This window comes from Pagrus major, chromosome 6 (genome assembly GCF_040436345.1).
Source record: "Pagrus major chromosome 6, Pma_NU_1.0".
NCBI classification, from domain to species: Eukaryota; Metazoa; Chordata; class Actinopteri; order Spariformes; family Sparidae; genus Pagrus; species Pagrus major.
The window spans coordinates 31,012,330-31,155,159 of NC_133220.1; the positions used below are offsets into that span (position 1 = coordinate 31,012,330).

Consider the following 142,830-nt stretch of genomic DNA (forward strand, 5'->3'; position numbering starts at 1 on the left):
ACTTCTGCCTCACAACAATTACTAAACATGTTAGCCATTTTTACCTGAAGCTAACGTCTGCAGCCATAAATAATAACTGTTACAGCAAGCCCAGCTAATCAGCCAAGATTTGAGGAGGCGCTGTCAACTTTGCCATCCACCTCTGACAGAGGTGTGTGCAGCAGAGTCAATAGATGCCTCATCTTAAAGCTGCCATGTGAAAACAATATTATTGTAGATTACAACAAACGTGTAAGGCACTGCAGATGGATTAATGTTGTGTTTTTGTAATGTTTATGGATTTGAAAAGATGCAGCTTTTATTTTATACACTGCTGTAGTCTGATTACTGGAAGGACTTTCTGAATTAAACAGGAATTTAAATGATGAAAAAGTAGCCATGTGCAGTAACATAGATCATTTAGGATGCCATACACTGAGATGCATCGCGATGCATTGATAATCGTTTTGCATTTGAATCATTGACAGCTGAATCGTAATCGAATCAAATCGTGAGGCCAGTGAAGATTCACACCTCTACTAAGCGTTAGTGTAAATGGACTGAGCAATGCACGGACAACAGAGTGACAGACTGTCATCAATGCCGCTTTTTGACAAGAGTGAGTCTTTTTGCCATGTAATTTCCAGAGCAGCCACTGTTGGATCATTTATGTGGTTCAAAACCCTTAATTACACACACCAGTCCACATTTGTGCTCAGGTGTGTCAAATTTCCACTATCAGTTACATTCATTCAGTCACAGCTGGTTGCCACTTTGTTTGTAGTGCCACAGTAATCCCTTGCCTCATGTTACCTTAAATAAATATGAGTCCAATGAGAGTAAGGTACACAGATTTAAAATTTAGGTAAAACAGCACTGGTATTGGATCAGTACTGAGTAAAGGCAGATACCATGAGTTGAGGTATTGGAAAAGAGGTTGAGATAGAAAAGGTTGGATCAAGGCAATTTTAGATTTATATACTTTTCATTCCTCATTCTGAACATATTTTTTCACTTTCAAACCTAGAAATGATGAGTTATAATCACTGAATGTAAGTCAATAGTGTGCAAGTTTCCCACCATGTCTAAAGACTGCCATTCAAAGCACTCTTTAGAACAATTCGGTCAAATATTTACGCAAAAGGACTTCTATTGTGCCGTGACAAAACCCATTGCTTAATCAATGCTACATCCTTTTTGATGACCCACCTTTGCTTTCAATGTCCCACAGTTCTTTTCTTACATAATACACCACATCCTCACCATCACATCACTGACAGACTGCTTTTAATGTGTTGACATGTACGACAAAAGAAATGATAAGATTGAGGTTGCTGGTACCTTCTAGTCCAAAAGAGCCCTTCAGTCTTGTGTTGTTTGCTTTTGGATGGGCTGTCGTGGAGCTCACAATGCTGTGTGTTCAATCATCAGTTAACCTGATTACCCAGACACTACATGGAGCTATGGGGAGGTCAGCTGCACGCCTGGCTCACCATCAGCCACACTGTTACTAGGATTTTGTCCAAACCGCAAAATAATTCCATATTCCAGCAGTGTTTGAAGTAACATTCATGATTCCAACACACCTCTCTTTTTCACGTCTATAGATACAGATAGCATGCCAGCACTAATGACTTTTAGCCATTTTCTTCCCTCGGCCTGTCTCATTGTAAGTTCGATTTTATGATGAAGCAAATTAGATTTAATCCCACTGAGTGCAGACCGCAACATGGCAGCTAAATGCTGCTCTGTCAGTACTTGAACATACACTCAGAATCTGCGGACACCAGTCCCCTTTTGCTCTAACCATTTGATACCTCTTGAGACCTGAATTAACTCCCTCTGTGCTCATTTGAAATGTAGAGCTTTTACCTCTCAACCTCCCACAGCGTAACCCCTTTTGCAGCATGTAATATTGAAAACTAAATGCATATTTTCCTTGGCTTTACTCGAGGCTGCATAGCTTTTTGTATGCTTTGGATTTAAAGAACCTGCTTGAACAAAATGAATTTTACTAAATGGAGACTGCAGCCAATGTCACCACCCATTACTAATATAATCTGGACAAATTTTATTGATTGGCCTACAGAGGGCTGCTGTAATCGTCTCCTCCATAGCTGTTAGTTATTGAGCTATGACACGCAGCGTAGATATGTCTGGAATGGCTGATGTTGTGTGCTAACAGGATGCTAATGTTATTTGCATTTATAATGAGGGTAAAACATTCTAAACTGCTAATAATGGTGTCCTAGACAGTTATTCTTGCCCCAAATTATGATCTGAGTTATTTAACATTGAGGAAACGGTACTTTTTTTTGTTTTTGTTTTCTGATTGTTCTCTTCCTTTCTATCACGTGAACAAATGTTTAAAACAAAGCTTTATATGGTAATAGGGCAACTGAATATAAAAAAATAGTTGTCAAGCTTAGTCAGAAACCGGCATAACAATAAATACCAGTATATGGGGAAAATACAGCAGTTAGTTCTCCTCTATGTGACTTTGAGTACAACAAACAGCAGACCTCAACCCACACACAGAAGACACAAAGCTATATTCTGTCTTCAGGCAGAGCTTTTGATGTTAGCCTGACAAAAGCGCCAACTCCAAAAGCCCCATTCACTGGATTTTTTTAATGCCCCATGTGTCCTTTCAAGTAGTGAAAAGATAACTTTCTGGGTGTGCCTCGTGTTTCAGTTTGAGACAGGCATTTGTTTCATTTGTTCGAGCATCCTTTCAAGTGGCACTAGCTCTTAGAAACATTGAGAGCTTTAGACTCTTGATTTGGTGAGACAGCCCACATCTGTCATGATGGTTTGATGTTGGGTAGATATTTCAGTACACATATGATGTCCTGTGGTTACAATTCTCGTTTTATGAAATTCCACAGTTATATCATTCTACTTTAAAATTTGTGTACATAAACAGTAAAATAATGATGGAAACCAGCAACGTTTCTTTATTAGCCTGAATAGGAAAACTGTACCTGTTTGGCCCATAGTCACCAGGTGCTGCTTTATGCTCATCCATAAATTTCTCAGGTACTTTGTAATTTATTGAGCTGTCCATGTCATTCATGAGGTTGTAGGCAAATGTCAGGTGCACTTCCTCAACAGGCCCCTCCAGACACAGGGAATAGTTTATATTGATTTAAAGTTTTATAAGCCACTGCTACCCTGAGCCCCAAGTATCCTGTGCTGCGTTTGATTTTCCTGGGACATATGTAGCATAAAAAGGTAACCAGACACTGATAAGCACAATCCATCAAGTGAGGCCAGAAGGGATATTTGCATTGTAGCATGGTTCTTGGTGTACTTTATAGAATTGTGCCTGTGGGCTACTACACCTGACATGGGCTAATTGGCTATCAAGAGAGGCTCTGAGAATAATAGGGCTATGGGTTTCCCACCACTGCGTGCTTCCCAGGTTCCAAAGTAAAGACAACAAAAAAATGTGTGGTGCTGTTGCATGGCACATTCTCCAAAACAGAGACATTTTAAGGGTAAATATTGGAGAATCAAGGATTTCCCGTGTTGCTAAGGCAAAGCAACATATTCGGCCCACACACACACTGAAGTAGACTAGCCAGTGTTCTTTTTATGTGCTCAGTGAATGGCCATGAGGATGAAGCTTGAAAAGTTGTGCAGCCAGCCTATTGACGAGCACGTCTGTGTAAAAACACACACAGACAAGACAAGGCCAACACCCCCAACCCTCCACACACATGCACTTTTAATTCGTCTCAAATATTGGTCTGCCTCCTCATCTCTTGCTGTGCGTCCATGTGAGACGGATCCCACCGACATTTTCCACTGCAGGATTAACTGTGTAGCGCGACGGGCTGCTCTGCCTCAGTGCTCCTAAAGGGCTGACCCCGACATGTGTGTGTGAAGGGGTGGCCAGCAGGCCACTCCTTAAAAGGCTATTAGATCCTTACAGCTTATTATGAGTGGGCGTGCAACTGAATTATCTGCCCTGCTTTCCCTTGTCACAGGGCTATAGGTGGAAAAAAGCTTGTTTTCTGGAAATAATTAATCCTACTTGTTGTCATAATAATATTGAGGAGAGCACATTGCTTGTGCCTGGTTTGTTTCCTGATGAACCCTTTTCTCTGACAGGTGGGCTGATACTGATGGAGATGATCATCTTCTCATTTAGCTTCCTGCCTGCAGAACCGTTTCTATTACATTACAGCTGAGCCAACCTCTCCAGAGAAGGGGATTTGATTCAGGCTAGAGTGAGACTAGGTCTGTGCATGTGTGTGCCCATGTGTGTGTGCTGATCGCTCCAACCATTTGGAAGGCTGTGTGTCTATCCAGGGTGTATCTCAAAGCAGAGCCAAGTCTGGTTACCATGCCTACACATTTTAATAAGAGACACTGCATTTATCTTAATGAATTCATTTTCAAGCTTATGTTTGCCTCTGTAGTCTCTGTCAGCTGTGTACACACTCTAAATAGCTGTAGAGTGGAGGCCTTTTCCATTGCTAAAAGTGACCTGAGGGAAATAGCTTATTGATTCTTTTGGGGAAACATGATTAAATTGAGGTCTAAGTGGACACTTCATCTGAACTTGTCTACAGAAGAGAAGATAAGAAAGTAGAAAGGAGTCAGTCTGCTTTTGTCCAGGTTCTGATCTAATATTTCCTCTTTGATGGAGCTGAATTCAGTGCTTCTGTCTACTTTTTCAGAAAGAGGTTGGCACAATTATTTTGACTTAAAGTCTAAATAAAAAAACAAAATGGTGCTACACTGTTTTGGTTAAACATATAGGACCCTATTAAAACCACTCATGGCAGCCCCAAGTACATGGTGCAAGTACATCTAGGATGTGTCCATATCCTTTTTGCTAGTTAAACTGGCCTCAAAGTGAGGCGCAAGGTGCAAAAGGGTTGTATTTAGACTGTTATTAGTCATAAGTGCCACTTATTACAAATGAAGTGTCCCAACCCACCTGGCGCACCAGGCACATTGCTATTTAAAGTTCTTTCTCTGTCTCTCTTTAACATTACTCCAAAAATGTGCTCTCAAGTATCGAAATTTGGCAACGATTGATTTAATGTAAATAAGTGCTCAGTAGCACCAACGTTATTCAGTTGGTACCCTTGAAAGTCCTGAGTTCGGTACCCAACCCTAGCTAGAAGATAACTATGCACCAGCAATGTGCCTGACCACAACTCATTTTAAAACCTACATGGCGGTGGGCGCACAGGTGGCGCAAGTACACACAACAGTTTACACAACATGGACGCTGTGTTGGTCTGAAACTAGCAATGACACTTGCACAGATTAGAATGATTTGAAAACACTTTTCTTGCAACATTCTGAGCTTGGATTGTGAGGACATAATTTTACTGACATGCTGCCAATATCAATCGTTGCAGTTCAATCTATAACATATAACATGATGAGTATATCCTTGTCAAAGTGGTGTTTGCTTGCTTACTGTAGGCGTTGTGCAGCCAGAGATGGAACAGACGTTGTTGTGCACATTGTGTTCAGTAGGTGTGCTAATCAGGACTAGAGATCCCCTGATCGCTGCCATGATCACTGAGTGCACCATCTGTGAGGCTCGGATGGCCGGCAGTCTGGCTGAGAGAGCTGGATGACAGTCTGATCCGGTCCTTGTCCTCACAGGTCGGCAGTCAGCTCTGCCTTCACTCCACTATGAGTGAGCTGTTTCACTAGTCGGGAAAGACCTGGAAGCATTTAACACTTGCTTTCAGACACTTTATAAGCTTCACCACTATTACAATTTTAAACATTTTGTAGCTCAGATTGACCACAGAATGTGTGCCGTCCCAGTCTGATGTTTTTGATGTCCTTGATTTATGTGTTGTTAGATAACTGTTGTTTGATCAGTTTGCCTGTAGTGTGCTGCACTGAATAAATCAGCTGTCACCGCAGATCTGGAAATAATTGAGGGGACTGTTAAAGTGCCATGGATAATGGAGAATTACACATAAATGTGGGCAATTTCCTTGCTGGAATTTTGTCTGTTTTTCATTTACAGTCACAGGTCAGAAACAGTACCAGTCACATCTCTGGCAGTAAACCGTGGGCTCCAGCTGAGTTCAAATAGAGTTTGTGATGGAATTCTCCAACCTGAAATAAACACATAAACACACACATGTAGCCTGCTGCAGTAAACAGCTGCACAATGCATCAACCCAGGACAACTTTTCATCAGTGCCTAAGTGATCTGTGTGAAGATAGGGACACCTGTTACCATGACAACTCGTAAGAAAACCATAGAGAAATGCATTGGTTTCCATACTGATCTAGAGTGCAGACAATACAGCACTCTGTATCAGCCAAAGGCAGGTTTGCTTCTTCTATCTGCAAGTGCCAGGTTAGAGGCTTATTGACCGTTTTTGACAGACTGACTAACAGACGACTTTTTGGTGAAATGGGCTGTATGCCCAAAGTTCAATTAAAAGCCTCACACTGTGTGTAGCCAGCATATTTGCCAAATGGTGGAAAAAGTGTAAATCAGTCTTTATGCCACCTCAGCAATCTGGGCGTCCTTGAGGGATATTGATGGCTCTGCCTTAACACATTTTCTAACATTTCGTTTGATGCTTTAACATTTATCTCATCTGAACAGGTTGAAGGAGATTTTCAGGTGTCAATTGAGCACACGCTGTGGAAAAACAGCGCTACATTTTGGGATTTTAGTGGGGCCATGAACTCACTGAGTAGCCACCTGCATTTTTCTTTCTCAGCTCTCAAAGCTGAGAGTGGGGGAGCAACATGGCTTTAGTTTCAAATGAGCCTGGTGCTGTTTGTGCTTTCCTCTCATTCGACCTGCTCTTGCCCAACGGGGGCAGTGGGTCAAGAGAGCATTATTTTAATTCCACTGACACGATACGGCTGCAGCCCTCCATCTTGTAGTGGTCAGATAACATTTAGTGATTGCTGCTTGAGGCAGATAAGAGATGTGTCATAAATTAAAGACGCTGTAAACATTTGCTGTGAGAGCGCAGCGGATTATCTCATTTTAAATTGAATATCTGAGTGAGTCCTAGCCAAGTGAAGTCAGAGTGTATGCTCCCAAACCATATCTGAATGGGAAATGAGACAAATGACACATCAGGTGGTGGTGAAATATGGTGACAGTAGAAATAAGCAGGTTGATTTATGGGAGTTGCATGATCTGCTTATACTTTCTCCCTGACTTCCTTTATGGCATTTTAACAATCGGTTCAAAGTGTGAATAAACGTTTGCCTTCTTGCCTCTGTTGGTCATGTCCAAATCAGTGAATCAACTGGGCTGGAAGTGTGAATGAGCCTGAGTGGCCGGAGAGAAAGGGGAAGAGGCTTTCCCCGGGGCAGTGCCCAGGACAATGTCAGGTTTGTCTGGCCCGAGTGCATGAACACTAAGCTTTTCGGAACTGGCAGGCCGCCCCGGTACCTACCCATCTCCCCCGGCTTCCAGAGCTGTCCAGCCCCGGAGCACTAAGCATTTGTGCAAAGTTCATAAGGCTTCCCTCTGTTTGTGTGGCTATAATGGCAGCTCCATCCTGTTGTAGCTCAAAGAGTGCTTATGGGCTCTGAGGGCCTCGCGCTGGCGCTGCAGAGGCGTGTGAGTGTTCTCAGTTACTGACTTTGGCTGAATGCTCTCATTATGAAAAGACCAGTGTCCCCCCCACCGACAGCTCAGAATCTGAGCCTCCAGTATCAGCACTTTTTAATCATGTTCTACTTCTGCTTTTTAAACCCAATTTGCCAAATGAAACCCTCAAGTAAGATAAAATTAAAAGCCGGTGTGTTCACTTCAATCCGTTCATTTACTGAAATAATGAGTAAAGAAAGCTACATCTGCAAGTTAAATCAAGATGATTTATATGAGACATAACAGAAAAGGCAGGCAATTTACTTGAAATGGTTGTAGTCCGTTGAAATCAATGCTTTTTTCCAGTGAAATGAATCAGTCTAAATTGTTCATAACAAGCTGCTAAATTACTTAATATATCCAACCAGTCATATATCCTCGGTACACAATCTCACCTCCACCATTTCCCAACTGTCAGCATTCGTGAGGCCCGAGTGATAATAACCTTATTTGTGGCTGCAAGTTCCATCTAAGCAGCCATGCTTTTGGTTGGTTTTTCACTGCGGTTACGACCCACATCAGCATAATTCAAGCATGACCCTCCTCCCCCCTTTCATTTTCTGCCTTTCTCCCGGTTAAAGCCCGAGTCTCAGACTAGGGTCCACACCATACATCATCCAGAGTGGGGGCGCTTCCTCCCTTCCCCCTCATGTGTCGTGGGAGAGGGACTGCGGGTTTTTTTGCCGGGCTGGTGGAAGGCTCTTATCGGCAGTCTCAGCACTCTCCGTGCACTGAGCTTTCCCCTGACATGTCACCCAGCCTCCACTCAAGTCCATATGTATAGTCCTGAAGTCATGTCCCTGTTCACCAGCATGGAACAGCCAGGTCCACTTGAATCCAGTGGCATACTAAGAAAGAAATCAAACGTTTTCCTTCAAATATCTTTTTACAGTCAGAGGAGAGGCGTGAGCTTCAAAGCTCTGACAGCGCTGGACTAATGCTGGGCGACAATCTTCAGCAGTATTAGCAATTAAGGAGATTTTCACTGGCTGACAGAGGAAGATTGCAGCAGGAGTAAAACTTAACAGATTTTCACTCAGCAGGTGATCTGCGCTCCCCCCTACTACACTGTCCATATTTTTTCTTCAATTGATCATTGCAAATGAGTACTTTTCATTGAGCCTTCAGGTGCAGCAAACATCTTTCATGACGTTGAAGGGAGGGGGGCGAGATGGAACTTGCATTCCTCCACTCTCCTTTGTACACACCCGTGAATAGCCTTTAGATTGGGCTTTGTGGGAATGATTGTCAGTGGCTTAATGAGCGTCTTTGCCAAGCTAGAGGCTTTGGCAACATATGTGACTACAGTGCCTCTGTTCCTCTCTGTCTGTATGACACAACACACAACGGGCTCAGCACTCTCCATTTCTCTGCAAATCTGAGTTTACCTAACTCATGGTTTACTCTTCTTGTGGATGTTATTACCTGGATTGGAAAAGTTTCACCTCTCATGGGGACCAGAGCTAAGAATGAAGTAAAATCAAGTAAGTATCCCGCAATATCTAGGGTTGTGTATAAAGCTGTGGCAGTAGATTTGGGTTAAGCATGTTTTGGTCTTTCCATGTGCAGGAGACACTCTGGGAAACATTCAGTAGATTTTCTTTCTAGAAAAGCCAAGACGGGAATCATCGGCTTATGATTCACATTGTGAATGAGTTGAATTGTCAGTTACATAAGGTTGTTTTGTGGCTTTTTGTAAGTGAAACAACAGCTGCAGTATATAGGAGAAGCATCTGCCAAAACAGTTTATTATGGGTAATTAATTATTCTCTTATTTTTAGTGAAAATGTTGTAATGTTTGCCTTTTTTGTATCAGACCACAACAGTCATTTTAGAGAGTTTTGATCAACCAAGCCAGAGCCAACTCAGCTCTGTGACTAAACAAAGTACTCTTCAAAACGTTACAAATCCAAATACTTGTCACAGAAAAATCAACTGTTAATAACAATGAAAATGCTTTCTTTATAAGATGTCTGATACACATCTCAGTGGGGTGATATTTGTGATTTCATGTGACAAGTTACAAAGACCATCTGTAGTATTTGCAGTCATACATTTAGAACTGGGCCAATAAGATAAGATTTAATATTAAATGAGTGTCCAAAACAAGTTAAAATAATAGTTCCTTTAGTCAATGTAAGTTATTATTCTGTTATTGACTAAATAAAGACACACTTGAGGTTTTACATATTACAAAGGAGACCACAAAAATGAATACATAATTAGACCAGCTGGCTTCTGTCTAGATTAAAGCTCATCTTTTGTTTCACAACATGAATCAGGGTTTAATAAGATTCTAAAAGAATCTGCAGTCATATGTTCAGGACAAGAAGCCTTTAACTTGATAAGGTTTAAAATGGATTAGGTGTATTTTACTGTACACCAGACAAAACATAAAATACAGCGTGTCAAGATCAATTCTTGAACCCTCTCTAAATAAATCCAGACGGTATCTTCGTGCCCTGAATTACATTTAGCCTAAACAAATTGACATCAAATTGGCACTGAACAGTTACAGTGATGATCTCTCACTGAAGCCCTCCAAATAGTTTTATTTACATTTATTATAGACTGAAAAAATATTCCATATTTTAAATCATCGTTCCAATCATTCATTCAAAGAGATTACTTAAAGGTTAAAACTGTTAACATTGAACTTATATCTATTCTACAGGGTAAAATATTCATGTACATTTTTCTTGAAATGATTTCCATTAATTTATAATGTTGAACAAGTTGATGATTGTGTTTTGAGACTCTAGTGTGGTGTGTGTTGTGTAACCAAACTCGTTGAAGTGAAGTGAAAGCATCTTGCTTCTTGGTTTACTGCCTGAAGAGATGATGTTAAAATTCTTGACTTGTGTTGCGTTAAACAGAGAGGTGCTTCTGTTTTTTAGCGCACCCACACTGATATAAATGGGTGAACAAAATAATAGAAACACCTGTTAGTATAACACATTACAATTCAACAGCACTACTAAGCTCTCTGAAACAGATTCAACCCAAACTGAACAGTATAACCTTCATTGCAGGACTGTTCGACTGCATTAGTTTTGGCTAGGTGTAATAAACTGGTACTGCAACTTGATAACTTTGAGTCATTGGCACTTATTTCTAGAAATTACTCTAAACAATAACCTTAACAATGCTGTTATCGAGAGATGGATCACATTTTGAAGAACTCATTGGTAGATCATGTCTGTAGAGATCCTGCCTTGTCATATTGAAAATATCAAGCTCCTTCCAATCGATTCGTCTCAACACAAGCTCAGCTCAACCCCGTTAAGTGATGGAGAGCCACAGGAACTGGGCCACACATCCGACAGCTTTGTCAAACAGCTTAGCCAGAGCAACGCTGTCCAGATGCTCGGCTAGAGCACGGAAGAGGAAATTCAAATGCGGAGAACCTCTCATTTCACAAGCTGAAATTATGATTTTGGCTGCATGTATATTGAACACCTGAAGGGATTAAAAATGGATGAAGCAGGAAAGGTATTTCTGTAAAAATGTGGGTCTGCTGCTGCTCCGTGTGTGCTGTAGGGACATCAGAAATCCTTGGTTGTTGGCAGAAATAAATTGCTTCGGGGTCTGATGGAGGTAAGGATTTGGGATATAAGAGCCATCGATCATGTCTTGCTGTGGCACAGTTTCGTCTGGGGAAATTGCCAGCATCAGTCAGACGAAGTGAATGAATGTGGAGAGGGGCACGCTGTGTTAGTTCTCACAAAATAATATTCCAGTCCCTGCAGTCCAACTTGTGAATTCATCTCTCTGCCGGCTACTCAGCGAGGATCACACACTAATGTGATTATTGTCCTGGGCAAGGGCCACTCCTGCGAGACTTCAAAGAGCACATCAGAGGGAAAAATGAAAAAAAAAAGCTGTAAGCTGTGATGCACACAGGTGCAGAGCACCTTCTGAAACATTTTCTCTGGCTTTAAACATATTAACAGGTTCAAAGTGAGGACTCTGACAGCATCTGTTGTGTAGTTTTATTCTACACAGCACATACACTGACATACTGTACATGATTTATTATCATGCCATGTGACATGCCCTGGTGATCAGTTTAAGTGGTTTTATTCAGCGTATAAATTATTCAAAAGATTAGAATTAAAAGTCATAATCCGAAGCAGGAATGGAGATGCTACTGTAGATTTATTCAGTTCAGTTTTCATTCCTGTTGAGCCTGAATATTTCAAGTAGAACTCCATATTTTACAGAGAGAAACAGCTTTCAGACACACAAAAGAGCAGCTAATTAGCAGCAGGGAAAAGCCTTCATGCTCTTTGCTATGACAAAAAGTGGAAAGCTTTTAGTAAAATGCAGAACGCTGACAAGATGAAACCACTTGAGCTGTTTGTTCTCTCTTTTTTTGTAAATGAACTACATCATATATTCACTCGCTCCAGGATGTCCATTCCCAGCTGGTGACATGATCATCCTGCTGTAGTACTGTATGTAGTTTCATGAGGCTCTGCAGGGTCACTGTAGATTATACTACACTCTCTTTCCCTGGTGAAGAGAGTTCATGTAGGGTTATGAGGGTTGTTTTTCATTAGTTCATATAGAATGCAGGGGTCAAAAACCCTGCAGTTCATCAGAGCAGCTGCTCTATATCTTTGTTTAATCGAGCATCATTCCCCCACACCTGAGAGCCTCTCCTCATTCCTCCATCCTCCTCCTCCTCCTCCTGTCACTCCTCTGCCCGGCTCTCGTCTCCAGTCCCCTCGTCCTGCTAAAGCTACAGACCCCTGAAATATTAATGGTGCGATAATTAAACTGTCATGCCTTCTGAAGTGTGGTAAAATCGAGCCAAATCTCAATTAGACAAGCATATTATCTAATATTGCTCCCACTGCCTAATCTCATTTAGCATCCTGTTTCTGTTTTTTCTCATGCTGTTAATATTTTAATAATAGATGAATTGCATGGCTAAGCTTGTAGTAGAATACTGATCATGCAAATCATTGCCAAAGGTCAGAAAATAGTCTCATGCAAATTCTGAAGAGCAAAGAGGAAAAACAAAACCTCTGAACACAGAGGGAAATTAATGTCTACAAATAAACATTTAACATCTTCTACATCTTGTTTTTCAACTGAGATGTATACAGAGCATCACATTTGCAAACTAAATGAGCAAATGATTGGACAAAAAAGAACAAAATGAGGGGCCAAAAAACTGCATTACACATATCAGATGCAACGTGAGTCAGTTGGCGCTTAGTGTTAATCAGCTCGGCCGCTGTTTTAATTGTTCTTGAATGATCAAATGCGAATCAGTGTGGAGGCATTATCAGGACTGTGAGAGGGGCGTGTGGAGCTGCTGTCTTCCCATCTCAGGTCTTTAGCAAAGAGAATATTTTAATCCAGCCTGACAAGACGAGGATCTGCTTAATCCTATTACAAGCTCTCACATTAAACTACAGTAGGCCCACACTTCTCTGCCTGTTGTCTTTGTGTGAGAAAGAAGCAGATGGTGCCAGCTCAAGAGCCTACTGTAGTGAACTCTGAATGGCTGCGCTTGGACCCCACCCCGTTACTAAACAACACATCCACAAGTGTGGAGAATGCTCAAGGAAAGACACTTGTTGTTTATTTCCCTTTATTTTCCTTTATTTGTGTATTTATTTATGTTTCCTTTATATTTATTATTTTCTTTCCTTTTGTAAATGTGTGTCTGGGTCTGAGTTAAGGTGTACTGCTAGAGCAGATGGCTGAACTGTAAGAGTCAAGAAACACACAGAGCTTGCCAACTTTACTGCAGAAGTGTGCCAAAGTCAGTGGAAGCTGCACATTGATCAGGGATACAATATACAGTTTGAGGAGAGCTGAGAGACTCTTGGACCAAACACACTAACAAGAAAACTGAACAGAAATAGAGCTGGGTGATATAAAAAGTATAAAGTCTGGTCGCTGGTGAGAATTTTCTTGATAAGAAAAATTGTAAATATACTGTTGACATGTTCCATTATTAACAACCTCAGAAACAAAGCTATTACTTGCTAATTATATGGCATTTTCTTTTTTAAATAAGCACAGGGGGGTTGGTTTGGCATCAAGTCAGACCTAGTAGAGATGAGAGCTTTCTGAGTACATTTCCTCAGAGGAAACCAACAGCTCTAAAATGTGAAGAACTGTGAAATACAAGGTAACTAACAAGACAATGCTTCATGACTTATAGCCCCAGTAGTAATAACAATACACTCAGTGGACACGACAGTTACAAACAGGGCTAGGCTACAAAGGTCCCATATGAAAAGACACTGTAGCAATCCGCACCAATGGGAAATACCACAAACTTTTATCCCCTGAAGCATCGGCATCCAGTAAAGCACTGGTTTTAAAACTCATGGTCAGGACTCCCAGGGGGGTCATGAGGTTACTTTCCAGGGGTCACCAGATGGGTGTGGCAAAAAAATAAAGTAACTTATTTTTTATTTTAGTTTTTGCATTACATTTCCTGTACCACTGATGTAATTTGCATTTTTGTTGTGTGTAGGTTTGTGAGAGTCAAAGTGTGCATGCACGCGTTCTGATAGCAGGACAAGAGTAACACCCCTGAGACTATTGACTGTATGCTTTCACCTCTTTAATAGACACATGACATACATTTTTACTATTATAATGGAAAATGACATAGTGCAGATCGACGCCATCAAAAATTTGGGATTTAATAAAAAACAGACCCAAGATATTAGCGGTAAACATTGTACACTGCAGTATTTAAGTAAATGTTGTAGTTTAAGAATCTTTAAAGTCAACATGAAAAAATTTTTTTCATTTATGTGATATGTATGGACTGCTTTAAAGAACATTATGATGATCAGTCAGGATTTGGGAAAGTTGAAAGTGTGGAATCTGTCTGGGTTTGCTTTTTATGTTGACAAAGACATTAATTATGATGAGAAAAATTAGGTTACGATGTCTTTGCATCCAATTGGTCTACATTCAAAGTCATTTGGTGTTGTTGACAAGGAAAAAGTTGTCACAGAGTGCTCTACATCTGTCACTCAGAAGGAGCTTTAAAGTATGGAGGCAGATTTTTCTTGGCCCACATCGCTTAATTTCCCTCTCTGTGCCCCCTCTGCCACAGAGCTTCTGTCCCCTCTGAGCCTTGGATAAGTCAGGTTAGGGTTCATATTGGCCTTCCCACAGTGAGCAGCTTTTAACCTCCTGCCAGCTACATCAATCTCAGGCCGGTGTGATCGCTGCTGAGAGGGGCGGGGATTAAGAACAGCCCGCGGTCTGTAAATCAGGCGAGCCTGTGGGGGCCTCACTTGTGTTCATCATATAGGTCCAATAGGCACCGTACCCTATGACTTCAATGTAGACATCACTGCTCGCAGCAGTTAAACCCTAAGAGCGGACCTCCCTCAAGCAGATGGCCGACTTGGTTCTCAATAAATGTTTAACGAGGGGAGAACAAATTAAATCAGAAGGCACATAATCAAGCACAGTGTGAATAAAGTGTAATCCATCTAAGGAGGTGTTAGGTTGGTAAAGGATTTTGACCAGCACAATAGGACAATGAGAACACAATGTCTTGTGGGGATTGTAACCCCCCCTCACTCTGCTCTTAACCAGGCCAATCTTACCAACAAAGCACAAGCCAATTAGCGCAAAGCCCTTACCTTTTGATTTTAATCTGAGTTTAGCAACATAAATCACCATGTCTGGGAATGACTGAAACAAAGCAAAGCCAGAGGCATTTTCTAGATGACTTATGAGTCTGAGACACCAATCTTCAGTTGGAAACAAAGTCAATAGGCCTGAATTGTGATCGAGTGCGGCTGATGTGTATTATGTATAGCACACTCACAGAGTCTGGGGCGGCGTTGGTGATGCTGTAGGTGGGTGGGGTAGGGGTCATAAGTTGCTTCAGAAAGGCCAGCATTGAGTCACAGACGGAGTTAATACCATTAACATGAGACACGGTTGAAAAGTTCAGAGTGCACGTTCGTCTGAAAACAGACCTGCACCGAATGAGTGAAATCGACTCTTTTTGTTTCCTGGTCAATTATTCAATTACATCTCATGAACAGGAGATTGACCTCAGTGTTTCCTATTGAATTTGTAAAAGACAGAGAGAAGATTAGAAAATAGTCTGAGTTGGAGTCAAACACCAGTGTGAACAGGGAGCTCTGTTCTAGTCACTGCACAACTGGTTAAGCATGTGCTAGTTACAGTACGACTCATGTCTCAGGCACTACTTTAAACAACACACACGACTACTTCAGCCCTATTCGCACAGTATTGGGGACCTCATGTGATTTAGAAATTACCACCCCACAATTGTATTTCATGAGGAGCATTTGTACCGGATAAGTGAAGTCTGTATTTGACTTAGATTTACTGACATTATCTCCAGGCTCTGACAACTTCCACAAGCTAAGCATCTGTTCCTCAGCAGCCACATTATTAATATAGTTTATAGTTGATTTGGCCACTCTGTATGTGTTACAAACAAAAACACACATTTGGAGCTTGATAAGATCAAGTAACAGATTCTTTGTGGCTGTACTTCAATACGACAATCTTTTGCTGTTCCTAACCTTCTCTGTCATCACTTTTAAACATCATAAAGCCGATCTAACAGCACAGCTGTTGACTGCTGTTCAACATATTATGAGCCCCGATCAAATTTCTTACTTGTTCAGCTGTCTGAGAACAGAAAACAGATGTTTTAAAATGAAATACATCCCCAAATCATTGACATGCCAATTCGCAAAGGACTAATATTGTCACATGACCTCTGTGTTTGGTGAAATATGGTAGGTATTATGCGGTGGAATTTTTACTATACAAATGCCGGACATGTCAGATTCACACAGGATTAAGATCACAGACGTCTTCTGTTAATCAGAAGACGTCTTCTGTTAATCAGAAGACGTCTGTAATCAGAAGCTTTTTTGTAATTGTTGCGGGCAAAAATCCTTGATTATGCAGCACATTTTCTTAAAAAATGCAATGGAATATGCGGGATATTTATGCAATTTTATGCGTTAAAATTGTGGGAATTTGCAAAAATTGCGGGAACTTGCAAAAACTGTGGCATAATGAAATCATGCAAGCCCCGCATATTTTGCGCATTTTGTGCGGAAATCGCTGATTTATGCGCCCAAAGTGCGGTGTCTTTGAAAAAATGCGGCCCCCGCATAAATGTGCGGACTTTGGCTGATTATGTGTTGAATCATGCGATCGCATAATCGCGTTTTTCTGGAGGGACTGAATTATTACAAATTACTAGAAGTCTCCATGTAATACCAGTCCTGTGCAGATAGACGTTGACATCAATAGAGAGGCAAAGTCCTTTCCTTGCCACTTTCCCTCATGGGATCTTGTTTAAGAAAAATACAGTAATTAATACAGTATTAACTACTGTATTTATATGCTATAAATTACACATATGATGTTTGGCAATTTAAAATTTTAAAGATAATTCAAGTCAAAAAGGTTGTTGTAAAGACATTAAAAAAACATTTTTGCTCGTGATCCCTACATGCTCTTTAGAAACAAACAGAGGTGATAGTAATTTAATTGTACTATTGTAATCCCGCAAGGGAAATTCTTTTTTATAATACAGCACTGATCCCCTAAGTTTGAAAAAAATCATCCCTCTCTGTTGGAGTGACTCAGAACTAAGTTATTAAGACATTGCTGCATCTTCACTGATTGACTGACTGAAATTTAAGATGAAATCATGGCTAAAATCAACCCAATCATGTACCCATCATGCATAAACGCAAATGCTTAATCTCAGGAAATCTGGTTGTTATTGGTGTAGTGTTTTAATGATTTAATATCTTGTTGTTGTTGTTGTTGGGATTGCTGATTTTGTTGTTGTGTAGTGAATATGCATTGTCTTCTGTGTTTTCTATAGTGTTCATTTTCTTAGTAGAGCTCTGATCCCTGTATTCTTCCCAGGGAGTGCTGATGTACATGAGCTTTTAGCAAACTATAGTACAGCTAAGAAGCTGTGTTCTGTCCCTGTCAAAAAATAATCACCCACGCCAACATGGCCGTCGCCGTGGCTCAGAGAAAGTGTGACCATATTGACAACCGCAGTGAGCTAACTGTTAGATGTATGGTCTTACTAATGTATTTTTCTTCAGCAGTCTTATGACAAACCAACTTTCTTAACTTTCTCAAGTTCACTTGTCTCTTGCCATTTACTTCTATTCATATTTTTTTCTGGAATAAAGTCCCATGGTGGACTTCTGGTGGCCTCTCTATCGGATGCCCCCTCAACACTGATACAGTTATTACAATTACTGGACTTAATCAGTGTGATCAGTGCTCCTTGCATGTTAAACAAGTTCTGTTTGTTATGAACACCAGAAACTCTCTGTATACTGATAGCCTCATGATTTCACATTTCTTTAAAGCTCTAATGTTTTTATATTATTTCTCTTTTTGTTATTACGGTGTGTGTTAGCTGCTTCAGCTAATTACCCCAGCATGACCCACCAAGCTGGGTCACAGCCAACACGAGCAAGACTAATGAACTGACACCCCAGAGGGTTTACAGAGCCCTGCTACAGACACTAAGATTCCCATACATCGCTCTCTTCTATCCTCCTCCTCCTGCACTCTGGACCGATCATGTGCTCATTAGGGTCCAGACTCTGGTCTGTTAGCTGGAAAATGATCCAGCGCTCTGTACTCTGCAGCCTGTCAGTGTGTAAGTGCAGACGGCTTACTCTCTCTGACTGTTAACTATGTATGCTATTTATGCCTAACACCCCTCAGGCAGCGATATTTTCTGCAATAATAGATAAATGTGTAGCTGCATTGTTAATCTCTTTGAGTCATTGTTATCAGGAGCATGCAGGAACAGATTCAAACAGCACTGTGATTAAATCGGCTCAATAGGATCTGAACTTTGATGGTAATTTTGATTTAAATCTTGGCTTGCTTTTGGAGTAAAAGCCTTTTCTTTCTGTAATGCTGAACATCTGCCATGCATTAATAAATCCACAGGCGCTGTCATTTGTTTATTTATTTATTTCTGTTGTCGCATAAAGAATATGCTTTCTGCAACAGACTCCCACCGACATCATACTACAAAACAATTTGAGTCCCAGGGGAAGGGGGTGATAGGAAGCTTTAATGTGAATATTTCTTTGTCACAGCAAAATTTAAACTAGCAGAGAACAGAGTCCCTGTTGATGCAAATGAAAAACGTGCGGTGTGCCTGGTTATGCCTGGCTGAGCAGAGAGCAGTCGGGCTCCCAGTCATGGGGGATTTGTTGTGTTTGGGGTTTGCCTTTTCTGTCTGCCAGCGCGTGGGTGGATTCATGGGGCCTTCTCCGTCTGTGCTGCTCTCACAGGTACCGCATCTTCAGTGCGCCAGAGAAATGAACTGAGGACGCAGGAGAGAGAGCACTCGTTTCTTGAGGACATCCAAGATTCACCGTGAAAACATGAGGTTGCAGAGGAGCCTGGGATTGGTCGCCGCGCTGGGCGTGATCACCTGTATTTGTGCCTTTCATATGACTGCAGCCATCGACATCCCACTGGAGGGTGAGTGCTCATTTGTCTTTGTTTCAGTGAGTGTTAGAGTTAAAGGGGCAGTTCACTTAAATAACAAAAAACATAGTTTCTTCTATCAAATAAATAGAAATGACTTTCTCACCAGACAAATAAAGCTATTGTTTCTGGGAAGACCACTTTCCTGTTAAGTTTTTAAATGCAATTTTTCAACGCTGTAAGCGACACAAACAAAAGTCCATTCACTTCTATTATGTTGCAGTTGAGGCATAACTCTAAGTTGAAGATACTTCAAACTCATCATAAAGAAACCAAACCTATCTGGTTAGATCAAAGGAAACCTTCAGAGACCTTCTGTTTGTTTGTATATTGGTTGGACTGACCCTTTAAATCTTTGCTTGTGCACAGTAAAACTTTGCAACGTGGTTCAGCCGTCTTCAAAATGTGAGTTGACTGAATCAACTTGAATAATTTGTTCAGTCGGCTCATTTGCTGAACTTGAGAAAAAAAAGGGATATTAATTTAACATGTCTTTTAGTACGTATACTGTACTTAGGGCTGGGTGATCAGGCCAAAAAATTAATATCATTATCTATTTAATCTCAATAACAATCCACAATCTAAATTGCAATCTTTTTCTCAAGTTTGAAATGCCCTGTAGTAGGCCTGGGCAATAAACCGAAAATTTACCGATACTGAAATTTACGACGATAACCGACGTCATTTTGCCCCTGTCGGTATATTCGGTGTTTTAAAAAAAAAAAGAAAAGTCGTTTTTGTCTTGTTTGGCTGTGTGTGTAGGTAGGCTACCTAACTTAACAGAGGCGACTTATGAGATCAATGTAGATCGGAGGTTCGTTAACAGCGTGTGCGTGCCTGACCAATGACAGTGTAGTGACCCACACAGGGCGGGATCTCAACACGGAGCGGCGCTAAAGTTTAGCTGCTTAGCTAGCAAGGACTCGTCACGCTGCTACGTTATCAGTTGAGTTTAGTCAGCACGTGAGAACTCGTCTGACACGGAGAGTCTCCTGTTGTGTACTACATGTGTGAAATAACAACTATAGTCTGGACTTTGTCTGCAGTGTATGTGTGTAAACGGCTTCATTCAGCGTCTCTCCCTCCCCTCTGGCACCGTGAGTTACCATGGTTACAGGAACGCCCTGAAACTTTATAATGATGATCAATAAGAAGTTTTTAAAAAATGAACTTATCGTTCATTTATCGTTATCGAGGTGAGTTGCTCAATATATCGTGATATTGATTTGAGGCCATATCGCCCAGCCCTACCCTGTAGACTATGGTCAGACATGAAATAGCCTATGAATATCTACATTTGCACCATTAAAACAAAATACTGCATTAAATATTGTTTTGCTTTGGAGACCATGTCGCTAGCTATAACTCACATGGTGTTATTTACAAGGAAGTGCCATGTGAAGTAATGAAGTAAAGGGGACATCGGATATCGCAATCTCCAATTTACTGAAAATTAGATTGTGGATGCCTTCAAGATCGATCACAATCTGAAATTGCCATATCAACCAACCCTACATGTACTTAATATCCATTAAAAGACACAGTAAGTTTCCATCATGTACCGAATGTTTCCTTTCAACTACAAGAGAAATAAAAGAATGGTTTCTAGAGAGTCTTAACCTGCAAACAATGCATGCTTGAAACTATATGCTTGGTAGTGAACACTGGTAATAGTACACACAGTTCTGAAACAGCTCTGAAAATTTAAATTTTAAAGTTGAATGAATTCGAAATTAGTAACACAACTTTTATATGAGGTTAATGATAAAAGATTAGTTCCTTACACTAAATTGCTGTTTGATATTTTACACTGTAACATTTCAGGTCGGTTGATTGCTGATATAATAGGCACTTAACTGTACTTCAAAACACATTATGAGCCTCAAGACAGTCATTGAATAAGCAAGAAGGTACAGTCAAGTGTATAAACAAGAAAAGGTTACGTACAAGGAGTCTCGTCTACAGACAACTTGTCCTTGGTTCAACTTGAAGTGCTTTTATCAGAGAAGCACTTCTGAATAATTTAGAAGAGAAGAAATCGCACCGTAGAGAACTGTTACACTCATCAAGTATTCTGTGAATGGAATTTATTTACAGCTATTATCTTGTTTGAATCAGGTTTCTTGTTTCCATTGTGTTGAGCTGCATGCATCCCAGTTTCCTTGGAAACACATATCAAACCTCTCCCTCTAAATTATTCAGAAATATCTCTTAGGGGCTTGATAAAAAACAGTTCAAACAGGTTTTCTGAAAATGCAAGAGCATTTTGGGGCTCACTGATGTCAGAATATCTTTTTAATTCAGTCTTGTGTTTTGCATTCCTCGTGTGTGTGTGTGTGTGTGTGTGTGTGTGTGTGTGTTTAAAAGGGTTCATACAGAGAATTCTTTTGACATGAAGGGATTATTCCCAAACTGCTGACTGTTTTTGTTTTGTTTATTCCCCCCGGCTGCCGTGGATTTTGTAGTTTTAGGTCATGTAAACAGTAAGTTCACCACTGCCATACTGTAGCTGGTATTAGTGACATCCTCGGCTCTGTTCTGTTAATCTCCTGGATCACTGTTGAGCACAGCAGCAGCTTTACTTACAGCCATATGTGTTTGGATCTGCATCTCATGTGTCATCAGTCATGACTCTGTAATACTGCTTCTCTAGCTTCTAGGACTCATGGCATGTCCTCATTTCCTTTACACTTGGTCACGCTGTTCTGTTAATATTCATTGTGTTTATTCCATGCTTCTCCCAGCTCCGTCATCATAAGATCGTAACACACAAAATGGGAAAGAGTTTTATGCCAAAATAAGATGAATGATTCATTTAAGTGGCAAACCATCATCTCTATTGAAACAATAATACATGTTTTAGTTATTTTGAGTAAAATTATTGTAAAAATGATATGACCTATAATGTTTTGGTATAAAACTCTGCATATAGAGACATAAAACAATTAACATCATTGTACAGTGGTTCCAAACCTGAAGGTCAAGATCCTCAAAAGGGTCCCTAGAATAATCTAAGGGGTCACAAGATGATTTCTGACAGACAAAATGTATTTATTTGTAGTTATTTTTCCTCACTTATTTATTGTAGTGACATATTGGAGACTTTGACTACTTTAACCTTCTTAAAATCCTTCAATTTGAACAATCTGACAATTAAAAACTATGACACTTTATATTGAAGTACACATACAGTATATCACCATTAAGTAGTTAGCATGCTTATTGGTGGCATCTTGGCTCTTAGTTATTAAAAAGCACTTAATGCCTTATATTGCATTACCATATCCTACAATTACTTAGCCATTTGCAAAGACTTTTCACTAAATCACCTCCTAATTACTGCTCTTTGACCATAAGGAAGGAAGTCGTTGTACATGAATTACGATCATGCTTTTCTCAGAATTGGCCTTTAAAGGGTGGTAATGAGAATTGTCATTCTCCCTTAATAACACTTAGTAAATATGGCCTCTTCTTATGTAACAAAGCACAAAACTCCAAGTGTTAATACTGTCCGAATCACTATAAATAAAATCTTTCTAACTCAGGTTATGTCCCCAATTCTAAAGTGAAGTCTTGGGTTGATAATTTCAAAACTACTAGCGAATTAGTTATGAGTGAGACTTCACTTTAGAATCTGGAACAAGTTCTGAGTAAGCCAGACATATTTTAGTGTTATTTGGACACTATTAGTACTTGACCTTCGATTTTAACGCCAAGACTTTATCACATTTTTGATTGCAACTTTTTTTTTTTCAGCACTGACAACAATGTTGTTAGACAATCACATCTGGATTCGTAAAGATCAACAGATCATTGGTATTTTAACAAACTGAGAGAGTTGCTAATCCTGCTTTGATTTCAGTAATTGAAATTAAAAACTAATTTCTAAAGATTTTCGATTCAGAATTGGAATCATCACAGCCCTAGTTATTAAAACCCCTTTCCAACCAGTGTTTCTTCCTGTTGAATGGTTAATGTTCTTTCCCAAACAGAGATTTGGTGTGTAGTGAATAGTCTGACATAATCCATTACGATTGCCGTTCTAGCTAGATCAACATAATTAGCATGGATAGTGATAGTATGGATATTAGCATGGATATAAGCGGGGGTAGCGCTAGCCGTCACTCTAACATAAGTTCTTCTCGGGTATTCAGGAGCTACAGAGTATATTCATGGCCAAACTATAACCTGTACTGTGCATTTATTGCCACTAGAAGACTTCCCTGCTAAACTTTCCGTCTGCTCCGATCACAAATACCTGTCTGCTCTGAGCACAGCGAATGCCACTGTCTCTCTCTCGCGCAACCACAAACACTACACACTGCCCTATTCCTTAAAGGAGCCATGCTGTCATTGTTCGATTCTAGACACAGGTTGGAGCAAAAATGTAAGTTGTTTGTCAAAACATATTTGGCGACGAATGTGGCTAATCACATTGTCAGTAAATTTGAAATACCATAAAAAAGGTCAAAGAACACTGGAATGGTGCTTTAATGGCCTAGAGGTTGTAGAATATGGTCATGCAGAATGAGACATTAATAAGTGCTTTATTATTAGTAATAAAAAATCTATATGTTACTAATATGCATGCTAATAAGCAACTAGTTAATGGTGAAAAGATGTAACCTAAAATAAAGTGTTAATATAAAAATAACTGTTAAGTTGAAACCACAGATATATCATAGGGGCCATTTGACCCACAATGAGGGGTCACAAGAAGACATTGCTTTGTTTAAAGCCAAAACGTTTGGAAGCCACTCCCTTAGTACCATGTTACATTTGATATACTTCTGAATACAGATCTGTATTGAAGCCCGTGTTGTGTCTCTCACATTTTCATGCTTGTTTGTTTGTCGCCCAGTTGAGCAGCTGCCCACCATCACAGCTCAGTCGCCCAGCTCTCTCATTGCCTTCCCTTTTGACGAGAGCTTCCCCATGACGTGTGAAGCCAAAGGGAATCCCGAGCCAGAGTGAGTACAGAGCCTCGCTTCACATTGGATGGGAGGAGGAGAGAAGAGTTTGTTTGCAGCCAGACAGACACAGATAACAAACAACAACAGTTTACCGTCAACATGTGTTTGGGTGCTCTGGTTTGGAACTTTGAAAAATGAGCGTGCTGTAGTTGTAACTGAAAGACTTGACATTTCCATTGCTTTTCTTTATGTAGATTCAGATGGACGAAGAATGGCCAGGAATTTGACCCTTTTCTAGACCCCCGGCTGATGAAAGAGGAGGATTCTGGGACCTTTGTGATACCCAATAATGGGAACCTCACAGAGTACCAGGGAATCTATCGCTGTTACGCCTCAAACAAACTGGGGACGGCCATATCGAAGGAGATTGAGTTCATTGTGCCCCGTGAGTAACATACATCTGTGAATGTGTGTATGTGGGGTGCTCTGTTACAGTTCTTTCAGAGTGATTCAGGGCCAGCAGCCATGTGTAATGACTGCACCTCTCTATTGAGAGCTTTTCATTGTATTGAACGTGGCAGAAAGTCATTGAGGCTCCCGAGTGCCCCACCCCTCGCAGCACCTCATCTACAGCTCTGTATTGGAGAAAACACTGAATGTGATCCAGCCTCTCCATCATTTCCTTTGCTACATTTTTTCATTTTGTTCCCAAGCACGGAACATACATTCTCAAAGAAAATTCACTCCAAAGGGCGACTTTGACTAAATTTGGCTGGGCTTCAAGTACTCAGCAGTGGTGACAAGCCACACACAATAGTAGTAGTGATGTCTGTTTTGTTTCTGCAGGCCAAGAACTGAAAAAAAAAAAAACCCATAGAATTTAATCTGGTGAATGATACAGAGCTCAGAGATGCTTGGCCTCACACTACATTCAAGAATGATATTACTGCCATCTTGTGGAGAGGAAGAGAAATGCAAAGTGTATTTTATTCATTCATGTCTGGCTTCATTCACTCACTGTAGGTTCTGTCTTTTTTCTAGATGTTCCAAAGTTTCCTAAAGAGACACTTGATCCTGTTGAGGTGGAGGAAGGCCAGCCCTTTGTTTTACAATGTAACCCACCACAAGGAATACCTCCTCTGCAGATTTACTGGATGACTATCAGTAAGTGGTCCTTCATTGATTATGATCAGTTAATAGTGTTGTGTTTAGTTCAAAATGCTTAATGATACAGCTCCTGTTATCACCCATTATATGCTGTAATTAGGCATATTTAGACAGCAATAGTCTTGTCACTGATCTGAAATGGTAAGCCCCTTAAACCTCACTGATCTAAAGGTTTCCACAGGTACAAAGTAAGTTGATATGCGGAATTAGGCGGAAATGTGTATAAACGATTTTAAAAATCCTCATGCAGCACATTCCTTAAAAGAAAGAACATGAAGTCTTGAATATTTCACTCTTGGACAGCATATTGCTTAAATGAAGAGCTGGAAAAATGTCTCCATATATATGATACCAGATCATATATGACATTATTAAATTCATACTGATGCATCGATGTCTAACCAGTGTTTTAGGTTTAAGGTTCAAGGTTGGGTGATTCATTTGTCATTTTATAACACGGGGTTGCATAACAAAATAAACTTTTGTACACAAACATAGAACATAAATACAATTAGATATACATATATACATATACGTTAACATAAACACATAGTGTATTTTTTAAATTTGCGTTGGGGTGAATGTTAACAGCAGCAACAAGCTGGTGATGATCATACGGTTAGCATCTTCATAATCAAAGTTCATCATCAGGTAAACACAGGCAGGAGCAACCTTAAGTCCAAGCTGGATTAGCATGGCTTCCATCCTGGATCTCTCCCCTCTCCTTCCTGGGGTGGTCAAGCTGGTCAGGTTGGATGGTGGAAAGATGTTGGAGGCAGTGATTGTCTCAAAATCTGCTGCTCTTAATCCAAAACCTGTGCTTTCGTTTCTAATGTTGATGAATTGCTAGGTTGAGATGGAGGTAGTTTTAACCACTTATGCATGACTTGCACAGTGATTTCAAACAATGTGACCCATCAACGATGAATCTGACAAATGAGTGTATTTGTTTCGACTTCTGTTTGGACGATCTTGACTTTTTTAAGAACATTAGATAATTTGGCCTCCTCGTTCCTCAGTTATTTAAATGAAACCACGTGTTTAAAGTTAAAGGGGAAATCATTCTTCAATGAAATAGCTAACAACTCGAGAATGTGTGAAACATGTGACAAGGAGCCCAAAGTACACACTGCTATTTTATTAACAGTCTCAAGCCATTCATTTTGTGGACCCCTGGTTAAATGTATAAATGCACTGCATTTCATAAAACCCTTATGTGTGTAAAATCTTAATCAGAAAAGTAAAATGTAACTTTTAACTGTCAGATAAAGTGAAAGTACAATATTTCCCTCTGAAATGCAGTACTCAAGTAAAGTACCTGTACCTGAAAATCGTACCTAAGTACTTGACTAAATGTCTATTATACCACTGCCTAATGGGGGAAAAACTGCATGTGAAGTGTTAAAACAGAGGTCATGCTCTGGTTTGAAGTGAAGACAAATGACTAGAAATATAACATAAAATCCATCATCCTCTATGTGTGCTCAGGTCTTCAGCACATTGAGCAGGATGAGCGGGTGTCGATGGGCTTAAATGGAGACCTCTATTTTTCTCACGCGGTGGAGAAGGACAGCAGGAGAGACTACTGCTGCTTCGCCGCCTTCCCTAGAATACGAACCATTGTTCAGAAGACTGCCATGTCTGTCATTGTCAAGACAAGTAGGTGTCAGTCAAGGTTGTCTGTCTTCACTCGAGTGCTGTCTTCCTCTCGAAGCAGCATGATGCAATCTTTGATTTGTTTTCAGAGCACTGATCATTCCCAACGTGTTCACTGATGTCCATATTCATAGCTGCACTTCAAAAGCCATCCAAGTGTCATATGTCTTGTTTTTGTGCATCTCCTTGGTTTATGTTGTGAATTTGATCCTGATGTTTGTCATGATGTTTCCTCGCTGTCCTCATGTTCACTGTATTTTGTTTTTTTTGTGTGTGTGTGTGTGTGTGTCTCATCCACCTCCATCTCAGAAAAAACAGACATGAGTGCTGAAACTGGTAAGTTAGAAGCTTTTAAAGTAAAACACCCTTCTTCTGTGCTTTCTCTCTAAACATATGTGTGCACAAAGCAGGTGTGTGAATAGAAATATAGACATGTATCCTTTGTGAAACTGCATCTCATGTCTGATTTTTATTGGCCTAATTCTCTGCTGTGCTTCTTTAGCTAATGCAATCCTTCAGAGAAGACCCTCTCTTCTGATGCCCTCTGGTGTCAAAACAGAGACACTGCTGGTCAAAGGAGAGGATTTGAAATTGGAGTGTATTGCTGAAGGATTGTAAGTAATACTGCCATTTAAAGTTTTTTTTACACATTTTAGGAATTTGTTTTTGTTTTTAGAACTGATTCTGATATAAAACTGATTTGATTCAACATTGTCGATCTTAGATTTACTGTATTCGAACATCATCACATGTTTATGTGTCATTTTCTGTCATGCATAGGCAATATCTAACCCTCTGTCCCCTTTCCGTTAGTCCAACTCCACAGGTTGAGTGGGTGAAGATGGGTCATCAACTTCCCAGTAAAGCAAAACTGGAGAATCATGGGAAGTTGCTGATTGTGCCAAGAGTTGAACAGGAAGACAGTGGAAAGTACATGTGCAAAGCGAAGAACACACTTGGAGAAGCTGTCCATTACTTCCCAGTGACAGTAGAAGGTAACTGCAGCGTGCTGTGAATTTACGGTGGTGTTGGTGTAGTAGCTCTAATGAAACAGTGTTTGATGGTCCTTTAAAAGGAGCAAGATTAAGTTGAGTGGTGAAAAAAGTACTCAGATCCTTAAGTACAAATACAATACTGTAAAAACCCTCCTTAACAAGTAACAGTCATCAATTCTGAAATGTACTAAAGTAAAGTACAGAAGTAAAAACACTTATTCTGCATAAAATTGATATATTATGATAGAGGACATTAATACGGATGCTTCAGCTTCATTTTACTACTGTAGCTGGTTGAACTAGAGCTAAATTGAGATATTTACAGTATATGCTGTTGGATTTTTTATTCCAGTGGTTCCCAACCTAAGGATCCAGCCAAAGGGTCACAAGATAAATCTTGGGGGTCACATGATGATCAACAGGGCAGGAAGGAAGTAAATACGATGCACAAAATTGGAGGCTGTTTATATATTGGACTTTCCTCTAAGCTTTGTTTTTTGTAAAATAATGGTCAGTTTAACCTCTTTAGGTCCCAAACAGTTTAATGAAAACATGATATTTTTTTAGGGGGATGTCTCTATTCAACAACTCATAGACACTTATTCAACATATTAAGAATTAAGATTAAGAATATTTTTTTTATGTAATGAATATCTGTGTTGAATACATTCAAACTGTTACAAAAGGAGCGCACCAGTGAGGAGTGTTATATAAGAGCTGTAATTGCTTGTAAGTTAACATAAAACGCTGTTGCTTCATACTATTCCTAACAGATTTTCAGCTCAAGAGCTGTCTTATGGGCTAAGATGTTTGTGAGACCCCTCATCGTGAGTGCTAATGATGTAGATAAGAGTGAAACATTGTCATCTGACTAAACTTGAACTCATTGTGCAGGTATTAACTTTTTTATTAGAAATCTCAGAAATAACCACAGTGTTATATAGATGTGTACAGAAGGCTAACAAAGATTGTGGTGAGGCAGAAAGCAGTTGAAGTGTCTCTTGTCTGTCTGTCTGTCAAGGATAACCCTGTAAATGTAGCATTTATGGACTTTTGTGTCAAATAACATAAATTGCGTAACTGTTCCTGTGACTGTAAATGCTCAGCCTCGTTCTTGTAATGACACTCATCAGTTGGATGATATCGTGTTCTTTGTGTGTTCCCAGAGCCTCCAGAGTGGGTGTCTGAGCCTGAGAGTCAGCTCAGTATGATCGCCGAAAATGTGTTCATCAAGTGCTCTGCCAGTGGGACTCCTCAGCCGATTATAACATGGAGGGTGAATGGTGTACCTCTGCAGGGTCAGTCCCACAACAGCCTCACTTTGGATTCACTTCATTATTTAAAACCCTTTTGAACTGAGGGCTTGTCCTGATGACTCAGCTATTTTAACAAAAAGGTTGACTGTTGATGTTGTCTTACCTGTCCTCCTTTTTAAACACAACATATTATATAATATAAAACATGGGGAGAGAGTGTTTAACAGTTGGCAAGAGAGATAGCCTTAGCTTGTTGAACTAGGGGTATGATTCTTCAGCTGTGAGAGGTCCTTGATTCAAATTCTGGAGGAGGCATGTTAATTCTCCCACTAGTGATACATTTTATCTTAAAAGTAGATTTTTATGTAAAATTATGAAAGAAAAAGTACTCCAGCATGTTTTACTACTGCATATGTAAACAAAAAAGTTGTATAAATCCTTTTGTGGCTCCAGATAAATGTCCTTAAGTGAGCATTGGTTGGGGCTGAAGAATACAAGTCTGGATATGAACCAAATCTGTGTGAAGTTACAAAGGAGTGATCTTACCAGACCGCTTCTCATCTCTGCTTGAGGCCAGCAGTTCCTGGATTTGCTGCTACTAGCATAACATACCTGAATCTCTGACCAAAATGTCTGTGCCTGACGTGCATTATGGATAATGTAGGTGTCAGCTTTTGTCAAAGACGATGAGAATGCTTTTTCAGTAAGGTGAAACACTATTAATCGACTTCTTAAACCACTAACAGGATAAATAATCAGACTGTTTAAATTGTTTGAAAACAACAAGGTATTAATTTAACCAGTGTTGTCACAATACATGAATTTGTAACTTTGATACAATAATTAAATATGAATATTCAATAATACCTTGTTTGATACCATGAGGGAAAAACTGAATATTGAGGGCATTAAATTTGTCAAGTATTTTCCTATGAACTGAAACTCAGCTAATGAGATGCCTGATAGCTCTCAGGGGGATTAGCTTGGCTTTGAGAATTACAAATGGCTGTTGGGCCAACAACAGGACAACACACTTACCAACAACAGTTTACTGGGCCAGCTTAATACAGTACTTCAGTGATGTTGAAATGGGAGCTGTCACCAACCCTGAAAATCGTTATAGAAGTCGGTGCGACGGTTCTTCAGGTGCTTTGCTGAATTTGTTGTGTTAGCACCTTTCTTTAGCATTTTGTTTTTATCCTCTGACTTTCCTTGTTCATTTGCCCAAATGTCATGTATTTCCTAACAGCACTTCTGCAGCCGTGGAGGCTCTGCACTTGCCAACTTGAATGAGCAATAACAGCAAAACAATAGAGAGCAAATGAGACAACGAGCCAGAAAGCAAAGCTGGTACCTGTGTATCCATACTGCAGAAAATGAGTGTTGACTGATGATAACTATTTCAAGTATTCAGAATCTATATGTATCAATAAATCAACATTTTTGACAACACTAAAATTAACCATAATATGCTATAGCAACAACATGAACAGTTGCTTTTATTATGTGTGTTAAGGAATTATTTGTGGTTCAACTTCACCACAGACAAAAGTCTTTAGAGGTTAGGAGAGTTCAGAACACCAGACATTTTGCAGTTCTGCCTGAGTCACAGCAATCATTCCACCATGTTTGTGACAGGAGGGAGAAGAGTCAGTGCTGGGCAGAGAGGTGGCCAGTTTAATGCAGGGAAGGAAGTGGCAGTTAACCCACCACTGGTAGCCAGTGAAGTGTAAATATAAAAGAGGGGAAATTAAGCTGAGGTTTTCAGGCAAGTTACCCTCAATTATTACCTGTGTTAAATCTACATTCTGTGTTGCAATATCAGTCATCCAAATCTTTTGTGTTTACTGAATGTATCTTTGGTCTGTTACAGAAGCCCCTGCAGCCAACAGGAGGGTGTTAGATGACACCATACTTCTATCCAACGCCAAATCATCTGACAGTGCAGTCTATCAGTGTGAGGCCTCCAACAGACATGGAACCCTTCTGTCCAATGCAAACATTATGATAATGAGTAAGTACGACAGCTTTTAGTTCACACTTTTCATCACTTCTGTTGCACCATCATGTTTTTTATCAAGTACAAGTTCCTGACTAAGTGTCAGACTGTGCAGTGAGTCACTTAGAAGCTGCTGACTGATGTGTCAAGCGAGAGAGCTGGTGCTGATGTTGGCATATGCCCATAAAGCAGCGAGGAGCCCAGGGACGGAGGGCTGTCTACAAGCTGTACTCCTTCATTCAGGCTAGCGGTTCTCCCTGTGGAGCAACAAGCCCAGTTTCCTGCCATTTATATGCTAACAAGTTCCCCCTCAATTCCATATTGATACCAGGGCCATAAGACAAACATGTGCTGCTTTACAAGCACAGATAAAAAAATATAAAAGACAAAATGTTGCTTTCTGTCACTCTGCACAAACTTGGGGGGTTTGTTCTCGGTGACACAGGAGTTAATAAAGCTGGACAGTCTCTGAATGCTAAGTCCCAGTTGCTGCCTTTGTAAACAATTAGGAAAGACAGACCATTTTAATGGGAGGCTTTGGCGACAACTGATAAGGTTCTCGTGCTCGGCTAACTCATTAATCCATTGTTTTCTTCTTTGATTTCATTTTCACATTGACGCATTTCTGACAACCTGACAGCTGAATTATTTCTTGACACAAAGGAGCGACAATTAATGCACGGGGAAGGCAACAGTGTTGTCGCCTTACTTGGTCCAACATTATCTGCCACAGTCCTTCCTGTTTTAAAAACTGCTATACTACAAATCTGATCTCGCTCATTATTATCACCTAAAAGTCCTGAGAGTACAGTAGTCAAGGGCCACACCTAGGTTCATCCATGGTGGAATACCTGCACTCTGTTTTTCCTATAAGCTAAGATTGATGATTGGATTCTCCTGCCTGGTGTTTACAGATCTGCCCCCTGTGGTTCTGACCTCTGAGGGGGAGGAATACTCTGCTGTGGAGGGGAAGGCAGTGATGATGCACTGCAAGGTCTTCAGCTCTCCTCCTCCTGTTATCACTTGGTAAGTCTGCAGTTTGTTCCTGTCTCTCACACACCAGCAGAGAGCAGTAGATCTCAGCTGGTCCATGCATACACTCTCTCTTTATACTGTTTGTATCTTTATTGGTGACCTGCAGTTTCTTTAAAAAATACTAAAGTAACCCTGTCGCTCAACACTAATGTTCTGTTCAGCAACTTTTATTTCTTCTTTGCTTCCACTGTGTAGTGTTTAACCGTTTAAACCGCCGCTGTGTTCATGTTTAATTTGACCTGAGGGAAGTTTGACGTGATTGTTCTGAATGTTTTCCAGGAGCAAAGACGACTCCTCTGAATCGGTGGAGGGGCCGAGGGTTACTGTTCATGACAACGGCACGCTGGAGATTTACAGAGTAGAGAAAGACGACGCGGGGCAGTACACATGTTTGGCTAAAAACACAGAAGGATTGGCCGCCATCAATGCCATGCTGAATGTGAAAGGTAAACAGCTTTACCTGTAAAAGTATTTGCAGTGGCTCCCACGTCTTTGCAATTTAACTAATACAGTTGTGCCTATGGAAGATCCCACTAGAATAGCCGTGCCTCCGGAGAACCTGCAGATCCTAATAGGTACCACAGCCCAGCTCTCATGCCTCGCAGAGTACGACAAGTCCTTCAGCAACGACTTTGAGCTCCTGTGGGAAAAAGATGATATGGAGATATCCCTCAACTATACTGAGAATTCAAGGTATTTTATTTTATGTTTTACAGCATTGCAAACTTAATCTGAGCAGGAAACTCATTTTACTTTTCAGTTTTGTCAATCAATAATGTGTCTCTATCTCTCTGTCAACAGATACTTTGTGGACGATGGTATTCTTCAGATCATCAATGTGAGCCATAGGGACCAGGGTGTGTACACATGTGTGGCAAGAACTCCAGTGGACCGAGACACGGCCTCAGCACTGCTCATTGTGCTAGGTGAGCTAACATATGAGCAAAATTTCTGCTCTGAGCCAAAGGATCAGAGACCCCTGGTGCTACATTAATGTATGACACATTTACAAATGGATCAATACGTCAGGAAACAAAAGCAGAACATGAACACGCAGACCATGATTTTATTAGCGCAGCACTGTGCCTGACAATCACCCTTTTGAGATATTTTTGACATTTTAAAGTATAAAAGAAATAGTGGCAGCCTTATTCAGCGATGCAGCTCGTTCCACATCCTCTGGCACTCTGGATGATGTGATTGAACATTTGTTCCCTTGGCCTTTTTTGCTGCAGAGATTGATGTGTCTGTGATTTTCCAAAGCCATGTTGTTGTGATGGTTTTCAGACGTCCCAGATGCACCTGAGTACTTGGTACTGTCTGAACACAAGAGCAAAAGTGTGAAACTGAAATGGATCCCAGGGGACGATCACAACAGCACAACCACAGGTAAAAGGAGCATCTGTGTGTGTGCAGGTGTCAGTACATACAGTATAGTACTCACTGAATCTCTCAGTGACTGGTATCAATATGATATACACATTTTTGGGCATCATTCTGCATGTTAATAGATTTGTCTGATATCAACTTGTACAATATGAATCTATTATTGATTCATCCAAGCATGAATTATGATTAGTCTCCCTGAGGAATATACAAGCCCAGAGCAGGGTTTGAGGAGTTTTCTGCACAGCTGGTGGTTAGATAAGCAATCCTTTGGCAAGAACCATAGCAGCGAGGGATCGCTCTGATTGTCTTTCTGCCTGTCAACAGAGTTTATTATCGAGTACGAGGAAAGCCAGTGGGAGCCAGGAAACTGGAAGGAGCTGCTCCGAGTTCCCGGCAACCACAACTCGGCCGTCCTCAAGCTCCACGGCCACGTCGACTATCGTTTCCGTGTGTCTGGTGTTAACACTGTAGGGAGGGGTCCTTCCAGCGAACCCACAGAAAGATACAAAACCCCCCCGGCAGGTCTGAGGCATCTTCCTTTCATTGTTTATTGTACTTTTTGATAAGGTCCTCCAGGCCACTTGAGCTGCCAACACTGCTGTTGTGTGAACTATAAAACACTCAGACCTGCCACATAATTGATTCCATTTTTGTTGAAAATCTGCTCTCTTGTGTGTCTATTCACCGGAGATTTCTTCCACTAACAATGTCGACAAAATCTATATTCCTTCTTTTGTACAGCTCCTGACAAGAACCCTGAAAATATCAAAATCGAAGGTCATTTGCCACATGAAATGGATATCAACTGGGAGGTAAGAAATAGGGTTGGGCTTTTATTATCCTCTTACTGTGAATTCTGTAAAGTCAGCCACCTTTACATAGTTAATTAATCACATCTGCTGTAGTTTTTGGAAGTCAAATAATTTCTCTAGGGAGCTGAAATGAGGTTTTATCAATGTTTCATAGGCAATTACCAACAGAAATAGGAAATAGAAAAGGTCCACTTCTGATATTTCATTCTGTGGTTCAGATCTATAGAAACACCTTTTTCTGGGGTCACTTTGATTGAGTTTTCCATTGAAAGTCGCTCCTTTTCTTTGATTAGAAAGAGAAAGAGAGTTGTGAAAGGGAAATTTTTCCTTTAATGCGTACAGTAATATATTCAGGTTTATTGTAAAAAGATAAATCTTTCCTTCACTTATTATCTGGTCGCCCTGTCATAGTAACACAGGCCTCCGAATCCTGGATTCATGAGCTCTCCCACTGTTAATGATTTGCTTTTGTGGATAATGGTATCTCATTCTATTTCTCACGGCCCAACTTCTGTGAGGAGATAAATCTTTTCATCTATGATGTCCTAGCAAGCCCTGTATCAAAGGAGAGCCATGCTGCTAGGCCAGGTCAATTGTTCCATTGTTTTATTAGATAGTGGGATAAAACACTGCCAGCATTCCAAGCACAGTTCACTGGGCTAGCTTGTCATTTTAATCCCACAGAGGCAGTGACATTGAGCGGTGAAATACAAGAAACATCTTGTGCAACTGTGAAAGTCTCTATGAAACTATTCACACTGTTGTTCTTCCTTTTCATCTGTGCTTTCTTTTCTTGACATTATTCAGCCTTTGTTACCCATTGAGCACAATGGCCCTGGTCTGGAGTATAAGGTGAGTTACAGGAGGCAGGACGTGGAGGAGGACTGGAAAGAACACATGGTGAAGAGACACTCATTCCTGGTGAAGAACACTCCCACCTTCGTGCCCTATGAGATCAAGATCCAAGCCAGGAACCATCAGGGCTGGGGCCCCGAACCCAAAATTGTCACCGGCTACTCAGGAGAGGATGGTAAGAAGTTGTCATTGTACTTAATAATGTTTTTGATATTAGATCACATGACTATTTAATGTAAAAGTCGTCACTAGTAGTGATTAAGCCACAAGGAAATATAAACCAACTCTGCACTTCCCCGTAGGTCTAAAGAGCCCTTCAGCTTCTTCTAACTTGTTTTGTTTTCCCATCTGCAACTCTTCTCTCATCAGCCTTTCTTCCAGCCAAAGCAGGCAGCTATTTTCAGCAAAAAAAGCTCTGATAAACCCACGACCTGGCAAATTTAGCAACTAGCTGGTGAACATAGTGCAGCATTTAGCTGCCAAGCAGCCAGATATTTCCCTTTGGAGAAGAAACAGTCCTCAATGGAGAGTGAATGATGAACTTACACTCATCAGATGCCAAGAAAAACAGCGTTAGTGAAACCTTGTCACTTAAGAAGAAAACCCCCCAAAAAACCAACACAATTTTCTAATTAAACTTAAATTCATAAGCAATGAACATACTCTCACTAAATTTAATACAGGCAATGGTTTTGTTGCTCTGGAATGACCAGTAGTTTCTGGTGACTAATGTTCTCTAATGTAAGAAAACAGAAGTTAAGTATTGCTGTGTAACTGACATTACTCTTGTCCACTTATTCTACAATTTTGCTACATTTTGGCATGTCACAGATTTATCAACCTACATTTATGACTTGTGTCCACAGTGGTCAGGGTTTAGCAGAATACATATAGTTTTGGTGTATGATATTATGTCAAACACTAATTTGGATATCTGTGATCGCTGAGTTACTATTTCCATATAAGTAGGATTAAAAAACAATAAGTCAAGCTAACTGACTCTAGCTTGTTTCACCATTAGGTGTAATTATTGTTAAGTTACTACCATTTGATAAATATACATCGAAATCTACCTCTAACTTCAAAAAGTTGTAATGCCAGCTTTTATGTAGTGTCATGCATAGAGAGAATGCAATCATTCTTGTCAACCTTCTTTATTTTGAGAAAAAAATGTAAATTGACGTCTGTCGCAAAAGTCAGGTGCCATAAAAAAAAAGCTTCTGAACTTTAAGGTTAAAAATCTAGCAAGAAAGTTTTCTGGTCACGAATCAAATTGAAAATATTTCCTGACAAAAAGATGGCATCCAGAGAAAGTCAGACCTTTTTAATATTCGCATCCGTTTTCTTGTTGCTAGTTTCCGTGAAAAGCGATGGCAGATAGTCCCGGTGAAAAAAAATTGATTATGCGTCTGGAGTTCACTGACTTAAACTTGTATGGTTTCTGGGTATTAAAGTTCACAACACTTCCACTTACCTCTTGCTGCTATTTGGATCTGCCAAGTGCAAAGCAGCCAGTGTAGCTTTAGGATATGTGATTTTATGGAGAAAGATGTGGTTTAATTAAAAACATCTTTCACCCCTTTCTGCTCAACTCTGATATTTTCAGCTGCAGTATTCAGGTGGACTTTGTGAAATGATTTATTTATAAGTTTTGTGATTTTGTTGAAATATTCTACACTTGGGGTTTGACTTAGACTTTCAGTTTCAAGGTTGTGTATCTCAGCAGTTAGAGCTTCTCAAGTTAATACAGAAGTTTACTCTATTTCCTGTGTTTAGCTTTCTTCTGGACTTGCCCCCAGGAAGTCACTTCAGGTCATGACTCTTCCCCTTGTTGTGTCTTTACTCCAATGTGGTGTTGTTAAATGCAGTATTTACACCCCTTAGGTCAATGGTTTTATCTTTTTTGTTAGCGTCTGTCACTGTATTACAGTGATATTAATCCCTAATAGGTGTTCCTGTAAATAGATGGTCACAATATAGTTGGTTTTGTAGTATTTCAGGTATTTTTGTCTTTTTGTTCATTTGTTTTTTTCTGATGTAGCTTTAATATGAAATTGTTTGAGTTGTTTTCAGGATAACTCAAAGTGGTTTATCCTTGTCTTGTCTCTTGTTTTTCCTTGACTTACTTTCAGCTTACTGTAGATTCTTATGTGTGTTTGCCTTTGCAGTTCCCTCTGCTGCACCCGATGATGTAGCTGTGGAGGTGATGAACAGCTCAGTGGTCAAGGTTAGCTGGACGCGTGTACACAAGGACAAGTTACATGGACATCTGGGAGGCTACAGGGTAATACCTCAAAAACAGACCTTTGCTTTTAGACAGAGCTTAAAAGGAATGGCCCTGACCTTGCTCTAAACGTTTGCTTCTCTCACCCCATGCTGTCTCCTTTACTCAGCCAGCTCAATGCACTGACCACCAGAAAAACACACAATAACTTATTCAGCATTCTCTCACACATATACAAACGTACGAAGTTTGTCTTACGGCTGCTACTGAGGACGCCGCTCTGTGTTTCTTTCCGAATGTAGATAAGCTGGTGGCGTCTGCGCAGTCTGGTGAACTCAAAGAAAAGCCACGGAGACAAACACACGCTAACGTTCCCCGGGGACCGGAACCATGCTGTGATACCGGGTCTGACGCCCTTCTCCGAGTACAACCTCATCGTCATGACCTTCAACGGGCGGGGCAACGGCCCGGGCAGCCATCCCGTCAACTTCAAAACCCCAGAGGGAGGTAGGATTGTGGAAAAACAGCATGGAGTGTATTGATTCACAACTACTGAAGGGAAAATCTAATAATAGCCAAGAAAACTGGGTTGCAGAATTCGACTGCTTACACTGTGTGTATTACCTTCTTTGCCCCCACAGTCCCAGAGAAAAATCCTGTTTTCAGGGTCGCAGAGGTACAGAAGCACAGTGTCTCTCTGGTCTGGGCCCCGCCATTGGAGCCTAATGGGATTCTCACCGGGTATCTCCTCGAGTATCAGCTCAGTACGTATCCTCACGCCACATGCTTGTACTTAACTAACTCAGATATAATGGCTATGCCCCCACTGGGAGATTATGTTTTTTCTCTTGTGTTTGATGGCGTTTACATTCCTCTGTTTACAGTATATACAACAACACACAGGCCATATATTTCAATTTGGAAACAGTGACTCTATCAGAGACTTGAACAGCCTCACTGCTTTAAATTCAAAGCCTCGACCTCCATATTAAATTGTATTATGTTGATACAGACAAGTGCATACAGTGCAGGAGTATATTGATAAACGACAGGTGAGGATCTTTGGCATCCTGGTGATTGTCTAACCCATGATCCTCAGCAAGAAAAGGAAAATCATTGTGCTACTCTAATAGGGCTGGGGTCATGGTGAGATCAGAGTGTGTGTATAGGAAACATGTCAGGGTGATGTCTGATGGCCTGTGTGTCACGATCGTGGCTCAGCCAGTGCTGACCAAGGCCACTGTGTCACAGTCTGTTAAGGTCCAGCTTTACTGACCCGATCCTGTCCACAGGGGACATCCTTACCATAGCTCAAAGTCGTGGGGGATACCATCACTGAACACATCCAATGTGTGCACACTTTGCTGTCCTTAAACAAAAGTCATAACCGAGCTAATGACTAACTTCCAACAACGTCTTAGCGCCGCATTTCCCGGCTAATTGAGTTTGATTTGGCGGCTGCACAAGAGGGCCAAGTGTCATACAGTCTTTCAGGAGAGGACGTTTTCATTGGGCCACAGCAATAAAAAGCTGATGGACCCTATGAAGTGTGACTTTTTTGAAGTCCCCTTGAAGGAAGTCATGTGTGAAATGTTGAGGATAATGTAGCCAGCTGTCAGTGGCTCATCAGTGGCACAAGTGAAATCTCAAGCTGCAACGCAGCTGTTTAAGGACTACGCCCATCTTCACAGCAGCCTTTTATAGCTTCACATCTCACAGGTTTCACAGGATTGTAACAACACACTGAGCATGCAGGAATACCAGCGTGTTTAAACTCTTTAACCTACCTGCTTTTTTTTTGTTGTTGAAGTTGTTGAAAAAAGATCAATGACTCTGTCATACAATGGCCTGCTCATAGAAGTTAGGCAATATGTCCAGTAGATGTGGACATGATAGAGGCTTTTCTTCTACCAGTACACTTTTTTAGTGATATTAACAGCTGTTCACTGACCGTGTACAGAAAGTTTTGGTCTGTATTCTTTCCTAAATAAATTCCTGAATGTAAAGGCTGAACGTTCCCCTTAACATTGAGTGGGTGGTATGGTCACACTGCCTTGAGAGCTGCCATCCACTCCAAAGACCTGGGGCAGAGTAGGCCAGTGCAGACTAAACAACTATTCGACTGCCTCTCGAGAAGCTAGTCACACCACTTGACAAGGAAAAGATAAGTGTGTCACAAAGGTGAAGCTGAGAGCTCACACTCGATCCATTCTGTCAAAATATGTCTCCTATTTCGGCATTCTATGTGGCATAGTGGCTACAGTTTACATTTACACTGCAAATGTATTTATGTTGCAAATATTTCAACACTTCTTTATTTGAGTTACTGTAGAGCGACTTATCAGCTCCTACAAGAGTGGGAGTTACAAATGACCTTTGCTTCAGTTAATTCTGTTTTTCTTCCAATTTGAGTTCAACTTGTACTTAGAGTCAGGTCATTCTCAGATTTCAGTGCTGCTGAGTCTTGGTCTGTTTGCCACTCCACAAGGCCAACCATATTTGGCCCAGCAGGGCTGAAGAATATTTGGAGATGTTATTGTCTGAAGTCAGCAGCCTTCGGCCAGTTCACGCTATAAGATCATGTGCACCAGCTGTCAGGCCTAAGTGTCTCCGGATTAGTCAGAAAGTACCCATCCATTTGGTACAAACATGACTCTTGTGGATTCTTCTCTGTAGCAGCCTGGATTGCATAATTTACCAAAAATTGACCGTTTTTGTCTGTAGGGACAAAGCAAAACAAAACAAAAGGAAGTCGTGATGTCTGATAACAGTGGGTGGTGTCCAGGCAAAAAGAGAAGCAGGCGAATACATTCTCGCCATTGTTTCTGTTACCTCCTACCAGAGAGACGTGGCACCTCTTTCACAGCAAAGGTCACCTCAACACCTGCTGTGTTTGTTTTTGTTACAAAGAATATAAATGCCACCTCCCTGCCTACTGGGCTGCTTTACGTAGTGAAAAATGAGATCCCATCACAATGTAGACAGAGACAACACCAACAAGTTCAAGTTGTGAATGTGCAGGACACAATCTTTTTGTTGTTGTAATGTGCAAAATAACAACTTAATGGGGTATTAAGCCAAACAAGCTTATGACAAGTTATCTTTTGCTGAAGCCAAAAATCTAAAATGGAAGCCAAAATGAAAATTGACATTTGCTTTCTTTGGCATTGCTGAAATGTCTTGTGATTGTCAGCTGGAAGTATTGTGAAATGTCAGTGGCTGGTGACAGTGCAGGCTGCAACTTTAACAAGTGTGGGTAAAGGAACTACAAGGATCACTCAGTGACTAGTAAAATATAAATTGACACCTTGTGGTTTTCCTCTATTTTTATTCACTTTTTAGAAAGCATGCATGAGTAATTCCAGCTGAGCTTAAAGAGCTGAGCAACAGTTCAATACCATCAGGACAAATAATGAAAAACATGGCAGAAAGCTCCCTTATTCAAGTGTAAGTAGAGGGTATGTAGGCCGTAAAATATAAAAGGCATTTGTTCACCACATTGTCACTGAAATTACAATGTAGTTAGAGGGGTAGGAGCTAACAGGCACTCCGGTTCAGGAGTACAATACCATCAAGACAAAGAATTGAAAATGAGCAAGAAGGCTCCCTTATTAACTTTATTATTAATTAATAAATAGTGTATACAGACAGTTAAATGGTTGTTGTTTACCTACTTTTTCAGTGTAATTACCGAGTAATCTCTAGGACCCTCCTGAATGTTCATTTGATTGCCCCGTATGCCCTTGCACATCTTCCTTTACCTACTAGTAGATTCCCAGGATGAAACCCAGCACATAATCTAAAGCATTAACTTTTATATTTTTTTGCATATTTTTTACATCCAGTCAACGACACAGAGGAAGTGGGGCCACTGCAGACAGTAGACATCAGCAACCCCGACACCACCAAGTGGATCCTGCGTGACTTGGAGCCCGTGAGCAAATACAAGCTCTACCTGCGCTCCTGCACCACGATGGGCTGCGGGCCTGTTGTCAGCGAGGAGAGCATCACTACCCTAGAAACAAGTGAGTGACAGAGGGTGTAGAAAGCACTCGTACTAGGCTGTGTATATGTGCATACGCTTGTGGGTGTGTGTGGGTGGGTGGGATGAATACATCGCTTCCTGGTGGAGACAATGAGAAGGCAGACGAGCAGAACTGGCCGGGCAGAAGTGAAGTGGGTGACAAAGCCTTTTCACTATTTCAAAATGGCATTGAACTAGTAGAATATGATATATGCCTGGGCAGCCAAGCTTTTCATATCTCCATGTAAGTAATTTTTGTGGATAAACAATTTCATATGGGTGTAGTGGAGGTTTTCATTTGTCACTGTCATGAGAGAGCAAGTGCTTATTGATTGGACAGAGAGTGTGAGCTATGAAACAATCAGAGAAGAAAGAAAATTGCTTTGAGCAGGAGGGAAACTGAAGGTTTTGATATTGAAATTGTGTAATCATGAAAGAGTTGATGGGTAAGTAATCATAATGAGCCAGCTTGTAGCATGTAATCTTTTCTTTTCAATTACATATCATTTGTTGAGGACTGCACGCCATACTTCAGCTGGCTCAGACTCAAGTCAAGCTTCTGTGAGATTGCGGTCGGTGTTATGAATGATTGGATGGGAAATGAAACAGGAAAGTGTGTGTGGATTCACCTAGGTGTCAGTGAAATGAACTGCAGCAACAGATACTGTCAGCAGCATAAATAATTGGGTGGCGCGTTTAATACAAATGCACCCTGAAGGAATTTAGCATGTCATTCAAGTTGTGTTTTGCAAGAACAACAAGCTCAACTTAATGTTGGAACACACTGCAGGTGCTGAATATGCGAGCGATTACTTAGTGTTTACTGGAAGAATCCTTACAATCACAGAAAGAAACTTAATTGGCTCTTAGGGGTTGTTTATTTGCATGCTGAAAAGCCAGCGAAAATGATTACAGGGAGAAGGACTCATTTCTTATTTTGAATTACGATTTTGTGGAGCTCTTACATGTGTGTGGGACACTCTTAACATTTGAGCATTTAAGTTATTCATGGCAGCTGTACTATGTGTGTCTGTATGTGTCAGTGTTGTTCTGTTAATTGTCCTCTGCCTGCTTTCTTGTGCGCCACTAAAAAGTGTACTGCTTTGAGCATTACCTTTGATCATACAGTGTGTATTGGTAATGCGTGTGTAAATGTCTGCTTAGCAATGCATTGTTTGTCTGTCTTTTTCTTTCTTGCTATTCTTTTTTTTTTTTCCACAGCTTCCATTTTGGCTTCCACTGTCGGCCTCAGTATGTAGATTTGTTCTCATGTAGACACTGTGGCATGTCATACCTACACATACCATCTGAAATTGCACTGAAAAAATGTTGATAACACATGGAATGGAATTATTTATCTCTAAATTTGCTGTGTGTTGGTATGGCATGTTTAACAGTCACAATTATTGTTAAAGGTAGTGCATGCATCCTTTAGATTTAGAAATGTGGACAGGTGTAGATGCTACAGGCCTGAATAAATTACCAGGGTTCCCATTGTCAAGCAGTTCAACACATTTTATTTTGCCTGCACTGAATTAAAAAGCTCCAAACACTCAGCTCCTCTGCAGATAATTGACCTTGTCTGCTGTTTGCCCTTGCCATCAGCAGAGAGCACTCTGATGCCTCCTTTCATTAGAAAAATGTCAACTTCTTCTAAGATAAAGTTTGTTGCTTCCTCTCGAATAGCAATGATAATGAGTAACCCAATTATAAATTCATATTAATCTTGGCTCATTAGTGACTGTAAACGAATGTTGACTTTTATCCTAGCAACAGCAGACTCAGTGCAGCTTGTCTAACTCAAGCTGAGGAAATAAATGGTGCTTTAAGAGCCAAACCCAGGAAGAACATCAGACACGCCACACACATCTGCCCTTCTTCCTTTTAATGACGTGGAAAAAGAAAACTGATTCGAGATCAAGTGAAATGAATTACCACATCTCACCTTGTGTTTAAATAAAATGCAGTTTTTGTTTTTTAGATTGTGTTTCATGTAGACATGTAGTCCTCATGATTAGTTACTAATTTAGTTGAGTGTGAGTTTAGCTGAAAACAGCATGTGTGCTAACAGTAGAATGTAGTGCCCCAAGCTCTATTCCAATTGATAACCACAAGGTCTGTCTTTCTTTTTTAGGAAAGTCAGCTTCCCCCTCACCTCCAAGCACTCCAAAGTCCCCAGTGACCAAACCTACTCGTTCCACCATAGGTAGAGCTGCAGCACATTCTGACACATCGAGCATCAAACCAGAGACAAACAGAAACAATGAAAAGACTATGGATGTTGCTAGGTGGCATGATGACCGGCCAAAAAAGATCTAAATATTATGTAGGCTAAACTCTCGTCCATGTATTATTTTAAAAAAAAATCTCCAATGGAAAAAAGAGTGTGAATGTAAAGTAACAGCTCAATTTTATTGTTTGACAAGTGCATACTCATGAAAAAGCTGGTTTTAATTTCTCTGCTGCACCACGGGGGAAATCTAGGATACGAGATCTATATCCCGAGCCGACAGTGTAGCTGCAGAGTGCAGTCACTGGAAGGGGACAAATATGTCTAATTGTCAGTGATTGATTTGTTGGGCCCCGGTCCCCCCTGTACACGTCAGTATATTGACCTAACAGTCACCTGACATTTCCATGTAATCTTCAACTGGGTAAACAGCAACACTGCTCTGGGACAAGTGGTTGTCTGGGGCAGCAGAGAAAATATAGAGAGGAGGAACATCCTCCTGGACCATGCCGGGGACGTGTGAGCTCATACTGGGAGGGTGATATTTACAGAACATTGAGATAAGTGGATAAGTGGAGGCTTCTGAAAGCTCCTATATGAGAATATTTCCTTGCCTCTCCTTATGAAAAAGCCTCCTGACTTTGAAGGGGCGTCTTCCAGGGCATCAGCTTCCTGCTGGGTGAGCAGCTGCTTTCCACAGCATTTAATAGCAAGCTGAGGAGCACGGCCGGTGACAAACCACGGCAGCCAGCCTTGGGATATTTTTAGTTCTGGGGCCCATGTCAGTGGAAGTCATCATACAGTTCCAATGATTGGAATTACCGAAGTTGCAGACTAATCCATCAACATTAGTCAGAGAGTGTCATTTGCAGTGGTTGGGATGGGCAGCGCAGACGCAGGTGTCCTTGTGTGCTGAAATTATCACCTGAGCAAATAATGCACCTGAGCTGGGACACAGCAGAAGATTTGCATGTTTGCCATGGGGAAATGAAGTGGATTGTGCTTTGTTGACTGGCCTAGACAGCTGCTGTCAAAGCTTACTTTTCCCATACTAATGATGCACATCATTCACCACATTATTAGATTTTTCTTTTTCCCCAGTTGGGTCTCAGAACGCTTTATTATAGTCTGAGGTATTTGAAGCTTAGCACAGATGAAATTTACTCTTGTTTCAGAGAGAATAACTTAAAAATAGGATTATTAAAGCCCACCAATAATTGGATACATAAGAGAAGGAAAGAGAGTATAATCAGGGCTATGGCTACCATTGAGTCACTTTTAGTTCATCCACCAACGAGGTTCTGTTTCCACCCATGTCTGTTGGTCGGCTGGTTGGTTTGTCAGCAGGATTACAGAAAATCTACTGAACAGATTTCCACAAAACTTGGATGGGGGGTGGGTCTCAGCCCAGAATAAACCCCATTAACTTTTGGTGCAGCATTCTAATTTCTTTAACATAGGGCATTTTTCAACTTTTTTGTCAATTTCTCAGGGAATAATGCATGGACCTTAATGAAAAAAAGCAGGTAAATTTGGGTGGCTGGTATGAATGACTACAAATGGGGACTGTTGGGCCTCTAGTTCACTAAATGATAAACTAATTCAAAAATTTCAATAGATTAATAATGAAAATAAAAAATAGTATATTATTCATTTAAAGAATTTAGAATATTAAACATAAATATGTGGTATTTTATATTTTTTTATTATTGGAATTATTAAGATCATCATGGAGGAAGATAAACATTTTATGAAATATAATTGAACAGTAAATTTAATGAAACTTATAAGAAAAACAGAAGTAATCTGAATGTTTTCATAGGTTCTCCTCTGGCCAACAAAAACTCTGTTGGGGTAATGTGACTTCACTACTGTTTTTCTAAAATCCCCAGACCTGAGTTTCACTGACAGAATCTGAACTAGCGTTGACCAGTGTGGATGTGTAAAATATCTTTCTATGATGTGATGACATAATAAACTGTATAGCGCATTCAGGACTCTTCACACAATTTTGACGGCACATCTCCCATAAGATCTCTGTAGATCTCCATTTAGCTTTGCAGGCTCCACATAGTGATTTTATTTCCATATCCACATTACTCTTGTCCCCCTCCTTCAGACATAATTGATGCCTCCTTACGCTAGTGTTAGGAAACAAAAAAGCATGCTCGGCTCTTTTATAAAAGGTGGAGAGCGACATCCTTCATCGCATAATGACAACACTCCAAACCTCTCCATGATGGCTTTGATCTGCTTTGTCCGTTACTAACCCATCTCCTCCATTTCTTTTCTCTCTCATCTTCTCTCATTTCTCCATCAGTCCCAGTCCTGTTGAATGTTAGCTCAGCTGTCAGTGACAGGTTTGCGAATATCAGCTGGATATCTGGAGGAGGGCACACAGAGTTTTATATTGCATATATGAAGAAGCGTAAGCTCATATTTTTTGCTGTTCGTTTGAGTGATTTTATGTAGAATGTGTAGGTGAAACAGCTAACTACTTTAGATGTTTTGTGTCTGAAATGGCCCCTCGTGTGTCTTCATTCATATCTGCACTAGAATTAGCAGTATAGTGTTCTCATCCTGATCATTCACCCTCTGCACAGGTGAGGGTCTCTGGAAGATATCAGAGGCCTTAAACACCTCTAAGACTTTCCACATCATTGACGGGCTGGAACCTGGGACAGAGTACACTGTGCGCCTTATTCCTAACAGCCGGGTTGATAATTCTAGTATATTTGAAGACATTATCTCAACCAGGTCCGCAGGTGAGGACGGCAACCCAAAATAGTTCCAGTTAAAACAAGAAAAAAAGAAAGAAAAGCAGGCAAAACTAATTGACCTCTCATTGAACAGAGTTCAGGTGCACCCAGCGTGTCCTTGAGCAGTGACTCAAGCCGCGGTGTGTGGTGCTTTGCGGTGTCACTAGGATTTAATTTAGCCACGCAGACTCGCTAGCAGGAATTACATTTGTACAGCGTTCCTTACTTGATTAATTAGACAAGCAGGATTAGCTGTTTAATATTAATATTGGAGCGTTTCCAGCAGCAGCGCGCCCTGCCACCTCCTGCCTTTGCATCAGATAGGCTTTGTCGATTGTAAACATTCAATCAAGTGTCCTGATGAAAAGGCCAAGGTGTGTCAAAGTCACAGGGTTTTGTTCTCCTCAGGTCTGGCCAGCATCCACGGAGGGATATCCACCCAGGGCTGGTTCATCGGCCTGATGTGTGCCATCGCTCTCCTCACACTCATTGTGTTGATCGCCTGCTTTGTCAACAGAAATAAAGGAGGGAAATATTCAGGTAGGTGCACACTCGAAAGCACACACACATCTAACCTGCGTGAATACTAATAGCTGCTCAGATCATTTCATTATATTTCCATTTTGCTGTTTGTTGCTATGAAAGAAATTATTAGTCACCCTTAGAAGCCATTACAAGAGTATGTAAGCTGATATGTTTTTTTTTATTTCAGGCCACAGAATTATATTAATGCAAATGTACATAAAAAAAAGGCTTGTGTATTGATAGGAAAATGAGCATTTCTCCTGTATGTCCAGCATTTGAATTTTACATTATTTAGACACGCAGCTTTTTCCAGCAGCAATCTAAACAAAGTGCAGCCCACAGCGAGACAAAATGCAAATACTGCACACGGGGCCGCTGCACAGGGAATGATGACATAAGCGCCGTGGTATCTCAATGTTATTCCTGCTATTGGGGACATGAGAGTCCTTATCGGCTTTATTATTCACAGCTAATGGCCATCAGGTTGTCGTCTGGGCAGCGATCGCTCCGCTCGTCAGCAGAAAAAAGAGCGAGACGCAGCTCTGTCCTTTGTTTTCTCATTAAGTTCTCATTATCACCCGGAGCTCCAACAACCTTTTCCTTCATTTGCCTGAGCAATTTTTTTTTTCTTTTTTTTCTGTTACATCACATATAGAATGGTATATTTTCAAGTGCTCTATATTAAATATTTTTGACATTAATTTAACATTTATATAAAAAGAATATGCAAATAAAATGAAAATGTTTTTGAACATCATTTATTTGACATATCGCAATCTTTCTTAAAGCTTGCACTGATCTTCCATTCGTTGAGTAAGTGCAGGGAATCAGGGACTGACACTCAAACATATTCAAACAACGCAACAGTCAGGGGATAAAATGATCTTCATTGGCTGCCGTCTCTTGTGGAAATCACTGATATCTTCTCCTCATTTTGTGAGCAGTAAAAGAAAAGGAGGACCTTCACCCAGACGTGGAGTCCCAGGGCATGAATGATGACACATTTTGTGAATACAGGTAAGCATAACCCTCTGAGCAGTATTTCACCACCTCACTGCAATTCACGCGCAATATTGTATGAATTTTTCTTGTGCTAGCGGTCGTTTCCATCTTCTTCTCTCAGTAATTTTCTCTGCTTTCCTCCTCTCGCTGGAACCCAGCATGCGCGAGGTTCACGTGGAGCCTTGCACTTCGTCTGTTCAAGACATTTGATGGACCGAGTAACTGTAAAGTATGTGATAAACAGCAGTAGCATCCCTGAGCTGTTTACACATGAGTGTAGTCGGAGTGGTAGCATCCCTTTATAGGACACTGTGAGCTTAGATAGCGTTGTGTTGGTGTTTGTGATAGACATTGCATCATAAAGGGAGCCGCAGGGCCGTTCAGATGTGGCATTTTCTGTCCGGGTGGAGCCAAATGTAGGCTGCCCAGCGCACAGCAGGGGGCTAAAACCAATCAGTGTAATTGAAAGCAGCTCATCTCCAGGGCAGTAATATCTGGGCACGTTTCATTAATCCTTTAGTGGTCCAATTCATAACAGTCTACCACAGTATGAGTCCCAGTGTAATTCTCCAATCAGTGGGATCTGCACAGCACAACAAATGCTGATGCGATGAAGTCAAAAAGTGGCTCTGTGTGACAGGATTTAGACTCATATTGTCTGCAAGAGCTGTTTATACTAGCTATTAATAAATCACAAAGTTTTGTGAAAAGAACTTCCGAAGTTTTTTGGTGCACCATAAAACCTGTTGCTAGGAAACATCTGTAATAATCAGTAACATAAACAGGAAGTCACTATAGCTTGTGACATAATTTCCAAAAATATTAGTTTTAAGGGGTAACAGTATAACTGCTAACTGTGCTGTTAGCTCTGAATTAGCATCTCACTAAGGCTCTGCTATAAAGATTAGTCCCTGAAATGTCAGGAAAGACAACAAACTCTGAGCCAATACCACACTGAAAATGACTTCAACAGTCCTTTTAATATGAAACTCTCTAAATGAACTAACATTTCTAAACACTGTGACACTGTTACATTGGAAATGCTTAAGATGTCACCCAGTCTGTCAAAGTACTAAAAGGGCTCTGTGTATCAATTTGAAATAATTTTACACCTATTAATCACTTTTTTATCGGCCATATTTGAATGGATTGTGATGAGACCCTCCCCATCTGCCTATACAAACCTGTGGAGGATTTGCCCAAAGGTGAAATGACTCAATAATTCTGAAATTATGAACAGAATGTGAAGGAATATCAGATTTGCTATTATGTCGAAGACATCTATGTATTGTGCTGCAGAGATATCTATTGAAGTTAGCATGCTAACCAGTTAGCTCATAGCCAGTTTGTAGCTCAAAAGGTGATAGTCCGATAGTAAACAATGCCAACGCTCCCCTGGTGCTCAGAACCAGTCCAGGCAGAGCCAGCTAATACGACTGCCAGCTGCACAGTTAACTGAGCTTACTAGCTAACGGCAGCTAAAATTAGCAGCAGTTAGTGGTTACTCTGGTGATATGCTGCACCCTGTTTGTTGTGATCATGAATGTGGCAGGTGGCTAATCCTTACATATTGCACTTTTAAGTTGTTTAATGTTGCTGGACTGTGGATTTCTTTATGATGGAATTAGGTCGGATTTTCCGCGACAGTTCCTTGTCTCCGTGCCTCTCTCCGCTCACTAACAGAGAGCAACAGTTGTTAACGTCAGAGTCTGCAAAGATAAACTACGACCGGTTTCCAGCACAACATAGAACTTCCACAGAGTCCCTTTAATTTAGAATGGGCTAGCCAACGGGGACAGCCTTCCATTCCGAAACACCCCCACTCCAAAACACCGCTGTTCTGACTTTCAAGTTCCAATTACTTCCCAATAGGGTTAGGGTTTCCCCAATAGCCTTTTCGGAATAGCGGGGTCTTTAGAAAAAATGGGAAACCCCGCCATTACGAAGAATGGAAGTCTATTTTCGGAACAGCGGGGTTTCGGAAAGGCGGGGTGTAACCCTAGCCAACGTTACTGGCATAGTGTTCTGTAATTTGACGTGTAATGTGTTATTTTTGTCATTTTAAAAAGTTTACAGGAATATATATTGGCAAACTAACCTTGGCTCTCTCAATTTCATCACAGTGACTGATGCCTAAATCTCCAATTAGCAAATACTTATGATATAACCAGACAGATTGGACTTGGTGCATGTGGCTTCAGGGTTAGGGTCCACAAAGTTACTTATGAAGCTCATCATTTAAAAGCACTTAATGTTTAGTAGTGTGGCAGTTAAAATGTATTACAGGACCACAGCATGAGCAGCCTCAATAATCAACACCAGTTTAATGTCCCCTCAATTACTAATTATTTATCCAATCATTACTTTGCCTATGCATTGATGCACTTGGTTATTATTGTCTCAACATATGCATCTCTGTGATTATGTCCCATTGGTCAGCCAGAGGTAAATGCTAATGTAGTCACAGGCTCATCGTAGAGGCAGTGATAGCTGGAGCCTGCACCCTTCCCTCCTCTCCAGTAAGCCATAGAGTGAAGCCATGGGTGAAATGAGGTGATTCTAAATCCACTGTTCCTCTTTTGCAGCGACAACGATGAGAAGCCACTGAAGGGCAGCCAACATTCGCTGAGCAGAGAGATCAAAGCGGGGGACAGTGGGGACAGTCTGGTGGACTACGGCGACGAGGATGTTCAGTTCAACGAGGACGGTTCTTTTATCGGCGAGTACGCCGGGCGAAAGGAGAAGAGGGTGTCCGCTGAGATCAAAGCCACCGTTCAGACCCCAGCGTGAGGAGCAGAACCGTCAACCCTTGTCCCCTGGACACCGTTTTCATTAAAACCCGCTGGGAGGAACAAATGAAAGAGGAAACAGACATTATCCATACCGAGCACAAGTTTTGTGTCAAATGTAATGCGTCATTGCCAACTGCACACTGCCACTCTCATTTTATAAAGCTCTGTTTTGTCAAGTTGCAACAGAATGACCATTACTAAATACTGTGTATATATAGTGTATATTGTATGTGCGGAGTGTCTTTTTTTTATAATTATTATTACACAAAAAATTTAGAGGGCTTGGATTTTCTTTTTTTGTATCTCCATTTCTTCAGCTGCAGTACTGTTTATACAAATGTTTCACTCTCCATTGCACATCATTACATGCAGCATTGCCTCCGATGTCATCTTGTAGAAGACCACAGATAAGTGGAGATATCAAGTTGATATTTTTCAATTGGAGCAAATATTACTGACCTTTTATATTTGAAATGGATTCATTAAATATGATGTAAGATGTGTATAAAAGTTGCCTATTAACTTATTTTTTTCAGTGGTTTTATACCTGACAAAATAACAAGGACATATCCTGACATATCATAAACACTGATCACTGAGTCATGAATCTCCCTGTAATGTTATGAGAAAATATAATTTAGTTATGTCTTGTTTAGCCTTTACATTCTCTGAACAGTATAAATCAAAGTCCTCAGTGTGTGCTTACTGTAACAGCCCATTACCCATCGCTGCTGTATAAGATCTGGAAGAGATTTTTAAAAACAGATTATGATTAGAACGTGTGTAAATCATTCAGTTTTTTACCTGAATTTGTAAAACTACAAGTAAAATTACAATTCAATCCAGTTTATAGATGAAATTTTTACCAATAGCTGTTATATAACTAAATGAATTTCTGTAAAAAAAAAACAAAAAAAACATTTAAGTCACACAAGTAGCTACATGGTCTTTAAAAGAAATTTGATATTTTGGGAAAAGTGTATTTGCTTCACTTCTGAGCGATAGATTAGAAGATTGATACCACTTTCATGTTTGTATGGTAAATATGAAACTTTGGCCAGCAGCTGGTTTGCATAGCTTAGCATGAAGACTGGGAACTGGTAAATAGCTAGCCTAGCTCTGTCAAAAGGTAACAAAATATATCTAACAGCACCTCTAAAGCTTGCTAATTAGCCAAATATATCTCATCTGTTTAATCTGTATAAATAAATGAAGTATAAAAACCTTTGTAAAATAGAGTAATGTTGTTACAACACTTCATTTTTGTAACAAGCTGGTCGGCGCATGTTGTTACCTGTGAACAGTGAAAGACTTGCCGTTTCCCTGCTTCCATGCGAGGCTAAGCTACCTGACTTGCTAGCTGTGGTTTATATTAAGTTGATGGACAGTCTTATAAGTGATTAAGCACATTTCCCAAAACATCAAACTATTCCTTTAAGGCAGTTCTCCAGTGATTTACTGTCGTATATCCATTATGTTAGAGGGCTGCCATTGACACAGAAAATAATGGTAAAAAACCGGGCTGTCCATGGCAAAAATGCTAACTAGACACCACACTTCCCATAATTCATCTTTCTTTCATTAGAAAGATACTACAGGGTAAATGCCCAAGTTTTCAAAATTCCACGCTCCCTGTTTGTAACTTGTAATCTCAAAATCCAAATTGAGATAACCCCTGTGACATCACTATGGTATCATCAGGGTTTTTTTTCTCCAGACTTGACAGTGCACCTGAGACACAGAACATTAGCCTATACAACAGTATGTGTACACTGAACAGTACTTTCCATGGTCAATAAACATAATAACTTTCATGTGTAAAGTGGTGGACTGCCCCTTTTCAGAAGGAAGTGTGTAGAACCTGTAATCAGATTAGTGTAATCTGGTTGCATGGCATTTGACATCTTCCTACCCTGCTGAGATACTATTTACTGTAGTCACTGTTACATCAGTCCTAACAAGCCTTACTCTGTTACTTTCAATATACTGCCATTCAAAACACAACCACTATGTTGTTCTGCATTAACGTTAGCACCATATTCAGAAAAATTGCAATGTTTTGTAAAAAAAAAAAAAAAAATCAGTCATTGCATGTTAAGAATGTTAATTGGTGTTTTTTGATGTCATTAAATTGCTTTACTTTCTTACCTTCTGGTTAAAGGTCTGACTGCCTGTTTGGTCACAACCATCACATTATTTATGTCTTGATATCCACAGAACTGTTTGTATTGCCCCCATAGCCGAATACATGACTGAATAAATCTCTGTCTTTACCTCCAGTCAGCAGTAAAGTATGACTTGAGAGAAAGCACTTCCTGTTGAAACATCCTCATTCCCTCTGAATAAAACTGAAGATGTTTGACAAATAGTTCCCAGTTGCGGCGAGACTTTAACAAATGTCACACCAGGGTCAAGTCTGTGTCTGAGTTGAGCATCTTGTTTGATTACCTCGGCTGCAGGAGAGAATCATGAGAAATCAAAGGAGTGGGCTCAGGCAGGCACTGGATCATGGAGCGAGAGCTGTAATCATGTCTGATGGTTGATGGCAGGGAGTGGAAAGTGTCAGCGTGAGGGTTCTCACTGCATGGGTCACATGTGCCTCAGATACTCTGTCATCACTCGGCCAGGATTTTGCCTTCGCTGCAGATCGAGGCTTCAGATTTCACAAAAATGACCTTTAGGTGTTGATAACGGACCCTCTGGTAGCCATAGTGAAGGTCCTCAGCTCTTTTGCAACAATATCAACAGCTGGATGTGTCGCTGTACATGCAATTAGTGGTGCGGGAAGCTACTTAGAGCTTAATTCTGCAATATAACAATTACTGCTCTCTGGAGAGAAGCTGAATTACAACACAGCTGGAGAAAAGCAGTTTGGACAAAGCCTCTTAGAATAAATACTTTGAAAAAAGACAATGATACAACACATACATTTGTTGGATTTGAAAGTTGATCTTAAAGTAATACAGCGCTCACATTGCCATATGTGTACTTTGAAAGACTTATTGGTCGCTGTAAAAATTCCTGCCGTCCACACTGCCCATTAAGTGCTTGCTTCGTTGTACGACTTGAGCTGGAGGACAAAATCCACAGTCATTCTTTAATAAAATGAATTTGAACGTTCAACTGAAGCTATGAGGCTTCAGCTGGTTGAGTTAGCAAAATGAAATTGTGACAGTGTCCTCCAGATTTGCAGTCTTCTATCAACCAGTAAGCCATTCAAGATCCACATGGCCTTGTAAGTGCAATTTCAATCAAATCAAAACCTGTTCTACTCTGTTACATTTGCTTAGATTTTGAATGATTACCTAGGCCAGAACCCCTGGCAAATTTTAGAGGCCATGTGATTGCATATAAGGTCAACGGAAATATGTGATTAAATGTGAATTTGCACGGATTGGCTTGAATTGACACAATGTCAACAATCTGTGTGTATCCCAGAGAAAAAGTGAGAGACAGGAGATAACAAAGAGCCTCTAGTGACTACTGAGCTCAGTCAGAGGCTGAGCTGAACACAAAACTGACACACTGGCACCTTACACGTTTGGTGCGTAGTTTTTTTTGTTTTGTTTTTTAGCTTTTTTGGGTAAAAAAATTTGCTGGGGTGGGGTGACTCGTCATGAAGACGATGAATCCGCTTCATATGCATACAGAGACTACAGGTAAAAGGAACAGACTGGAGGTAAACAGCAAAGAAGTGAGTCTCTGGTGGCTCCTGAGTTGAGTCGGAGGCTGAAGGAGGATGAATCCAGCATGGAGATAATAATGACTTTGATTTATGACAAGTTAACTGTTTATGGATATATATGTGGATACCTGCAAGGAATGTCAGCTTGATTTTAAATGTAGTCGCCATCATTCCAACAACTGTGCTCCAGAATCTACTAGTCCAGTTGGGGATATAGCACCAAGCAACTAGATACATTTAATAAAAAGCAGCAGGCTAGTAATTGGGGATACATTTAAGTTATTTGAATATATGACTGATACAATATGTTGCTGCTTCATTTTTCTGTTTTCTGTGTGGCGTTTGCATGCTCTCTCTGTTTTTGCGTGGGTTTCTTCTAGGTGCTCTGCTTCCCCCACCGTGAAAAACATGTAGGTTAATCATCCTGTAATTGCCCCTCATTCAGAATCAGGCGTTGTGCGGTGATTAGCTGGAGAGTTGTGCGGCGGCGTGGGACTGTCAGTCTGCTATATTGCTCTGCCACTCGCGCGCTGGTCCTACTGTAGTGACTGTTTTTTCCACATCGACAGATTAGAAAATAATAGTAAATGAGCAGGATATGAGGCATATCATCACAATGGCGCAAAATACCAAACTGAGTGATGAAGTGATACCTCTGTGACAGAGTCGTCCTACTCTGCGATTGATCGTGCCTTCGCCATAGTACAATTTGTTTTTAGCATGCTGATCCTACAGTGATTGTCCACATCGACAGACAGAAGAAAGTGTCGGTACACACTGGTACACAAAGTCAAATTGAGTTAATACACGGGAAACATTACATTGCACTCTATTGTGTTTTTGATTAACAAAATTATTCGGCATCCGGAGCACCACAGCCTGAACGCACGACCCCCATTCAAATTTGAATAGGAGAATCACTCGATTCCGTCTGAACAGGCCCTTACAACCAAAGTTGGTCCCTGGGGCTGCAGTGCTATGCTCATAATAGCTAGGATGGGTCAAATGCGCTATGCATTCTACTGTGTATTACTGTCTATATGACAATGAACTTGAATTGATTTGATATTCAAGATCAGCACTAAAACTTGTGTACTGCAACTGCTGTGCAGACAGAAAAATAAATAGATGTAGAATGTGGAACGCTTAAAAACTTAGAAACGCTGCATGGCCGTGGGGATTCTACCTAAAGTGATGAGGGAGGTCAGGGCATCATTTACACAGGAGGTCACACAGTGCTTCTCCATTAGCAGCAATCTTCACATGTAAAATTTCACCTCATGCATGCTCATGATGCTTGTTGAGGGTTGTGGGAACATGCAAAAGTTCTCAGGGGCAGTTGAAATTAGTTATTCTCCATCTGCAAAATCACCAAAACATTGTTCAATATCCAGCATTCACCCTTTGTAGGCCTCCTGTTAAAATGTGTCAGTACGAGACTTTACGATGTTGGTAGCTAATCGATACATAGAGAACAGCTGCAGCTTATTCAAGCAGCAATAAGATTTCACAGAGAAGCAACAGGTTTTAAAACCACCCCTGCAGCACAATCTTCTCTGCGATCCACCTGTGGGCACATGTTCCAAACACTCACATCTTCAACCATCCTTTTATAGCTTTGACTTCTTTAATTGCAGGCTCCTTTTTTTTCTTTTTTCCTTTTAACGTTAATGTGAAGCACACTGAGCTCTCTCTCATGTATAAAATGTGCTATATGAATTATGTTCATGCTTTTTGAGCACTTAACACCAACCTTTCAAGGCTACAGAAGATGTTTATGTACATGAGGAACACACCTTAGTTTTGTGTCTCAGCACTACAGAAATACTGCACACATCGTAATGATTCGACCAGTTCCTTTGCTATTGATATTTATTAATGCATTTACACTGCATACATTTTGAATCAAGTCAAAATGATCTACTTTTCTCCTTCTCTTTCTTAAACGTACCTGCTTTCTCCCCACTTTAAAGCATTTAAACTTTTACGACTCTAAACATATTGAAACTAGGCTTGATGAATGTTAGGTAATGCTCAGGCAGGGTAATGTTTTTGCAGTGGCAAATACACTGACATTGTTTTACCTTCCACCATGTTCCAAATTCCTTGTTTGTGTTTTTTTTTCTTTTCTTTTTCTTTTATATTTAGACAAGAACCAAAGCCAGCTGTTACAGTAATGCCACCTCAGAAATGTAGAAGCTCGCAAACATGGAAGAGGCAGCTCTAAAAGGTGAAGTAAAGCTATTCTGAGCTGAGCAACAACAACACAGACTTGAGCAGGCCTCTACCACTCTCACCTTGCTTCAGCATTAAGAGGAATTAATAAGTAGTATAGAAAAAAAAACTCAAATGAAACACTAACGGCTGCGGTGCAATAATGAGTCTTTGGTGAACATAACTTCTCCTGCGCTTATTATTATAGCATTAAGCTTTTTGTGTGTGTGTGTGTGTGTGTGTGTGTGTGTGTGTGTGTGTGTGACAGACTGTGCCAGTGAAGCTGCACGGGTTACATACATTTTTGGACCAAACCTTTTTTTCTGTTAATGTTATGACTGAGGAAGTGACATCGCACTACATATCAGACAATGAAAATATTTCTCTGACAAGATAGGAATCCCAAAAAATAAAGAAAGGGACAAGAACGCAGGATGCTTTTGCTTTAACAGCAGAAAAAACATCGAAAACAGGCGCCTTTGGATATTCAGTCTAAAACTACAAGCTGAAGCAGTACTGCCAAAAAAGAAAAAGCATCATTTTGTGGTTTGATAACACATTACATTTGAATAAGGGATTGATAAGGTATCACATTAAAATATTCCTCTGATTAGACTAATGTAATGACCGGTAAAAATACGGCTAAAGAACTCCGTAAGCAATCTACATGCCAGTTGATCCGTCACTTCCTTATTAGGGAACTATTCAGCCTGGCTCTCCAAATACAGCTGTCGTAACTCTTATTTTAGTATATATTTATGTTACTATGTGCAACTATCCGATTAACAACGAAATGTGTGTGTATATAGGTGGTGTGGGAACTTCTCACATCTCAGAATGATGTCAAGCAATATCAGCACTGAGAGATTCTTTAGTTGTATTGGGAAGCTTTATATCCCCCTTTTCCCAAACCTCTAATCAAGGTACTGAAACATACCAACATGCCAGTAGCAAAATCAAAACCAACAAATCAACCATGAGCTAAGTGAAATCATCGATGCCACAAAACCAAATCACAGAGAAGTGAATCTCAGTCATAAGCTCAAGCACATGGTTTCAACAGCAACAAATCATCACATGACTTCATCAATATCAAACAACATCTCTTATCAACCAGCTTTAGTATACGTATATTCTTAATCAGCTTTAGCAAATTTCAATACCACTACCATCAGCCTGTCACAGGGAGTCAAAAACTCTCTATTACCTGAGAAGACTGGTTAGATGACTGGTTAGACCTTATGCTGTTTTCCCATCACATCTGCCGGCCTGGCTCTACTTGGTTTGACTCGGCTTGGCAGCCCAAAGCAGATTTGCATTTCCATCACAACTGGGCTACCTGCTTGAAGGTGTATCTTAAACCAGTGACGCACTTGTCCCGATCCCTGCAGTACTGTCGAAGAACATTAACAAAGTGGCTTCATTAATTCATAATTGCCTATAACTTCTTCACAATAAAACTCCCCTGTTATTTAGTCATTTAAAAGCTTTTATTATGAAGCAGCATCACAGGAAACATGTTTTCAACAGCAGTAACTAACCATGACTCCCAAAACAGCTGAAAGTGAAAATGATGAAACAGTAAAACACAGCAGATGTTTGAAAGAACAAACAGGACGAGAGGAACTAAAGACATTCAGTTAGAAGCTACAAAAGTACCGAGAGCTGACCACACTGACTTGAAAAAACCTCTTTCTCTCAGGTTTCCTGCAAAGACATGAGCTGAGTATAAATTTTAGGGGGAAACGGGTGCTTGTACTTGGCCGCAGTCGCGAGACGTCACCGCAGCCCGCTTGGAGGCGGGGTGGGCCTGGCTTGGCCCTACTCCAGTGGTTGCATTGCCGGCGCAGCTCATCTCAACTCGTCTGGACATAGAGCTCAGAGCACCAGCCGAGTGGTGGTAGTTACACCGCTAGCATAAGACCGTTGAACTGTGAAGGGCAGGTGCTAGCTGGTTAGGATTTTAAATATGCTTGCAACACAACAGAACGTCGCCATGGCAACAAAACTGTTATTCCTTCTCATTCTGTCGATAATTATAGTTTTTTCATACATAAATTTTGGCCAGCTGCTGTGTGGCACCACATCCACCTTTTAAAATGGTTCAATAGTCAGCAGTCAAACACTCATCCAAAGGCAAGCAATTTGTAAAAAGTAGACCAGAATGAGCAACATCCAGCCCGCCTAGATGGCTGTTCCATTGCTGTACGAGAGGCCTTCATGTTGGCTTCGAAAGCTTTGTCTTGACATTTTTACAGTCCCTCAAGAACATGTCGTTGCTTCACATAGTGTAGGTGGGCTTTGACCCAGGATCGAACCAGGGACCTTTAGATCTTCAGTCTAACGCTCTCCCAGCTGAGCTATTTCGGCAAACACAACACTACAAATGTGCACTTTTCACCGCTCCATTACATGTTGAAATTGCCCTGAAAAGAAAGTCTTAATATGTTGCATTTGGTAGTCTACCTTAAAGCCTTTGAGTTTGTCCAGTGTCAGTCAAAGTCCAGGATTCCCTGAACCAATTGTTGGCTGATTAAGGGCTTGCAGAAATCATGTTTCAGCCTAAATTCTAATGGACCTCATTAGAAAAGGTCAACAATTCAAGAAAATGCACTAATCTCAATGGTTCATGAATGTTCAGCAGTTGGGCTGAAGGTTCAATCTGTCTTGGTGAAAGGATAATGGGTGGAACCATTGCAAGGATCCTTGTTGCGCCTGAACAGGGACTTGAACCCTGGACCCTCAGATTAAAAGTCTGATGCTCTACCGTCTGAGCTATCCAGGCTCTTCCAACAAAGTTTAGGTGTGTTTTAACAAGACCAACACAGTTCCACAGTTACCTGATGAAGATTTCCATTAGGCTTTGTAGGAACACATGTCCATCGCCTCTGCATTACATTGAGGCCCTGTTGTTCTTGTTAACTCCTTTCATATGGATGAAGACGATTTACAGGCTACAGGCTGCCATCTTATCTCCTGGCAGAGAGGACAGTGTTTTCCTGGACCATAAAGACTTCAAATGAGGACAGTTAATGAACTTTCTCGCCCCTCAAAACAGATAAATCCTTCCCTCACAGGTCAGTCTGAGGAAACATGGAGTTACCTATTCTCTCCACATCAGGAGGGACCGGAGCTATCTGGTCATCAGAGACTGTGTTAATACAATGTCTTTACATTTGGAAATTAAGTAACACGTCTGATGTCTCTCTCTCTCTCTCTCACCCTCTTTGTCTGTCTGACTTCTGATCCAAAAACACACTCTCCAGAGTGGACACCAGACACCTTCTGACTTGTGTTCTATGCTATTACTCTGTCTTCTGTTATTTACGACACATCTGGTCTCACTATCTGTGGGACATTCCATTCAAATGGCCTCTGTATTCTTCCAGATTTCAGACCATTCCTAATTAACCATTAACCCTCTAGGCGCCAAAGTCGCATTATTGCGACAGGCAACATTGCTCATTAAAACAGCCCATATCTTTAAATCTACTGCCTTGTGCTGTTACTGCTTGCTACCACTAGATAGCCAATAGATTCAGCTTCAATTCTGACGTCATTTGGGGGTGTGTTTCTATGCAAAATACCTGAGAAAAAAAAGTTTGAAACCCGACACCGGCTGTCGGAGCGGCAGCGGCTAAGCGGGCAGAGTGGGAGAGGAGAGAGCCGCGGAGCGGTGGCGGAAGTGTGCTGGACAGATCGAGAGACAGATAGCGATTTTTGTAATAAAAAACAAAATGCCCAAAAGACTTTACAGTGTAGATGAGGTGCTTGCACAGATCTTTGCTGATCGCGATTCAGAAGCGGACGATTTGCCCTCTGATGACGATCGCTCGTCAGAGACGAGTGACTGACAATGCTGCAGCTGCGCACACTGTCACACAAGCAGCACGCGCTGATCACGGCGAGAGTTTTCTTTTCTTTTTACAAGTTAGATTAGGACATTTACTCATATCAGATTCCTGTTCATTTACTCTGAGGATGAGAGAATGAAAAAAAAAAAATCTACTGTGTAAATATGTTCAGAATTCCGTTTTACTGAATTTTACCTGGTGACATACAAATTAGATTAGTAAATTTACTCCAATCAAACTCCTGTTCCTTTATTTTGAGGATGAGATGACAATATAAATATTTTTTTTCTGTGTAAATATGTTCAAAAATCAGTTTTACTGAAAGTTACTTTCAGTCACCTGGTGACGTCACAATATGCAAATTAGATGATTAAATTTACTCCCATCACAAACTTTAGGTCATTATGAATATTTTTCTCATTTACACTATGAATTTATCTCTCACCACTTCCAAGCTACAGCCTTTTGAAATCTTACAATCCAAACGGAATATTTTCCTAAATAAACTCTGGCGCCTAGAGGGTTAAGTCAGTATCTCACATTCTTAATTCTAACACATTAAGAAACAGTGAAAGAAGTTCATAAAACTGATCTTTTTCCCGTTTCTCTACGATTAAGATTGACTGAGATCAAGTTTTAATGTTTAATCTGTCCTGTGTTCGGTGGAACCACAGCACCTCCTGATGGTGAGTCCTGGTACAGTTGGACGAGAAATATTCTGTTTAATATGTTCATGGTTATAACCAGTAAATGACTCTGATATGTCTTTGTTTTAACAAGTATTAAGCTGAAATATGTATACGTGATTTTAATCACGTCATAATCCTTTTCATGATAGACAAAGTACATCTATTAAGCCATGGTGAGATTCTGTGAAAGGTGAAGTACTGTTTTGTAACGTTTAAATCTTGGAGACAAAAGCCGGCAAGTCCTGCCCCCCAGACACGCCTCGATTTGTAAATAATAAAACAGAGAGATCACGTCTCTCGAGTCAGTTTTAGAGTCCAGTTCAGTTGTAGTTTTTCAGTTATTCATTAGTTTAAGTTTTCTTTTGTTTTAAAGTTTTCTTTTGTAACTTATTTTTGAAGCTCTTTACTTTACTTTGAAACACGCTCCAAGACAGTGATCTCAGCAGAAGTGCTCACGCGTTGATTTTTCTCACTTTTATATTTTTCGCAGTATTGATTAGCTTCTTTTATTAAGTTTGTACCAGAACAAAGTTCTGTTTTAATTTGTTTTATACAGTTAAGTATCGTAAACTGCTTTTGAAGAAGTGAACTTAATTTAGATTATCTTGCATTAACTAACAACGGAAGATCCGCCTGATCAACGTATCATCCTCAGTTATTTTATTCAAGAAGTTAAATTTAGTTTACAAAGTCAGAGCCTGAGGACCACTCGAAGAAACGAAGAAGAACATTTTTATCAAAATCATCATCACGACACTACAGCAACTTGCTGTGTCCGAGACCGTGCCAGCGGTTTCCAACGAAAGACTCTTTGACAAGCCCCCATCGCTCGCTAGCGGTACCATCCCGCTGGGCACTGAGCCAAGATCTGCACCGGATCGGTATGGGACCAGCGGCCCTCTTCCTAAGACAACGGACGGAGGTGCCCAACCGACTGATACCGGACGAGCTGACCCCCGGCCATTGGACCGGGACTGCCAGCTAGAGCCGCAAATCACCCGAGGGAATCCGCTGCCGCGGACTCCGCAACTCTGCTAAGAAAGTAGGCTCTCCATCACTCACAACAGCTGGATTCACACATGATACATGAGATGGTCTATGGCTCTGATTATGATCTTTTAGCTTAAGAGAAATTCGGTTAGGGTCTCGTTAGTATCTAGAGTTACTCCCGTAATATTTAAATGCTTCAACCTAACTCGTGATCTCACCATCAGCCCATATTCACTTATAACCCATTACTTAGTTATTTATTATTTCCTGTTACCTGTTGTTATTCATTTAAATTGCCATTTCTTTTATTTAACCTGAATTATTTAATCAATAAACATATTTAACCGTATGTCGTTGTCTGTGCAGGTTTGTTTTTAATGTGGAGAACCGATGGATATGTGTAGAATTCACTATTTCATTTATGAGATTGAATAAATTGATCTGAAATTGATTAGAATTGATACAAGTTAAACTTGTCCAGTCGAATTTGATTAATTACCTCCGGATTATTCAAATAGACAAAACAACGGAGGTGGTGCCCCATTAACGAGTGTTTTATTAATCGCCAGTGATTAATAAATTACATTTATTATTAGTGTATCTCCTACAGGTTCATGTCTTACTATCGAGTACATGTTACAAGTGGAGCAAGGATCCCACATTGTGGTTGCTCCAAAAAGAGAAGGGGGATTGCTTTTTGTAGCTTTCATACTTCAAGTTTTTTCAAAACCATGATCTTGGCCAGTTGCTGTGTGGCGCCACATCCACCTTTTAAAATGGTTCAATGTTCAGCAGTCAAACACGCATCCAACGACAAGCAATTTGTAAAAGTGTGGACCAGAATGAGCAAGATCAAGCCCGTCCAGGTGGCTGTTCCAGAGGCCTTCATGATGGCTTTGATAGCTCTATCATGACAGTTTTACAGTCCCTCAAGAACGTGTCGTTGCTTGACATAGCGTAGGTGGGCTCTGCCGAAACCCGGGATCGAACCAGGGACCTTTAGATCTTCAGTCTAACGCTCTCCCGCTATCCAGGCTCTTCATAAAGAGCTTAGGTGTGTCCAACACAGTTCCACAATTAACTGATGAAGATTTCCATTAGGCTTCATGTCTTACTATCGAGTACATGTTACAAGTGGAGCCAGGATCCCACATTGTGGTTGCTCCAAAAAGAGAAGGGGGATTGCTTTTTGTTGCTTTCATACTTCAAGTTTTTTCAAAACCATGATCTTGGCCAGTTGCTGTGTGGCGCCACATCCACCTTTTAAAATGGTTCAATGTTCAGCAGTCAAACACGCATCCAACGACAAGCAATTTGTAAAACTGTGGACCAGAATGAGCAAGATCAAGCCCGTCCAGATGGCTGTTCCATTGCTGGGCCAGAGGCCTTCATGTTGGCTTTGAAAGCTCTATCATGACAGTTTTACAGTCCCTCAAGAAAGTGTCGTTGCTTGACATAGCGTAGGTGGGCTCTGCCGAAACCCGGGATCGAACCAGGGACCTTTAGATCTTCAGTCTAACGCTCTCCCGCTATCCAGGCTCTTCATAAAGAGCTTAGGTGTGTCCAACACAGTTCCGCAGTTAACTGATGAAGATTTCCATTAGGCTTCATGTCTTACTATCGAGTACATGTTACAAGTGGAGCCAGGATCCCACATTGTGGTTGCTCCAAAAAGAGAAGGGGGATTGCTTTTTGTTGCTTTCATACTTCAAGTTTTTTCAAAACCATGATCTTGGCCAGTTGCTGTGTGGCGCCACATCCACCTTTTAAAATGGTTCAATGTTCAGCAGTCAAACACGCATCCAACGACAAGCAATTTGTAAAACTGTGGACCAGAATGAGCAAGATCAAGCCGGTTCAGATGGCTGTTCCATTGCTGGGCCAGAGGCCTTCATGTTGGCTTTGAAAGCTCTATCATGACAGTTTTACAGTCCCTCAAGAACGTGTCGTTGCTTGACATAGCGTAGGTGGGCTCGGCCGAAACCCAAGATTGAACCAGGGACCTTTAGAGCTTCAGTCTAACGCTCTCCCAGCTGAGCTATTTCGGCAAACACAACGCTACAAATGTGCACTTTTCACCGCTCCATTACATGTTGATATTGCCCTGAAAAGAAAGTCTTAATATGTTGCATTTGGTAGTCATCTTAAAGCCTTTGAGTTTGTCCAGTGTCAGTCAAAGTCCAGGATTCCCTGAACCAATTGTTGGCTGATTAAGGGCTCGCAGAAATCATGTTTCAGCATAAATTCTAATGGACCTCATTAGAAAAGGTCAACAATTCAAGAAAATGCACTAATCTCAATGGTTCATGAATGTTCAGCAGTTGGGCTGAAGGTTCAGTCTGCAAGAGCATCAGTTTGTGCTGTGTCTTGGTGAAAGGCTAATGGGTGGAACCATTGCAAGGATCCTTGTTGCGCCTGAACAGGGACTTGAACCCTGGACCCTCAGATTAAAAGTCTGATGCTCTACCGTCTGAGCTATCCAGGCTCTTCATAAACTGCTTAGGTGTGTCCAACACAGTTCCACAGTTAACTGATGAAGATTTCCATTAGGCTTCATGTCTTACTATCGAGTACATGTTACAAGTGGAGCCAGGATCCCACATTGTGGTTGCTCCAAAAAGAGAAGGGGGATTGCTTTTTGTAGCTTTCATACTTCAAGTTTTTTCAAAACCATGATCTTGGCCAGTTGCTGTGTGGCGCCACATCCACCTTTTAAAATGGTTCAATGTTCAGCAGTCAAACACGCATCCAACGACAAGCAACTTGTAAAACTGTGGACCAGAATGAGCAAGATCAAGCCCATCCAGATGGCTGTTCCATTGCTGGGCCAGAGGCCTTCATGTTGGCTTTGAAAGCTCTATCATGACAGTTTTACAGTCCCTCAAGAAAGTGTCGTTGCTTGACATAGCGTAGGTGGGCTCTGCCGAAACCCGGGATCGAACCAGGGACCTTTAGATCTTCAGTCTAACGCTCTCCCAGCTGAGCTATTTCGGCAAACACAATGCTACAAATGTGCACTTTTCACCGCTCCATTACATGTTGAAATTGCCCTGAAAAGAAAGTCTTAATATGTTGCATCTGGTAGTCTACCTTAAAGCCTTTGAGTTTGTCCAGTGTCAGTCAAAGTCCAGGATTCCCTGAACCAATTGTTGGCTGATTAAGGGCTTGCGGAAATCATGTTTCAGCCTAAATTCTAATGGACCTCATTAGAAAAGGTCAACAATTCAAGAAAATGCACTAATCTCAATGGTTCATGAATGTTCAGCAGTTGGGCTGAAGGTTCAATCTGCAAGAGCATCGGTGTGTGCCGTGTCTTGGTGAAAGGCTAATGGGTGGAACCATTGCAAGGATCCTTGTTGTGCCTGAACAGGGACTTGAACCCTGGACCCTCAGATTAAAAGTCTGATGCTCTACCGTCTGAGCTATCCAAGCTCTTCATAAAGAGCTTAGGTGTGTCCAACACAGTTCCACAGTTAACCCTCTAGGCGCCAAAGTCGCATTATTGCGACAGGCAACATTGCTCATTAAAACAGCCCATATCTTTAAATCTAGTGCCTTGTGCTGTTACTGCTTGCTACCACTAGATAGCCAATAGATTCAGCTTCAATCCTGACGTCATTTGGGGGTGTGTTTCTATGCAAAATACCTGAGAAAAAAAAGTTTGAAACCCGACACCGGCTGTCGGAGCGGCAGCGGCTAAGCGGGCAGAGTGGGAGAGGAGAGAGCCGCGGAGCGGTGGCAGAAGTGTGCTGGACAGATCGAGAGACAGATAGCGATTTTTGTAATAAAAAACAAAATGCCCAAAAGACTTTACAGTGCGGATGAGGTGCTTGCACAGATCTTTGCTGATCGCGATTCAGAAGGGACGATTTGCCCTCTGATGACGATCGCTCGTCAGAGACGAGTGACTGACGATGCTGCAGCTGCAGACACTGTCACACAAGCAACACACGCTGATCACGGCGAGAGTTTTACTTTCTTTTTACAAGTTAGATTAGGACATTTACTCCTATCAGATTCCTGTTCATTTACTCTGAGGATGAGAGGATGAAAAAAAAAAAAATCTACTGTGTAAATATGTTCAGAATTCCGTTTTACTGACTTTTACCTGGTGACATACAAATTAGATTAGTAAATTTACTCCAATCAAACTCCTGTTCCTTTATTTTGAGGATGAGATGACAATATAAATATTTTTTTTCTGTGTAAATATGTTCAAAAATCAGTTTTACTGAAAGTTACTTTCAGTCACCTGGTGACGTCACAATATGCAAATTAGATGATTAAATTTACTCCCATCACAAACTTTAGGTCATTATGAATATTTTTCTCATTTACACTATGAATTTATCTCTCACCACTTCCAAGCTACAGCCTTTTGAAATCCTACAATCCAAACGGAATATTTTCCTAAATAAACTCTGGCGCCTAGAGGGTGATGAACAGAACTCACAAGCTTTGTACACCCAGATGCCAGTCGCCGCATGAAGTGGTATATGTCAAGCTTGACAACCAGGTCTGGCCACCCACCAAATCTTTCCTTCAACTTGGTCTCTCCTCTGCCCTCCCGACAACAGTCACAGTCTACATAGAGTAGCTGAGGAGGAGCCACACCAGCATTTCTGTACCTGGAGATGAGGTCTGTTGCCATGATGTCCAAGCCAGAACCCTCCTGAGCAGTCAGGACACTGATAAGGATTTGACCCCTCTCGTTGCTCACGGTTGTAAGCCACAAGGCGGTCCCCTTGGCAATGCCTGACAGCTTCTTGGTGATCTGTAATGAAACAGAAAAGACAGTGAACGATTAAATAAATTGTTGAATTTATACGTGAGCGCTAGTATAATAGTACTATGTTTCTTTTTTAAAATTGTATGTAGGCCTACTGCTAATGTTGTATTTTAGACTACTTTTGTTTATATTGTAGTAATTTACGGTGTTAACAGTCAAAAACATTTACCTTCTTTGTAGAGTCCATTTTCAGGATACTGCCAAAAATTGATGTAATGCTGGCTTTGATGTGGTCCAGCCTGCTGAGGATGTCTCGTCCGTAAACAGCCAGCATCCACCTGTGTGAGGGAATATCCACTGGCTCAGGTGGTTCCTGGAACTTGACAGGGAGCAGGCTTGGCCGGGCCGCAAAGTCCGAGCATGCCCCAAGGTACCGGCAGAGGCGCTTAAGCCACTCCTCGCTGTGGTTTTCCCTCAGCTGTCTGACCAAGCGGGTGGGACTGTTACCGAGCGCCCTCTCCCTCAGAAAGCGAATCACCCGCATATCACAAGCGTATCTGTATTAAGCAAAGGGAAAGAGACAGAAAGAGACACATTGTTATGGGCTAGTCAGGGAAGTCAGGACCCAGTTGCAGAGTTCAACAAAAGAGTTTATTAAACAAAAGGAGGGAGGACAGTTCCTCAGGAAAATACTCAAAAAATAAAGTAACAACGCAAAAAGCTCTCTAGGAAAAGTAGCAACTAAAAATCTCCATAGAAATGGGAAAAGACTCAGGAACAAAAGTACAACTGAAATGGTGTCGAGGCACAAAACTCATGATACAAAGGGACACAGAAGGAATAACTCGAGGCGAGGCGATCAGCTGGAGTCACACGATGCACAGGCTTGACACTGCAAGGCAAATGAATAATCCGGCACAGGAGACAAAGGGAGAGTGGCTTAAGAAGCCAACCAATTAGGGCAGAATGAGCTGCAGGTGTGCCAGGTGCTCTGTGCTCCAGGAGATTGCCCCGCCCCTTGGTGCACACTCTGTGTGACAGAGAGAGAGAGAGAGAGATGTTAAGCAAACCAAAACATAACACCAATAACAAGCCACAACAGTACCCCCCCCCTCAAGGGGCGCCACCTGGCGTCCTACCTGGTTTACCTGGAAACCTGATGTAAAAATCCCGCAGCAGTTGCGGGTCGAGGATGAGGGAGCGGCTGATCCAGGAGCGCTCCTCGGGACCGTATCCCTCCCAGTCGACCAGATACTGGTAGCCCCTACCCCGTCTGCGCACGTTTAGAATCTGGTTGACCGTGTAGGCTGGGTGGCCGTCGACGAGAAGTGGGGGAGGCGGTGGAGGTGCAGGAGGCTGGAGAGGGCTTTCGGTGACTGGCTTGAGGAGGGAGACGTGGAACACAGGGTGGACGTTTAAGGAGGCTGGGAGGCGGAGGCGGACAGCGCTGGGGTTTATTATCCTCTCCACTGGATAAGGCCCAATGTACCTGGGGGAGAGTTTTCGGGAGTCGGTCTGGAGGGGGAGGTCTCGGGAGGAGAGCCACACTTGCTGACCCACCTGGTAGTCGGGTGAGGGAACCCGAAGTCGGTCCGCCAGACGTCGGTTGCGCTCAGCCGTTCTCCCTAATGCTGCACGGGTCTCCCGCCACACGCGTCTGACCCGGCGGAACTGAGCATGGACAGAGGGGACTGCTGCGTCGGACTCTTGGTTAGGGAATAAGGGGGGCTGGTAACCGGTGTTGATCATGAATGGTGAGAACCCGGTGGCTGAGCTGATGAGGGAGTTGTGGGCATATTCCACCCAGGGCAGGTGTGTAGCCCAGGATGATGGGAGGCGGGAGGCGACGCAGCGTAGAGAAGACTCCAGGCTCTGGTTGGCCCGTTCCGTTTGCCCGTTAGACTGGGGATGATAGCCGGAGGTGAGGCTGGAGGTGGTTCCCAGGGCCCGGCAGAAAGCCTTCCATACCCGCGAGGTGAACTGAGGTCCGCGGTCCGACACAATGTCCTGTGGAATCCCGTGCAACCTGAAGACATGTGTCACCAGTAGATTAGCAGTCTCCAAGGCGGTGGGGAGTTTAGGGAGGGGGACAAAATGAACCGCCTTGGAGAAACGGTCAACCACCGTGAGTATGGTGTCGTTACCTTCGGAGGGGGGCAGTCCGGTAACAAAATCCACTGCTATGTGTGACCAGGGACGTGGAGGAATGGGCAGAGGTTGTAGGAGCCCTGCCGGGGGTCGGTGGGAAGACTTGTTGCGGGCGCACTCTGTGCATGCAGCGATGAAGACCCGAATGTCAGAAGCCATGGACGGCCACCAGAAACGCTGCTGGACGAGAGCCAGCGTGCGGTGGACCCCTGGGTGGCAGGCTATCCTCGACGTATGCCCCCAGGTGAGCACTGATGACCTGGCAGACGGTGGCACGAACAACCGACCCGGCGGGCAACCGTCTGGAACCGTCTGGCCCTGCAGAGCTTCCTGAACCTCCTGTTCAACCTGCCAGCGAACCGCCCCCAGCACACACTCGGGATCCAGGATGGTCTCCTTAACGGGCTCCCCTCCCTCCAGGGTGAACTGACGGGAGAGTGCGTCCGGCTTGATGTTCCGAGACCCGGGGCGGTAGGTGAGGGTGAACTAGAAACGGCCCAGGAACAGGGCCCAGCGGGCCTGGCGGGTGTTCAGGCGGCGAGCTGTGCGGAGGTAGGCGAGGTTCTTGTGATCTGTCCAAACGATGAATGGCTGAGCTGCCCCCTCCAGCCAGTGTCTCCACTCCTGCAAGGCCAGGACCACCGCCAAGAGCTCTCGGTTCCCCACATCGTAATTACTTTCAGCGGGGGTGAGTCGACGTGAGAAGAAGGCGCAGGGGTGGAGCTTATTATCTGCGAGTTGGCGCTGGGAGAGGACGGCCCCGACCCCGGAATCCGAGGCATCAACCTCGACCACGAACTGCTGCTCAGGATCTGGGTGCACAAGAACAGGGGCGTTAACAAACATGTCTTTTAATTTAACAAAGGCAGATTGTTCTACAGGTGACCAGGTAAAACTGAGTTTTGAAGAAGTGAGGCGAGTAAGAGGGGCCGCCAGGCGGCTGTAGTTCTTTATGAACCTACGATAAAAGTTGGCAAACCCCAGGAAGCGCTGCAGCTGCTTGCGGGTGGTGGGAGTGGGCCATTCTTTTACCGCTTCCACCTTGGAGGGATCCGCCCGCAGCCGCCCCTTCTCCACCACATAACCCAGGAAACTCACAGTAGACACATGAAATTCACATTTTTCAGCTTTAACATACAACTTGTTCTCCATTAGCCTTTTTAACACATCTCTAACATGAGTCACGTGTTCTTCCATGGAGCTAGAGAAAATCAAAATATCATCAAGGTAGACAAACACAGTTTTGTTAAGCAGATCTCTTAACACATCGTTCACCAGGCTTTGGAAAACAGCGGGGGCATTAGTGAGTCCGAAAGGCATAACCAGGTACTCGAAGTGACCTAAGTGGGTGTTGAATGCTGTCTTCCACTCATCCCCCTCCTTAATCCTGATGAGGTGGTAGGCGTTCCTAAGGTCTAGCTTGGAGAAGACGCGGGCTGAATGTAAGGGGCTGAAGGCGGAGTCAATCAGGGGGAGTGGGTACTTGTTTTTTACAGTTATGTCATTCAACCCGGTGTAGTCAATGCAAGGTTGCAGGGTTTTATCTTTTTTCTCCACGAAGAAAAACCCGCCCCCACCGGAGAAGAGGAGGGGCGGATGAGGCCGGCTGCCACCGACTCTGTGATGTATTTTTCCATGGCCTCTCGCTCGGGTCTGGACAAATTGAACAGCCTCTTAGTGGGAAGAGGGGCCCCTGGCAACAAGTCAATAGCACAGTCGTAGGGTCTATGTGGGGGCAGTGAGGTGGCAGAAGTTTTGCTAAAAACTTGGCTGAGGTCATGGTAGTCAGGGGGTACATTAGTTAGCTCGATTACCTCGACTGCTGGAGCTGGATCTGCAGGCCTGGCGGGCAGAGCGGAACGGAGGCAGTGGGCGTGGCAGTGGAGACTCCAGTTGCGAACGGTGGCGGTGGACCAATCAACGTGGGGATTGTGAAGCTTTAACCAAGGGATTCCCAGAATGACAGAATTCAGAGGTGAGGAGATTACATACAGTTCTAAATGTTCATGATGGTTACTGGAGAGTACCAATTTCAATGGTTCAGTTTTATGAGTCACCAGTTCTATGAGCTTGCCGTCTACGGCGTGTACCTTTTTGGGAGAGGACAGTTCATAAATAGGAATGTTGTTACTCTTCACAAAATTTCTGTCAATGAAGTTGTCATCGGCACCGGAGTCTACCAGCACCTGGACTGGAACCGAGTGTTCAGGTCCGTGAATCATACCTGAAACCTGAATTCTTGACGTGTGAGAGGAAGAGATGTGGCTCACCAGAGTCCTCTCTAGTACTGGTGAGCCCGGTCTTTTGGCAACTCTGGGCAGCAGGAAACGAAGTGGCCACCTTGTCCACAGTAGAGGCACAGCTTGTCATGCATCCTGCGTTGTCTCTCGGCTGGGGTGAGGCGGGCCCGACCCAATTGCATAGGCTCGTCAACTGGTGGCGGTCGTAGCTCTCGTGCGTAGTGGGTGGTGTCGGGCAATCCCGGAGCGGAGTCTGGGGAGCTGGGTTGCGTGCCGGAGATGAGCCGCCTGCTCCTCGTCCTCTGCCGTTCCCTAGCTCTTTCCCTCATCCTATTGTCAAGGCGGATAGCTAAATCAACGAGGGAGTTGAACGAGTTACATTCCTCCCGAACCGCCAACTCATCCTTTAACTCCCCTGCCAACCCCTTAAAAAATATGGCTTGAAGAGCCGAATCATCCCACCCACACTCTGCCGCTAAAATGCGAAAACTCACGGCGTACTCTGACACCGAAGAGCTACCCTGTTTGAGATCGAGTAACTGGCTTGTAGCCTGTCTGCCCTTTACCGGGTGGTCAAATACCCGTCTCATTTCGTCAGTGAATCGGGGAAAATCGTTAACTAACTCCTGTTGTTGTGAAGATATCGCTAAGGACCAGGCTGCCGCCTGTCCAGTGAGCAAACTCATGATGAAGGCTATCTTAGCTTGAGGCGTAGCATAGGTGTGGGGTTGTTGGCTAAATACTAGCTGACACTGGTGTAGAAATTGCGAACAAGTACCTAAGTCTCCTGAATACCTGACTGGTATGGGGATGTACGGCTCGCGTGCTTGCGGGGCAGGGCTGGGAGGAGGATCGTCGGCTGGGAGGTGAGCGGCGGCTCCGGGAGAGGAGACGAGCTGGTCCTGCAGGGCGGCCAACTGACCGCCCAGTTGTGAGACGCTGGCACCGAGCTGCTGCAGGTGTTCCATCACCCGCCCCAGAGAAGACTCATTCTGGTTTATTTTGGCGGCTTGCGACGAGAGTGCACGTTTGTAGTTGTCCATCTCTGCTGGGTCCATGCTGGCCGGATTATTCTGTTATGGGCTAGTCAGGGAAGTCAGGACCCAGTTGCAGAGTTCAACAAAAGAGTTTATTAAACAAAAGGAGGGAGGACAGTTCCTCAGGAAAATACTCAAAAAATAAAGTAACAACGCAAAAAGCTCTCTAGGAAAAGTAGCAACTAAAAATCTCCATAGAAATGGGAAAAGACTCAGGAACAAAAGTACAACTGAAATGGTGTCGAGGCACAAAACTCACGATACAAAGGGACACAGAAGGAATAACTCGAGGCGAGGCGATCAGCTGGAGTCACACGATGCACAGGCTTGACACTGCAAGGCAAATGAATAATCCGGCACAGGAGACAAAGGGAGAGTGGCTTAAGAAGCCAACCAATTAGGGCAGAATGAGCTGCAGGTGTGCCAGGTGCTCTGTGCTCCAGGAGATTGCCCCGCCCCTTGGTGCACACTCTGTGTGACAGAGAGAGAGAGAGAGAGATGTTAAGCAAACCAAAACATAACACCAATAACAAGCCACAACACACATACTAAAACTGTTAAAATAATTCTGCGTTAATTTAGAACTGGAGGAAGGAGATCAGAGTCAGCTCAAAATTCAAACAAAAATTCTCATCACAAAAACCAATTCATCTGTTGTGTGTTCAATGACAAACATCTGTGACCTAAGCTGAATTATCTCAGTAAAATCACTTTCGAGTCAGGATCAGTCTGAACTCCAGCCTGTGTGCCAAATCCAGCTGGTCCAAGACAGTCTTGCTGGTGGAAAGGTACGTTGTTTTGCAACCAACTGAACTGCACCAGAGAGTCTCTGTTATCATCAGGTAATACCTGTCGACATCCAGAACGTGGCGGGCTCTCTTGTGGGCTCCATAGCTTGTGAGCTGCTTTCCGCACACAGGACAGCTCAGGCTGACCTTCCATAGGTGGTATGGCATCCACAAGAGAAGGCGGTGAGCGAAGAAGCGCTCTGGATTGGGGACCTGATGGTAAATGAGGGCTGGCTCTGGTGGATCATACCACAGTCTGAGGTCAGTGCGCAGCCGCTGGTTCTTCCAGAGAGCTGCTGAGATCCATTTCTGATCTTGAACTGGTATGGTCTTGATCAGCTTTGTGGGCAGCCAGCCAGGCTCTGACCCAGGAGCAGTCTCCACATTTTCAGCCAGTGGCAGAGTATCAGGTGCAGGCTGGGCTGAAGGACCAGCCACAGATGGAGCAGCAGAGGAGACACCAGCAGAGGTAGATGCAGAGGTCACAGGGGCGAGAGGAGCAGAGGAGGTACCAGAGGAGATGCAGGAGGAGGCGGCAGATGACACTCCCTAATTTATCATTTTTAAAAAGTACATATATAGATATGATTACAATCCACTCATGAAGAATACTTGTTTTGAGTGTAGTAAAATGTCAATGTGAAGAAAACAACTTAAATTAGTTTCTTACAGCTCTGGCAGTGGCTGGTGGAATGGAGGAAGTTGAGGCAGTTGAAGGCACAGGAGAGGGAGGAAGTGAAAGAGGAGAGACAGTCTGAATGAACATCCTGCGGGAAGGGGAAGGCGTCCTTCTTGCCATCGCACTTGTGATAGTGCTGGATGGCTCAGATGTTCTACTGACGGGCTGAGAGAATAAGAGCACAGTTTACAACATTATAATAAAACAATTTATCATTATTAGGTATTATAGTAATAGGACCAGATTGCATATATTGCAAATTCAAATTCAAGCTGTGTCACTCTCCTTACATTACCTGAGTTGCATGCTTCCCAGCCAAACTCAGGTTTGGCTTTAAAGCGGCACCATGAGAGCCACCAAACCGTGGCTTTGTAAACTGACAAAAAGAAAAAGGTAACCTTAAGTGGAGCCCTGTACATTTTAATATAGTTGAATATATTAATAATATAAACATCAGCATAATTAAATCCTCATTACTTACCGATGACAAAGTCAAAATGGGCTTTTGAGGTATCTGCCCAGGCTTTACGGAGGGTGAAAAAGAAGATGCTGATGCAGATGAGGGTCCTGGTTGTGGTGTCCCCGAAGAGGACACAGGGACAGAGCTGGAAGGCTAGAGGTTCACGGACAAGAAAGTGAAATTTTAATAATACAGAATGCAACACCAACACCTCATAATTATATGAGAGACCTCTGGTACCTTGTTTGTATGGAACCCGCAGTTACAAGTCCGTGTCCCTCCAAACAGAGACATTTGTCCCCTCTGCTGCATCGGACATTTCTCAATCTGTAATATTGTTTGACAGTGAATCATAAGAATGTGTCTCCTTTTAATATGACATAGCTTTTTGTTTGATGATAGTGCTCACATATCACTTTGTCCAAGTTTACCTTCAGATACAGCTCATGCCACTTTTTCTGGCGTGGTGCCGGCCTGTTTCCTGCCTCAGAGGGCCAGACCCCCGAGGCAGCGAACCTACGCAGGCGGGACATCCACTCATAATCGGCCATTGATCTGTGCTTCTTCTGTTTGGAAGCCATCTGCCATTAATAGAGAAAGAAAAGTGTTTATACCAAACCAACTAAGGTTTATAATAATTCAGTTCATTACACAATATAACCAAATCAATGTGCACAGTTATGTACACTATTATAGTACACTAATATATTTGTATTATATTACACTATTATAAGAACACCTGCATACAAAAAAGCAAATTCTAACACATTTCAGCTCAGTGTATAATGAAGTAGTATGCCATAAGTGCGTGTTACATACAGTCACACACAGTTTATAATCAATTAGTTAAACATATTCAAGTTAAGTCTTGATTCGCAACAGGTGCAACACCCGAATACAAGACAAATCTCATTCATAATATATACTGAATATGCTCTAACATTATACTGATGTTAAACTGTACTGTTAGCATAATTGAGGTACCGCAGTACAGTAACAACGTTATGATTATATATATTGTTCTCGGAGAAAAACGAAATATGCAACCTCATCTTAACTCTTTATGCTTTAAAACTGGCGCAAAAAAGAGGCGGTATAATAATTTAAGCTAATTTAGTTTATGACCGGTATAACGCGATAGTCAATGAGAGCAATGTTATCTTTATCAACAGACACTGGTCGTATGCAATGCTAGTGATCCATATTGATATAAACATGTAGAAACAATGTCAAACTGTAAATTATTGATGAAACCCGCTTTTTTTAAAAAAAAAAAAAAAACAAAACCTAATGTTAACGTCGACCACGGCGACGTCAAAATCGTTTCTCTGTTTATTTGTTTCTCTTTGTAATACATACGTAATACTTATCGGGCTAGCTAGTTGACTAAATACACTAATATAAGCAGTATACTTACTTTTTTGTTGTTAATTGAGGATGAAGTACAACTCTTCCTAACTTCTCCGGAGAAATTAAGCCGGCCGGCTCGCTCGGGAAAAAAAGGAGAGGGGAAAAAAAGACTTTCTGCGGCTGCGCGAACCAAATTTTGGAAAAGGGCCATCGTGATTGGCTGTCAGCAAAGATGGAAATGGCGAGCCCCGATTGGTCGGCCGTCCGAATTTTGGAAATGGGCCGCAGCGATTGGCCACAGCAAAGATGGAGAAAGATGGAAATGAGGAGAGGGGATTGGACGAGATCATACAGTCTCTCGGTCCCCCGCTACCGCTATCCAGGCTCTTCATAAACAGCTTAGGTGTGTCCAACACAGTTCCACAGTTAACTGATGAAGATTTCCATTAGGCTTCATGTCTTACTATCGAGTACATGTTACAAGTGGAGCCAGGATCCCACATTGTGGTTGCTCCAAAAAGAGAAGGGGGATTGCTTTTTGTAGCTTTCATACTTCAAGTTTTTTCAAAACCATGATCTTGGCCAGTTGCTGTGTGGCGCCACATCCACCTTTTAAAATGGTTCAATGTTCAGCAGTCAAACACGCATCCAACTTGTAAAGCTGTGGACCAGAATGAGCAAGATCAAGCCCGTCCAGATGGCCGTTCCATTGCTGGGCCAGAGGCCTTCATGTTGGCTTTGAAAGCTCTATCATGACAGTTTTACAGTCCCTCAAGAACGTGTCGTTGCTTGACGTAGCGTAGGTGGGCTCGGCCGAAACCCAAGATTGAACCAGGGACCTTTAGAGCTTCAGTCTAACGCTCTCCCAGCTGAGCTATTTCGGCAAACACAACGCTACAAATGTGCACTTTTCACCGCTCCATTACATGTTGATATTGCCCTGAAAAGAAAGTCTTAATATGTTGCATTTGGTAGTCACCTTAAAGCCTTTGAGTTTGTCCAGTGTCAGTCAAAGTCCAGGATTCCCTGAACCAATTGTTGGCTGATTAAGGGCTCGCAGAAATCATGTTTCAGCATAAATTCTAATGGACCTCATTAGAAAAGGTCAACAATTCAAGAAAATGCACTAATCTCAATGGTTCATGAATGTTCAGCAGTTGGGCTGAAGGTTCAATCTGCAAGAGCATCGGTGTGTGCCGTGTCTTGGTGAAAGGCTAATGGGTGGAACCATTGCAAGGATCCTTGTTGCGCCTGAACAGGGACTTGAACCCTGGACCCTCAGATTAAAAGTCTGATGCTCTACCGTCTGAGCTATCCAGGCTCTTCATAAAGAGCTTAGGTGTGTCCAACACAGTTCCACAGTTAACTGATGAAGATTTCCATTAGGCTTCATGTCTTACTATCGAGTACATGTTACAAGTGGAGCCAGGATCCCACATTGTGGTTGCTCCAAAAAGAGAAGGGGGATTGCTTTTTGTAGCTTTCATACTTCAAGTTTTTTCAAAACCATGATCTTGGCCAGTTGCTGTGTGGCGCCACATCCACCTTTTAAAATGGTTCAATGTTCAGCAGTCAAACACGCATCCGGGGTGCTGTTTAGCTCAGTTGGTAGAGCAGGCGTCCCATGTACAGAGGCTTTGCCCTCGCTGCAGCAGCTCTGGGTTCGAGTCCCGGCCTGGGGCTCTTTGCTGCATGTCACTCCCCCTCTCTCTCTCATCCTAATTCCTGTCTCTCTTCAGCTGTTCTATCAATAAAGCCATGAAAAGGCCAAAAAAATAATTAAAAAAAAAAAAAACACGCATCCAACGACAAGCAATTTGTAAAACTGTGGACCAGAATGAGCAAGATCAAGCCCATCCAGATGGCCGTTCCATTGCTGGGCCAGAGGCCTTCATGTTGGCTTTGAAAGCTCTATCATGACAGTTTTACAGTCCCTCAAGAACGTGTCGTTGCTTGACGTAGCGTAGGTGGGCTCGGCCGAAACCCAAGATTGAACCAGGGACCTTTAGAGCTTCAGTCTAACGCTCTCCCAGCTGAGCTATTTCGGCAAACACAACGCTACAAATGTGCACTTTTCACCGCTCCATTACATGTTGAAATTGCCCTGAAAAGAAAGTCTTAATATGTTGCATTTGGTAGTCTACCTTAAAGCCTTTGAGTTTGTCCAGTGTCAGTCAAAGTCCAGGATTCCCTGAACCAATTGTTGGCTGATTAAGGGCTTGCAGAAATCGTGTTTCAGCCTAAATTCTAATGGAACTCATTAGAAAAGGTCAACAATTCAAGAAAATGCACTAATCTCAATGGTTCATGAATGTTCAGCAGTTGGGCTGAAGGTTCAATCTGCAAGAGCATCGTTGTGTGCCGTGTCTTGGTGAAAGGCTAATGGGTGGAACCATTGCAAGGATCCTTGTTGCACCTGAACAGGGACTTGAACCCTGGACCCTCAGATTAAAAGTCTGATGCTCTACCGTCTGAGCTATCCAGGCTCTTCATAAAGAGCTTAGGTGTGTCCAACACAGTTCCACAGTTAACTGATGAAGATTTCCATTAGGCTTCATGTCTTACTATCGAGTACATGTTACAAGTGGAGCCAGGATCCCACATTGTGGTTGCTCCAAAAAGAGAAGGGGGATTGCTTTTTGTAGCTTTCATACTTCAAGTTTTTTCAAAACCATGATCTTGGCCAGTTGCTGTGTGGCGCCACATCCACCTTTTACAATGGTTCAATGTTCAGCAGTCAAACACGCATCCAACGACAAGCAACTTGTAAAGCTGTGGACCAGAATGAGCAAGATCAAGCCCATCCAGATGGCTGTTCCATTGCTGGGCCAGAGGCCTTCATGTTGGCTTTGAAAGCTCTATCATGACAGTTTTACAGTCCCTCAAGAACGTGTCGTTGCTTGACGTAGCGTAGGTGGGCTCGGCCGAAACCCAAGATTGAACCAGGGACCTTTAGAGCTTCAGTCTAACGCTCTCCCAGCTGAGCTATTTCGGCAAACACAACGCTACAAATGTGCACTTTTCACCGCTCCATTACATGTTGATATTGCCCTGAAAAGAAAGTCTTAATATGTTGCATTTGGTAGTCACCTTAAAGCCTTTGAGTTTGTCCAGTGTCAGTCAAAGTCCAGGATTCCCTGAACCAATTGTTGGCTGATTAAGGGCTCGCAGAAATCATGTTTCAGCATAAATTCTAATGGACCTCATTAGAAAAGGTCAACAATTCAAGAAAATGCACTAATCTCAATGGTTCATGAATGTTCAGCAGTTGGGCTGAAGGTTCAATCTGCAAGAGCATCGGTGTGTGCCGTGTCTTGGTGAAAGGCTAATGGGTGGAACCTTTGCAAGGATCCTTGTTGCGCCTGAACAGGGACTTGAACCCTGGACCCTCAGATTAAAAGTCTGATGCTCTACCGTCTGAGCTATCCAGGCTCTTCATAAACAGCTTAGGTGTGTCCAACACAGTTCCACAGTTAACCGATGAAGATTTCCATTAGGCTTCATGTCTTACTATCGAGTACATGTTACAAGTGGAGCCAGGATCCCAATTTGTGGTTGCTCCAAAAAGAGAAGGGGGATTGCTTTTTGTAGCTTTCATACTTCAAGTTTTTTCAAAACCATGATCTTGGCCAGTTGCTGTGTGGCGCCACATCCACCTTTTAAAATGGTTCAATGTTCAGCAGTCAAACACGCATCCAACGACAAGCAACTTGTAAAGCTGTGGACCAGAATGAGCAAGATCAAGCCCATCCAGATGGCTGTTCCATTGCTGGGCCAGAGGCCTTCATGTTGGCTTTGAAAGCTCTATCATGACAGTTTTACAGTCCCTCGAGAACGTGTCGTTGCTTGACATAGCGTAGGTGGGCTCGGCCGAAACCCAAGATTGAACCAGGGACCTTTAGATCTTCAGTCTAACGCTCTCCCAGCTGAGCTATTTTGGCAAACACAACGCTACAAATGTGCACTTTTCACCGCTCCATTACATGTTGAAATTGCCCTGAAAAGAAAGTCTTAATATGTTGCATTTGGTAGTCTACCTTAAAGCCTTTGAGTTTGTCCAGTGTCAGTCAAAGTCCAGGATTCCCTGAACCAATTGTTGGCTGATTAAGGGCTTGCAGAAATCGTGTTTCAGCCTAAATTCTAATGGAACTCATTAGAAAAGGTCAACAATTCAAGAAAATGCACTAATCTCAATGGTTCATGAATGTTCAGCAGTTGGGCTGAAGGTTCAATCTGCAAGAGCATCGGTGTGTGCCGTGTCTTGGTGAAAGGCTAATGGGTGGAACCATTGCAAGGATCCTTGTTGCGCCTGAACAGGGATTTGAACCCTGGACCCTCAGATTAAAAGTCTGATGCTCTACCGTCTGAGCTAAAGCTGGGGAACAATAGTCTGGATAGGGGGGGGGAGAAGAAGGAAAGAAGGGGGAGAAGGGGGAAGAAGAAAAATGAAGGAAAAGAGAGGAAAAATTGAGAAATTGAGAGAAATGAAGTGAACTGATAGTTATAAGTGTCTCTGCTGCCCATCAGAAGTTATTGGGCACTGTTTTCTCTCCATTATTTTGAGAAATATGACCAAACATGTCACTTTACTGGAGTATGGCAGGAAGCTGTGGACCCAAAGGTCGCCGGTTCGGTTCCCGTCTGGAACATGTTGCTACCCAAAATTGCCAAGTGTTATAAATCTATCAAATATCACTTAATAAGTGATACAAATTGGATAGGGGCTTCTTGTGAATGTCATACAACCAAATAGCAGTTAAATGTGTTGTTTGATGCTTACACAATGTCAAAATGTTATTACTGATGAAATAATAATAAACTTTATATAGCAATGTAAGAAACATTTGTAAAAATCACCACAGGTAGACACACATGTTTTGCATTTACTTTTGGCTAGAATATATTGAAAATTTCTGACCAGTGAAGACAAGTATTGCAAGTACTGCAACAATTTTTATTTTTGCAGCTTAAGTTTGCTTGACATTTTTGGTAGAAATAAGGGGAAAAGACTTATGTAGAAATGTAGCAAATTTATTACAAAAATCTCACTTTAATTCTGTGTGTGTACACACCTAAAACTATAGTACACTATAATGCAAAAAACAAATAAAATATAATAAATAAACTAAAAATAGAAGATAATAAGGCTAGGAAAGTATCAGAACAAGACTAAAATATAACAAGACATTTATTTTCTTTTAAAACTATTTACAATATGTACACACAGACAAATCTATTTTTTTTCTGCCCTTTTTCTCCGCATCTCCTCCATCCATTGCTCGACTGGCATGTTTGCTTTCTGGGGACAGTATATGTAGCCATAATACTGGCTGTGACCAGTTTCTCGATTGCGGGGCTGTTGGCACTGACTACACTTATTTTTGTCAACTGTCCGGGTGTAAGTCCTGCGGGCAGGTGGTGGGGAGAGAAGCGGGACAGAAGGAGCGATCTGTTGGGCTCCAGGTGCTTGTGGGATCATTACTATAAGTGGAGCGATGACAGGGCTGGGGTTCGGGACAATAGGGAAAGTGGCAGATGTAGGTGGAGGTGCCGGCTGAGGGAACAACTGCCTCTGAGCTGCAGACTTCCTCTTGACCACTGCCTGTCCTGCTGTACTCCGGGGCAAGTGGTACTGATGCTGGGGTCCAGGGCGTGGGGGTGCAGCTGTGGGGCGCACCTGTACAGGTGGGAGAGGCACAGGAGCAACTGGAATAGAGGCAGGCAAGTTGACCCCTTGGAGCAGAATACTACTGTCCTGCCTCTTCAGTCTCTTGTTGTGCCACTGAACCAGCGTTGTTTGATTTATCTCAAAAAACTGCAGAGTAGTGCTCTGCATCACTGTGGCATTACCCAGGACCAGCTGCCTGATCTTCCCATACTCAGTGACAATCAGAGTCCATCTTGTCAGTGCGTAACTGCCCTGTTTTTTTGGGCTCTTGTGAACGCTACACAGCTTGACACAGATGGACTCTACTAGCCGACTACAGCCTGGCCACTGGGCAGGGGATCCTGAAGACGCCAAGGAGCAACGCGTCATGCTCTCCACACCTGGTGTAAATTCAGGTCTCTTTTTTGAGCACCTGAAGCGTCCTGTGGTCAGACGCACCTGGTGCCGCGCAGCATACACCACCCTTTGCTGGTCATATGTCAGGAGGTTCTGCCAAAGGGCGACAATTGTACTGGCCTGCTGGTTGCTAAGTGTTTGGCCAGTTACAGTCCGAAGCCCCACCAAGTACTCTGCCAGGCTATCCACTCGGTCCATCCCTGGAACACCGTGCTCATCAACAGCCTGCTGGAGAATAAAGTACATCAAAATCAATATCACAGGCAGAAAAGTAACACGTCTGTCACTGTCTAACTAGTCACGAAATGACTTACCAGCTGTTGCTCAGGTGCCCCAGAGGGAGCAGCGGTTTGAGTGGACAGAGTGTTTGGTGGGATGGTGTTGTAGGGAGGAGCAGCGGCTGTGCTGCGGGCAGCAGATGGGCCAGAGGACGTGGTGTGCTCATACAATATCTGTTAAATGTAATAAAAATCATCAAAATAATACAATGACAAGCAAAACAATAAGACCACTGACACCTTTTTGACACAACATTTCACAAAAAGACTTACTAGCTGTTGCTCAGGTGCTGCTGGGGTTTGTGACCCTGCAGTAGCTGTAGCAGCAGACCAAGTGGTTGTGAGGGTGGTGGGGAGAGGAGGGACAGAGGCTGAGCTGGTAGCTGAGGACCTTTTGGTCAGCAAAGTGAAAGCCTGAAACAATCGATACAATTGAAATAAAAATTCACACTACACCACAAGTAAAACAGATGATATGTCACATAGAAAAACACTTACCAGCTGCTGTTGAGGTGCCGCAAAGGTGATGGGTTGTGCAGGACCAGCAGAGGCCTGCAGAGGGGTGGGAGGAATGTGGGCTGAGCTGGTGGTGACAGATGAGGGGTCAGAGGACAGGGCCAGTACTTCAACTGTTGGGTCAAAGCCAGTGTCTTCAAAGCCCTCATCTTGCAGCTCTTCCTCGGTGCCGACATCCTCCAGCATCTGATTGGTCTCCTCTGAGTCAGCATGTGCATTCTGTAAGGCCTGTCCCGTCTGGCGGAATAGGTAATCTACACCTATTAGCTCCCCTGGGACAGACAAGACAATAACAGAAAGAGGAAAATTGGCTCTCACAAAATTCATAAAAAAGATTGTTATATTTTAATGGATATAATAAATAGCTTCATCGTGATGGAAAGCTAAAACTAACCAGTGTAAACAGCAGGTGGCTGAAAAGAGGGGACAAGCTTCCTTCCGAGCACCTTGACACTGAGTGTGTTCACACAGTGAGTAAGGTCTCCTGAGTAGCTGAGCAGGGAGGGAGGCTTGACTGCCAGGGATGCAGCTTCACGGTCCTGGTTCCATCTGTTGAGACCTTCCAGGAGGTACAGCTGGAAATTCAAGCTGTTGGCACTCGTTCCTTAAGGTAGTACAAATGTGAGCACAATTGCATGTTAATTTGTTGTGTTTGGTCATTTGAAAACATTAATTGTGTCACTGTTTCTAAGATACTGGTAATGAAAACAATCAAGTAAAATGTTAAACTGTAAATATTTGATGAATAATGATTCATACTAACCTGGAATGAACCTGTTCACATGTAGGTGAAATGACTCAAGCGATGTGGACCCCCTTGCACATCTGTAGTTTGGCAGGACAATGCCTGCCTTGGTGGTGGTGCCAGTCTGCCTATAGAGCAGCACACCTGGTTCATCCTGTATGCACTTAACATGCCTCTGCTGGATTTGCCAGATGTGCTGCATCCTCTCCTGGTCCAAAAGAGGGACACCAAGGAAGTCTCTGCCCTTGACCCCGATCAACTCGTTAAGGAGTTGCTCTATCATGACGATGGTCTGCCTCTCTCCTCTCGTCTGCCTTCTACAGTGCAGGGCCAGTTCCTCCTTGGTGATCTGCTGGTCCACTATACTGTCTGTGATGCCAGGGACACCTTCCTGTCTCAGCTGCTCCTGCTTGGCTTGGCGCAGCAAGGCAACATCTCCTCTGTCCCACTCAAAAATGCAGCTTGACAGTTTCGCCATGAAGATAGGGTACAAAGGATGTGCATCCTTTGTACACCCAGATGCCAGTCGCTGCATGAAGTGGTATATGTCAAGCTTGACAACCAGGTCTGGCCACCCACCAAATCTTTCCTTCAACTTGGTCTCTCCTCTGCCCTCCCGACAACAGTCACAGTCTACATAGAGTAGCTGAGGAGGAGCCACACCAGCATTTCTGTACCTGGAGATGAGGTCTGTTGCCATGATGTCCAAGCCAGAACCCTCCTGAGCAGTCAGGACACTGATAAGGATTTGACCCCTCTCGTTGCTCACGGTTGTAAGCCACAAGGCGGTCCCCTTGGCAATGCCTGACAGCTTCTTGGTGATCTGTAATGAAACAGAAAAGACAGTGAACGATTAAATAAATTGTTGAATTTATACGTGAGCGCTAGTATAATAGTACTATGTTTCTTTTTTAAAATTGTATGTAGGCCTACTGCTAATGTTGTATTTTAGACTACTTTTGTTTATATTGTAGTAATTTACGGTGTTAACAGTCAAAAACATTTACCTTCTTTGTAGAGTCCATTTTCAGGATACTGCCAAAAATTGATGTAATGCTGGCTTTGATGTGGTCCAGCCTGCTGAGGATGTCTCGTCCGTAAACAGCCAGCATCCACCTGTGTGAGGGAATATCCACTGGCTCAGGTGGTTCCTGGAACTTGACAGGGAGCAGGCTTGGCCGGGCCGCAAAGTCCGAGCATGCTCCAAGGTACCGGCAGAGGCGCTTAAGCCACTCCTCGCTGTGGTTTTCCCTCAGCTGTCTGACCAAGCGGGTGGGACTGTTACCGAGCGCCCTCTCCCTCAGAAAGCGAATCACCCGCATATCACAAGCGTATCTGTATTAAGCAAAGGGAAAGAGACAGAAAGAGACACATATTAAAACTGTTAAAATAATTCTGCGTTAATTTAGAACTGGAACCAATTCACAAAAACCAATTCATCTGTTGTGTGTTCAATGACAAACATCTGTGACCTAAGCTGAATTATCTCAGTATACTCACTTTCGAGTCAGGATCAGTCTGAACTCCAGCCGGTGTGCCAAATCCAGCTGGTCCAAGACAGTCTTGCTGGTGGAAAGGTACGTTGTTTTGCAACCAACTGAACTGCACCAGAGAGTCTCTGTTATCATCAGGTAATACCTGTCGACATCCAGAACGTGGCGGGCTCTCTTGTGGGCTCCATAGCTTGTGAGCTGCTTTCCACACACAGGACAGCTCAGGCTGACCTTCCATAGGTGGTATGGCATCCACAAGAGAAGGCGGTGAGCGAAGAAGCGCTCTGGATTGGGGACCTGATGGTAAATGAGGGCTGGCTCTGGTGGATCATACCACAGTCTGAGGTCAGTGCGCAGCCGCTGGTTCTTCCAGAGAGCTGCTGAGATCCATTTCTGATCTTGAACTGGTATGGTCTTGATCAGCTTTGTGGGCAGCCAGCCAGGCTCTGACCCAGGAGCAGTCTCCACATTTTCAGCCAGTGGCAGAGTATCAGGTGCAGGCTGGGCTGAAGGACCAGCCACAGATGGAGCAGCAGAGGAGAAACCAGCAGAGGGAGATGCAGAGGTCACAGGGGCGAGAGGAGCAGAGGAGGTACCAGAGGAGATACAGGATGAGGCGGCAGATGACACTTCCTAATTTATCATTTTAAAAAGTACATATATAGATATGATTACAATCCACCCATGAAGAATACTTGTTTTGAGTGTAGTAAAATGTCAATGTGAAGAAAACAACTTAATTTAGTTTCTTACAGCTCTGGCAGTGGCTGGTGGAATGGAGGAGGTTGAGGCAGTTGAAGGCACAGGAGAGGGAGGAAGTGAAAGAGGAGAGACAGTCTGAATGAACATCCTGCGGGAAGGGGAAGGCGTCCTTCTTGCCATCGCACTTGTGATAGTGCTGGATGGCTCAGATGTTCTACTGACGGGCTGAGAGAATAAGAGCACAGTTTACAACATTATAATAAAACAATTTATCATTATTAGGTATTATAGTAATATGACCAGATTGCATATATTGCAAATTCAAATTCAAGCTGTGTCACTCTCCTTACATTACCTGAGTTGCATGCTTCCCAGCCAAACTCAGGTTTGGCTTTAAAGCGGCACCATGAGAGCCACCAAACCGTGGCTTTGTAAACTGACAAAAAGAAAAAGGTAACCTTAAGTGGAGCCCTGTACATTTTAATATAGTTGAATATATTAATAATATAAATATCAGCATAAGTAAATCCTCATTACTTACCGATGACAAAGTCAAAATGGGCTTTTGAGGTATCTGCCCAGGCTTTACGGCGGGTGAAAAGGAAGATGCTGATGCAGATGAGGGTCCTGGTTGTGGTGTCCCCGAAGATGACACAGGGACAGAGCTGGAAGGCTAGAGGTTCACGGACAAGAAAGTGAAATTTTAATAATACAGAATGCAACACCAACACCTCATAATTGTATGAGAGACCTCTGGTACCTTGTTTGTATGGAAACCGCAGTTACAGGTCCGTGTCCCTCCAAACAGAGACATTTGTCCCCTCTGCTGCATCGGACATTTCTCAATCTGTAATATTGTTTGACAGTGAATCATAAGAATGTGTCTCCTTTTAATATGACATAGCTTTGTGTTTGATGATAGTGCTCACATATCACTTTGTCCAAGTTTACCTTCAGATACAGCTCATGCCACTTTTTCTGGCGTGGTGCCGGCCTGTTTCCTGCCTCAGAGGGCCAGACCCCCGAGGCAGCGAACCTACACAGGCGGGACATCCACTCATAATCGGCCATTGATCTGTGCTTCTTCTGTTTGGAAGCCATCTGCCATTAATAGAGAAAGAAAAGTGTTTATACCAAACCAACTAAGGTTTATAATAATTCAGTTCATTACACAATATAACCAAATCAATGTGCACAGTTATGTACACTATTATAGTACACTAATATATTTGTATTATATTACACTATTATAAGAACACCTGCATACAAAGAAGCAAATTCTAACACATTTCAGCTCAGTGTATAATGAAGTAGTATGCCATAAGTGCGTGTTACATACAGTCACACACAGTTTATAATCAATTAGTTAAACATATTCAAGTTAAGTCTTGATTCGCAACAGGTGCAACACCCGAATACAAGACAAATCTCATTCATAATATATACTGAATATGCTCTAACATTATACTGATGTTAAACTGTACTGTTAGCATAATTGAGGTACCGCAGTACAGTAACAACGTTATGATTATATATATTGTTCTCGGAGAAAAACGAAATATGCAAACTCATCTTAACTCTTTATGCTTTAAAACTGGCGCAAAAAAGAGGCGGTATAATCATTTAAGCTAATTTAGTTTATGACCGGTATAACGCGATAGTAAATGAAAGCAATGTTATCTTTATCAACAGACACTGGTCGTATGCAATGCTAGTGATCCATATTGATATAAACATGTAGAAACAATGTCAAACTGTAAATTATAGATGAAACCCGCTTTTTTTTTAAAAACAAAAAACCAAAACCTAATGTTAACGTCGACGACGGCGACGTCAAAATCGTTTCTCTGTTTATTTGTTTCTCTTTGTAATACATACGTAATACTTATCGGGCTAGCTAGTTGACTAAATACAATAATATAAGCAGTATACTTACTTTTTTGTTGTTACTTGAGGATGAAGTACAACTCTTCTTAACTTCTCCGAAGAAATTAAGCCGGCCGGCTCGCTCGGGAAAAAAAGGAGAGGGGAAAAAAAGACTTTCTGCGGCTGCGCGAACCAAATTTTGGAAAAGGGCCATCGTGATTGGCTGTCAGCAAAGATGGAAATGGCGAGCCCCGATTGGTCGGCCGTCCGAATTTTGGAAATGGGCCGCAGCGATTGGCCACAGCAAAGATGGAGAAAGATGGAAATGAGGAGAGGGGATTGGACGAGATCATACAGTCTCTCGGTCCCCCGCTACCGCTATCCAGGCTCTTCATAAACAGCTTAGGTGTGTCCAACACAGTTCCACAGTTAACTGATGAAGATTTCCATTAGGCTTCATGTCTTACTATCGAGTACATGTTACAAGTGGAGCCAGGATCCCACATTGTGGTTGCTCCAAAAAGAGAAGGGGGATTGCTTTTTGTAGCTTTCATACTTCAAGTTTTTTCAAAACCATGATCTTGGCCAGTTGCTGTGTGGCGCCACATCCACCTTTTAAAATGGTTCAATGTTCAGCAGTCAAACACGCATCCAACTTGTAAAGCTGTGGACCAGAATGAGCAAGATCAAGCCCGTCCAGATGGCCGTTCCATTGCTGGGCCAGAGGCCTTCATGTTGGCTTTGAAAGCTCTATCATGACAGTTCTACAGTCCCTCAAGAACGTGCCGTTGCATGACATAGCGTAGGTGGGCTCAGCCGAAACCCGGGATCGAACCAGGGACCTTTAGATCTTCAGTCTAACGCTCTCCCAGCTGAGCTATTTCGGCAAACACAACGCTACAAATGTGCACTTTTCACCGCTCCATTACATGTTGATATTGCCCTGAAAAGAAAGTCTTAATATGTTGCATTTGGTAGTCACCTTAAAGCCTTTGAGTTTGTCCAGTGTCAGTCAAAGTCCAGGATTCCCTGAACCAATTGTTGGCTGATTAAGGGCTTGCAGAAATCATGTTTCAGCCTAAATTCTAATGGACCTCATTAGAAAAGGTCAACAATTCAAGAAAATGCACTAATCTCAATGGTTCATGAATGTTCAGCAGTGGGCTGAAGGTTCAATCTGCAAGAGCATCGGTGTGTGCCGTGTCTTGGTGAAAGGCTAATGGGTGGAACCATTGCAAGGATCCTTGTTGCGCCTGAACAGGGACTTGAACCCTGGACCCTCAGATTAAAAGTCTGATGCTCTACCGTCTGCGCCAAAGCTGGGGAAGAATAGTCTGTTAGGGGGGGGGAAGAAAAGGAAGAAGGGGGAAGAAGGGGGGGAGAAGAAAAGAGAGGAAAAAGAGAGAAAAAGGGAAAAAATGAGATGATAACAAAATGATTTAGCCCCCATTCTCACTCCTGCTGCATTTAAAATACTGTATATTTCGTTAGTGTTTTTAAATGCAGTAAAATTTGTTTTCTTTTTTTTTTAAATGAGGAGAAAGCCATGTTCACAGGAGTGCCGGTTCAAGTCCCGGCCTTGGCAGGATTAAGTTGTATAATATGCACATTAAAAGTCTTGTAGTCTTGTTGCCCTTGTAAACTTAAGTTTATTGAAGACAATACTATTAAGACTTTCACAATGAAGAATGAATAGAACTGAGACAATATTAATATTAATTAAAAACATTATTAATAACATAAGAAGTCACCTTGGCCTCTGGCAAACTGTGATGGCCATTTTTCACAAATATCTGACAAATATCAACAACTAGTTGGTTGAAAAAAGATTTTTCACACAAAACATAACCCCTTTTGTTTTTATTTTAAAACAGATTAGTCACGTTTTAGAAATACTCACAGATGGATGTTTTTCATGTTTCCCAAGTAAAGAATAAAAGGCTTCAGAAGCATTACGTACAGTATAATGAGTGTGAGGACGCTTGTTAGTGCGTTTAGGCTTTTTTCTCTCTTGTGGGTTCATTTGTTGAATCCAGACCTGAGTCTGATAGTTCCCCCTCGCTCTAACCTGCCTGCTTTCACACTTGTTTACTGTTTTTGTGATCTCGGGTACATTTACACAGTGGTTTCATTATCGCGGTGCAGGTGTTTACCACCGGGACGTGATGTCAGCGCCTTATTTGACGTATGCAGGGAAAAATATACAGAATAATCTACCAGTGAGTGGAGCCAGATGTGCATGACTGAGGTGAATCCAGCTAACTGTACAGGCTTCAATGAACAAAAGAGGACACAATCTTATACCCTCTGCTGAGGAAGATTACAACAAGAGTGTTAGTCATGAAATTCGGCTTGCTTCCTATTTTTTTCTTGTTTTGTTGCTAAAAATTGCAAAAAGACAGGTTTTTAGGTCAACCACCTTCATATTTGTACTCAAACATGCAGGGACAGATTTGTTGGTACCTGGAAACAAGAAAACAAGTGACATACATAAAATACATATTATCACCATATAAGGTTTATGGCAGACTTATCAGCAATCAGCCATCTGACGCATGTAAGTCAACCTCTCCTTTTAGCTCTGTTTTGGTTTCTGCATGTTCACCAAAAAAAGACAATTAACCATCCTGATGTCATACCAAAAAGTCATCATTTAGGATTGTGTTTAATTTTTTCCAACCACTGCTCCTTTGGAAGAGCCTCTACAGAGGGGCAGTATACTGTGCCTTTGTACTGGCTGTGTCCGGTCTCTGCAATTCGGAACTGCCCGCATTTCTTGCACGTGTTGTGCTGCACTTTGCGGGTCAGTTTTCGGACAGGAGCAGGAGCAGGGGCAGAGGAGAGGGTGACACCCAGGGCCTGTGGAACAGTGAAAAGGACAGGGCCATGTGACATCATGGGACCCAGCATTGTCAGTTGAGGGCCCGGGACTGGAGCAGGGAACAGCTGACGCTGCGGACGCAGGTTTACAGCTGCCTGTGTTGCACCTGAAGGCGGAACTTTCCTCTTCAGCCGTGCCTGGCCAACAGTGCTGCCAGGCAGGTGGTACTGATGAGCTGGGCCTGGCAAAGGGGGTGCAGACGGAGGGCGCACATTAGCGGGGAGGAGAGGGCTAGCTGCTACAGACAAGCGGCTAGGCAAATCCAGCCCCTGCATGACCACTGCGGTGTCCTGCCTTTTCACCCTTCTGTTATGCCACTGCACTAGGGTGGTGTGACTCACATCCACCAGCTGCAGGTTAGTTTCGGTCATAACTGTCCCACTGGCCAGGATGCGCCGCCTAACTTTCCTGTAGTCCTCCAGGATGAGATCCCATCTAGAGACTGTGTCACCCCCTTTCTTCCTGGGACTACGGTGGATGGCACAGAGCCTGATGAAGATCATTTCCAGCAGGCGGCAGCAATCTGGCCACTGGGCAATTGGGGCAGGGGTGGTCAGAGCATGCCTCTTCACACTCTCCACCCCTGGAGTGAACTCCTGTCTCTTTTTAGGAGAACGGAACCTCCCTGTGTCCAGCCTGCTTTGATGCCTGGCAGCGAACACCACCCTCTGCTTGTCGTAGTCCAGCAGGTTCTGCCAAAGAGCAACAATATTGCTCACCTAAGCAGAGGGAACAAAACAGCACATTAGAAGACAAAAACGTGCAAGTGGGAACATGCATGACAAGACATAGAGGAAATGGAGCAAAACAATAAAAGCTCCTGACCTGCTGGTTTGAGAGGACAAGGGAATGTTGGTTCCTCAGCTCAACAAGACACTCTGCCAAGCAATCGACCCTATCCAAGCCTGGCACACCAGAGTCATCCACAGCCTGCAATATGAAACAAGAAAAAAAATGAAATGTGCAACACAATCTGAGGACAGTAAAGTGGGATAGAGTGGTTTTATTTCTTTACACTTTATAATGTATTTACATACCTCAGACTCGTCAGGTGACGCTGAATCCTGGGAGGAGGCAGCAACCAGGGAGGAGGTGGCAGGCTGCTGGGTGGCAGGAACATGGGTAGGGGCAGCAGGCTGTGACGTGGCAGCAACATGGGTATGGGCAGCAGGCTGTGAGGTGGCAGCAACATGGGTAGGGGCAGCAGGCTGTGAGGTGGCAGCAACCAGGGAGGAGGTGGCAGGCTGCTGGGTGGCAGGAACATGGGTAGGGGCAGCAGGCTGTGACGTGGCAGCAACATGGGAGGAGGCAGCAACCAGAGAGGATGTGATGGGCTGTGAGGAGGCAGCAGCCAGCGAGGAAGCAGGAGGTACTGAGGAGGGACAGGAGGAGAAACTTGGACCATCAAGGAGACTTGACACAAGGTCATGTGTTTGATCCTCCTCAAAGCCCTCATCTTCTTCTTCTTCGCCCTCATCCACATCTTCCAGCATGGCTTCTGTCTCCTCAGAGTCAGGCTGAAATTTCAGGGGCTGTCCAGTCTGACTAAGGAGGTAGTCAACACCAAGCAGCTCTCCTATGAAAAAGAACAGAAAAATGTGCACATGCATTACAAGTTGTACTATGTATTATATAAATACCATTTCATTTTAAAATCAGACCCAGAAACTACAACTATTATGTAGCCAGATTATAATTAGACATACCAGTGTATTTGGCAGGTGGCCTGAAGGTTGGCACAAATGCACGGCCAAACACCTTCAAGCTGTTGGTGTTGACACAGTGGGCCACATCCCCGGCGTATGTGAGGAGAGATGATGACCTGGTGGTCACCGCCGCAGTCCCCCGATCCTGGTTCCACCTGTTCAGGCCTTCCAGGAGGTACAGCTGGAAGTTCAGTGTGTTTGCACTGGTTCCTGGGGATCATCAAAATATTTATGCCAATGAAAAAAGGTTTGCTTTTCAATCTTCAGAAAACATTCATTATTTAAAATATCAAACATAGAAGAGAACCAACCTGGAATGAACCTGTTCAGGTGGCAGTGAAAGGATTCTAGGGATGTGGACCCTCTGGCACAGCGGTACCTGGTCAAAATGATCCCTCCCTTTGTGGTGGTGCCAGCCTCGGTGTATAGCTGCACACCTGGCACATCCTGGATGCACCTGACGTGGCGTTTCTGCACACGCCAGATGTGCTCCATTCGGACCTGGTCCAGCAGCGGCACCCCCATGAGGTCTCTGCCATTTGCGCCACCCAGGGTTTGGAGCAGTTGTTCGATGAGGGTGATGGTGGTTTCCTCGCCCCGTGTCGTTCTGCGACAGTATTGGCTCAGCTCTGTCTTGCTGATCCGTGTGTCCACCAGGCGATCAGTGATATCAGGCACACCCTCCTGCCTTAGCTCCCATCGCTTTGCCTGCCGCAACAGAGCGAGGTCCCCAGCATCCCACTCGAAAACACATGCAGACAGACTGCCCATGAAGGTGGGGTAGAGGGGATGAGCATCTGTGGTGCAGCCGACAGCCAGCCTCCTCATGAAGTGCCAGATGTCAAGTCTTATGTGGAGGTCTGGCCACTCTGCAAACCTGGTCTGCAGCTTGCTCATCCCCTCACTCACACAGCAGCCACAGTCCACATATAGCAGCACAGGGGGTGGAACAGCTGCCTGGCGGTACCGCTGCATGATCCCAGACACCATGGCGTTCAGTCCAGGTCCCTCCTGCACGGACAGGACACTGGTCAGGATCTGGCCGACCTGGTTGCCAAGCGAGGTCACCCAGAGAGCTGTCCCCTTGCCGTGGCCGGCCAGCTTCTTTGTGATCTGGAATTAGACAACAGGAATACTTAAGATTACACATTCTTTTAAATTGTTTAAAGGCAGGGAGTGTATATAGATTTATTACACAGCACACATGTATAATAGCTGCTGATGTAATGTTATCACTCATAAGAATGTTAATGTGTATGAGTATATATTAGATGCATGGAAATCTATTACACAAGTATTTATTACCTTTTTGGTTGAGTCCATCTTTAAGATGGAGCCAAATGTGGAGGTGATGCAGGCCTTAATGTGGTCCAGGCGAGAGAGGATGTCCCTGTTGTACACAGTAAGCAGCCAGCGACTGGAGGGGATGTCGATGGGCTCCGGAGGCTCCTGGCAGACCACTGGGAAGAGGCTTGGTTGATCCACAAAGTCAGCACACTCCCCAAGATAGTGTGCCAACCGGCTCAGCCATTCCTCCCCATGGTTCTCCTTCAGCTGCTTCACCAGTCGTGCTGGACTGTTGCCCAGGGTCCGGTCCCGAAGCAGCCGAATGACACGAATGTCACAAGCATACCTGAAATGTATATTTCATTTCATTAATTGGTTTATTAAAGAAGTGACAGTGTACAATAAATGTACTGGACCAGATAAAGCACAATGTTAATTGCTATATTTTCCCTGGACATGCACATTTAACAATATAAAAAGATAATTCCACATATTACATATACTTGGCCAGTATGCATACATTCAGACCTTAATGACAACATGACTCTCAGCTTTCAACAACATTTTAACATAGTAGTTTAAAACTAATTAGGGATAGCTTTGATGATCTTGTTTGTCTTATTTCACCATGATCTGTTAGAATAAATTAACAGCTAAACCATACAATATCTTATATCTTATTTCAAATACTGATCATACGAAAAAAATTCGAGGCTCAGTAAAATCTGTCCTTTCAAAATAGTGTCATGTGTTTAGTTAAAACAGTTTGGTTGATGGTAGGTGATTGTATTATTATTGGATAGGCACGTGAGCAGGAGCTGGCTCAAGACAGATGTGGTAATATCATAGTACATGTATATCATAGCTACACCCGTATTAAAGTTATTCTGAACTATTTAGAATTTATTGAAATAAGTTTGATTTTGTCTTTTAAATTTAATTAATTTGTTTTTATTGTTGCACTTATTAGTTACATGTTTATTGAAGGGTAATTTCAGTGGTGTATGAGGTTTCAAAATCTGCTTTACTCACTTTTGGGTCAGGATCAGCCGGAACATCTTCTGGTGTGGCAAGTCAAGCTGGTCACGGACAGTCTGACTGGTTGACAGATAGTTCAGAGAACATACAGTGCATCTGAGTGTCTCTGTCACCATCAGGTAGTACCTGTCGATGTCCAGGACCTTCCGAGCCCTCTTGTGGACACCGTAGCCTGTCAGCTGCTTTCCACAAGCTGGGCAGGACACCCTCACCTTCCACAGGTGATAGGGCATCCATACCATCAGCCGATGGGTAAAGAAGCGGTCGGGTGTCGGTGTCTGGTGGTAGATGAGGGCAGGGACAGGGGGCTCGTACCACAGCTTCAAATCTGGCCGTAGTTTGCCGGTCTGAAAGAGTGTGTTAGCAATCCATCTCTGGTCCTGCACAGGGATGGTCTTGCTCATTTCACCCGGCAACCAGAATGAAGCTGCAGCTCCAGAAGCAGCTGCTTGAGCTCCTCCAGACTCATCCTGTTATAAACACATAAGAATGCCATTGTTGCATAAATAAAGGACACACAAAATGACTACAACAGAGGCAAACCAATGAATAAAGGCTAAACTCACAGAGGCCGGTGCCTGGCTGGTGTGCACAGCAGGGCTGGGGGTCCTCACAGAGGCTGTAGAGTGGGTCCTCACAGTGGATGGAGCGCTAGGGGTCCTCACAGAGGCTGTAGAGGGGGTCATCAAAGAGGATGGAGTGGGGCTAGGGGTCCTCAGAGGGGATGGAGGAGAAGGAGAAGGGCTGGGAGTCCTTCTGGACACTAAATTTGGCTTTGCTGAGGCCGACTGTTTTCCACCAAATCGGGATTTAGTGAACTGGAAGGAGAAACAATAACGACAAGTTAATTTTATGATGCGATGCATAAAAACAATTCATACAAGACATTAATTACTGCAACAATATTCACCAATGCTAAACTTGGAGGGGGGCGCAGGAAAGACCGCTGGGCTACATTATCACCAAGGGCTGACACTGAGGCCACAGGCTGCTGGACCGCACCAGGGGCTGGGACTGAGGCCACAGGCTGGGCATCAGCAGGAGGAAGAGGAGTGGCAGGCTGCTAAAACAACAGCATTATGACATGTGCTGTAACAGCAACAGCATAACAGCAATGTAAACAGATATGCGAGATGTAATTTTTCTAATGCTCACCTTAACAGTGTGAAATCCACAACTACAGGCCATGGACCCTCCAAAGAGGGTGGTCTGTCCACGGGCCTGCATGGGGCATTTCTCAATCTGAAACAATCAGAATTGTATTCAGCCTGGAGTGAGACACTTTCTGCACCATCAGAATGACTATTTCTCATCTAGTGATATGCATGGTCATGAGTAATAGTTGGATATTTTGCTGTACTTTACCTTCTGGTAGAGATCGTGCCATTTGCGCTGCCTGGGGGCTGGTCTGTTGCCGCCTCCAGCAGGCCAGACCCCAGAGCTGGCAAATTTCTTTAATCTCACCATCCACTCCCCCTCTCCCATTGCCTTGTGGCTCTTTGGGTTAGAACTCATCTGAAGACAACATGGAAATAAAAACAGCAGTTACAACTATGAATCACAGCATAAATATAGTGTGCTGAACAAGTGCGCAAGTGCTGTGAAATTCCCATCTCTGTGCAATTACCACATTTACAGGCTTTATTTTTTGATTAATGCTACACAGCATCTTATCTTTATATTACAAAGATGTGCTCACTTGTCCTGTGCAATTATCCAACCATGGCCATATCTATCAGTGAGAGGTGTATATCATGTATACATTTATTTATTTTGATTTTATGTATCAATGAATTAATCAATCACTCTTTTCCTCTAGTTTTGACTCTTGAGATGCTATAACAAGTTACTGGTGTAGGATCAATAGAGGTCACGTTATCTTGTCGTTTTTGCATTCAGATACTGTACTGACATGACTATACTGTATCTGCTGACATAAACGGCTTTCATACGTAAGCTTCAGGTTGGCTGATAAGGTCCGTCATTTCTTGAAAGTAGTTTCAATTCATTCATAAACTAAGCAGCTAGATGACCGGTTAACATGTACAGTAGGCTAAATCAGTATACTGTACATGTGTACTAAGCAGCAGAACAAATGAACACCGAACGTGAACAGGTATACACGGAATGGGATCATGTAATAATAATACACTGTGCTACTGAAGCACATACACACTGGCGTAACGTAACGCTACCAATACAAAGAGCAGTAATAATATGGAAACGTACAGTTACAGTAGCCGTGAGACTGACGTTAGCTAACGTTAACGTTGGTTATCTAAACTTAGCCACCGCTAGAAAGACGTGAAACAGGTCATCAGCGAATTGAAATGTTGAGCTAAATGATACGTTACTTGAATCAGAATATTCGGAATATTATAACGATATAAATATATAGTTATACACGAGTGTCTCCATTCATTGTAACGCTATTACACGTAGTAACGTTAGCGACGGCTAGCTACGATGACTGAAGTTGCTGGAAAACGTCATGACTCGCCAACGAAATCATAGAATTAGCCGGTGTGACGAATGGAAATATAACATTGATGACCATTCGGTCAGAAAATAACAAAAAACAAATGAATGTACTTACTGTCAGATGCAAGTTTTCGTTCGCTTCGAGACGGAGACGTAAGCGGGTCAATGTCGTTCAAAAAAAGCAACGTGACCAGTAAGAAGCGACGTGATTGGCCCCTCTCCAATGTGACGCCGAAGCGTGATTGGTCTCCGTCCAATCTGACATTGGACAGCGACGACCCTGATTGGCCTCCGTCCAATCTTGACATTGGAGGGGGAGTCTCGTGATTGGATGCTGAGACCGACTCTCCTGAGCCAAGTAGCGCCATCCAGGCTCTTCATAAACAGCTTAGGTGTGTCCAACACAGTTCCACAGTTAACTGATGAAGATTTCCATTAGGCGTAATGTCTTACTATCGAGTACATGTTACAAGTGGAGCCAGGATCCCACATTGTGGTTGCTCCAAAAAGAGAAGGGGGATTGCTTTTTGTAGCTTTCATACTTCAAGTTTTTTCAAAACCATGATCTTGGCCAGTTGCTGTGTGGCGCCACATCCACCTTTTAAAATGGTTCAATGTTCTGCAGTCAAACACGCATCCAACGACAAGCAACTTGTAAAGCTGTGGACCAGAATGAGCAAGATCAAGCCCGTCCAGATGGCTGTTCCATTGCTGGGCCAGAGGCCTTCATGTTGGCTTTGAAAGCTCTATCATGACAGTTTCACAGTCCCTCAAGAACGTGTCGTTGCTTGACATAGCGTAGGTGGGCTCTGCCGAAACCCGGGATCGAACCAGGGACCTTTAGATCTTCAGTCTAACGCTCTCCCAGCTGAGCTATTCCGGCAAACACAACGCTACAAATGTGCACTTTTCACCGCTCCATTACATGTTGAAATTGCCCTGAAAAGAAAGTCTTAATATGTTGCATTTGGTAGTCTACCTTAAAGCCTTTGAGTTTGTCCAGTGTCAGTCAAAGTCCAGGATTCCCTGAACCAATTGTTGGCTGATTAAGGGCTTGCAGAAATCATGTTTCAGCCTAAATTCTAATGGACCTCATTAGAAAAGGTCAACAATTCAAGAAAATGCACTAATCTCAATGGTTCATGAATGTTCAGCAGTTGGGCTGAAGGTTCAATCTGCAAGAGCATCGGTGTGTGCCGTGTCTTGGTGAAAGGCTAATGGGTGGAACCATTGCAAGGATCCTTGTTGCGCCTGAACAGGGACTTGAACCCTGGACCCTCAGATTAAAAATCTGATGCTCTACCGTCTGAGCTATCCAGGCTCTTCATAAACAGCTTAGGTGTGTCCAACACAGTTCCACAGTTAACTGATGAAGATTTCCATTAGGCGTAATGTCTTACTATCGAGTACATGTTACAAGTGGAGCCAGGATCCCACATTGTGGTTGCTCCAAAAAGAGAAGGGGGATTGCTTTTTGTAGCTTTCATACTTCAAGTTTTTTCAAAACCATGATCTTGGCCAGTTGCTGTGTGGCGCCACATCCACCTTTTAAAATGGTTCAATGTTCTGCAGTCAAACACGCATCCAACGACAAGCAACTTGTAAAGCTGTGGACCAGAATGAGCAAGATCAAGCCCGTCCAGATGGCTGTTCCATTGCTGGGCCAGAGGCCTTCATGTTGGCTTTGAAAGCTCTATCATGACAGTTTCACAGTCCCTCAAGAACGTGTCGTTGCTTGACATAGCGTAGGTGGGCTCTGCCGAAACCCGGGATCGAACCAGGGACCTTTAGATCTTCAGTCTAACGCTCTCCCAGCTGAGCTATTCCGGCAAACACAACGCTACAAATGTGCACTTTTCACCGCTCCATTACATGTTGAAATTGCCCTGAAAAGAAAGTCTTAATATGTTGCATTTGGTAGTCTACCTTAAAGCCTTTGAGTTTGTCCAGTGTCAGTCAAAGTCCAGGATTCCCTGAACCAATTGTTGGCTGATTAAGGGCTTGCAGAAATCATGTTTCAGCCTAAATTCTAATGGACCTCATTAGAAAAGGTCAACAATTCAAGAAAATGCACTAATCTCAATGGTTCATGAATGTTCAGCAGTTGGGCTGAAGGTTCAATCTGCAAGAGCATCGGTGTGTGCCGTGTCTTGGTGAAAGGCTAATGGGTGGAACCATTGCAAGGATCCTTGTTGCGCCTGAACAGGGACTTGAACCCTGGACCCTCAGATTAAAAATCTGATGCTCTACCGTCTGAGCTATCCAGGCTCTTCATAAACAGCTTAGGTGTGTCCAACACAGTTCCACAGTTAACTGATGAAGATTTCCATTAGGCGTAATGTCTTACTATCGAGTACATGTTACAAGTGGAGCCAGGATCCCACATTGTGGTTGCTCCAAAAAGAGAAGGGGGATTGCTTTTTGTAGCTTTCATACTTCAAGTTTTTTCAAAACCATGATCTTGGCCAGTTGCTGTGTGGCGCCACATCCACCTTTTAAAATGGTTCAATGTTCTGCAGTCAAACACGCATCCAACGACAAGCAACTTGTAAAGCTGTGGACCAGAATGAGCAAGATCAAGCCCGTCCAGATGGCTGTTCCATTGCTGGGCCAGAGGCCTTCATGTTGGCTTTGAAAGCTCTATCATGACAGTTTCACAGTCCCTCAAGAACGTGTCGTTGCTTGACATAGCGTAGGTGGGCTCTGCCGAAACCCGGGATCGAACCAGGGACCTTTAGATCTTCAGTCTAACGCTCTCCCAGCTGAGCTATTCCGGCAAACACAACGCTACAAATGTGCACTTTTCACCGCTCCATTACATGTTGAAATTGCCCTGAAAAGAAAGTCTTAATATGTTGCATTTGGTAGTCTACCTTAAAGCCTTTGAGTTTGTCCAGTGTCAGTCAAAGTCCAGGATTCCCTGAACCAATTGTTGGCTGATTAAGGGCTTGCAGAAATCATGTTTCAGCCTAAATTCTAATGGACCTCATTAGAAAAGGTCAACAATTCAAGAAAATGCACTAATCTCAATGGTTCATGAATGTTCAGCAGTTGGGCTGAAGGTTCAATCTGCAAGAGCATCGGTGTGTGCCGTGTCTTGGTGAAAGGCTAATGGGTGGAACCATTGCAAGGATCCTTGTTGCGCCTGAACAGGGACTTGAACCCTGGACCCTCAGATTAAAAATCTGATGCTCTACCGTCTGAGCTATCCAGGCTCTTCATAAACAGCTTAGGTGTGTCCAACACAGTTCCACAGTTAACTGATGAAGATTTCCATTAGGCGTAATGTCTTACTATCGAGTACATGTTACAAGTGGAGCCAGGATCCCACATTGTGGTTGCTCCAAAAAGAGAAGGGGGATTGCTTTTTGTAGCTTTCATACTTCAAGTTTTTTCAAAACCATGATCTTGGCCAGTTGCTGTGTGGCGCCACATCCACCTTTTAAAATGGTTCAATGTTCTGCAGTCAAACACGCATCCAACGACAAGCAACTTGTAAAGCTGTGGACCAGAATGAGCAAGATCAAGCCCGTCCAGATGGCTGTTCCATTGCTGGGCCAGAGGCCTTCATGTTGGCTTTGAAAGCTCTATCATGACAGTTTCACAGTCCCTCAAGAACGTGTCGTTGCTTGACATAGCGTAGGTGGGCTCTGCCGAAACCCGGGATCGAACCAGGGACCTTTAGATCTTCAGTCTAACGCTCTCCCAGCTGAGCTATTCCGGCAAACACAACGCTACAAATGTGCACTTTTCACCGCTCCATTACATGTTGAAATTGCCCTGAAAAGAAAGTCTTAATATGTTGCATTTGGTAGTCTACCTTAAAGCCTTTGAGTTTGTCCAGTGTCAGTCAAAGTCCAGGATTCCCTGAACCAATTGTTGGCTGATTAAGGGCTTGCAGAAATCACGTTTCAGCCTAAATTCTAATGGACCTCATTAGAAAAGGTCAACAATTCAAGAAAATGCACTAATCTCAATGGTTCATGAATGTTCAGCAGTTGGGCTGAAGGTTCAATCTGCAAGAGCATCGGTGTGTGCCGTGTCTTGGTGAAAGGCTAATGGGTGGAACCATTGCAAGGATCCTTGTTGCGCCTGAACAGGGACTTGAACCCTGGACCCTCAGATTAAAAATCTGATGCTCTACCGTCTGAGCTATCCAGGCTCTTCATAAACAGCTTAGGTGTGTCCAACACAGTTCCACAGTTAACTGATGAAGATTTCCATTAGGCGTAATGTCTTACTATCGAGTACATGTTACAAGTGGAGCCAGGATCCCACATTGTGGTTGCTCCAAAAAGAGAAGGGGGATTGCTTTTTGTAGCTTTCATACTTCAAGTTTTTTCAAAACCATGATCTTGGCCAGTTGCTGTGTGGCGCCACATCCACCTTTTAAAATGGTTCAATGTTCTGCAGTCAAACACGCATCCAACGACAAGCAACTTGTAAAGCTGTGGACCAGAATGAGCAAGATCAAGCCCGTCCAGATGGCTGTTCCATTGCTGGGCCAGAGGCCTTCATGTTGGCTTTGAAAGCTCTATCATGACAGTTTCACAGTCCCTCAAGAACGTGTCGTTGCTTGACATAGCGTAGGTGGGCTCTGCCGAAACCCGGGATCGAACCAGGGACCTTTAGATCTTCAGTCTAACGCTCTCCCAGCTGAGCTATTCCGGCAAACACAACGCTACAAATGTGCACTTTTCACCGCTCCATTACATGTTGAAATTGCCCTGAAAAGAAAGTCTTAATATGTTGCATTTGGTAGTCTACCTTAAAGCCTTTGAGTTTGTCCAGTGTCAGTCAAAGTCCAGGATTCCCTGAACCAATTGTTGGCTGATTAAGGGCTTGCAGAAATCACGTTTCAGCCTAAATTCTAATGGACCTCATTAGAAAAGGTCAACAATTCAAGAAAATGCACTAATCTCAATGGTTCATGAATGTTCAGCAGTTGGGCTGAAGGTTCAATCTGCAAGAGCATCGGTGTGTGCCGTGTCTTGGTGAAAGGCTAATGGGTGGAACCATTGCAAGGATCCTTGTTGCGCCTGAACAGGGACTTGAACCCTGGACCCTCAGATTAAAAATCTGATGCTCTACCGTCTGAGCTATCCAGGCTCTTCATAAACAGCTTAGGTGTGTCCAACACAGTTCCACAGTTAACTGATGAAGATTTCCATTAGGCGTAATGTCTTACTATCGAGTACATGTTACAAGTGGAGCCAGGATCCCACATTGTGGTTGCTCCAAAAAGAGAAGGGGGATTGCTTTTTGTAGCTTTCATACTTCAAGTTTTTTCAAAACCATGATCTTGGCCAGTTGCTGTGTGGCGCCACATCCACCTTTTAAAATGGTTCAATGTTCTGCAGTCAAACACGCATCCAACGACAAGCAACTTGTAAAGCTGTGGACCAGAATGAGCAAGATCAAGCCCGTCCAGATGGCTGTTCCATTGCTGGGCCAGAGGCCTTCATGTTGGCTTTGAAAGCTCTATCATGACAGTTTCACAGTCCCTCAAGAACGTGTCGTTGCTTGACATAGCGTAGGTGGGCTCTGCCGAAACCCGGGATCGAACCAGGGACCTTTAGATCTTCAGTCTAACGCTCTCCCAGCTGAGCTATTCCGGCAAACACAACGCTACAAATGTGCACTTTTCACCGCTCCATTACATGTTGAAATTGCCCTGAAAAGAAAGTCTTAATATGTTGCATTTGGTAGTCTACCTTAAAGCCTTTGAGTTTGTCCAGTGTCAGTCAAAGTCCAGGATTCCCTGAACCAATTGTTGGCTGATTAAGGGCTTGCAGAAATCACGTTTCAGCCTAAATTCTAATGGACCTCATTAGAAAAGGTCAACAATTCAAGAAAATGCACTAATCTCAATGGTTCATGAATGTTCAGCAGTTGGGCTGAAGGTTCAATCTGCAAGAGCATCGGTGTGTGCCGTGTCTTGGTGAAAGGCTAATGGGTGGAACCATTGCAAGGATCCTTGTTGCGCCTGAACAGGGACTTGAACCCTGGACCCTCAGATTAAAAATCTGATGCTCTACCGTCTGAGCTATCCAGGCTCTTCATAAACAGCTTAGGTGTGTCCAACACAGTTCCACAGTTAACTGATGAAGATTTCCATTAGGCGTAATGTCTTACTATCGAGTACATGTTACAAGTGGAGCCAGGATCCCACATTGTGGTTGCTCCAAAAAGAGAAGGGGGATTGCTTTTTGTAGCTTTCATACTTCAAGTTTTTTCAAAACCATGATCTTGGCCAGTTGCTGTGTGGCGCCACATCCACCTTTTAAAATGGTTCAATGTTCTGCAGTCAAACACGCATCCAACGACAAGCAACTTGTAAAGCTGTGGACCAGAATGAGCAAGATCAAGCCCGTCCAGATGGCTGTTCCATTGCTGGGCCAGAGGCCTTCATGTTGGCTTTGAAAGCTCTATCATGACAGTTTCACAGTCCCTCAAGAACGTGTCGTTGCTTGACATAGCGTAGGTGGGCTCTGCCGAAACCCGGGATCGAACCAGGGACCTAACCAGGGACCTTTAGATCTTCAGTCTAACGCTCTCCCAGCTGAGCTATTCCGGCAAACACAACGCTACAAATGTGCACTTTTCACCGCTCCATTACATGTTGAAATTGCCCTGAAAAGAAAGTCTTAATATGTTGCATTTGGTAGTCTACCTTAAAGCCTTTGAGTTTGTCCAGTGTCAGTCAAAGTCCAGGATTCCCTGAACCAATTGTTGGCTGATTAAGGGCTTGCAGAAATCATGTTTCAGCCTAAATTCTAATGGACCTCATTAGAAAAGGTCAACAATTCAAGAAAATGCACTAATCTCAATGGTTCATGAATGTTCAGCAGTTGGGCTGAAGGTTCAATCTGCAAGAGCATCGGTGTGTGCCGTGTCTTGGTGAAAGGCTAATGGGTGGAACCATTGCAAGGATCCTTGTTGCGCCTGAACAGGGACTTGAACCCTGGACCCTCAGATTAAAAATCTGATGCTCTACCGTCTGAGCTATCCAGGCTCTTCATAAACAGCTTAGGTGTGTCCAACACAGTTCCACAGTTAACTGATGAAGATTTCCATTAGGCGTAATGTCTTACTATCGAGTACATGTTACAAGTGGAGCCAGGATCCCACATTGTGGTTGCTCCAAAAAGAGAAGGGGGATTGCTTTTTGTAGCTTTCATACTTCAAGTTTTTTCAAAACCATGATCTTGGCCAGTTGCTGTGTGGCGCCACATCCACCTTTTAAAATGGTTCAATGTTCAGCAGTCAAACACGCATCCAACGACAAGCAATTTGTAAAACTGTGGACCAGAATGAGCAAGATCAAGCCCGTTCAGATGGCTGTTCCATTGCTGGGCCAGTGGCCTTCATGTTGGCTTTGAAAGCTCTATCATGACAGTTTTACAGTCCCTCAAGTACGTGTCGTTGCTTGACATAGCGTAGGTGGGCTCTGCCGAAACCCGGGATCGAACCAGGGACCTTTAGATCTTCAGTCTAACGCTCTCCCAGCTGAGCTATTTCGGCAAACACAATGCTACAAATGTGCACTTTTCACCGCTCCATTACATGTTGAAATTGCCCTGAAAAGAAAGTCTTAATATGTTGCATTTGTTACGGGTCCCGAATGTGGGACCTGTGGGACAAATACAATTGTCTGTGGAAACAGACAGAATAGAAGAGTAATGAAGACACGGAGTTGTTCATGTGCCGTCCAAGTTGCGTCTCTTTAATTCTCTAATATTCAAAATACAGCATTAACTCTGCAATGTCATATCCCCATCAGTTTTAGGTCTATAAATCACATCCATCCAATAATCTCATACAAACAAATCAATCACAAATTAATACAGCATTACCCTGTAATCTGACTGTAAGAAAAGGCACATTGCATACTATAAATCTATAGCACAATTTACAGTGTCATTTTACTGTGACTAGCATGCAGCTTACTTCTGCTGTTTTACTGAATGTGATACACACTGCACTACAAGTGGACTCACGGAGGGATATAAACATTTTTCTATACAAATCTTCCATAAACATCCTTAAACTCTTATTATTAAATTAACATAGGTGAACCATGTGTCAGTTGTGCGTTTCTTGTTTGCAGGTATGAGACTATGTGCGTGTGTAGTAGCAGTCTCGAACACACTTGACCGCCTGCAAGACAAAGGCAGGGGCAAAAACCCGCCAATTTACCGTCAGTAACAGCGCAAATTTCCGACTTCTTTAACAGCAATAAACATACGCAAATGACCATAAAACTCACTCTCAGTGTACGTATGCACAAATAGAAGTATAAACAACTTCAATTTATCAACCATTGTCACGTACTGACCTGTGGAAACAGACAGAATAGAAGAGTAATGAAGACACGGAGTTGTTCATGTGCCGTCCAAGTTGCGTCTGACGAGTGGGCGGAAGTCCACACCTGAGACCACCGGAATGGCAACAGTCCCGGCCTCAAAGGTTCCACTTACTAATGTTCCCTTTTTCTCCACAATGTACATAAAAAATAAAATGTCTGTATAACATATATTACCGGAGAATCACCTTCAATCCGTAAAAATCAACAGAAGGATTAATTTCCTTTCAATTCAAATTAATGTGGTGACACATTCTTGGGTTCACTACACATTTGGTAGTCTACCTTAAAGCCTTTGAGTTTGTCCAGTGTCAGCCAAAGTCCAGGATTCCCTGAACCAATTGTTGGCTGATTAAGGGCTTGCAGAAATCATGTTTCAGCCTAAATTCTAATGGACCTCATTAGAAAAGGTCAACAATTCAAGAAAACGCACTAATCTCAATGGTTCATGAATGTTCAGCAGTTGGGCTGAAGGTTCAATCTGCAAGAGCATCGGTGTGTGCCGTGTCTTGGTGAAAGGCTAATGGGTGGAACCATTGCAAGGATCCTTGTTGCGCCTGAACAGGGACTTGAACCCTGGACCCTCAGATTAAAAGTCTGATGCTCTACCGTCTGAGCTATCCAGGCTCTTCCAACAAAGTTTAGGTGTGTTTTAGCAAGACCAACACACTTCCACAGTTAACTGATGAAGATTTCCATTAGGCGTAATGTCTTACTATCGAGTACATGTTACAAGTGGAGCCAGGATCCTACATTGTGGTTGCTCCAAAAAGAGAAGGGGGATTGCTTTTTGTAGCTTTCATACTTCAAGTTTTTTCAAAACCATGATCTTGGCCAGTTGCTCTGTGGCGCCACATCCACCTTTTAAAATGGTTCAATGTTCAGCAGTCAAACACGCATCCAACGACAAGCAATTTGTAAAACTGTGGACCAGAATGAGCAAGATCAAGCCCGTCCAGAGGCCTTCATGATGGCTTTGAAAGCTCTATCATGACAGTTTTACAGTCCCTCAAGAACGTGTCGTTGCTTGACATAGCGTAGGTGGGCTCTGCCGAAACCCGGGATCGAACCAGGGACCTTTAGATCTTCAGTCTAACGCTCTCCCAGCTGAGCTATTTCGGCAAACACAATGCTACAAATGTGCACTTTTCACCGCTCCATTACATGTTGAAATTGCCCTGAAAAGAAAGTCTTAATATGTTGCATTTGGTAGTCTACCTTAAAGCCTTTGAGTTTGTCCAGTGTCAGCCAAAGTCCAGGATTCCCTGAACCAATTGTTGGCTGATTAAGGGCTTGCAGAAATCATGTTTCAGCCTAAATTCTAATGTACCTCATTAGAAAAGGTCAACAATTCAAGAAAACGCACTAATCTCAATGGTTCATGAATGTTCAGCAGTTGGGCTGAAGGTTCAATCTGCAAGGGCATCGGTGTGTGCCGTGTCTTGGTGAAAGGCTAATGGGTGGAACCATTGCAAGGATCCTTGTTGCGCCTGAACAGGGACTTGAACCCTGGACCCTCAGATTAAAAGTCTGATGCTCTACCGTCTGAGCTATCCAGGCTCTTCCAACAAAGTTTAGGTGTGTTTTAGCAAGACCAACACACTTCCACAGTTAACTGATGAAGATTTCCATTAGGCGTAATGTCTTACTATCGAGTAAATGTCACAAGTGGAGCCAGGATCCTACATTGTGGTTGCTCCGAAAAGAGAAGGGGGATTGCTTTTTGTAGCTTTCATACTTCAAGTTTTTTCAAAACCATGATCTTGGCCAGTTGCTGTGTGGCGCCACATCCACCTTTTAAAATGGTTCAATGTTCAGCAGTCAAACACGCATCCAACGACAAGCAATTTGTAAAACTGTGGACCAGAATGAGCAAGATCAAGCCCGTCCAGAGGCCTTCATGATGGCTTTGAAAGCTCTATCATGACAGTTGTACAGTACCTCAAGAACATGTCGTTGCTTGACATAGCGTAGGTGGGCTCTGCCGAAACCCGGGATCGAACCAGGGACCTTTAGATCTTCAGTCTAACGCTCTCCCAGCTGAGCTATTTCGGCAAACACAATGCTACAACTGTGCACTTTTCACCGCTCCATTACATGTTGAAATTGCCCTGAAAAGAAAGTCTTAATATGTTGCATTTGGTAGTCTACCTTAAAGCCTTTGAGTTTGTCCAGTGTCAGCCAAAGTCCAGGATTCCCTGAACCAATTGTTGGCTGATTAAGGGCTTGCAGAAATCATGTTTCAGCCTAAATTCTAATGGACCTCATTAGAAAAGGTCAACAATTCAAGAAAACGCACTTATCTCAATGGTTCATGAATGTTCAGCAGTTGGGCTGAAGGTTCAATCTGCAAGAGCATCGGTGTGTGCCGTGTCTTGGTGAAAGGCTAATGGGTGGAACCATTGCAAGGATCCTTGTTGCGCCTGAACAGGGACTTGAACCCTGGACCCTCAGATTAAAAGTCTGATGCTCTACCGTCTGAGCTATCCAGGCTCTTCATCAATAACTTAGGTGTGTCCAACACAGTTCCACAGTTAACTGATGACGATTTCCATTAGGCTTCATGTCTTACTATCGAGTACATGTTACAAGTGGAGCCAGGATCCCACAATGTGGTTGCTCCAAAAAGAGAAAGGAGATTGCTTTTACCGAACGAAAGGGGGGTTCAAACCATGGACAAGTCGAGCTAGGATAACAAAGTGTCCACAGTCACCTGAGCACACATTCACAAAAGCTGCAGTCTGAACTGCTCACAGATCAACCACTGACTGTATAAAATAATGGACAATGCCACCGCGACGTCACCCTTGTTCCCCAACTCAAAAATTGGCAAAGAGGTGGAGCTAAATCGAGCCTAGCTAGTTAAGTAAGCCCATCTACCTGGAAGTTCACCACACATAAAGATATTTTCTGCAATTTTCGCTTCACAGAACTCGTGTGGGTTTGGCTATGGGTTTATATGTCCACAATAGCCACAGTACCTTGTAAATTAGTAATGATAGAGAGCAAAAGCTGCCACCGAGGGTGTGTGTTTGTGTTCGATCTGAGCAAAGCTATCCTCACTACATATATGACTTAAAAAACACTGTATTCTCCTCGACTTCTTGGGACAAATGTACAAAACTATGTGTATATTCAGGTGTAGAAATCCATGTACACACAAAACAGGAAACATGCTAACGCAGTCTTTTCATCAGTTTTATAAAACCTGACATACATCTGTTCCCACATGTCTTTTCCTCATACACCTCAATCATCCTGAAATTTTACGCATGTTCATGAGCTGTCTGACCATCCCCACAATTTCCTATAAATGGCCTTATACACACCTCAATTACCTTGCTTGTATATAAAGGGCCAGAATTTATTTAGCTTAGTGTTGAGGAGAAATGTAGGAAACAGACAAGCTGTTGAACAAGAAGAATAATAATTTTATGGACTGTGATCTTGAACTAATGATTGATCAAATTGACAGACGAAAACAAGTATTATTTGGAGGCTTTAGTTCTGGCATCAGCAACAAAATAAAGCAATTGGAATGGCAGAGAGTCACAGATACGGTGAACGATGCGAGTTAACGTCCATGGACATTGGAGGAGATAACAAAAAGTGGTCTGATTTCAAATGAGATGCCAAGAAGGGCATTTCTGCACACAGGGATAGTGTGCAAGCTCCTGCAGGAGAGGGTATCACTGCCCCTCCTCCGCTTGATTAGTGGTCATCATCATGGACCAAAACATGGTACAGACCCTGAAAACTCGCTCTAGCCTAAATTGCGCATTGGTAACGTCCTCTAACAACACCAAAGCAGCCAATGTATACTGAGGCACAGCTATTACGCACGGCTACAGACCTCATATAGTGTCGGTTACACCTGACATAACATAATCTTTATTTATATAAAGATCATGTATTTATTTGTTTATTTACATAAAGATCATTATCATCATAACGATCGTAAAGCACTGACAAACATATTTACAGAAGACAGTGAAAGTGAAGGTAACAACTCTTGCATCACTGTGTAATCATAGTGGAGGTTTTTTTTTAAATTATAGATGTGATCCTAACGTAATTTAACAAAAAAAAACCTGTCTAAATAATATGTAACCATAATTCACACTTTTTGTATTATTTTACCAACTCGCAACATCACACTAATCAGACTGAAAAGACAGCGTGCATCATGGTACGCATGGTGTAAAAGATGTAACCAGTACGCACAGTCACCGCCCGTGGATTTTTATACATTTGGAAACCTGCGTGTAAAGCGGCGTAAGAACTTTTTTCGTGTGTACGCATGGTTTATATATTTGGGATCTGATGTTTTTCTCCAGAAGCTCCAGGCTCCGGCTGTCTCATCCAGAGCTCCCCGGCTCCGTGCTGTTGTCCGCAGGTTAGAGCTTATTAACACTCGCTTGTTTAATCAAAACATCGGCCTCTGTGTCTCCACACCGGTATTGTAGTCCAATTAACTACAATTAAGTTATTAAGGTTAAGCAGACAGCTCGTGGCTACCCGTCACTCAAAGTGGCCATGCCTCTAATTATGCATAACTTTAAGCCTTTATATAAGTTAAACAATTGAGGTATATACAAATTTACCCCTGTACAGTTGTCATGAAGTGATAAATTATGTATAGAGACCCAAACCGTTATTTGCACCAGGCAGTAAACATTTTATTCTTTCAGTTTATTCTTGCTGTAAAGTTGGGCATTTTAACATTGGCTCTTATGGAGATTGACTCACTTTTGGAGCCAACCTCGAGGCCATTCAAGAAACTGCAACTTTTTGGTTCTTCTGCAATGGCTTCAATTATAAGACCAGCAGATTGCCGCTTGATCTCAACCTACCGTGCCGTAACATTTGCTGAAATTGTGTTGGCTTTATTGAGTGTGTCCTTTGAGGCCGTTGTCCAAATGCATCATGTGAACAGCATGAGGTCAGGCTCAAAGTAGCACAATGTGTCCACCTAGTATTGAATGTAATTAGTAAGTATTTTGATACCTTATTTCATATAAGAGCGGAATGAAGTGACTCAAAGTCTCTGCTTCTTCAATACAATTATTGTTCTTGTGAGAATTCAGAACAGGGACAGTCTGCTTTGTGTGAGTTTTCACTGGCTAATTATCCAATCCCTCATGATTTCCATTGTTTTTTTGTTTTTTAAGGGAGTAATCTTCAGTATCATTTTCACACCCATTTACTTTTTCAATGGCGGAAAATCAAGAGGAAGCTTTTAGTTTTTAATTATACTGTATTGCCTGGGATGGCACTCAATTGCCAATTTTTTGAATTTCATTTAATACTGCATGACATAATTCGATGTAATATTAAAACACTAGTAAATACCAATTATTGCCTTCTAAAAATATGTAATAATTAACTAAGCTTACTGACTCTGAATTAAGCTTGGTGAATGGTGGGTTGTTTTCCATTCCATTTGCAGTTGTTACGTTACCTGACACCACAAATCTTTTGGACAAGTCTGTGGCTAACAATACAAACAAACAAAGGAAAAATCAACAAATCCATGTCCAATATGAAGTCCTCACAGCAGCAAAGACAGTTTTTCCTCTAATTAATTAAAGTATTGATCATGCTTAAGACCAAGTGTTATTCAATGGGTAGGGTTTAAGGTCACTGGAACACTGGTTTTCAAAAATTGTATCTGCTCACTGTATTTGTATTAACAAGCCTTGCAGTACCAGGAGAACCTTGATTGATTTGAAATGAAAATATCAAACAAACACACACACAGTCTCATTTTGTTGTGTGCACTGGGTCATGGGGGTCACATAATTAACTTGAAGATAATGTATTCAGGTAAACGCCCCATGTGACACCCGTGGAGCAGCACTCTCACAGAGGTGAAAGGATTCGCCTGTAATATAAAAGCCATTGACAACAGTAACACATCAGATATTTAATCAGTATTTTGCACATTATGTCCTACATATCATTCCACGACCCCAGTCCATTACAATGGCAATGTCAAAGAGTTAAAAAATACTCTATTGTGTGTTCATACATCTAATGGAATTCAAAGCGGGGAATAGAGGCAAGCCGCTCTATGGGCATTGCCATTTGTTAAGTGATGAATAGAGTAGAGGGAGGGTCAACGACTTAAAGCACAAGGTGGACTTTTAAGAGCTCCAGTGACAGGAGAGAGCTTTTGTGCTCCAACAGTGTTTCATCAAAATCAGAGGTATAAATAATACAAGACTCAAATGAATGTCAAAATTTCCCCGAAGGTCTCGGACTGGAAAAAATAACTGCATTAAGTAAAGAGGAAAAATTGACTTCTTCCCCTGCCATATAATTTTCTTCCCATGTTGTCAAAAAACGCTGTAAGGCCGACATCCCAAGACCAAAGGAAACAGTGCATCCGATTATCATTTCACAGTGCAGGAGTCTGCACGCTGTTGCCTCATGCCAGATGACTTCATATACCTTGATAAAGCAAGACATATTACAATCTATTTCTTCAATAGACCGACATGTAAAGCCACTTCTGGCCTATTGTAGTCTACATCAGAAATTATAAGTGGAAATTCAACTGGTGGAAGTCTGATTCATACAGTCAGGTAATGAGAAATCCTGCAAAGGCTGTGCGCTCTAAAGCATTGATTCATTTGGAGCACTGCTGAATTTCTTGTGCCAGCGCAGGCCTGTGACTCTTTTAAAGTGTTCAGGCGTCTGGGACATCTGAGGGACTGATCTCAACATATCGCACTAGCGCTGCAAATGAATTGGTCCCCCAGGTCTCCAGAGCTGTCAGCAACTCACATTGTATGAGGGCTTCATTCATCAACACATTTCTCCCTGTGAGCAGCAACTTTAAAAAAAAAAAAAATGTAGAAAGAAATGTAGCAAAACTTCTTTTTTAAGACTTGTCGTTTTTGGCGTGATGAATATCCATGTGGTATTGTGGAACAGTTTGTGGAGCTGAATTCATGAACTGGTGCCTGTCAGGTTGCTATATTTTTTAGGTCAGGTGTAATACCAGTTTTCTTCAGAAACATCAATTTCCTCTTGAAATAAACTAAACACTGTACTTTATTGAGTTGATAATTTTACAGTCTATTAGTCTGTCAAGTTTAAGAAGAAGGATGTATTTGGGTAACGCTTATGTGTCTTTTATTTTCCGAGGAAGCTTCCCTTGGAAGAACTTTGTAAATTGTGATTGGCTAATTAGAAATTAGAAATAAATTATAATTAATATATTAATTTCACTGAAAGAAGCTCATCGTTTATAACCAAGTAAATATTAACTGATAAATAATCTTATTGGAAAATGTACTACCAAAAAGTAACCTCTTGGGAGGGGGAGCAAAGCTTGAGATTATTTTTCATTATTTTTAATATTTTTTCTAAATATAAATGTAAATGTTTATAACAAATCTATAGAGTAATACATCTTTTCCCTACAAGTGGATAAATTATTGGGCAGTGAAAGCCAAAAACAACTAAACAATCTTGTTTTTAAAACTTCACCAAGCCAACAAAAACACATTCAATTGACAATTTAAAAAAGATAAATAAATGAATGGAAAAAATAAAAAACACTCTAGTTTCTGAAAACATGATTGTGAAGCCGATTATCTATGAGTTCAGGACTGTGTTTTTGAACAAATGAAAATTTTTAATCAATATTTATTCTGTACCACCATTTTCCTCTCCATCATCTGCACAGTGTTGAATACTTAGGAACTTCACTTGAGAAAACTCTGTCAAGGTAGGACTGACCCATTCAGGAGGGTCCATGTATTTACCCCCCTACTGGAGACTTGGATTGGCCAAGACTTTGACTATCCTGCTAGAAATTATTCAGAAAGAAACATTGTAAAATAAGTTACACTGGAAAAAATTCCCACAAATGATCCTGTAAAGTTTTTCAAACAAGTAGTAAAGTGAAAGTGAAGTAAGATTACTTCCAATGCAAGTCAACTTGTTCAACAAATTTTGTAGTTTTGCAGAAATGAGCCAGTTTCTTGAAAGGTGACCGAATAAGGCAAATTGCTCCACTAGAGTAAAGAAAAAGGACTTTTGATTGCAGAAAGTTATTGAAATTATTGGAACCAGGTTGGGTTTATCTCATCTCACAGAAATATTTTACTTTTTAAAGAAAGTTATACCATTAGGACCATGGGCGTAGGTTTCTATATAGATGGTCGTGACATGTCACAACTAATGTTCGAGGATTGCAAAATAGTCACTACCAATATTTGTCATTTTAATTTTATATAGGAAAAATCTACATTCATTGACAATGTTGAAATACTATTTCAAATTTTCAATATAGTACACATATGGTAGCATTAATAAAAACTATTTTACATTTGTTCACGTTTTGTTTTTTTGCCACGTTCCGACATTGATTCCGTGCTATGACGACCCATATCCGCTGTTTTTATTGGCTGCGACAGAGTGATGGTTAGTGGGCCACTGCTGATCTGGTGTCAGTCAGGTAACCCCGCGGCCCCACATGCGACTCAGAAGAACAACAAACGTCCATGTGCTGAAATTAAAACGCCCTGCATCTGTCAATCGGGACTGGGGACTCCTACTTCAATGCAGTAGGCTAAGCTCCGGAGACAATGCCACCTCCAAAAAAGAAAAGGGACATTCGAACGTATTTCACTACCGCGGCTGTAAGTATAGTGTGCACAGAATCACGTAAAAAAAACGAATAGCATTCAGAGTGCGATGTTTAGCTAAGTGTGTCTTCCCCGTTTCCCACCCTCGTGTAAAGGCTCTTTTATACCCTCCGTTAAATAATCCGTTAATAACGGAAACGGACACCTAATGAAAGCTCTGTGCGTGAGCTTTAGATAACAGAGAAGACAGATGCAAGCCATGTGCAGGTTAAGAATATGTTTTTTGTCTAGAAGAATTCTTCTTGCCCGGTTTGGCCTTATAGCAGGTTTCGTTTTCGTTTCATCAGCCCTAAATACACCATGGCAACATGTAAGCTCGGCTATATCCTAGTCCTCTTGTTTATTAAAAAAAGGGTTCATGAATGTTTTTCATGAACATATTGTTTGACTACATAGGACACAAACAAGTGTACTGCCAACCAGGAGGAGGCTCTGGCAGTGGCAGATGAAGCAGGACACACAGGTGGACAGGTGAGGTGTTAAAAGTCACTACCAAAGCTGAGACCAAACCTACGCCCTTGATTAGGACTCAATAGTATCATAAGATAAGATGAAGGTTTTTGCAGTGCAGGGTTAAAGGTTATGCATAGACTTGGCATCATGGGTAAATAGTTATACTGTGGATTAATAGACACATCATTTTAGGGTCAAACATACTCTTTCAACTTCCCTAAATTTAATTAAAATATATGTCATTATATCCTGTAAATCTTTTCCTTTCAGTGTCGCTGCTTTTATCACTGCAATCTCTTGAGCTCAGATAAACAGGCACTTACACATACACTTCTTCAGACGAGGAGCAGTTTGAACATTCAAGCATTTACATAGCATTTATTGTATGATACTTGAGCGCTGCTGTCCTTGTGACCCTATTGAGAAGCAGTTGTGAGGGTAATGATGATTACACAGCAATGTCAACTGTCTGGGCCCAGCACTCGATGCTGTGTAATCCAAACTCTCAGGCAGCACAGTGCTTTCTTTCTGGGGAGGTGATAATTTACTGTGGAAGTGTGGAAAGCCTGGAGTAGGTGAATATCCTCTGAGTATTAGTGAAGGGGCTGTGAGAGGGCCAGTACAGACTGACGTATCTAGCACAGACAGATGCTGAATGTGGACTTGGCTGCCACCGATTTGGGAATGTAGGCTACGGGGGAACACATGGCGGGGCAAAGGTAGCAGGGGACCCAGGGGAGGCAGGCAGATGGGCCTATATTAGACATCTCAGATAGCTCTGCTTCTCCCTGGACGCAGCCCAACACTGTCAGGTCAGAGAGTGAAGCATTGGCCTCTTCAGATCCAGGTGGCTCCATGTCTGACCTCACTTCTCCATTCAGCCACATGTTCACGTCTCGTTCTGTGCGCATTGATGAAAGAGCAGACAAAAGTACCAAAGAGATAAATGCTTTTTCTTCTTGCACATAAGCCAAGTGATACTTCTCGGTTCTGGTTTAAAAATGTATTCATTAAAGATCCTCCCAAAAAACTATAAACAGGAGATTAATGGCAGAAATCTCAGAAAGTGCACGAAAAGAGGAAACCGTCTTTCAGGACAGACAGACATGCAAAACATGTCATGTGTAAAGAATAAAGCAACAAAGTAAAATTACTTTGACATCTTACGTTCACATTTTTGTATTTTAAAAGAAATTTCTGCACACCTGACGATAAGAAAGTGTTATGTCTCGTCAAGCTAAGGTAATAAATTTTCGGTCATTTTTTCCTGTTTTCTGTTTTATTGTATCCAAAGAATCAGATCAGGATATTCTCTACGTTTGCTTGTTCACGCATGTAGCACACAGCAGGAGATTGTCTCTGTCAGACGTGTTGTTGGAAATACTTTGTATGGTTTGGGCGAGAGGCTGTGCCCGGGTAGGATGATAAAGATTTCTCCGTAATGATGATGCATTGATATCAATATTACATGTATTTGGATGTATCCCCAATATCAAAGAAAGAGTGGAAAGTAAAATACAGACAAGCAGAGAAAAGTGTGAAGTAGCTTTACTGGCATTCATGTGGATACCAGTTAATACACAGCACCCATCCAAACACCGTTGCAGATGTACAATTACATTCAGTAATGGCAGCAGCATTCTCTGATGGCAGTAGACCCCCCAGAAGGACAATGATTACTGCCACACCACAAAAACTGAAGAACGTATGTTGGACTATCATGGACTCAGACCTGAATTTCAGCTGCCACACTAAGATAATTACAAAGTCAGCCTACTATCAATTTAAGAATATTTCAAGGATTAAAGGATTTATGTCTCTGCATGATTCGGTAATCTTGTCCATGCATTCATCTTCAGCAGACTCGACTACTGTAACGGTGTCTTTATAGGACATCAGACAGCTGCAGCTGATTCAGAACGCTGCTGCTTGAGTCCTAACAAGAACCAAAAAAGTAGATCACATCACTCCAGTTCTTAGATCTTTACACTGTCCTGCTGTTGGTTTATAACTGAACGGTTTGTGCCAAAGTACATTTCTGATCTGCGATCTGCGAACGATCCAGACCTCTGAGGTCATCAGGTACAGGTCTGCCTTCAGTCCCTAGAGTCAAAACTAAACATGGAGAAGCAGTGTTCACTTATTATGCGCCACATATCTGGAATAAACTCCCAGAAACCTGCAGCTCCGCTCCAACTCTAACCTCTTTTAAATCAAGGCTGAAGACCTTTTTGTTTGGCACTGCCTTTCACTGAAGCAATTTTAAGGCTTTGAACTGCACTGTGACTTTTGTTCTTTAGTCTTGTCTCTTTTAAACTTATTCTATTTTAGCTTATTTTCATATTTTTTAACTCGTGTTTTAAACTCCCTACTTGTTTTTTTTAATGTATTTTAAATGCATTTTTTAAATGTCTTTTAATGTAATTTTATGCCCCGGTAAAGCACTTTGAGTAACCTTGTGTCTAAATTGTTATTACTATACAAATAAACCTGCCTTGCCTTGCCTTAACCAATTCAAATCACCAGGTAGTCAGAAACATTACTCCAAATGAATAATAATGTTGATTTGTTACAGCTAGACATGCAAATAAGCAACTGTTTGCTAACAACTTCACCATATCAATACATCAATATTTTGTCCACAACTTGCTGTCTCATAGTGGCCCAAAAAAATAAATAAAATATCACATATTTCAGGTGTAGGTATCAGGATGGTCACTACTTAAAAGATTAAACCCCCTGGAACTGCAGGGCAGATACACATGAAATCATAAAACCTCTGTCACAGCATTTATTACATGTAGTGGATAGATTAGCGGATAATTAGATAAAGTCAAAAGTTCAAATGATGACTAAATCCCATAAAGCTCCTCCACAGTAAATACTTCCCATCTCTGTGCAATGTGAATTGATACATGGGGGAAAAAAGGGTAATCCAGGAATTGCCCGCGGCTTGTATTCAATAACAATGCAATTTCAGAGCTGCTTGTATTATTTATTGAAGTGCTGTTGAGGGCACTGAACAAATTTTCTTTATTGTCCAAATGGCTTCTTGCAAATCCCGCTTCACTGTATTTTGGTTTGGCAATTATTACCCAGGATACCACGTCCTCTGCAGAGGACAAATAGACTTCTCAGTGTTAGTGTGTGGCATTAAATATGTTAATATACTGTATTTGTTGTCATAAGATTTTCGGAGCATTAGCAGTTTAATTTACAGGCCATCTGGGGAAGTGTAGAGCAGATAGCCAGATTAGAAATGTGGGGTTTTGATGCATACCACACATGGTCTAATGATACTTATCCTGTGCTAGATTTTATTTTCAAAGCTGGGCAAGTACAGGAGGAAAATGCCCTCTTTGCTAAAACTCAATATAGTGCATCAAATGTGCAAGCAAAGCAGGCTGAAATATTGATGTTCAAATGCATTTGGCTTTTTGAACAAGAAATCAATCCAGCGTACCTAGTATACAGCCAATTTAGATGAATCTGATCTGATGAATATAGGTTATAAAATGATCCTTTTAATTTTAGCAATGTATGTTATCCTACAAAAAAATGCTCTTGTGTAATCAATTAGACAAAGCCTCCTTCTGACACACACTGCTTGGTATGAGGTGAGGTGTTTCCCCTGGGCCCCGGTCTTAGCCCAGGGTAAGACTAATGACTCTCTGGCTTGACTGGCCTGAGCCTCGCTGTGGCCCTTTCCTCTGGTTCCCAGCTGCGGCAGTACCAACGAGAAGGCTCCTCCGCTCCGATCCAATCAGGTGAGGACTCGTGTTATCTGCAGCGAGTACTCCTGCACTTCCAACCAACTGCACAGGCTGCCTCACCGGAGGGCTGTGCCTCCAGAGGCAGGAACGGGTCTTTCAAAGATTTGGTCCACTTTTTTCACGGCAGCAACAGCGGGATAAGCTGTGAGTCGAGCTCCCAACATGACACTTTGAAATACCTTCCTACTTTGAGAGGATCAGGATCAGTCATAGAAATTTAGGCTCCGTTGATTCTGACCTTCACGAAGAAAAGAAAGTGATAGAAACACCAAGCAAATAAATAATAAAGAAGATTTTATTTTTGCTGACACATGCGACAAAATGACCATAATACATTTGCAGTGAACATAAGGGGGATTGAGCCCACAAATTCAACTCAGAAGGGGAGATTTTTTATTTATTTATTCATTTATTTATTTATTTATTTGTCACAACTCACTTTCTGTCCTTTACTCTCTCTCTGTTTCAGAGTAAAATGTCCTCAGGCGGTGGCACCCTTTCCACCTGACATTAACATGCCGCTCTGGCTTTAGTTCATCTCTGGCATACACATTAAAATCCAATTCTCTCTCCCTCACCAAAAATTTGTCATGCACAGCATGTCCTCCTCCAATATTTCTCTCCATTCTGCCAGAGCCAACGGCGCATCCATCATTACAAATGCATGTTGAGCATATAAGCATTGTTCAAACTTACAGGACTTTATTTAAAATTCCAAACAGATGCCAAGGCCTTATAAAGAAACCACATATGTCGTGCCGAACTATGGGGGAATGTGCATCCAATATGACATGGAGGGCATTTTCATAATACGATGAGGCTGTGCATGAATATTAAAGTCATTGTCAGCATCATCCGTCTCTACTTGCATGTTGGAACGAGCAGACACAGAATAGAAATATTAATGTTAAACTTAAGAAGCTATTTTAAGAGCTATGTTGTAACGACACAGTTGATCAAACTACTATGTGTAGTGTCCCTCCTAGTGATTAGAGTAGCCTCTTTTGGCTTTCCAGCTCAAAAACTCAACTCAGCAGGAAGCTTGAAGCTCAAAGTGGACTTGTACATTCCCCTGCTGGCTGGAAACCAACAAGTCCTCCATATTAAACAACAAAATACATAATTTGTCAGAGCTTTATGGACTGACACATCGAAGTGTTTTCTGATCCATGAAAAGAATACTAAATTGGTGAAAGCTGCATGCGTAGCAGTTAAAGAAACAACAAAGGTAGAATTGTGTTTCTTTTTATTCAGGCAAACTCCAGTCAATGAAAAACACAGTATGAAACATCCTGCCACCTAGGGTCTCTCAATCAGAAACAAAACATACGACTTTGGGTTATTTGTTGTCGTCATTGTTAAACATTGCTAAAGAAAATCTCTTTTAAAGTTTTAGTCACGTTATGTTTAGTCACGTTCGCCGACATCCTTTCTCATTCTCGGACTCCGGTCGGCAAGTTATTGCAACAGATTACCAAATGAAATAAAACATGGAGTGAACTAGTGGATTTCTCTGGGTTTGAACATTGTAAGAAACATTTGGGATAATGCAAGTACACAACTCAACAAAATACAGAACGAAGGTATAGTTGTTTTTGAACTAAATTTCATCAACTACCATGTTTATGGAATCAAACCAAAGAAGATGGTACACTCCAAATAAGCTATGAAAAAAATGTAACCAGAATAATTATTTTAAAGTATAACATTTTTGTCATATATGACATTTTTTCACCTGAGATAGAGGTGACCCTAAGAAGAGGACATAAGCTGTCTTTTGGGATGGAACAAAGATGGTTTGTCTCAGTGTCCTCACATTCACATGTCTTCTTCTGCAACAGTCTTCCCATTTAGTGCTGCAGATAAATCCACAGCATCCCTGAAGTGTGCACACAGAGGGGATCATGTGTGGCCACACCGACCCTAATGGAGCCATTATGACCCACTGCATGTGAACAAATTATGCACCATCACCTCCACCAATTTTCTCTTGTTGCTGTGTGTGTGTCATGGATGAAAGCCAGCGAGAAGCTTGTTTGTGGAAGACACATAAAAACATGTTCAGAGAACACTCTTATGAGCAAACTTCAAAAAGTAACAGAGGTTTAGTTTAAGAACAAACATGTATAAATAAATTATTGGAGCATGTTGCATGCATGCTACCTGCTCATGAGGTTTGTGTTTATGAGATTTTATCATTATCTGAAATGGGCTTATAGAGATACCTGTTCTCCTCCTTTCGTGGGTGAGTTTCAATCTCAAAATTGTTACCACAGAGTAAGACAAGAAATCAGTACAAAGAGATGTTTATGTCATTTTTTTTATGCTGTGAGGCAAATTGTAATCCTTCTACATCGAATTTAGGTAGAAACAGTAATCTCACAAACAGAAATCTCAAAATCTGGGCTAATAAAACTTGAGCTGACATTTTTAATAGAAACCATGGGTTCAAGAGAACCTCCAAACCCAGCAGAGATGCTTCAAGCTGTCCATAAATAAGACTGTAGACCATCAAACTGTGTGCAAACAGACCACACTTAAAACATGTCAGGTGACCTAGTAAAAAGAGTGAGAAAGTCCAAGCAGGGTGGAGGTTGAGGGCATGGATGGGTCAAACAGACAGAGGACTTTCACCCAGGAGACTGGTGTTGACAGGTTAAAAGCTGTGTTTCGTCTTTCTAAAGAAGCTTTTGCTTGTTGAGTCAACATTTCACATAAATCTTATTCACTTTTTTTTTTTTACCATCCTCTCCCACGAGCAGATCACATTAAACGTGTGCCAGAGCTCACAGTTCATGTGTCCACCGTGAGTCTGACATTGCGATGCAGTGGACAGCCAAAAACGTCATAATATTTCAAAAGAAGGCACACCAGCAAGGCCACGGGAAAGATTATTTTCAGGAATGATGACCTCGTTGACATTGATCTGCTCTGCATGTGAGGAGATGAAAGAAGCTAACAGGTGAAGCTTATCTGACGTTGGAGAAGATTATCTGATTTCATTGTCGAACTGACCGGAATCCTGCAGCTACTGTTTTGCTTCTGCAGAGCTCACATATCTTAACTTGATCTCAGTCTATAAATCAATTTGAGGCTCTGTGTTTATTTTTGTGTGTTGAGAATGTTCAAGAAAATGTTAAAGGTTAATCCATAAAAGCCTTAACTGTGCTTAAGACAGGAGATGTGACCTTACAGCCTCATTAGAGCAACTTGTACGCATTCTTGGTCCAAAAATATCGGGGATATTAGATATGAGAAAATCATGCCACAAGACAAAATATTACAACGACTGCTTTGTTGTGAAAATCAAATAAAACACTTCCCTCCAAGAAAGATGAAGTTCCATCTCATTGGTAAAGTAATGATGTATGCCATGGGTCAGGCAGGGAGAGGTGATAATGATGATAGTCATTTAACATATTTACTGGCGCACGCTGGATTACCATCTGCAATTTTATGGTTGATTTAGAATCACTTTATCCTCTCTTTTATAGCAGAGATTTCACAATCAAATGTGCATCAGCCATCTTTTTATCATCCCATGTTTGCTGAGCCAGCGAAGGCCAGTTTATTGTCATTGAAAAAAGAGTCTTTCATTACATCTTCATATAGATGCCTTTTATCTAAGTCTCTTTTCAAAGGGAGGCCTCCATGTTCCGCTGGCTTCTTGACCAGTGCTCATCATTACCGAGCCTTTGACTGTACAGTGCACAGACTTCTTTACAGGGCTGTAAGTCAGTTAATGATTTTCGGGATGGTGGACTGCAAAATCACCTCCTTTATTATTTCTCACAGTCTCTGTCTGAAGTGTGCACAAGGAAATGTGCATGAGCTTCTGTTGTTAATGTGATGTGCAGAATAAAACAGCCACCGACAGTCTTTGGCTGGACCATCTAATGCACCTCAGGGATGTCTTGATCAAGCTTTCTTGTGCTGATCCAAGTCCAAAGGGGAACAACACCCTTAAATTCTGCTACAACCTTGTCTCCTAGCTTATTTAAAGGTGCGTTCTAGTAGCCGATTCTGGAGAAAGATAGTTGATTGTCGAGTCTCATTCCCAAGTTATCAAATACCTGATACTTTTGGTTGGTGTACAATTTCTTGTTGGTGGTCTGACCCAGTGATTGGTTGTTGGTGGCGACTCTACAATCATATGCTCCTTGAAAGCATTCAACAGATGAATGAGGGAGCAACAACTGAGAGCGGGGTGGTCGGATGTAGAGCTGGTAATCAGAGCTAATCAGATTCTCTGTGTATTTTCTGTGCAAACTGGGAGTCTCTTGGTGCTTCGACAGTCATTAGCAGGATGTTTATAGCCCTTTAAGAGAGTCACTGTCTGGGTACTTGAAGTGGAGCTCCCGCTGTGTGTGTGTGTGTGTGTGTGTGTGTGTGTGTGTGGTGGGTGGGGTAGTCAGTTCCTAGCTGTAGCTGTGCTGTTTACAACAGCTTACATTCTTATTATCAGCCTTAAATTTTTTTGTTAAGCTCGGAATACAGCACACTCATCACCAGACACAAGTTGTGTTTACTGCTACAGAAGAGGAATAAATCTTGTTTTGCACGACACTGCTTCTTCACCATCAATAATGCTCGCGCAACCAGCAGCTATGTGTGAGAGGTCAACAAAACTGGAATAGTAGGCAGCTAGACTTCCACTCAAAGAGGTTACATTAAAATCTGAATACAGCTTTGGAGGCAGAGACCCATTCATTCCTTTGAAAGCTGCTCAGTGGCGCAGCCAAAAGAGCTTGACTTCCTGACGATACAATCACACAAATCTCCACGTTGTGGGGCACACAGAGCGTGAGCACTAGAGATTTCCGCCGGCTAACTTCCGGTTTTGTGCCCGGCTAACTTGAAAAGAGATGAAAATGATTCAATCTTGCAACTCTTCTAGAGTTTCCAAATTTCATTGGACTGAATAGCTGTATGTATCCGCCTTTTTACAGCTGCTTCTTTCAAAATGTAAGCTTATGGGAAAAAGTATTTTTGGGCCCCAGTGCATCACGTGGCATTGTAATTACATGGTTTGGCCAATACTAAAGTTCCTTTCCTTCCTGGGGGCTTGGTTCGACATGGTGCGGATGCAGCTGCCACAGTCGGTCAAAAATGTAGAATTTTGTTTGTCCAAACAGACACTTACAAGAAGTTTTTCTGCACAATATGCACTAAGTAAAAGAGACCTGTATTTTCTTGTATGTGTTAACTCAAATGCCAACAAGAATTTATGTGATTATGTGCAAAAAAAACCAAAAAATTATTTTATAGATTTACATCTTCAGTAAAGGAACCAATGGGCTTGTTCCACCTGAAGACAGTTTAGAGGAAGTCAGAAAGTTTAACAGATGGTTGAGCCCTTTGAGACATTAAGCACAGAATGTCATGACACTGAACTGCTACTTGTTTTTAACAGCCAAACATGATCTCACATGAGCCAGACTCACGTACGTCAGAGGGCAAGATGTGGTTAAAACTTCTGGAAATCACTAGAAAGTGAACCTTTAGCTTAGAATATTCTGAAACGCTTTTATTTTAAAAAAAAGTTCTATCTAGTTACCTCTGACACCAATCATATTGACTATAATTATCATCCAATAGCTTTTGTCTACAGTAAAATATTGCAGAGTATCGTACAAAGAAGCAACTGGCCTGCTGGCTGTGATGATGTGGCACACTGCCAACTTCACACCTTTCCCACCTGTCAAGTTATAAGCAGTGTGCACCCTGGTTGTCTTTGAAATTAACAAAAAATAAATTTGAGCAAACAGATGGGCAGTGGGAACTGTGTTTACCCAGATGGTGTCTGGACTGACAAAAGAGCAAACGCCTTAAGCAATGCGTGATACAATGTTTGCTAGGAGATAAAGAATTCTTACTTGAGGAAATGTGTTTCCTTTATCCTTGGGTTTACACAGGAGCCTAATGCAATCAATTGAAACAAGAGGTCATAATGAAGATGCTAAATTGTATTAAAGGCTTACCAACATCTAAAAAGGTGATGCCAACCCGGTCACAACAAGACAACGGCACGCAAACTCGATATATCCACAATATCACACTCTCTGCAGTGCAGTGCGTTCCTGCTGTGCCAACACATGGCATTCTCCCTTGGAATTTAGACACCTTTAGCTGTTCCTGGTAAGTAATTTTTTACTTTGCCAGTGAGTGAAAATTGAGTTTGGGGGTGTTACTATGGAAAATGGATGCATCTAAGAGTCAGAGTCTTATTTGTTGGAAATGTTTGGTTTAACTTTAACACAATGTTCTGTATAAGGTCATGTGATCCAAATAGTATACCATCATAGAGGAAAAAGGGTTCTGCTGATGGAGATCCAGGCTTCACTCTCAGACGTATTAAGTCTAATAAATATGAGTCTTTATGATTTTCTCTGTGGAAATCTCTGTGCAGTAGTCTGAATGGACTTTATCTACAATATTAAACCCCCCCAAACTGACGCTGTCCGAGCCTCGCTGGACAAGCATTGAGAGGTGAGGAGCATACGCTTAAAAGTTGATCCAGAGGACAAACAGCAGGACCAACCATTATAAAATCCTCAATGAGACTTTAGGATTGGAAATCTGCCAATTAACTGCTACCAAGTCACCAATGTCCCATCATTTCCATTTGCTTCTGTTTTAGATCCAGTTTTGTGTTGAGAACTTCATTTTAGCACTTTTTGCAAGTGGCACAACTTGTGCCGTAGAAATGTCTCAAGTATAATTACTGCGAATCATATTATAAACTATGGTCTTGGATAATTACACGTACACGTCATGTACACACCCCTCCAGTCTTGTTTATGCTCATTTGTTCTCTCATCTTATCCTTCTCACTTTTTATTGCTTTCACATGTATTTCTTATAATTCTCTGGTGCCATGTCCCTCCTATGTACTGTACCAGACTGATGTTACATACCAAATCCCCTTTTAGGATTATTAAGGTAACTGTAATTTCATGTGCTGGTATTGCTTGAAAATATGATCTTGTTCAGTTGGTCGTCTATTTTCAGAGACTTTTTGTTGTGCTAGCTGCAATTTTGTGTTCACACGTACTATAGCGCACAGCAGAATTATAAATTATACACTCTACTGGATCACACTTCAGTTAGGACAAGGCCTCGACTTGGAGGGAGTTACCTTGAGTTAAGTAAAATGGAGGCTGTACAATGTGGATTTGCAGTTTCATTTAACCTCTTGACACCTTTATGACTGTATGCAACACCTCTTCTCGCCATCCCGTTCAACATTACAGTCATCACTGAAAAATCTAACCTCGAGATACACTTTTATAGTGTAAATACAGAACTTCTGTATATTTGTTGTAGTTACTTCCCTCCCCATGCATTACAACAACATGACACAAAATGCTTGTATGTTGAGTGCTAAAATGATTAGAACATTTTGTGAGTTTGTTCACTCAGAGCAGGTCAGTCTTACTCGCCAAGTTAGAACCTTGTCTGCAATATCTGGAAACGTAATGCTGTATTAACACTTTGGTATGAATTAATACTGCCACAGGCAGGAAACAGGCAAGGACTCTTACAGAAATGTTCTCACGTTTTTTCCTCTTAAAACATTGTGACTTTTAAAGCCCCTTTCTGGGTTTTGTTTTGATTTTAAGCCTGCAACTTTAGTTTTCACATCAACCTTATTGATGAAACAGCAGCAGCTGTTGTAAACAAAAAAGTCTCTGATAAACCCACTTTTCTCTAACTGGGCAGCACTACAAGTCAGAATAACAAAGTTAGCGACAGGCTTGTGAACACAGTGGAGCAACTAGCAAGATAAAGACCATGTATTGAGTTGATGGAGACCAAAATGACACTCAAGGTTTGCTTACAATTTAACCATATCAAATTTGGAATGCCATAATATGTCAGACATGTGCACTGTTTGTTTTTTTTAGCTCTGGCTTTTGGGGAGTTTTACATCAAATGCCCCCCCAAAAATATAAAAATAAATAAATTAATTAAACAAGCAAAGAAAAAATTCCCTCCATGTGGAGAGAAACACAACATAGTATGCTAAACATTGTGGCAGACATGGCAAACATTTATTAATTAGCATATTATACAGATTACTATTGTTTATTTATAAAACCTAATAAAAGGCTAATCTTTGTTTTTTTTAAAAAATGAGCAGTGTAATTTTAAAATGGCTTCAGGCTTCAGACGCTGCCTTTGAATACGATATTAGTCACGGTAATGAAGCTCTTTGAATGCAAGCACAGAAAAACTTATCACCCTTGTTGACAAGGGTTGTAAACAGAATACATTGTCTAGTCTTGTGGCTGCTTCGCATTATGGTCGATTATGGCGACTGTCTGTGGGGAGAATTCTATTTCCGTGCCTTAAATCGGGCAGCACTCCAGTCACCCATCTCCTGATACTCTCTGCAATTTTTACCTGCAGTAAAATTTGTATTTGAGTACAATTTGCATATGTAACATTTTTCGAGCCAAACTTTCATGGGAGAGAGCTTTAGCATGATAATTGTCTTGTTAGTAGCTACAGCTGGATGAAACCTCTCAGCATTCTCCTACACAAGTACATTGTGGTTATTGTACTGCCAGTTGTCACTCTGTGGTTGTGCTATTGTTTGTGCTTGTTTTGTTCTTCATGTGGAAACATATTTTCTCAAACAACTCATTCAACCTCCAGCCTTGACTCAAACTGAGGCATGCTCATATCAGTGTCATGCTAATTTGTTTAAATTATAATTTGAGGGAAAATCATCATATTGCAATGTTTCGCCCGCCGTATTTGAAGATAATGATATTATTACAAATACCGGTAACACAACTACTTATCATTTAAATGATAATTTAATGTTATTGTGTATTTTTTGCATGCCTGCACAGAGCTGGGACAGCAATGTGGGTCATCTGAAATTAGGCATTTAAATGACAAAGCGTGCTCACGCTTCGAGAACGCAACGGCTCCATTCAGTTTTGTCTAATTTAAGTCAAAAGTCTTTCATCAGCTTCCGATTTGATTTATGAGAGAGCGGCTCGGGCTCTGTGCTCTACTGTATGCCGATGCGCCAATAGTGTGACAAATGGCTGTGGGCCTGGTGACTACAAAGCACAGTAAACAGAGCCGGAGCTGCCGCCGCTTCACACAGCTGAACTTTCCACAGGGCTTCCTCACACATCATTCATCTCCTTCATGGCTTGATGAAACTGTAGAGAACGCACAATAAGGATGGCGTTATAGTTCATACTGTACGCTGGAGGACAGAGTTGCTCTGAAATATGGCCCTCGTGCACAGCAGTTTCCTGCCTTAGATCAAAATAGAGAGGTTCAGATTATGTAATGTGGATTTTAAGCAAGTAAACAGTTAGGGGGAGACTTTTATTAAGATTTCTACCCAACATTATCGCAGAGAAAAAAACATATATTTTTTTCGGCACTTTATGTGAAGTAATACCTCAGGCAGATGTTTTACTACCACAATCTTAATATCATTAAATTCAGCTTAGATGAAACCAAACCAACCAGACAAAAAAGGGCTGGGGTGCGTGCAACAGCCAGCCCGTTCTCACTCCCAATGCTTCAAATACAGCAGCCTGGTCAGTGAGGCATCAAAGTTTGACGCTGTATTGGTGCCCCTTCAGTGTCACTTCTTGATGTGCCCCTCTGGTGAAGTATAAAAAGCAAGAATAGCCTCAATTGAGGGGTGGTTGAGATGCTAATACACTGGAGCCTCCCTCTGGACACTGGTGATGAAGAGTCAAGAGTGATTTTTTTTTAAAGTTCTATTCCTTGAATAAGTTAATGCACATAAGTGATTTACATGCATTACATGTGTGACAAATTTACGTCACTTGCTGTATGTGATGTGAGTTACGTCACTCATCACTCAATCTTTTCCTAAAACTTACCAAGTAGTTTTGGTGCCCAAACCTAAACAAACTGACACCGTCAATAACAGTCCAGAGGTCATAATATGTGACCTGTTTGCCAGCAAGCCTTATTGTTAAAGTCTAACAAGACGTTGCAATGCAAGACGTGCTAACTTGACTGCGAAGCCCTTCATGTGCAAAATTGATGCTTGAGCATGTAGAGTATGTAGAGCACCATAGTTTGAGGTGCTATTTGTAAGAAAAGTTGATTTTTGAGTCTCCTTTCTAACTCGTCAAGTAATGATGCTCTGGGTTTTGCAACTTGTCAAAAACTGATGCTTTGGGTTGGCAGCCGACCCATCCTACAATCCCAAATTGCCAATTTTTGGGAAACCCAGAGCATCATAATTTGATGAGTTGGGAATGAGACTCAAAAATCAACTTTTCTTACAAATGGCACCTTTAAGGCTACAGACCAAACTGCTGTATTCGATGAGCTGGGAGTAAGAATGTGCTGTTAAAGCAGTCCAATAATCCCAAACTATTTTGCAAAGCCAAATGTATTAAACTGCTCCTTTTATATAATTCTTTGTTTTTAAAGTTCAGCACAGACATAAACAGTGATTTTCTTCTTCATTAGTGTCGATTAAGATAAAATAAATCAGTCTTAAAACGTGTGTTCTGTTGTTCATTCTGTTCATGTTAGATAAAGCAAACATTCTGCTTCTCAACTCCAGTGTTTTGGAAAGGAAACTGAGTGAACCACACACCGATGGTTACCAAGACGATGAAATACCATTTGAGTTAATTGAAATGATATACTATAATTTCCTGTAACAACTATATTTTTGTTGTAGTGTAGGCGTACCACGCAGATGTGTTTGTTTTTGTTATACAAAAAAAGTCTCAGCCCTGAAGTTAAATGACTTTTGCACACTGAAGAAGGTAGAGATAAAAGATTAAACTCAGAGAAAAGAAAAAAGAGATCTAAATTAAAGGAGCAATTTGACAGATTTGGATGTGCAAGCATGTTGGCACTGCTATGAGTGTTGTGCTTCTTAGGACAAATAATTATTTAGATTAAAATGTTAAATGTTTAGGTCATAAAGAAAATTATACAATTTCAACATCGGTCAGAAGCTAACAGAGAGGTGGATGTCTCTTTGTCCTCTAAAAGTGTTCTTCACAATTTCTCTAGAAAGAAGTCTGGCAACCTTTGACAAACACACTATATAAATAAATTTGACTTGACCGCAGACATTGTTGCTAGGCAACACTTTTCCAAAGACCTCCAACATTGTACGTCTTGCCCAAAAGAGACAAACAGACAGAAGTTTGACTGAAACAAACCATGTAATACAAAAACAAACACGGAAAAGTGTTGTGTTCCCTCCACTGCAGCTGCTCTCCAAATGAAACGCTTGCCAGGAGGCTTAAGTCAACTCAGCTGGTAGCACAGATGCTGTCCATTCCCTTCAACACGGAAGGGAGCACCAAACTCTCTGTGAAGCCAATTTCAAATTGGAGAGCTGTGATTCCAGCTCAGGCTCCTGCTCAACGGGTGAGAAGCCCCAAATGTAGCTCCACACAAACTCAGCAGAACCGATGTGATGAAAACTAAGGTTTTATCCTTTTCATTTTGCAACTTTTATTTCAGTCTCTCCATACCTTTAGAATGGACTCAGCTGCATTGTGAATAACATACAAAACACAATTCATCAAATCAATGACATGTGGAATATCTCTGCGAGAGTAATACATAATTATAAGCATAATTGCATCATTGCCTCAAGATTAGGCATAAAAGAAAATAATACTTTCAGAAAACGTCCATAAAACGGGTGTATTCACCAGATAATCACTGCCTGCAGGTGGAATTAAATGAGGTTAATTAGAAGGCCACTGAAAAATGGAAATATAATAAAAAAGAGAAGAACTTGAGAAAAGTCATGACGTGTTGTGCAAATTGGCGATACTAGAAAGTTGACTAACTTTGGACAAGCATTGGATTTAATCATGTCTATTGTTGGACTGCAGCTCTTGTCTAATAAAATAATTTGATGCATTGTTGAATGGCAGCGGTCTCCTGCTGCTTAACAGTAAGTAGCTGTTCTTACCTTTTCAGGAAGCCCTCATACCTGAGGGACAAAATCAGTCTTCCATTGTATGCTTAGGTGGCCAATTTGGGCACTTGCAGATTGAGTACGACCAGGGTGGCGATGTTGGTCATGGCATTATGGTTAAACTGTGGTGAGATTTAAACAACTAAAACTACTTAGTTTAGCTTTGAAACATCTAAAGGCCACAGTTAGAAATAGATTTAATTTATTGTTAAAAGACTCTAACGTTCGTAAGAGATGGGACATACATCATGATCTCCAGTGTAAGATCACAAGCTCAAAGCCCTCATATGTGTGACAGCTTACATATTAATGTTTAGAATCAAAATCTGACAAAGTTGTATATTTTATGATTGTTGAATGTGAAATTAGCATGGAAAAAGCAGGATAAACCGTGATATCCATATGATCAAGGATATTTAAACCTGCAACGAACTCAGCTGCTTACACAAGTACTCAGTACTCGACTTTGTATGGTTGTGATGCTTTCACACTGATAATAATCTGTTTATATTTGTTTTGAATGTTTTTTTTTCTTCTTTTTCATGAGAAATGATGATATCAGCCTAACAATCTAAGAGCTGAATCATTGAAAAAATGTCCATGAATTTCAGAATAGCTGGCATGGACTCCACAAGTTTGTTCAAAACCTGCTAACTCAGGTTATCCCAGCATGATTTGACAGTGTTCCACGAAGCGTCTTGTGACATCACAGAATGCCTGGCTTTTTCAGTCTTCTAGTGCCCCCACTGGTATGCCCCATTGAGGCATAACATGAGTGATCAGGGTTTACACAAACTTGTGGAGTCCATGCCAACTACAGTGCATGCTGTCCGTACACCAAATATTAAGATATTCTGAAATTCATGTCATTTTTTTCAAAGATTCAACCTTTCACTAGAGTTGTTAAGCTGATATTATCATTTATAATGGAAACGTAGCGTATGACTTATTGACTCTACCATAGGTACAAGCTTAACATATGGAGTGATTACCATGTATTGTTTTATTCATAGATGTAGATATCTGTCCTTAGAATCAGCACCTTTCAGTGCTTTCTCTGCAGAATGTTTTCATATCTTTACCTCAGTAGGCTGAATGTGGGTAAGTTGTTGGTCTTTGCGCACAAGAGGACACAATGATATTCCATTTAGATAAAAGAAGACAACACTGGATATACACAAATGCCCCTGCGGATGTATAGAAAACGTGTAGCCTCAACCTTATTACTGGATGTCGTGTCCCTATTTTATGTTGTTGGTTTTAGACTATATGAAATGAAGAAAAATGGCTCAGTTTAAGTTATTTTCTGCACCATTAATTTGTTACAGCCAGGTCTGTTCAGCAGCTCCTCTAACCTTCTATCTGAGGAGAAAACATGCAGTCATATAGAAAATAAAAAATTATATACATATACATATATACATTATATACATATATACATTTTATATATGTATATGTGTATATATATATATACACACACATATATATATGTATATATATGTTTGTGTGTGTGTGTGTGTGTGTGTGTGTGAGAGAGAGAGAGAGAGAGAGAGAGAGAGATCATGGTCCAATCTATAAACATTAAGGATATCACATTCCCAAAATTTGAAAGAAATGTAGCCATTGAATGTTATGAATCCATGCATCAGTAACATTTCCTAAAAAACATATTTAGAAAAGCACAGGAAAAGAAATAGAAACTTAGAAACACTTTTTGTTTATAAATAGGACATATGAGCTTAAAGATCCATTCATTGTGAATAGCTTTGCGAGATATCAGCAAGAGTATAAAAGACACTGTTCCTGAGGACAAAAAGTCTAAATAAACAATGCTTTGGAGAAAGCATGTCTATTTTTTCAGAACAAGAGTGCTCAGCTTCCCTACAGTGTCATTTTTCATTTTTCTTATCTTCTGCACCTTGAAGGCTGCCACAGAGGAGAAGTCTGCAGCGCTGCGCTCCAGGAAGGCTTCAGTGGTCTCAAGAGAAAAAGTCTTCGTTTAGTATTGAACAGTCCAGTAACCATGTCTTTGAGCTATGTCTGAGGCCATTGCCTCCTCTCTCAAACTTCCAATTGCAAGTTTACTGTTGTGGGGAAATGTGATAGCATTTTCTCAGAATCTCTGTGGATATCAATGCCTTTCCTCGACCGCAAATGTCATAGAATTGAAATTCTTGAGGATGTGTTGACAGTCGATTTGAGGAAATAGAAAAAAGTGAAGAGGAGAAAGATTCGTCAGGGCATTTCACTGTTTTATGTGACTGACACTGGGGAAATGGGAAACGCCTTTTTTTTGCTGTGGGGTAGGATTTTGCTTTTGCTGACAATTTTCACAGTTTCGGGTTCTGCACATCTAAGTGAGCCTGAACCACTTGATGAAAGCAGAAAAAGCATTTGCCACTGTCATCTGCAAAATGGGATTTGTGATATATAGGCAGTTATTTCTTATCCTGTTTCTTAACCTACAGTATGTCGACTGTTACAGTGCAGTATCAATTTACACACATGGCTTTATCCTGTAAAAGCTGTTAGTTTTTCCCTGATCATCTCTGACAATTTATATGAAGAGTGGATGCAGTATGCAGCTTTTATAATTCAGCGTATTCATTGTATTGTAAAAAGCCCCAGTGGCTGTCTGCATTTTAACGTGTAATCTCTGACTCTCTTTAAGATGGCAGAGGGTAAAGGGTGGTAGAAAGAGCCTCAAATACATTTAACCTGAACATACACTGTCAATTCTTTTCAGCAAGTGGAGGGAAATTCTTTTAAATTTTTTTATATGAAAGGACAGGAGTAAGGAACAATGTCAGATCTGTTGAAGAACACATTTCTGAAAGGAGGCGACACTGAGAAACAACCCATTTTCTATTCATCCCAACATTAATCTTTGTTCAACCAATTGGAAACTTTACTTCCTGTGCACCACAATATATGTCCTGGAAAACTGACAGATGTTTACGACACAAATCTGAAAGCTTCAATGTACAATCAAAGGAGTAACAACAGTCACAGCTTGATTAACCGAGGACTGCATGGCCCCTGGGCACTCATGTCAGACCTTGCATTCAGTTGGCATGAAACCTGAACATCACTGTCCTTGACCCCATTCAGCAAATTCTAAGTCACTGCTCATGATGTCAGTCGGAAATGTTTCTTGATGGGGTCCCTGGTGATCAGAGGGCTCTCTGCTGGCTGTGCGGTCCGCTGCTGCCGTGTCACTCACAGACAATCATTCACTCCCTGCTGAATCTCACATATCCTGAATTAATCTGAAGCTATTGATGGACAGTGTGCTCTTTGCATCCTTCTCATTGAATATTAGCCCATGCTTTTAAAAGCTGCACTAATCAATATTTTCATATTCACAATGGATCAAATTACTGCATAATGTAAAAGGGGTTGCTTGCTGTGATACCCGCATGAGAATTACCAGCCAACTTTGCACTTCACCTCAGCTTTATGAAGCATGTAAGCTTCTCTCTTCCTCTCATTGTTTTGGTTTTATGGCCTGCAACTCATCTGTTTTGGTTCACTCTAACAGCTCTCCTCAACCTCCTTTATAGCCTCACCAAACAGTTTTAAGACCCCTTGGATGCTACCACCCAACAGCTGACGAAGTTAGCGTCTAGCTGGTGTAGCATGTAGGAGCTCAAGAGCCGTACGCATCATGTAAGTAGTTGGGGGAGACCAAAAAAGAGCTAAAAGAAGAGTGATTATAGATGTGTCCTTTGGCCAATGAGTTGTATGGTACGCAACCTAAACCTCATACATGATATGCTGGATATTACTTCTTGACTACTCTCTCTTCTTTTTTTTTAGCCATTTAAAGCATCATAGATCATATCTGAAACTGTTCTAAGCATTGTCTGTCTGTAATCCAGGGATACCAGTATTAAAGTATTAAAGGGTAGCTCTGCTAATTTTACACATTAAAGTGTGTTTACAGGTGTTGTTGAATAGTACTGCATATGTAAAAAAGCAGTATAAAGCCTTTTGTGGCTCCAGAGGAAGCTGCATTTAATCTGATCAATTGCCTGAAGGGAATTCACTCAGTGGCTAAATTGCATTGTGGGTAATGTAGCTGCTAGGTTTTGAAAAGCAGTCCTCTGGTCTAGTATTGCACTTCTATAACACTGCTGGAGGCATTATGGAAAGTATAAAATCAAAACCAGAGACATCGCCTTTTTATCATTCTTCATCCCTTTCAAAACATGGTGCCTACATTACCCACAATGCAACTAAGCCACTGAGTCACATGACTGGAGGCAATTTATCTGATCACATCTTCCTCTGGAGCCACAAAAGGCTTTATATTACTTGTTTCATATATGTATTCGTACTCCCCACGACCTATGCACTTTAATAGGTACAATTGGTGACATTGCCCTTTAAGGTAAGTATTAAAATGTGTATTGTTTATGACCACGCAGATTATATGCACAGATATCGATGCCTCAGCTGCATTTGGCAGGTGTTGATTGAATCTGTTCCTCTAATGATTCCCTTGTACAATTACCAGAGCCAAGAAAAGCTCAGGGCTCAGATGAGTCTTGACAACAAGTAGACTGAGTGTCTGTGATGAGTAAAATATTAGTCATGTGACAATTTACTGAGATGATTAATTTGTTTGATGGCTTTTTTCATTTAAGAGCTTTTCATTTTGCCTTGAATAACAATTAAGTCAAGTTGATGCTTTGGTATAATTGCCATTAACAATTTTTACCATTGCCGAGATGATTTTAGCACCCTCCAAGTCAGCTTTTAACACTGTTAAATGCAGTGAAAACATTTATGGCCACCATGTGTTTGTCAATTTGAGATATGGCATCTTAAACAAAATGGTGGAGGGATAATGAGATACACCAAGTAACCCTGAAACAACTGTTGATTATCCTATTCTCCGAAAACCAGACGATGATTAACATTGTTTTCTGTGACTGAAAATACATCTGTCCACTCCAGTGGACATTTTGCACAAAAGGTTATTTTTTGCCTATTTAGATTCTGCCATTTTTGTATTTTTTATTTTAAATTATGATTTAATTTATACCTGAATAGTTGAATGAAACAGCAACATTGAACAGTCTTGAGATTGTATGTAAAAATGGCCAATATTTAGCCCTTTTTATCTAGGCCCAGTGGCAGAATGAACCCTGAAGCATAACTCCCACCGATCTTGTTTTCTGAGAATAAAATGATAAACAATTGTTCCTTAATCACTTTTGATGCATGCTGTTTACTGCAGTGGACATTTACGTAACTCCTTCAAATAACACTTACTGGAAAAGAATAACACTTGTTCAAGAAAAGAAACAGACAATTAAAATATATTTGTGATTTAATAATTAACGCATGGAAGTTAAGTGAAAAAAGAATCATATGCAATTTCTATTGGTTTGATGAAGACATCTAACAACTTGTTGAAAAAAAATGCATTAAAGGTACAATGAGAATACTCTAAAATGTATATATATAATATAATGTGAACATGTACAATATTTATTTTATAATGCATGCATATTTCTTCCATTTCTGTACTAATTACGTAATTTAATATACATAATAAGCTGTTTAGAAAATAGATTGATGGTGGTGTTGGTGCAAATCAAAGGCAGAATGAGTTGCTAAGAAAAAAACAAGACCTAATACAAAATCATGGGTCTCCAGTGGAAGAGCTCCTTTAAAAAATGATGTTTGTTCATCAAGTGCTATCAGATCATCCAGCCGGAGCAAAAATCTATTGTGTGTTTCTGGCACATGCTAATTTCAAATGCTCAAACCAACCAATTTCGCACATACCATATGGGCCTTAGAATGGAAATAGAATGTGTTTCTTTTTGGCATTTGTATTACTGAAACTGTCAAATTCACACTTTCACCAGTTGTGGTAACACCGAAGCCACCTGGGACACGTTTTTGGAATAGCTCAAAAACTGTTTATAGCTTTCAGAGTGTGTGCAGGGACTAGCTGTCAAAACACAACACTTACTATCACATCTTGTTGACTGAACTTTTGCACATGGCATGAAAAAGTCATTATTATACAGAAAGGGCCATAGAAAAGGTGAATATGAAAATTTTGTTTTAAAGGTTTTGAATATTGCCATTGCAACATGACAGTGATGAGGTTTTGCTAGGACTGATGCTGCTGTTGTTTTTCTTGTCTTCTGTGTGCAAGTTCCAAGATTTGAACTGTGCTTAAACAGTGAAATTTCAATGCAAAAGGCTTGTATACATACTGTATATTCTACCTGAACCTTACATACAACCCAGCAAAACAGAACTGAGCTAAGCTTCTCCATTCTCTTAAAAATCAATGTTTTTGATGTTTAACCCTTGTGTGGTGTTCAAATGTTTGTTATTCAACCAGTGTTCGTGGGTCTGGTGGACCCGCTGCATTTTTGGGTTTTTAATTCAACACAATCAAACAATTTTATGTTAAAATACTCAACAAATGTTTACTTCATCCCAATTACAAGCAATATAAACAGCATACATGGTTAATATTTGCCCTTTACCTTTGGTGGATCACATTTATGAAGTGCTACGTGTTTTAAATAAAGATTGGTTCCCGCAAGACAGGGTAAAATGTGCGGGAATGTGAGAGCAGACGGTGTTGGTGCTTGAATTTTGCAACAATGTTGCAACCTTGTGCGGGAACGGCAGGGGCAGTAACACAACACACACACACTCACACACACACACACACACACACACACATGCACACGTGCGTGCCCTGGGTCCAGTGGACCCGAACATCCTGTATGTAATGTAAATGTGTAGGGGGGGTGTAAAGTGTGAGGTTATTGAAAATGTGTTCTGATATATGTTCTTCACAGAAAATGAGCCAAGGCCAATGAGTCAGAGTTTGAAAAAATAATTAATCATATCATTTTTCTTTTGATAAAAAATGAAAAGGGTTAAAGGGTAACGCTACCAATTTTACACAATAAAGTGTGTTTACAGGTTTTGGGGAGTACTCTTGCATACGTGAAAAAAGTAGTATAAAGCCTTCAGAGGATGTAAGCTGCATGTAATCTTATAAACTGCCTCAACCAGTTCAACCAGGCGAGTAACATGAGTCAGATGATTAGACAAACTGATAACAAACTAGTCAAAACAGATTATTGAATCTAATCTGGTTTAAACAATTCTACATAGCCACCACTGAAATCTAATTCTAATTTGCATATAATATTGGTCTAGCCCAATCTTTTGTCTGCAAACATGCAAAAATAAAGAGTTTAACCGTAATGAATGGGCATGCATGGAAATAAAAGCTGCACCACATTGGAATATTCTTTTAGAATTCGAATGTCAACGTTATGAATGAGGTTTAGAATTTATTCCGTAAACTATTTACCATTATTACTATTAATGCTAGAAATGTCTGTAATAGTCCCTCTTTGTACAGGAAAACTTTGGTACATGGACTTGCATTTCGATAGCTCCTTTCCAGTCTACTGACAGCTCAAACTGCTTTACAACACTCGACACATTCACACACATATTCATACACTGATGGCAGAGGCTGTCATGCAAGGTGCTGACCTGCTTATCAGCAGCAATTTGGGGTTCAGTATCTTGCTCAAGGATACTTCGACGTACAGCCGAGGGATTGGGGGAAACAGCGACCTTCTGATTAGTGGACGAAGGACCGATTTTTTCTGGGTCTGCACTGGAACAGTAGCTATATGCTTGCACATTAAAGTCTGACACCAACAAAGGCTTCCACCTTAACAGGTTACCAAACCTCCTGCCAGTCATTAAAATGGAAGTATTGTGGCCTTAAACAGTGCTACGGACTAGCTCAGCAGTATGTGACAAAGTTTAGCTTGCTTAAAGCATCACAGGTGGTGACCGTGTGTTTCATGGTTTTCCCTTGGGTAGCTGTATGTGCTTGCTACTGGGAATGTTCAGTACTACAAATGTGTGCAGTAAACTCAACACTTCCAATATATACTGAACTGCTACCTGTATAGCGCAGCGATCTTTTTGAGGCTTGCTATATTTTTATACCAGAATAAGACAGTAGAATCAGTGCCTACTAGTTTTTAATACTTTCATCATCTCCAGGTCATGCCTTATTTCTGGAACCATCATGATATGTGATATATTTATTTATATTTAAATGTAAATGTATATATGTATGTATATATATATATATATATATATATATATATATATATATATATATATATATGTATGTATATATATATATATATATATATATATATATATATATATATATAGATATACACACACACTAATATGTGTTTGGGTCTGGGACTACAAGGTTAGCAACATGCAGCATGGTCAGTTAACTGTGATTTTGCACTGTTAACAATGACATTTGTGGGTAAAAATGATGAGTTCTTAGATCGCAGCTATTAACTTTGTGAATAATGAGAAGAATGAAAAAAAAATTACAACTTATACCAACCCAGAATCACTATTCAGGTGCTTTCAAACTTCAATATATAATTCAAAACCTGCTCAGTTTTTGTGAAATTGATTTTCGGAGATGTACTATAATTTTACAAACTTCTTCTTGAAACATTCATGTCTTTACAACGACTGAAGGTTTCCATTAAATTTGCATGTATATGACAGGATTAGTGGCTTGGCTTTTTACCCAAAAGTATCTTGAGTTTATACTATCACATATGATGTATTTTTAATAACCTTAATTATCCTCATATTTGTTTCAAAGTAGAAAACAACCTCTGCATTACAGTCCTGTGTGTTTGCAGTGGGTTGACTTTCCTCTTTGCAATCACGATGACAGATACAGCCATTTAAAGTTAGTCGTGGAGCTATGAAATAAAAGAGTGAACTATGTACTAAGTAGTGAGCGTTTCGACAAACACTTTTAAAGCATCATTAGCACCCTCATTAGACAACACATAAACACAGTCAAGCCACAGCTCCATCTAGTTTAATTAGCATGATTGACCTCGTCATATCAGCATCGGCTGCACACACAGTGCAGCCAGTGATAATGGAAAACCCACTGAATGTTCTTTTCATTTGTAAAAATATGTACTCCTAGTATGCGAGCCTGCGGCGATTTAAAACAGCCTTATCATGGCCAAACAATGCAGCAATTCCCTTCTGTTTTGTTGCAGTCCATCCATCAGAGAGCACAACCGACTTCATTTATAGGGCTGCAAGAAGCCGAGCCCAAGGTGAGTTCTCACAGTTTGAGACAGTCTGACCCTCATCAATGATTTGTGGCTGCTACACAGGCCACCATTTTCCCTCCTCACCCCCTGCTTTGTTTAGAGGCCTTGGGTTGGCGTGTGGTGGCTGGAGGATCTTATGGGTGGTGACAGCACAAGTGATGGGCCACTCGGCCATGACAGGAATTAATGAGACATGCATGGGTAATGAGAATACAAAGCGGTTGCAGGAAAAAACCAGAAAGGAGGATTTCCAGGTACGCGCTTTCACAGGCTCACTTCCGCAGAGCAGGGGGACGCACCTGTACGTACAACCCGACCAACATTCACAACAACGACCAGCATGGATGGTGACACGGCAGCTGTGCGATCTCATTTGTGGTGTCTGGGACTCACAGTACTCCCAGTGGCGTCAGGTTCATGGCAAGAAAAGACATCTGCCAAGCTGTTTCTTCATCTCCTGCGGGGTTTCACTGAAAAGACAGAAGCACAATCTGTAGGAAAAAAAAATATTCCAGATACAGAGATTTTACAGAGAGTTAAATTCATGAATGTTTCAGAATATTTTCTGAAGGTCTGCTAAGTATCTCAAATTCAAATTGGAAGCCAATCACAGATATCATCGTACATGGAGACCCACTACGGTATATGATGAATGACTGTGTGCAGACACTATTGCCATGACCTTTACATATTGCATCATCAACACATTAATAATGCATTCTGTAGCACTTTGCCCGGTGCCATTACTATGTTTCATATTGTGAGTCGAAAAAAACAACAACAGTTCATTCTCCTGCTTGTGCTTTCCAGCTTTGTCTGTCAACCAGACCTTAAGGGCCTGTTTAAAAATTAATGAGCAGTGCTTACACTGTAAATAACTGCTGGTAATGCACCGTGGGTTATTTGAAATGTAAAACCTGCTGTCATGCTTTGATTATCTATGTATCTGCCCTGAGCACGGATTCGAGTGCGGAAGCAGTGTTCCATGCAGTCTGGTTGCTGGCTGACTTATTAAGGCTCGCTGTCACTTGTGAGCATGTTGAACAGCTCCCTTGAGTTGAGAGGCGATGAGGTTACTGCAGCAGCGTTTTGAGGGCACTTCATGTATATACATAATGTGATGTAATACGGAAGAGGTAATTATTTTTCGGACTCGGAGGATTTACTCAAGCAACGCCATGCTGCTGAAAAAATGTCACAGGGAGATTGTCTTTAAGGAATCTCAAACACAACAGCTACGGCTACATTCACAGGTTCTCCTTATGTTGCTAAAAGTGAAAAAGCCTTATCCAGCCACAAGCAGAGGACAGACAAATAGCTCCAAGACTCTACCATCAATCAGTGCATCAGTCCTCATTAGTTTTGTTCTGGATGTACCCTTAAACAAGCCCGACCTCGTGTCTTTGTAATTGTGTGTCTAGCTACTGATACCAGCTCCTGCCCAGTGAATAATTAATTGTGGTAAATTGTGCTGCTATAATTTGGATTCCTCATGCACTAGTCTCATGGTCAGCCTTATTCTATATCGGACTGGAAGTCTATTTTCTGCCCCATATCAATTTTTCATATGCAGCCATTTGTCCTTAGGGGACAAATGTCATCCCAACACTGGATACTAGGTTTTCACCTGTCCCCACGGCATTCCACTGACATTTCCTGGACACTGACCGACATGGGGGGAAAAGACTTGGTTGTACTTATTCTTATTTAAAAACTTGTCCTACTTCTATCTGACAGGGTCCTGTTTCTTTGAACAATTGGGCTGCTTTGAGATCTCAAAAATATTTCAACCAGGCTGGGGCTTTCCGAGCACACCCAGCCTGCATAACAATCATCCCACAGGTTTTTTTTTTTTTTTTTCCATTTCTTCCAGTTTCACCGGCGGCCACAATTGACCCTGCACACAGCGACATGAATGAGTTCCGTTGACACCTGATTATCAACCTGCTTGATGAGTCTGGGCTCTGCCTCCCACCCATACTCAGTTTAAAAAAACGACTGAGGCTTGCTCCAGATGGTCGTGCCCTTTAGAAGTCTCTCTCTTCCCTGTAATGGAGCGAGTTGGCTCTTACTCCCCAGACTGAGTGCTGGGATCAGTCCAGGCGGCTGCTGTTAATGAGGTATTCCCTCCTCTGTCATGCTGGGGTTTCTGGCTCGGTGTATACCTTGCTTCTGTTTTATCTGTCCATGTTTTAGCATGGGATCAGACAGGGGAAAATGGGAAGCAGGTTGGTCCCATGAAACCAGCAGATTCAGTCTGTAGCATGCATGCTGAAGCAACCGCTGACATGGTAACCTGATTGCATGTCGTTTTGGGTGTCACTGCCAGTCGACCTATTCAGTCGTTTAGGTATGAGGATGTGTTGTGTCTATCCATTAGACAATGTGATTTTCTTGCTTTGATTTAATTCAGACTAGTGGTTAGAATGAAAGCTTTCAAACTGAGGTACTCTATAGCCTTGGTGCCACACACAGCTGTGTTAGTACTTCTTCTACCTCTTCCACTAGCACTTCTACAGTTTCTACCAATTATAATGTTAATGTAATCAACATCAACATGCCGATCATTTTTAATGCCATTTGTTTAGTGCTTGTTGAACAAATTTAACTATCCTGGCCGATTTGTGTTGGGTGGTGAAAACTGCTGCTCTGTGCGTTTTGTATTTAGTATTGTATTAATCGTATTAAAGAGTTGCCAAACATCAGAAAATGTCAAATCCTACACATTTGTTTCTTTCTAAAGCAGTTAAAGAGATTTTTGAGCACTTGAGGGCAACAGAACAATGATGGGCGGGATGGAGTTAGGGCAGAAAGATCTACCAACGTCTACAAAAAGTAGCAGGCTAGAAAACCAAACTAAGTGAAATATTCTGTCTGTCTCTTCATCTGATCAATCGCTTCTGATCCATTTCAGTACTGTGGACAGCGTTGCATACTCACACCTATACACACATACGCATACACCTTGAATTAACCGTACTCACTTCATCATTTCACAGCACAAACGCCCACTTACTTATGGGGTTTACAGTGATCATATGCCAAAATATTTAGGCACTAGAAAGCATAAATCACATGCCAACTTAGCTGGTATTTCATGCACAAAACTCACAGCTTTAATTATGCTTCTGGCATCACTACGTGACATGACCGCTCCCTCTATCTCTTTTTAAGATCTGATTTAAAATACCTACAAAATAGGCAAACAAGCTATTTTTGAGAAACTTTGGTTGGAAGTAAATGAAGGACAGGATAGATAACATTAAATATTACATAGACTGTATTTGATAGTGACAAATTAAGCCCTTGCTTTTATCAGAAATCAGTGCCTGAAAACAAGATTGATGAGAGCTGTGAGACTGAACCAAAATAATAAAGTTGTGGGCTGTAAAACTGAAACAAAACAGAGCTGAGGGAAACTGCAGAGTCGGGTGATAAGTCTGTGAGTGATCACTACCAGTGACCACTTTTCACAATACACAGTCATTTAACTCCATTTTAATACAAAACTATTGATTAGTGCAGCTTTAAATTACAAAATTGTAAAAATAAATGGTTAAACAATCACATTAACCACACCATCTGTATTCTGCACAGGCTGTATTCTCCTATAGAACCTGAAATGAGGAAGAGTTTTTAAGCTTCTTGGCCTCAAACTGTTTCTCCATCAGCTACATGCTGTGGCTGCATTAACAGGTTGGGTTGGATACACAGTGTGGGTCTCTTATGTCTCTCCCTGGGTTTAAGACT

General features: G+C 41.9%; 1 protein-coding gene and 33 non-coding genes across 34 annotated transcripts; 1 reads left to right on the forward strand and 33 right to left on the reverse strand.

The window, feature by feature from the left end:
* Positions 1-18,942: 18,942 nt before the first annotated feature.
* On the forward strand, positions 18,943-50,993 carry chl1b (cell adhesion molecule L1-like b). The gene is made up of 26 exons (XM_073468245.1): positions 18,943-19,117; positions 23,985-24,093; positions 24,291-24,481; positions 25,078-25,200; positions 26,692-26,862; positions 27,362-27,473; positions 27,673-27,854; positions 29,021-29,152; positions 30,984-31,124; positions 32,024-32,135; positions 32,424-32,590; positions 32,672-32,837; positions 32,946-33,070; positions 33,432-33,533; positions 33,858-34,055; positions 34,275-34,345; positions 35,153-35,375; positions 37,369-37,484; positions 37,727-37,931; positions 38,066-38,188; positions 41,270-41,449; positions 46,026-46,130; positions 46,282-46,443; positions 46,846-46,977; positions 47,907-47,979; positions 50,550-50,993. Exons 1-26 carry the CDS (start codon positions 19,018-19,020, stop codon positions 50,752-50,754), a joined length of 3,726 nt encoding a protein of 1,241 aa, XP_073324346.1. The 5' UTR covers positions 18,943-19,017; the 3' UTR covers positions 50,755-50,993.
* Positions 50,994-59,367: 8,374 nt separating this feature from the next.
* Positions 59,368-59,440, reverse strand: trnak-uuu (transfer RNA lysine (anticodon UUU)). Its single transcript has one exon. It is a non-coding gene; the product is annotated as a tRNA-Lys (tRNA).
* Positions 59,441-64,163: 4,723 nt separating this feature from the next.
* trnaf-gaa (transfer RNA phenylalanine (anticodon GAA)) lies at positions 64,164-64,236 on the reverse strand. Its single transcript has one exon. It is a non-coding gene; the product is annotated as a tRNA-Phe (tRNA).
* A 364-nt stretch (positions 64,237-64,600) lies between these two features.
* On the reverse strand, positions 64,601-64,673 carry trnak-uuu (transfer RNA lysine (anticodon UUU)). The gene has a single exon. It is a non-coding gene; the product is annotated as a tRNA-Lys (tRNA).
* Positions 64,674-65,109: 436 nt separating this feature from the next.
* On the reverse strand, positions 65,110-65,182 carry trnaf-gaa (transfer RNA phenylalanine (anticodon GAA)). Its single transcript has one exon. It is a non-coding gene; the product is annotated as a tRNA-Phe (tRNA).
* A 365-nt stretch (positions 65,183-65,547) lies between these two features.
* Positions 65,548-65,620, reverse strand: trnak-uuu (transfer RNA lysine (anticodon UUU)). The gene has a single exon. It is a non-coding gene; the product is annotated as a tRNA-Lys (tRNA).
* Positions 65,621-76,430: 10,810 nt separating this feature from the next.
* Positions 76,431-76,503, reverse strand: trnaf-gaa (transfer RNA phenylalanine (anticodon GAA)). The gene has a single exon. It is a non-coding gene; the product is annotated as a tRNA-Phe (tRNA).
* A 364-nt stretch (positions 76,504-76,867) lies between these two features.
* On the reverse strand, positions 76,868-76,940 carry trnak-uuu (transfer RNA lysine (anticodon UUU)). The gene has a single exon. It is a non-coding gene; the product is annotated as a tRNA-Lys (tRNA).
* Positions 76,941-77,594: 654 nt separating this feature from the next.
* Positions 77,595-77,667, reverse strand: trnaf-gaa (transfer RNA phenylalanine (anticodon GAA)). The gene has a single exon. It is a non-coding gene; the product is annotated as a tRNA-Phe (tRNA).
* A 365-nt stretch (positions 77,668-78,032) lies between these two features.
* On the reverse strand, positions 78,033-78,105 carry trnak-uuu (transfer RNA lysine (anticodon UUU)). Its single transcript has one exon. It is a non-coding gene; the product is annotated as a tRNA-Lys (tRNA).
* A 436-nt stretch (positions 78,106-78,541) lies between these two features.
* trnaf-gaa (transfer RNA phenylalanine (anticodon GAA)) lies at positions 78,542-78,614 on the reverse strand. Its single transcript has one exon. It is a non-coding gene; the product is annotated as a tRNA-Phe (tRNA).
* Positions 78,615-78,978: 364 nt separating this feature from the next.
* Positions 78,979-79,051, reverse strand: trnak-uuu (transfer RNA lysine (anticodon UUU)). Its single transcript has one exon. It is a non-coding gene; the product is annotated as a tRNA-Lys (tRNA).
* A 436-nt stretch (positions 79,052-79,487) lies between these two features.
* On the reverse strand, positions 79,488-79,560 carry trnaf-gaa (transfer RNA phenylalanine (anticodon GAA)). The gene has a single exon. It is a non-coding gene; the product is annotated as a tRNA-Phe (tRNA).
* Positions 79,561-88,097: 8,537 nt separating this feature from the next.
* Positions 88,098-88,170, reverse strand: trnaf-gaa (transfer RNA phenylalanine (anticodon GAA)). Its single transcript has one exon. It is a non-coding gene; the product is annotated as a tRNA-Phe (tRNA).
* Positions 88,171-97,486: 9,316 nt separating this feature from the next.
* trnaf-gaa (transfer RNA phenylalanine (anticodon GAA)) lies at positions 97,487-97,559 on the reverse strand. Its single transcript has one exon. It is a non-coding gene; the product is annotated as a tRNA-Phe (tRNA).
* A 365-nt stretch (positions 97,560-97,924) lies between these two features.
* trnak-uuu (transfer RNA lysine (anticodon UUU)) lies at positions 97,925-97,997 on the reverse strand. Its single transcript has one exon. It is a non-coding gene; the product is annotated as a tRNA-Lys (tRNA).
* A 436-nt stretch (positions 97,998-98,433) lies between these two features.
* trnaf-gaa (transfer RNA phenylalanine (anticodon GAA)) lies at positions 98,434-98,506 on the reverse strand. Its single transcript has one exon. It is a non-coding gene; the product is annotated as a tRNA-Phe (tRNA).
* A 365-nt stretch (positions 98,507-98,871) lies between these two features.
* On the reverse strand, positions 98,872-98,944 carry trnak-uuu (transfer RNA lysine (anticodon UUU)). The gene has a single exon. It is a non-coding gene; the product is annotated as a tRNA-Lys (tRNA).
* Positions 98,945-99,380: 436 nt separating this feature from the next.
* trnaf-gaa (transfer RNA phenylalanine (anticodon GAA)) lies at positions 99,381-99,453 on the reverse strand. Its single transcript has one exon. It is a non-coding gene; the product is annotated as a tRNA-Phe (tRNA).
* Positions 99,454-99,818: 365 nt separating this feature from the next.
* On the reverse strand, positions 99,819-99,891 carry trnak-uuu (transfer RNA lysine (anticodon UUU)). The gene has a single exon. It is a non-coding gene; the product is annotated as a tRNA-Lys (tRNA).
* Positions 99,892-100,327: 436 nt separating this feature from the next.
* trnaf-gaa (transfer RNA phenylalanine (anticodon GAA)) lies at positions 100,328-100,400 on the reverse strand. The gene has a single exon. It is a non-coding gene; the product is annotated as a tRNA-Phe (tRNA).
* A 365-nt stretch (positions 100,401-100,765) lies between these two features.
* Positions 100,766-100,838, reverse strand: trnak-uuu (transfer RNA lysine (anticodon UUU)). Its single transcript has one exon. It is a non-coding gene; the product is annotated as a tRNA-Lys (tRNA).
* A 436-nt stretch (positions 100,839-101,274) lies between these two features.
* On the reverse strand, positions 101,275-101,347 carry trnaf-gaa (transfer RNA phenylalanine (anticodon GAA)). Its single transcript has one exon. It is a non-coding gene; the product is annotated as a tRNA-Phe (tRNA).
* Positions 101,348-101,712: 365 nt separating this feature from the next.
* trnak-uuu (transfer RNA lysine (anticodon UUU)) lies at positions 101,713-101,785 on the reverse strand. The gene has a single exon. It is a non-coding gene; the product is annotated as a tRNA-Lys (tRNA).
* A 436-nt stretch (positions 101,786-102,221) lies between these two features.
* trnaf-gaa (transfer RNA phenylalanine (anticodon GAA)) lies at positions 102,222-102,294 on the reverse strand. Its single transcript has one exon. It is a non-coding gene; the product is annotated as a tRNA-Phe (tRNA).
* A 365-nt stretch (positions 102,295-102,659) lies between these two features.
* On the reverse strand, positions 102,660-102,732 carry trnak-uuu (transfer RNA lysine (anticodon UUU)). Its single transcript has one exon. It is a non-coding gene; the product is annotated as a tRNA-Lys (tRNA).
* Positions 102,733-103,168: 436 nt separating this feature from the next.
* Positions 103,169-103,253, reverse strand: trnaf-gaa (transfer RNA phenylalanine (anticodon GAA)). The gene has a single exon. It is a non-coding gene; the product is annotated as a tRNA-Phe (tRNA).
* Positions 103,254-103,618: 365 nt separating this feature from the next.
* Positions 103,619-103,691, reverse strand: trnak-uuu (transfer RNA lysine (anticodon UUU)). The gene has a single exon. It is a non-coding gene; the product is annotated as a tRNA-Lys (tRNA).
* A 436-nt stretch (positions 103,692-104,127) lies between these two features.
* On the reverse strand, positions 104,128-104,200 carry trnaf-gaa (transfer RNA phenylalanine (anticodon GAA)). Its single transcript has one exon. It is a non-coding gene; the product is annotated as a tRNA-Phe (tRNA).
* A 1,395-nt stretch (positions 104,201-105,595) lies between these two features.
* trnak-uuu (transfer RNA lysine (anticodon UUU)) lies at positions 105,596-105,668 on the reverse strand. Its single transcript has one exon. It is a non-coding gene; the product is annotated as a tRNA-Lys (tRNA).
* A 422-nt stretch (positions 105,669-106,090) lies between these two features.
* On the reverse strand, positions 106,091-106,163 carry trnaf-gaa (transfer RNA phenylalanine (anticodon GAA)). Its single transcript has one exon. It is a non-coding gene; the product is annotated as a tRNA-Phe (tRNA).
* Positions 106,164-106,528: 365 nt separating this feature from the next.
* trnak-uuu (transfer RNA lysine (anticodon UUU)) lies at positions 106,529-106,601 on the reverse strand. Its single transcript has one exon. It is a non-coding gene; the product is annotated as a tRNA-Lys (tRNA).
* A 422-nt stretch (positions 106,602-107,023) lies between these two features.
* Positions 107,024-107,096, reverse strand: trnaf-gaa (transfer RNA phenylalanine (anticodon GAA)). Its single transcript has one exon. It is a non-coding gene; the product is annotated as a tRNA-Phe (tRNA).
* Positions 107,097-107,461: 365 nt separating this feature from the next.
* Positions 107,462-107,534, reverse strand: trnak-uuu (transfer RNA lysine (anticodon UUU)). Its single transcript has one exon. It is a non-coding gene; the product is annotated as a tRNA-Lys (tRNA).
* Positions 107,535-142,830: the final 35,296 nt, after the last annotated feature.

Coding starts and splice junctions, on each gene's coding strand:
- chl1b (XM_073468245.1), top strand. CDS start 19,018: ATGAGGTTGCAGAGGAGCCTGGGATTGGTCGCCGCGCTGGGCGTGATC. Junction 26,863..27,361: donor GTCTGTCATTGTCAAGACAA/GTAGGTGTCAGT, acceptor GTGCTTCTTTAG/CTAATGCAATCCTTCAGAGA. Junction 27,474..27,672: donor GAGTGTATTGCTGAAGGATT/GTAAGTAATACT, acceptor CCTTTCCGTTAG/TCCAACTCCACAGGTTGAGT.